Source organism: Budorcas taxicolor, chromosome 3 (genome assembly GCF_023091745.1).
Source record: "Budorcas taxicolor isolate Tak-1 chromosome 3, Takin1.1, whole genome shotgun sequence".
NCBI classification, from domain to species: Eukaryota; Metazoa; Chordata; class Mammalia; order Artiodactyla; family Bovidae; genus Budorcas; species Budorcas taxicolor.
This window is the reverse complement of record NC_068912.1, coordinates 20,111,097-20,251,117: the sequence shown is the minus strand read 5'-3', so window position 1 is coordinate 20,251,117 and position 140,021 is coordinate 20,111,097. Positions and strand designations below refer to the sequence as shown.

At 44.6% G+C, this 140,021-nt stretch overlaps 7 protein-coding genes and 1 non-coding gene across 14 annotated transcripts; 6 read left to right on the top strand and 2 right to left on the bottom strand.

Annotated features, from left to right (window-relative positions):
• Positions 1-30,413: 30,413 nt before the first annotated feature.
• Positions 30,414-30,486, top strand: TRNAG-CCC (transfer RNA glycine (anticodon CCC)). Its single transcript has one exon. It is a non-coding gene; the product is annotated as a tRNA-Gly (tRNA).
• A 12,387-nt stretch (positions 30,487-42,873) lies between these two features.
• On the top strand, positions 42,874-72,310 carry SETDB1 (SET domain bifurcated histone lysine methyltransferase 1). Of its 4 annotated transcripts, none has more exons than XM_052636532.1 (22): positions 42,874-42,991; positions 43,951-44,221; positions 45,103-45,254; positions 54,407-54,441; positions 54,880-54,979; positions 55,947-56,072; positions 56,240-56,441; positions 57,112-57,185; positions 58,103-58,293; positions 59,042-59,171; positions 60,359-60,506; positions 60,590-60,748; positions 61,375-61,998; positions 62,571-62,687; positions 67,377-67,546; positions 68,065-68,693; positions 69,535-69,563; positions 69,679-69,811; positions 70,293-70,458; positions 70,819-71,030; positions 71,288-71,376; positions 71,552-72,310. In XM_052636532.1, exons 2-22 carry the CDS (start codon positions 43,962-43,964, stop codon positions 71,667-71,669), a joined length of 3,864 nt encoding a protein of 1,287 aa, XP_052492492.1. In that variant the 5' UTR covers positions 42,874-42,991; positions 43,951-43,961; the 3' UTR covers positions 71,670-72,310. The 4 variants fall into 4 exon arrangements, with proteins under 4 accessions (XP_052492492.1, XP_052492493.1, XP_052492491.1 ...); XM_052636533.1 differs by having other exon boundaries at positions 42,880-43,051; positions 60,593-60,748; XM_052636531.1 differs by having other exon boundaries at positions 42,880-43,051.
• A 4-nt stretch (positions 72,311-72,314) lies between these two features.
• On the bottom strand, positions 72,315-81,248 carry CERS2 (ceramide synthase 2). 2 transcript variants are annotated; one of them, XM_052636537.1, is made up of 11 exons: positions 81,137-81,248; positions 76,009-76,182; positions 75,468-75,585; positions 75,169-75,287; positions 74,881-74,938; positions 74,728-74,778; positions 74,399-74,491; positions 74,094-74,222; positions 73,775-73,881; positions 73,493-73,646; positions 72,315-73,314 (listed from the first exon to the last, which is right to left on the bottom strand). In XM_052636537.1, the coding sequence occupies exons 2-11, from the start codon at positions 76,179-76,181 to the stop codon at positions 73,174-73,176; spliced, it is 1,143 nt and encodes a 380-aa protein (XP_052492497.1). In that variant the 5' UTR covers position 76,182; positions 81,137-81,248; the 3' UTR covers positions 72,315-73,173. The 2 variants fall into 2 exon arrangements, with proteins under 2 accessions (XP_052492497.1, XP_052492496.1); XM_052636536.1 differs by lacking the exon at positions 81,137-81,248 and adding an exon at positions 77,352-77,969.
• A 6,948-nt stretch (positions 81,249-88,196) lies between these two features.
• ANXA9 (annexin A9) lies at positions 88,197-97,522 on the top strand. The gene is made up of 13 exons (XM_052637706.1): positions 88,197-88,291; positions 88,763-88,853; positions 89,029-89,125; positions 89,659-89,753; positions 90,004-90,117; positions 90,662-90,752; positions 91,886-91,965; positions 92,144-92,203; positions 92,639-92,723; positions 92,864-92,959; positions 93,046-93,104; positions 96,902-97,024; positions 97,251-97,522. The coding sequence occupies exons 2-13, from the start codon at positions 88,779-88,781 to the stop codon at positions 97,311-97,313; spliced, it is 1,038 nt and encodes a 345-aa protein (XP_052493666.1). The 5' UTR covers positions 88,197-88,291; positions 88,763-88,778; the 3' UTR covers positions 97,314-97,522.
• Positions 97,523-98,202: 680 nt separating this feature from the next.
• On the bottom strand, positions 98,203-107,712 carry MINDY1 (MINDY lysine 48 deubiquitinase 1). 2 transcript variants are annotated; one of them, XM_052636781.1, is made up of 10 exons: positions 107,126-107,712; positions 104,240-105,049; positions 103,616-103,673; positions 103,158-103,222; positions 102,214-102,372; positions 101,774-101,876; positions 100,736-100,878; positions 99,546-99,695; positions 99,057-99,212; positions 98,203-98,782 (listed from the first exon to the last, which is right to left on the bottom strand). In XM_052636781.1, exons 2-10 carry the CDS (start codon positions 104,690-104,692, stop codon positions 98,702-98,704), a joined length of 1,368 nt encoding a protein of 455 aa, XP_052492741.1. In that variant the 5' UTR covers positions 104,693-105,049; positions 107,126-107,712; the 3' UTR covers positions 98,203-98,701. The 2 variants fall into 2 exon arrangements, with proteins under 2 accessions (XP_052492741.1, XP_052492740.1); XM_052636780.1 differs by having other exon boundaries at positions 98,204-98,782; positions 99,546-99,737; positions 107,126-107,711.
• Positions 107,713-108,940: 1,228 nt separating this feature from the next.
• Positions 108,941-127,455, top strand: PRUNE1 (prune exopolyphosphatase 1). Of its 2 annotated transcripts, XR_008199106.1 has the most exons (9): positions 108,941-109,119; positions 116,099-116,191; positions 116,851-117,053; positions 118,816-119,000; positions 119,726-119,884; positions 121,480-121,574; positions 123,667-123,825; positions 125,589-126,092; positions 127,230-127,455. XR_008199106.1 is itself a non-coding variant. In XM_052636779.1 (8 exons), exons 1-8 carry the CDS (start codon positions 109,081-109,083, stop codon positions 126,015-126,017), a joined length of 1,362 nt encoding a protein of 453 aa, XP_052492739.1. In that variant the 5' UTR covers positions 108,941-109,080; the 3' UTR covers positions 126,018-127,455. The 2 variants fall into 2 exon arrangements, 1 of the variants encoding a protein (XP_052492739.1); XM_052636779.1 differs by having other exon boundaries at positions 125,589-127,455.
• A 636-nt stretch (positions 127,456-128,091) lies between these two features.
• On the top strand, positions 128,092-135,700 carry BNIPL (BCL2 interacting protein like). Its single transcript, XM_052637914.1, has 10 exons — positions 128,092-128,135; positions 129,132-129,227; positions 129,428-129,492; positions 129,710-129,934; positions 132,891-133,073; positions 133,260-133,362; positions 133,526-133,657; positions 134,835-134,921; positions 135,108-135,206; positions 135,664-135,700. Exons 1-10 carry the CDS (start codon positions 128,092-128,094, stop codon positions 135,698-135,700), a joined length of 1,071 nt encoding a protein of 356 aa, XP_052493874.1.
• An 873-nt stretch (positions 135,701-136,573) lies between these two features.
• Positions 136,574-138,578, top strand: C3H1orf56 (chromosome 3 C1orf56 homolog). Its single transcript, XM_052638257.1, has 2 exons — positions 136,574-137,369; positions 138,502-138,578. The coding sequence occupies exons 1-2, from the start codon at positions 136,574-136,576 to the stop codon at positions 138,576-138,578; spliced, it is 873 nt and encodes a 290-aa protein (XP_052494217.1).
• The last annotated feature ends 1,443 nt before the right edge of the window (positions 138,579-140,021 follow it).

Below are 140,021 nucleotides of genomic sequence, written 5' to 3'. Positions count from 1 at the left end.
CTATTAATAAGAAACAAGAAAGCCACTTAAGTGGATTATATTTTGCAGAAATCCAGGAGAGAAATTATAAGGACTTGAAAATTTTCTCCAGAGGAGTTGTTACTGTGTCACATACTCAATACTTCGTTGGGTCTGTTTGACTCCTAGCACATATAACTGTGTCTAGAACATGTCAGGAACCCAGTAAACATTTCTTAAAGAATGAAAAGTTTCATCTAACTCATTATATTTTTCATCTTTTCAAGCATTCAACATATATTAGTTCAAAACATGTGGGGTTCTCTGGCCTAGATAACCCTAACCCACTCACATATATACATCTTATCCTCTTAACACACCTGTAGTACAGGTATCAATTTAGTTATCACCTCTGAAAGCCAGAACCCCAGTTTTCTTCTGTTGATACTGCTCTTCCATTACCTACCATGCTCTGCTCATCTGTTACCACACAAGTATTACAAAATCACTCACCTAGCACCAGACATCCTGGAATCCAAAGTCAAGTGGGCCTCAGGAAACACCACGATGAAAAAAGCTAGTGGAGGTGACGGAATTCCAGCTGAGCTATTTCAAGTCATAAAAGATGATGCTGTTAAAGTGGTGCACTCAGGATGCCAGCAAATTTGGAAAACTCAGCAGTGGTCATAGGACTGGAAAAGGGCAGTTTTCATTCCAATCCCAAAGAAAGGCAATGCCAAAGAATGCTCAGACTAGTGCACAATTGCACTCATCTCACACACTACCAAAGTAATGCTCAAAATTCTCCAAGTGAGGCTTCAAAAGTACGTGAATTGAGAATTTCCAGATGTTCGAGCTGGGTTTAGAAAAGGCGAAGGAACCAGAGATCAAATTGCCAACATCCATTGGATAATAAAAAATAGCAAGAGAGTTTCAGAAAAACATCCACTTCTGCTTTATTGACTATGCCAAAGCCTTTGATTGTGTAGATCGCAACAAACTCTGGAAAATTCTTCAAGTGATGGGAATACCAGACCACCATTTCTGTCTCCTCAGAAATCTGTATCCAGGTCAAAAAGCAACAGTTAGATCTGGACATGGAACCATGGACTGCTTCCAAATTGGAAAAGGAGTACATTAAGGCTGTATACTGTCACCCTGCCTATTTAACCTAATGGCAGAGTACATCATGCGAAATGCCAGGCTGGATGAAGCACAAACTGGAATCAAGATTGCTGGGAGAAATATCAATAACTTCAGATAGGCAGATGACACCACCCATGTGGCAGAAAGCAGAGAGGAACTAAAGAGCCTCTTGATGAAAGTGAAAGAGGAGAGTGAAAAAGCTGGTTTCAAACTCAACATTTAAAAAACTATGATCATGGCATCTGGTCCCATCACTTCATGGCAAATAAATGGGGATCAATGGAAACTATGAGAGACTTTATCTTCTTGGGCTCCAAAATCACTGCAGATGGTGACTGCAGCCATGAAATTAAGACACTTGCTCCTTGGAAGAAAAGCTATGACCAACCTAGACAGCATATTAAAAACCAGAGACATTCCTTTGCTGACAAAGGTCCGTCTAGTCAAAGCTATGGTTTTTCTGGTAATCATGTATAGATACGAGAGTTGGACTATAAAGAAAGCTGAGTGCCAAAGAATTGATGCTTTTGAACTGTGGTATTGGAAAAGACTGTTGAGAGTCCCTTGAACTGCAGGGAGATCCAACCAGTCCATCCTAAAGGAAATCAGTCTGAATATTCTTTGGCAGGACAGATGCTGATGCTGAAACTCCAATACTATGGCCACCTGATGTGAAGCACTGACTCATTGGAAAAGACCCTGATGCTGGGAAAGATTGAAGGCAGGAGGAGAAGGGAATGACAGAGGATGATATGGTTGGATGGCATCACTGACTGGATGGACATGAGTTTGAGCAAGCTCTGGCAGTTGGTGATGGACAGGAAAGCTTAGCATGCTGCAGTCCATGGGGTCGCAAATAGTCAGATACAACTGAGTGACTGAACTGACATAGGTCAATGAAACAAAAGAAAATGATTGCCATGAACACTGTTATGAGAGAATAATCAACAAGGCCTACCATGTAATTGTTCTGGAATGAAAGAAGTCTGTGATGTCAAAGAAGGATTTTGAATGATATTGATGGCAGTGACAGATGTCAACTGCAATTTCAGATTTCTCCAGTTGAACTCCAGTTGGATTGGTTGATGTGAAAACCAGATTATAACACTTATTAAACATGTGGAATCATAGGTGGTGGTGGTTTAGTTGCTAAGTTGTGTCCAACTCTCATCAGGCTCCTCTGTCCATGGGATTTCCCAGGCAAGAATACTGGAGTGGATTGCCATTTCCTTCTCCAGGAGATCTTCTCCACCCAGGGGTCAAACCCGGGTCTCCTGCATCTCCTCCATTGGCGTGTGGATGCTTTACCCTTGAGCCACCAGGGAAGCCCTGGAATCATAGAACATCAGCCCAAAAGAGAAGATGGGACCTAGACCTAAATTTCTGCAAGAGACTTGTGGTTGTAGGAATGATAGTACAAAAACTAAAAAAGATAAGAAAAAGAACACCTCAAGATATGCCTGTTTCAGACCCATCACAAGCACGGAAATCGAAACTAATCAGAAATCTTCCAGCAAACAAAAACCCAGGACCAGACGGCTTCACAGCTGAATTCTACCAAAAATTTAGAGACAAGCTAACACCTATCCTACACAAACTCTTTCAAAATATTGTAGAGGAATTCCAAACTCATTGTATGAGGCCATCATCACCCTAATACCCTAAGACAAAGATGCCTCAAAAAGAGAAAACTACAGGCCAATATCACTGATGAACATAGATGCAAAAATCCTTAACAAAATTCTAGCAAACAGAATCCAATAACATATTTAAAAGATCATACATCATGACCAAGTGGGCTTTATTCCAGGGATGCAAGGATTCTTCAACATTTGGAAATCAATCAATGTGATATACCACATTAACAAACTGAAAGATAAAAACCATATGATTATCTCAATAGATGCAGAGAAAGCATTTGACAAAATTCAACATCCCTTTATGATTAAAAAAAAAAACTCTCCAAAAAGCAGGAATAGAAGGAACATATCACAACATAATAAAAGCCATTTATGATAAATCCACAGCAAACATTATCCTCAATCTTGAAAAATTGAAATCATTTCCCCTAAAGTCAGGAACAAGACAAGGGTGCCCACTCTCACCACTACTATTCAACATAGTTTTGGAAGTTTTAGATACAACAATCAGAGAAGAAAAAGAAATAAAAAGAATCCAGATTGGAAAAGAAGAAGTAAAACTCTCACTGTATGCAGATGACATGATCCTCTGCATAGAAAACCCTAAAGACTCCACCAGAAAATTACTAGAGCTAATCAATGAATATAGTAAAGTTGCAGGATACAAAATTAACACAGAGAAATCCCTTGCATTCCTATACACTAACAATGAGAAAATAGAAAGAGAAATTAAGGAAACAATTCCATTCACCATTGCAATGAAAATAATAAAATACTTAGGAATAAATCTACCTAAAGAAACAAAAGACCTATATATAGAAAACTATAAAACACTGATGAAAGAAATCAAAGAGGATGCTAATAGATGGAGAAATATACCGTGTTCATGGATCAGAAGAATCAATATAGTGAAAATGAGTGAAAATTACTATCCAAAGCAATCTATAGATTCAATGCAATCCCTATCAAGCTAGCAACGGTATTTTTCACAGAGCTAGAGCAAATAATTCCACAATTTGTATGGAAATACAAAAAACCTCGAATGGCCAAGGTAATCTTAAGAAAGAAGAATGGAACTGAAGGAATCAACCTGCCTGACTTCAGACTATACTACAAAGCTACAGTCATTAAGACAATATGGTACTGGCACAAAGACTGAAATATAGATCAATGGAACAAAATAGAAATCCCAGAGATAAATCCACACACCTATGGACACCTTATCTTTGACAAAGGAGGCAAGAATGTATAGTGGAGAAAAGACAATCTCTTCAATAAGTGGTGCTGGGAAAACTGGTCAAACACTTGTAAAAGAATGAAACTAGAACACTTTCTAACACCATATACAAAAGTAAACTCAAAATGGATTAAAGATCTAAACATAAGACTGGAAACTATAAAACTCCTAGACGAAAACATAGGCAAAACACTCTCTGACATAAATCACAGCAGGATCTTCTACGACCCACCTCCCAGAGTAATGGAAATAAAAGAAAAAGTAAACAAATGGGACCTAATTAAACTTAAAAGCTTTTGCACAATGAAGGAAAGTATAAGCAAAGTGAAAAGACAGCCTTCAGAATGGAAGAAAATAATAGCAAACGAAGCAACTGACAAAGAATTAATTTCAAAAATATACAAGCAGCTCCTGCACTCACTTCCAGAAAAATAAATGACCCAATCAATAAATGGGCCAAAGAACTAAACAGACATTTCTCCAAAGAAAACATACAGATGGCTAACAAACACATGAAAAGATGCTCAACATCACTCATTATCGGAGAAATGCAAATCAAACCACAATGAGGTACCATCTCACACCAGTCAGAATGGCTGCTTTCAAAAAGTCTACAAACAATAAATACTGGAGAGAGTGTGGAGAAAAGGAAACCCTCTTATGCTGTTGGTGGGAATGCAAACTAGTACAGCTACTATGGAGAACAATGTGGAGATTCCTTAAAAAACTGGAAATAGAACTGCTATCTGACTCAGCAATCCCACTGCTGGCATACATGCTGAGGAAACCGAATTGAAAGAGACATGTGTACCCCAGTGTTCATCACAGCACTGTTTACAATAGCCAGGACATGGAAGCAACCTAGATGTCCATCAGCAGACAAATGGATAAGAAAGTTGTGGTACATATACACAGTGGAATATTACTCAGCCATTAAAAAGAATGCATTTGAATAATTTCTAATGAGGTGGATGAAACTGGAGCCTATTATACAGAGCAAAGTAAGTCGGAAAATAAAACACCAATACAGTATACTAACGCATATATATGGAATATAAAAAGATGGTAACGATGACCCTCTATGTGAGACAGCAAAAGAGACAGATGTAAAGAACAGTCTTTTGGACTCTGAGGTGAGGATGGGATGATTTGAGAGAATAACACTGAAACATGCATATTAGCATATGTGAAACAGATCACCAGTCAAGGTTTGATGCATGAGACAGAGTGCTCAGGGATGGTGTACTGGGATGACCCTGAGGGATGGGATGGGAAGGGAGGTGGGAGGGCAGTTCAGGATGGGGAACACATGTATACCCATGGCTGATTCATGTCAATGTATGGCAAAAACCACTACAATATTGTAAAGTAATTAGCCTCCAGTTAAAATAAATAAATTAAAAAATAACAAACAATAACAACAACAAAGATATACCTGTTTCAATCACATGTAAATTAATGAAGTTAGAATATTCCTTCAAAACCTACATGAAAATAAACCTAAGATGGCTTAAAAACAAATGTAAGACTGCTGCTGCTGCTAAGTCACTTCAGTCATGTCCGACTCTGTGCTACCCCATAGATGGCAGCCCACCAGGCTCTACCGTCCCTGGGATTCTCCAGGCAAGAATACTGGAGTGGGTTGCCATTTCGTTCTCCAATGCATGAAAGTGAAAAGTCAAAGTGAAGTCGCTCAGTCATGTCCAACTCTTAGTGACCTCATAGACTGCAGCCTACCAGGCTCCTCCGTCCATGGGATTTTCCAGGCAAGAGTACTGGAGTGGGGTGCCATCGCCTTCTCCGAATGTTTGGCCCTAGAAGCCACCACAATGAGAAACCTGCACATTGCAACCAGAGAGTAGCCCCCACTCGCTGCAACTAGAGAAAAGCCCACGCAGCAATGAAGACCCAGCCAAACATAAATAAATATTTTTAAAATAAATAAAAGCATATGGGAGGGGTGGGACTGCTCAGGGAAATAAGAGAAGCCTGAAAAGAAAAGAGGCTGAATCCTCAAAGCTAATGTTGACGAAGAGCAGATTCAAAAGTGAGGGAGTGAGAGAGGCAGAGGATAGGAACTGGGAACAGCACAAATCACAAAAAGTTATAAGTCAAAAGGATTTTAATACACCTATATTTAATATACCTGTATTTGTGTATATATATTCATGTATTCTACAAATATTCTTTCAATGAGTAAAAGATGACTAGCCCAGTCAAAAGAAGAGAAAGGATAGATTACAGAAAATCTGCAAAAGATGTACAAGTAACAGAAATTCAAATATCATAGTATTTATAGAAATGCAAATTTTTAAGAAACTATATTTTTTGCCTATTAACTACACAAGCATTTCAGAGATTGAAAGTAACCTATACTTGCGATATGGTTAAAAAAACAGAAATGAAGCATAAATTGCTATAAGCTTTTTAGTGTGTAATTTGGCAATACCTAATAAACTGTGGAAAATTCTGAAAGAGATGGGAATACCAGACCACCTGACCTGCCTCTTGAGAAATCTGTATGCAGGTCAGGAAGCAACAGTTAGAACTGGACATGGAAAAAAAAAAAAAGAACTGGACATTGAACAACAGACTGGTTTCAAATAGAAAAAGGAGTACATCAAGGCTGTATATTGTCACCCTGCTTATTTAACTTCTATGCAGAGTACATGATGAGAAACGCTGGACTGGAAGAAACACAAGCTGGAATCAAGATTGCCAGGAAAAATATCAATAACCTCAGATATGCAGATGACATCACACTTATGGCAGAAAATGAAGAGGAACTAAAAACCCTCTTGATGAAAGTGAAAGTGGAGAGTGAAAAAGTTGGCTTAAAGCTCAACATTCAGAAAACTAAGATCACGGCATCCGGTCCCATCACCTCATGGGAAATAGATGGGGAAACAGTGGAAACAGTGTCAGACTTTATTTTTAGGGGCTCCAAAATCGCTGCAGATTTTGCAGTGATTGCAGCCATGAAATTAAAAGACGCTTACTCCTTGGAAGAAAAGTTATGACCAACCTAGATAGTGTATTCAAAAGCAGAGACATTACTTTGCCAACAAAGATTCGTCTAGTCAAGGCTATGGTTTTTCCTGTGGTCATGTATGGATGTGAGAGTTGGACTGTGAAGAAGGCTGAGTGCCGAAGAATTGATGCTTTTGAACTGTGGTGTTGGAGAAGACTCTTGAGAGTCCCTTGGACTGCAAGGAGATCCAACCAGTCCATTCTGAAGGAGATCAGCCCTGGGATTTCTTTGGACGGAATGATGCTAAAGCTGAAACTCCAGTACTTTGGCCACCTCATGCGAAGAGTTGAATCATTGGAAAAGACTCTGATGCTAGGAGGGGATGGGGGCAGGAGGAGAAGGGGACAACAGAGGATGAAATGGCTGGATGGCATCACTGACTCGATGCACGTGAGTTTGAGTGAACTCCGGGAGTTGGTGATGGACAGGGAGGCCTGGCGTGCTGCGATTCATGGGGTCACAAAGAGTCGGACACAGCTGAGCGACTGAACTGAACTGAATAACATTCTAAATGTTAATATCCTGTAACACAGCATTTATATTTCCAATATTTTGAGGAATTTATCCCACAAAACATTTCTACAAGTACCCAGAGAAATATGTACAAGGGTATCCAATGCAATGTTGGTGTAATAATAAGAAATTAGAAACAACTCAAATGCCCACTTCAGGTATTTCTGTAACGGAGAACTTGGGTGCTCAGTAGCCATCTTAAAAAATGATGTGGATTTATATGCATTAAAATGGAAAGATGTTCAAATTTATTGCTAAATGAAAAAGCATAAAATCATTATTTTATAAATAATAATAAATTATGGTAAACAAAGAAATTGAACGTACACATCCTATACAAGATTTTTTTAATGGAACCAAATAAAACCTTAGAGGAACTATTGCTAAATTTTGCATGAAGTATATGTTCATGTGTAATAACTTCCCTGGTGGCTCAGGGTTAAAGAATCCACCTGCAATGGGGGAGCTGGAAGATCCCTTGGAGTGGGAAATGGCAACCTACTCTAGCTTTCTTGCCTGGAAAGCCCCATGGACAGAGGAGTCTGGCAGGCTACAGTCCATGGGGTCACAGAAGAGTCAGACACAACTTAGCAACAAAACAACAATGTAATAATTAATGCTAAATTAAATAGTTTTTTACTTTTCTGATCCAAACATCCTAAGAAAATTCTTTCTGAAGAAAAGGGGAGGTTTTAGAGATTCACTGATCTTGTTGGCAGTGAGTGAGTGAGTTAAAGTCACTCAGTTGTGTCCAACTCTTTGCAATACCATGTATTGTAGCCCACCACGCTCCTCTGTCCATGGAATTTTCCAGGCAAGAATGCTGGACTGGTTTGCCATTCCCTTCTCCAAGGAATCTTCCCAACCCCAGGGATCTGACCCAGGTCTCCTGCATTGCAGGCAGATTCGTTACCATCTGAGCCACCAGGGAAGCCCTATCTTGTTGGCAAGTAATTCTCAAACTTGAGCATACATCACAGTCACCTAGAAAAACTGGTTAAGACATAGGTGCCAGGACTTCCCCGGTGGTCCAGTGGTTAAGAATCTGTCTTGCAATGCAAGGGATATGAGTTCAGTCCCTGGTCAGGGAACTAAGATCTCACATACCTTGGGGGTAACTAAGCCTGCATGCTGCAACTAACAACCGAAGCAACCAAATAAATAAAGATTAAAAAAAGAAAAAAGGTGCCAGCACCTCCAAAGTTCCTGATTTATTAAGGCTGGAATGGGGATTCAAGAATTGGCATTTCTAACAATTTATTGGGTGATACTACTAATGCAGAGAATCATTGCACAGACCAAAAAAGCTGGCTACTGACTCTGCCTCTACCACCCACATGATCTGACTTAGCCGATACTACTTGAGCTATTAACCTTGGCTGCCCCAGCCCTAGCAGAGTTGTGGAAATATACTTCTACTGATCTAGGTTCCAATTTAATCTAGTGGGATCATTTTCTCACTCACTATGGGAGTGTCTGAAACTTGATCATGTTTTAGTTGAACTATTCATGAAGCTTCTGAGTTCAGTGTGGGAGTGGGGAAGGGGAGAGAGCCACAACCACTCTCCTTTTTAAAGAAGGGGTTGATGAAAAGAGGAGAGGCTGCCAAGAGATGTGCTTGAGTAGGAGGAGACTGCCCTGCCAACATCCAGCCTTGGATATCACTCTCTCAAAAGGTAAATAAATACCCATATGGCCCTTCCTGGTAAAGTTTTTATGGGAATAATTCCAACAATTCTTCTGAGTTTAATAACACTTTTCTGCAAGCTTGGGGAACACTGGGGAAATAAAGAGTTGTTGTTTTTTTTTTCATTAGTGCTTCATTTGAACAGTGAAACATATCTTAAAGGGAATATCTTGGGGATAGTCTTATTTGGAGAGGGTCCTCTATTAGTCCTATTAACTAGAGGATGTCTTTGATTTTAGAGATTATAGTAAGAAAGCTTCCTTATTGTATTTCTTCACAATCACCTTTCCTTTCAGACTAAACTTACGGCTGGGAAAAAATCTGGGTCTTTTTACATTTAGTTGTGGTTTGTTTGTTTTTTTTTCTTTTAAGAAACATGCGGCACTACAGATGGGAAAAATTAAGTGACTTGAGAAGAGAACCCAAGGGAAGGAAATGGTGATTGATCTTTCTGGAAAGTGTTAAGTGAAAGAGGAACTGACATTGCTACGGATTTGTAAATAAGTTCTCTTTCCTACTTTAGCAGGACCTAATTTTACACAAGCCAGTAAATTCATGCCCTCTTTTTCCCTAATCTAGGGAGCAGTGCTACTATTCAACTCAAACAAAACAGAAACCTTAAGAGCCACTGTAAAAGATTCTAGGGCAGGTCTTCTCTCTGGAAAACAGATTTTGAATTTTATCTGCCATTTATATTTGTCAAGAAAGCTATCTTATCCAAGAGATTTCAGAAGAATGAATGCGGTGCTAAGTTGCTTCAGTCGTGTCCAACTCTGTGCGACCCTGTGGACTGTACCCCATCAGGCTCCTCTGTCCGTGGAGATTCTCCAGGCCAGAATACTGGAGTGTGGTGACATGCCCTCCTCCAGGGGATCTTCCCGACCCAGGAATGGAGCCCGTATCTGTTATGTCTCCTGCATCGGCAGGCGGGTTCTTTACCACCAGCGCCACCTGGGAAGCCCTGTGGAAACTAAGTCTCCAAAATATGTCTCCAATAATTTCTTGTGATTTTTTTTTTCCATTCTAAAAACTTTAAACCTAATTTTGTATTAAAAATCTTGTAGTGACCAAACAGGGCTTCCCAGGTGGCGCTAGTGGTAAAGAATCCACCTGCCAGTGCAGGAGATATAAGAGACGTAGGTTTCATGTGTTGGGAAGATCCCCTGGAGAAGAGAATGGCTACCCACTGCAGTATTCTTGCCTGGAGAATCCCACAGACAGAGGAGCCTGGTAGGCTACAGTCCAGGGTCGCAAAGAATTGAACACGACTGAAGCGACTTAACACAGTCGGCACCAGTGGCTAAACAACCACGTTCTTTTCTTAACGACAGATATCCAATTTGTATAAACTTCAGGCCCTATAAAACCTGGATCAGATCCTTACATCTGAAAATAAGACCCAAGAACCAAAACATTATCGTCCTATTTCTTTTCTCTTTTCAGCAAGACTGTATTTTACTTTTTTTTGTCTTCACTGGGTCTTCACCGCTGCTCGTGGGCTTTCTCTAGTTGCGGTATGCCAGCTTCTCACTGGGACGGCTTCTCTTGTTGCCGAGCTCAGGCTGTAGGGCACGGGAGCTTCAGTAGTTGTGGTGCCAAGCTCAGTCGCCCTCGACGTGTAATCTTTCCAGATCAGGTATTGAACCTGTGTCCTGTGTGTTGGCAGACAGATTCTCAACCACTGGACCAGCAGGGAAGTCCGTATTTTACTTTGTAAGGGAGAGAGAGGAAAGATATAAGCCTAACAGAAGCAAAATTCACTTATTGGAATATGGCAGCTATGAGTGAGAAGTTTGAAGAGACCTTTGATTCAAAGTTCAGGAATTCAGATTCAATTAAAGGAGAAGGAGAATCCAAGATAATGTTTTCCAATTTCCAAATATTGAAGATTTTCCATCTCTCTGAAGCACACAAGGTTGTTTGCAAACTGTCCTCTGCCCGAAATTCTCTCATCTCTTGTAACTATTACAAGTTCTACTTGTAACTATTCCATCTGTGGTTCCTTGACCTCTTTCCTCCACCATAAATGCTAACATTCCCTTATTTCTAATTCTCCTTCGACCATCTCATCTACTCCTATGATTTCAACAGTGCTATCCTTGGGTGACTCTTAACTCAAAAGATCTTGCTCTTCTTTACCCTTGAACTTCAGTCCCATATTTCTGCTTCCTGAGCATGCCACACCAGTACCTTTAAATTCACCCTACTCCCAGGGGCTTTGCAAGAATGACTAGAAGGCTAATGCAACAAGGTTACTTTTAAAGGTTCCAACTGTGAGATTCTACAACTTTATACCTTTTATTTTTATGTATTGTGATCTCTACCATACTGAAATAAACAGTAGTTCCACAAAAGTTCCCATGTTTCCTTGTCTCTATCACTGTTCCTTCACTGGGAGTGTACCTTCCTTACTCCAAATTGAGCCTGGTCATCACTTGTAGAAAGATTTCTATGACTAATCTTACCCTAGCTGAGTTTGTTAACCAGACATATGTCACCCTATCCATTCTCTTCACCCAAGAGAAGCAGAGTGTTCTTCTGACACTGGAGTCTCCATGTTAACAAATATTTCCTTGTAGGTGTGGTGTGTGCATGCCAAGTCACTTCAGTCATGTCCGACTCTTTGCAACCCCATGGACTATAGCCTGCCAGGCTTCTCTGTCCATTCTTGCCTGGAATTTTCCAGGCAAGAATACTGGAGTAGGTTGCCATTCCCTTCTCCCGGGGTCTTCCCAATCCAGGGATCAAACCCATGTTTCTTACGTCTCCTGCATTGGCAGACAGATTCCTTACCATTAGCACCACCTGGGTGTGGGCACTATGCTAATCAATGCTGTGAGAAATCACACAAAAAAACAAAACTTTCAGATTTTTGCCCTCTAGAAGTTCATATTAATGAAAGACTTTAGGTTAATTGCTCTCATGCACCCTCCATCTTCCTGCCAGTCTAATATTTCTACAACAACCATCGAATGGTGTAATTTCCATGCTTAAAAGCTTTTTGATGACTCCCCGCTGATTGCAAAGCTGAATCCAGAGTCTTTAATGTGCCATACAAGGGCCCAGGTGAACTTGCCTAGGCTGCTTATTCAGTGGGAGAATATATCTCAAGCACTTACTGCATATTTACTGTTTCTCAAACATACTATGCTGTCCTCTCTTCTCCTTCCCTGCTTCTCCCCTTCTGCACCTTTATCAGCTTGAAAAGGGTGTGTTGCTCAGCTTTGTCCAACTCTCTGTGAGCCCATGACCACATGGACTGTAGCCCACCAGGCTCATCTGTCCATGGGATTTCCCAGGCAAGAATACTGGTGCAGGTTGCCATTACCTGTTCCAGGGGATCTTCCGGACCCAGTAATCAAACCTGAGTTTCCTTTATTGCAGTCAGATTCTTTACTGTCTGAACCAGCAGGGGCTACTCATTCTCAGGCCTCAATTCAATACAGGTATTTGTCTCTTCAGTAAAATTTTCCTGACTCTTCCCTTTGGATTATTTTATCAGCAGATTACCTTGGAATGATTTCTTTACATTCAAGAAGTATATATTTTTGTTTATTTTTCTCATTAACTTTATAAAATGGAGATGGTTTATACAGTATATAAAATCATAGCTAGGAACCTGTGATAAGGAGAACATGATAGGAAAGACACAAGTCTCTTGAAATGCTGTTGAGAGGAGAAGTTGGCAAATTAATAAACCATCCAGACTGTAAAGGGTCTAGTGAGATATTTAAGTACCAGAGTAAAATAATATGGATTTCTTTTTAGAGAATATGGCCTTTTTGATGAATAAAGAGAAGATATATAACATTAAAGAGAAGGTATATGACATTAAAGAAATATATCTAGAAAATGACATCTGAGGTATATACAAATGGATAAAGACACTGGCAAGGTACTAAAGATACAATAAAATTGGTCTTCTCACTACAACTCAATTATCAGCAAGTACATATTAAATAGCTGGTAAATGCCAGGACGCATTTCCCATTCCAGTTACAAAAATTCAAGAGAAGAGCTTTGGCCCAGCTGGGATGCTTACCCCCAACCACTGAACTGAGGCAGCCAGCATGATGAGGCCGTGTCAGAGCACGGTAGCTCCCCTAATAGCCATATGAGTGGACAGGAGGGGAAGGGTCAGGCAGACAATTTCAGAGAGACCTGCTACTTTTTGTTTTGGTGTTTATCATTTCATACCTGTCATAATTGTATGGATATGTCTTATCTCCCATATCAGACTGTAAGTTTTCTAAAGACAGAAATCTTTTTATGCCTAGGGGTCCTAGTTTTTGTGCTTTATTTGTTAAATAGTAAAGGATGAGTTGAAGTTAAATTGAAAGTTAATAGAGTTTGTATAGTAGTAGAGAGGGACCTGTTTGTAATCTCTAGTTCCCAAAGCACACAAGTCTGTAGATAAAATAAAGTAACAAGAGCAATGATAAAGAAGTTCTTGACTCTCCCATATCCTTGGACTGACATTTGCGTGAACTCAGTGTCAAAACACACTGCCTCTTAGAGATTGTATTGTCAGAATCTTACCCCTTCTCTGACTCTAGCTGAACTCAGAACCTAGACTAGCTCTTCCCTTAGAATGAATTTTTCACCAGGAAAGTCTCAAGTTAAAAATAACCCAGGGGGCTGGAAGACACATTTCCAATCATCATAAAGGCTTGTTTTGACACTTAATTTCTGTGAAACACACAGCCTAAGCTTAAATTGGAATCCTTTCTTCAAGTCATATAATACACTGAACATCTATTACATTCTCAGCACCAAATGAACTGTATATGACCCTGAGTAGTTAGTTGTCAGTGCTTTGAAGTGCAGACCTTCTTAGCCTCCCCTTTCTGTTGATGTTACACACTATCACTACTGTACAACTGTAATATGGGAAAAACTTGCTGTATAACTCCACTTAAGTGAAAAATTAAAACAGCAATGACTTCCAGATACTCCATAGCAAGAGAAAAGGTGCAAGAAATGAGGAACATGGTAAATCCAGGGAGGGTAATAATGGTAAACACTCACATAGTAGTTCTTATGTGCCAGGCACTGTACTATCTTCTACATATTTATTTAATCTTAGCATCTACATCATAGGGTTATTGTATTATTATCCCCATTTTACAGATAAAGAAACCGAGGTTCTGAAAATTTAAGTAACTTGCTTAGGATCACCAAGCTTTGTTAGAGCCAGGATCCAAACCCAGATGGACTGACTGCAGAACCCATGTTCTCCAGTACCACATTATATTTCATGATCGCCATTGAATTGTTCTCACTGGGGGTTGACTTATCTAGAAGGAACACCCTTTGCCCTTCCAAAACCAAGAACTGTACGGACAATCAACCGTTTCTAATGAGCTCTCTCTAAACTGTTCCCTTTTTGGCTCTTCAGAGGACACCCTCACAAACACATAGTGATCTCTGGTGCTGGATCCCAAAGAACTTTTTGTTTCTTTTTTTTTTAAATTTATTTATTTTTGTCTGTGCTGGGTCTCTGTTGCTGCACGTGAAGTGTTTCTAGTTGCAGTGAGCAGGGGCTAGTCTTCGCGGTGGTGCACAGGCTTCTCATTGTGGCGGCTTCTCTCGTGGAGCACAGGCTCCAGATGCTGGGGTTTCAGTAGCTGCAGCACAGGGGCTCAGTAGTTGTGGCACATGGTCTTGGTTGCTCCACAGCTTGTGGAACCTTCCAGACCAGAGATCAAATGCATGTCCCCTACAGTGGCAGGCTGATTCTTAACTACTGCACCACCAGGAAAATCCAGAACTTTTTGATTTCTGGTAGCATATTTGCAGTGCAAGATAGTCAAACCAAATACTTTAACCCACCACTTCTCAAAAATGTGTATAGTACTTGATACATTGAAAAGAAGACATGTAATATATTTTAGTCATGAAATACAATAATAACTGAACCATCCCAATGCATTTACTTGAGTGTTCTTTCCTTTAGATCATCTGCCTGCCTCCCTCCCAGAAGTAATCATTACCATGAATCTATATCACTCACTCCTTGGCTTTTTCCTTTTCTTTTTTTGGCCACATGCCCGGTCAGAGACAGTGAAAGCACCTACTCCTAACCACTGGACTGCCGGGGAATTCCCTCCTTCGTTTTTTCAGAAGTAAGTTTATCACATATGTGTGCATCCCTAAATAGTGTATTGTTAGTGTAAAAAGTGCTTTGTTTTGAGATTTATAAAAATAATATAATAATGTATGCTGCTGCTGCTGCTGCTGCTAAGTCGCTTAAGTCGTGTCCGACTCTGTGTGACCCCATAGATGGCAGCCCACTAGGCTCCCCTGTCCCTGGGATTCTCCAGGCAAGAATACTGGAGTGGGGTGCCATTTCTTTCTCCAATGCATGAAAGTGAAAAGTGAAAGTGAAGTCGCTTAGTCGTATCCAACTCTTCACAACCCCATGGACTGCAGCCTACCAGGCTCCTCTGTCCATGGGACTTTTCAGGCAAGAGTACTGGAGTGGGGTGCCATTGCCTTCTCCATAATGTATGCTGCTTTCTGTAATTTGCTTCTATCACTCACTAATACATTTCTAAGAGTCACCCATGTTATTGAATGCAACTCTAGTTTGTTCACTCATTTTTCTCACAGCCTTATAGTATTTACTGTGACTATGCCACGATTTATGTGATAATTCTCCAGGCTGTGGTCATTCAAGCTGTTCAACTTTTGCTTTTGTGTACAATACTGCAGGAGCAATCTTCTTTTAATTTTCCTGCTATATACACAGGAGTGGACTTGGGAGTTGGGTTGTAGTGAATATGTACATTCAACTTTACTAGATAATGCTAAATGATTTTCTACAGGGGATTTTTATCAATCTATACTCTGATGTTACTGATGGGGGGTGTATAAGAACTTTGAATGAGTTATATCCTTGCCAACACTTTGTATTATCAGACTTCTTAATGTCTACCAATCTAGTGAATAAAAAAATAATGTCAATGATTACTAGTGAAATTGAACACCTTTTCATGTACTTTTTACCTTTCATGTTTCTTTTTTTTTAATGCCAGTTCATGTCTTTTGCTAATTTTCCTCTTGAGTTATTTGTCCTTTACTTATTCAGTTGGAGGATTTAGTTTGCTAACTTGGATACTAACCCTTTTTTAGAAATATGTTTCTCCAAATTTGTGGTGTGGTTTGTATTTTTACTTACTTTATGGTGTCTGAACTGATCAGGAGTTCTTAAAGTTAAACTCAAGCATTTTTTAAAATATATGTTGTACTATTTGTGTCTTGTTTAAGAGATCTTTTCCTAACCTGAGATCATAAAAACAGTCTATATTTTCTTCCAAAGGTTTTTGTTGTTGTTGATGTTGTTAAGAACGCGTCTTACTTTAAGCTGCTGCTGTGCTTGGACTTCCTCTAACTGCAGCAAGCAGGGATTACTCTCTGGTTGCAGTATGCGGGCTGCTCGCTGCAGCAGTTCCTCTTGTTGCAGAGCACAGGCTCTAGACACACAGGCTTCAGTAGCGTGGCCCGTGAGCGCAGTTGCTCCACCACATGTAGAACCTTCCCAGACCAGGGACTGAACTCATGGCCCCTGCACTGGCTGATGGATTCTTATCCAGTGTACCACCAAGGAAGTCCTAACGGTTTTTAAGTTTGCTCTTGACATCTGGCTCAGAGGTTAAAGCATCTGCCTGCCATGCGGGAGACCTGGGTTCAATCCCTGGGTTGGGAAGATCCCCTGGAGAAGGAAATGGCAGCCCACTCCAGTATTCTTGCCTGGAGAATCCCATGGACAGAGGAGCCTGGCGGGCTACCGTCCACGGGGTCACAAAGAGTCTGACACTACTGAGCAACTTCACTTCACTTGACATTTAACTATAGATGTGGGTTTTTTTTAATGGATATCTTATTTTCCAGTATCCATTATTAAACAGGCCATTCTTTTTCTGTCAACAGTGCACATTCCACTATAAGTCAAGTATCCCTAAATGTGCAGTTTGTTTCTGGGCTTTCTAGTCTCTTCAAACAGTCTATTATCTATACCTGCACATATATCCCTCTGTCAAAAATACTATAGCTCTGTAATAAACCTTAATAACTGATATGGGGAATCTCTCCACCATATTCTTTCTCTTCAGAATGCCTTTCTAATTCTTGTACCTGTGAGCTCCCATGTACACTTAAGAAAAACAGTTTGTCAGTTTTCTCAAAAACCTTGATGGAATTTTGTTGGAGTTATATGGCCTCTATAAGTAAATTTGAGGAGAATTAACAACTTAATCATGTGAAATTCATAAATATCGGGTATCTCTCTATTCACTTTGTTCAGTTACTATGTTGTGTCCAACTCTTTGCAGCCCCAAGAACTGCAGCATGCCAGACTTACCCGTCCCTCACTATCTCCCTGAGATTCCTCAAACTCATGTGTCCACTGAGTCAGTGATGCCATCCAACCATCTTATCCTCTGTTGCCTGCTTCTCCTCTTGCCTTCAGTCTTTCCCAACATCAGGGTCTTTCCCAGTGAATTGACTCTTCGCATCAGGTGGCCAAAGTATTGGAGCTTCAACTTCAGCATCAGTCCTTCCAGTGAATATTCAGGGTTATATCCTTTAAGAGTGACTGGTTTGATTTCCTTGCAGTCCAAGGGACTCTTAAAAGTCTTCTCCAACACCAGTTCAAAATCATCAATTCTTTGGTGCTCAGCCTTCTTTATGGCCCAATTCTTACATCCATACATGACTAGTGGAAAAACCATACCTTTAACTATACGAAACTTTGTCAGTAAAGTGTTGTCTCAGATTTTTAATATGCTATCTAGGTTTGTTATATATTTTTATGCTACTGTAAATAATGCCCCCCCTTTTTTTTTTGGTGTTGCCTCATGGCTTGCAGGATCTTACTTCTCTGACCAGTGATTGAACCAGGACCACAGCAGGGAAAGATCTGAGTCTTAACTACTGGACCACTAAGGAGTTCCCAATGACCCTTTTAAAATTAAATGGTCTTTTAAAAATTACATTTGCTTATTGTTTGTTACTGGCATTTACATATGTAACTGACTTGTGTATCTCATCCATACACCTTGCTAAACTACTTATTTCTCATATTTTCTGTAGACTATTCTGTAGGAAATAATATCAGTGAATAATGAATATTTTTGTTTCTTCTTTTTAAATCCTTGTTTTTTTCTTTCTTTATCTTATTTTACTGCACTGATTAGAACCTCCAGAATGATGTTGAATAAATTGAAGGTAATGAACCTCTTTGTCTTATTCCTGATTTTATGAGGAAAATATTTCAACTTTTCACCATTATCTGGATGTTTGCTCTACATTTTTTTGTTAATACCCTTAATTGGGTTAAAAGTATTCTTTTCTACCCCTATTTTGCTAAGAATATTAATGTAGGTGTTTTTTTAGTATTGAAATTTATCAAATGCTTTTGCTGCAACAACTGTGGTATTCATATGGCTTATATACATAGCATGTTTCTACTTCTGGGATAAACTCAGCTTGATATCTATATACATCAAGGCTTATTTGCAGAGACCAGAAACCATTCTAGCTATTTTCGGCGAAAGGGATTTAATAAATGGAATTAGGATATTTTTAGTTTCACATGACCAAAAATTAAACCTCAAACCCAACCAACTCAAATGAGATTTTAAAATATACGGAAAAGTACGAATTTGCTAAGTGTTGGATGCATGTTCTATGAATCAAGCTTGTTCACCATATCAAGCAAATATTCTGTATTTCACCAATTTCTGTCTAGCTGACCTATCAGTGATTGAGAAGAATATTTTGATTATCCACTATAATGGCAATTTTTATCAGTTTCTCCCTGTAGTCCTATTGTTTATTTATCCTGAGACTATTTTATTAGGTACATACAATTTAGAACTCTAACATCTTCCTACTGAATTTCGCTCTTCATTATAATCTGTTAATCCTCTGTATCCCTAATAATGCTTCTTGTCTTAAGGTCTATTTTGTCTGATATTAATACAGCACCTCAGTTTTATTTTGGTGAGTATTTAGCTCGTACACCTTTTACTTCCAGTGTTTCCATGTCTTTAAATTTTAGGTGAATCTCTTAGGAACAGCATATAGATGGATTGGGACCAAGACCAAAAAATAAATGTTTGGCATTTTGTGTCTGCTCAACATCCAAAACTCCTTCTTATTTGAGAGAAATGCTCCTTTCTGTGAGTCTATGAGAGACAGAACTTCATTTTTACTACAGTGCCTAGAAATAATGAATATTCCCTCTCCTATCCCCAGGGTGGCTAAGGTGCTGGTGCGTGACTCAGCCTTGACCAGTCGGATGCTCCAGCCAGGGTCTGGAATATCAAGTGACACAAAGATGACACAATTTATAATTCAGGCATGGCAGGGACAGCAGTATCCGATGACAGTAGCAGCAGTCCTCAGCAACAGCAGTGTCCGGTGGTGGTGGCTAGTGTCCAGCGCCAACGGTGCCTTAACTAGACTTTTCCTGTGCTGACCTTGGTTATGATTCCCAGTGCCTGGCCTCCCTTGGTTTCTCCCTTTTTTATGGAACCAATTCTCCTTCTCCTTGATTCTGGAAGTCACCTGGTCTCTTTATAATAAATACCTTTTGTTCTTAAGTAAGTGAAAGTTGGTCAGTCCTGTCTGACACTTCCCGACCCCATGAACTGCAGCCCACAAGGTTCCTCTGTCCATGGGATTCTCCAGGCAAGAATACTAGAGTGGGTTGCCATTTCCTTCTCCAGGGGATCTTCTCAACCCAGGGATTGAACCCGGGTATCCTGCATTCCAGGCAGATTCTTTACTATCTCAGCCACCAGGGAAGCTCTTGCTTAAGTAAAGGAGGCCCTGTTTTCATTACTTGCAAAGAAGAATCCTGACTGATATAAAATTGTTCTTTCTCCCTCTGGAATTGAGGAGGAGATAATATGAAGAGGGAATATGTGAAGTCCGGATTTTCTGTAGCCATTCTTGCTACCATAGGGAAGCTGGTCCAGGTACAAAATCAATGAAAGTGAAAGTGAAAGTCGCTCAGTTGTATCCCAACTCTTTGCAACCCCATGGACTGTATATTCTGGCCCTGGAATTCTCCAGGCCAGAATACTGGAGTGGGTACCTGTTCCCTTCTCCAGGGAATCTTCCCAACCCAGGGATCGAACTTAGGTCTCCTGCATTGCAGGTAGATTCCTTACCAGCTGAGCCATCAGGGAACCCCAGCGTAGAAGAAAGGTAGATACATAAAGGCAAAACCATGAAAACACCTCCACTCTCGGGATCAAGCCCTACTTATAAAGTTATCCTTACTCTGGACTTTAGTCTCATAAGTCAATAAATTTCATGTATTGTTTAATCTCACTTAAGTGGACTTTTCTGTCACTTGCAACCAAACACATCCTACCTGATACCTTTCTATTCTGCCTTTGAAAAGGAATCCTTGTTTGATTCTGCATTAGGCTTTTAGCTGCTATTCTACTTCTTTCTTTCCTAGTTTAACTCCTCATAAATGATTTAAAATCTTGGTGTCTTCATTTCCTCACTGCCTTTTGTTGTTTAATCCATGAAAGTCTGGACTCCTTCTTTATCACTCTGCTACCACTATTCTTTTAAGATCAGCAACAGTCTTCTCCTTTCAGTGCCACATTCTCAAAGTCATTCATTCATTCAACCAACATTTTTACATGCTCACTTTTGCAAAGTATTGTACTAAATCATTCATTGAACAGATACTTGTTGAACATCTAATATAGCCCAGACTTTTAGGATAAAAACAAATTATATAGGGTCCTTAGTCTCATGTAGAATTACTATTTTATCAGAAAAGACAGAAATTAAAGTAATCAAGATAAACTATAGTGAATGTTACTAGAATATCTCCCTAGGAAATTGACATTTAAGCTAAGGCCTAAAAGTTGAATATAGAAGGATAGGAGTCATGCAAAGATAATGTTAATGGAAAAATCCTGGAGGCAAAGGAGAATCATGCAAAACTCATAGAACTGTGACAAGTCCAGCATTGCTGGGTAAAAAATGTACAAGGAAGAGTGGCAAGAAACAAGGTGAGACAAAATCGTGGACAGCCTTGGTAATGCACTGAAGACAGTAGGAAGAAGCTGGAATATTTTAATCAGAAGACTGATTTAATTACACTTACTAAAGATTGCTTTGCTGTTTGGAGGAGAATAAGAATGTTTTCAGAAAATCAGAAAGTATTTGCAGGTGTTTGGCATTTGATGGCCTAGAGCACAATGGTGGCCGTAGGGGTAAAGAAAAGGGAATGGATTTGAGACATGTTTTGGAAGTAGGCCCAAAAGGATATTAACAGAGGTAGAGTGATATGTGCTAAGTCGCTTCAGTCGTGTCCAGCTCTGCAACCCATGGACTGTAGCCCGCCAGGCTCCTCTGTCCAGGCAAGAATACTGGAGTGGGTTGCCATGCCCTCCTCCAGGGGATCTTCCTGACCCAAGGATCAGACCCAAGACTCTATGTTGCCTGTGTTAGCAGGCAGGTTCTTTACCACTAGCACCACCTAGTGATAAGCCACTGAAATGTGGAACACAAAAATACACGTGTCCTTGCTCTGAAAGAGCACTGTAGAAAGGATGACACATGAAGAATGTAATACATATATAAGTGAGATATATATCTTAAAATGGTACAAATATCTACCAATTTTCCCACATTTTCCAGCTACCAGATTAGTTTATCTCCCGCCGTCAGGGGACAACAGAGGACCAGCTACTTGGATGGCATCACTGACTCAATGGACATGAGTTTGAGCAAGCTCCAGGAGATGGTGAAGGACAGGGAAGACTGGCGTGCTGCAGCCCATGGGGTTGCAAAGAGTCAGACATGACTGAGCAACTGAACAACAACAACTTACAATTCTCTGCCAACGTACAGTTCTGCCCATTATGAACACAATTCTTGAAACTATTTCACGGAGCAATTTAGCTTCTCACCATGCCAACTAATTTATTTTTAATTTTAAAAATTTATTTACTTTTGGCTGTGCTGGGTCATCATTGCTTTTCACGGGCTCTCTAGCTGCGGGGAGAAGGAGCTATGCTCTTCATCGTAGTGTGCAGGCTTCTCATTACAGTCGCTTCTCGTTGCAGAGCACGGGCTGTAAGATACTTGTGCTTCAGTAGTTGCGGCTCAGTAGTTGCAGCTCATGGGCTCTAGAACCAGGGTTCAGTAGTTGTGGCATATGAATGCAGTTGCTCCAGGGCTTGTGGAATCTTCCCACACCAGGGATTAAACCCACATTTCCTGCATTGTCAGGCAGACTCTTGTCTATGGCACCACCCGGGAAGTCCCCAGCTAATCTTTTACAAAACAATATTTTAGGACTTCCCTGGTGGTCCAGTAGGTAAGACTCCACATTTCCACTGCAGGGAGCACAGGTTTGATCCCTCGTTGGGGAACTAAAAGGCCACATGATGTCTGGTGCAGTCAAAGCAAAACAAAAACAGTATTTTAGGTTTCTCTACATCTCTCCAATGACTTCCCAGGTGGTGTTAGTGGTGAAGGACCCACCTGCCAACGCAGGAAACATAGGAGACAATGGTTTGATCCCTGGGTCAGGAAGATCCCCTAGAAGAGAGCATGGCAACACACTCTGGTATTCTTGCCTGAAAAACCCCATGGACAGAAGAGCTTGATGGGCTACAGCCCAAAGGGTCACAAAGAATCGGACAGAACTGAAGCGACTTAGCACTCACGCTTGCTCCTTGGAAGAAAAGCTATGAAAAACCTAAACAGCTATTAAAATACAGAGACATTACTTTGCCAACAAAGGTCCATATAATCCAAGTTATGGCTTTTCAGTAGTTATGTATGGATGTGAGAGTTGAACCATAAAGAAGGCTAAATGCCAAAGAATTGATGCTTTTGAGCTGTGGTGTTGGAGAAGACTCTTGAGAGTCCCTTGAACTGCAAGGAGATCCAACCAGTCCATCCTAAAGGAAATCAGCCCTGAATATTCATTGGAAGAAGGATTGATGCTGAAGCTGAAGCTCCAATACTTTGGCCACTTGATGCAAAGACCCAACTCAGAAAAGACCTTGATACTGGGAAAGACTGAAGGCAAGAGGAGAAGGGGAAGACAGAGGGCAAGATGTTTGGATGGCCTCACTGACTCAATGGACATGAGTTTGAGCAAGCTCCAGGAGATGGTGATGGACAGGGAAACCTGGTGTGCTGAAGTCCAAGGGGTCACAAAGAGTTGGACACAACTAAGCAACTGAACAACAACAAGCACACAGGCACATCTCTCCTAAAGACCCAAACCATTTTTCAAAACAAATCTATTGGCATTTTTTTTTTCTCTCTAGGCTTGGATGTTGTTTAGGGCTCTTTCTCTCCTTTTTCATGAGCTCCTCAGAAATTCTCCACTAGGGTTATCTAACTGTAGATCCCTTCAGGTCAATATTTCTACTCTGACTGGTCATTATAATGCTGAATCCAAGTTCACCTCCAGCCATTTTCTATTAAGGTAACCTCATCCTAGCAGGAAGCCCTCTCGGCTTAGATCCTCTTTTTGTGACCCCCTAAGGCTGGTCTCTATCTGTAGTCCATACCTGGTCCTCAAGAGAAAGAAAAAAAATTCCCCTCGGGACTTCCCTGGTGGTCCAGTGGCTATGAACTTCAAGCTCCCAATGCAGGGAGCCCAGGTTTGAACCCCAAGCAGAGAATTAGATCCCACATGCCACAACTAAGACCCAGCCAAATAAATAAGTGATAAAAAATAAATATATCTGTAAAATCCCCCTCATTCAATACAATCTCAACTCTGCCTTCTTTTCTACTGCCACAGGCTGCTTTAGCCAATTTCTTTTCTTTCTTTTTTCAAATTTTATTTTATTACAGTTAGAACACCTAATGTGAGATCTACCTTCTTAACAAATTTTTAAGTGTAAAATCAGTTCAGTTCAGTCGCTCAGCTGTGTCCAGCTTTTTGCAACCCCATGGACTTCAGCATGCCAGGCTTCCCCATTCATCACCAACTCCCGGAGTTTACTCAAATTCATGTCCATTAAGTCGGTGATGCCATCCAACCATCTCATCCTCTGTCGTCCCCTTCTCCTCCTGCCTTCAATCTTTCCCAGCATCAGGGTCTTTTCAAATGAGTCAGCCCTTTGCACCAGGTGGCCAAAGTACTGGAGCTTCAGCTTCAGCATCAGTCCTTCCAATGACTATTCAGGACTGATTTCCTTAAGATAGACTGGTTGGATCTCCTTGTTGTCCAAGGGACTCTCAAGAGTCTTGTCCAGCACCACAGTTCAAAAGCATCAATTCTTCGGTGCTCAGCTTTCTTTACAGTCCAACTCTCACATCCATACATATTACCAGAAAAACCATAGCTCTGACTAGACGGACCTTTTTAGGCAAAGTAATGTCTCTGCTTTTTAATATGCTGTCTAGGTTGGTCATAACTTTTCTTCCAAGGAGTAAGCGTCTTTTAATTTCATGGCTGCAGTCACCATCCATTGATTTTGGAGCCCCCAAAAATAAAGTCTGTCACTGTTTTCATTGTTTCCCTTTCTATTTGCCATGAAGTGATGGGACCAGATGCCATGACCTTAGTTTTCTGAATGCTGAGTTTAAGCCAACTTTTTCACTCTCCTCTTTCACGTTCATCAAGAGCCTCTTTAGTTCTTCTTCACTTTCTTCCATAAGGATGGTGTCATCTGCATATCTGAGGTTATTGATATTTCTCCTGGCAATCTTGATTCCAGCTTGTGCTTCAACCAGTCCAGCATTTCTCATGATGTACTCTGCATATAAGTTAAATAAGCAGGGTGACAATATACAGCCTTGACATACTCCTTTCCCAATTTGGAACAAGTCTGTTGTTCCATGTCCAGTTCTAACTCTTGCTTCTTGACCTGCATACAGATTTCTCAGGAGGCAGGTCAGGTGGTCTGGTATTCCCATCTCTTTAAGAATTTTCCACAGTTTGTTGTGATCCACACAATCAAGGGCTTTGGCATAGTCAATGAAGCAGAAGTAGATGTTTTTCTAGAACTCTCTCGCTTTTTCAATGATCTAGTCGATGTTGGCAGTTTGATCTCCGGTTCCTCTGCATTTTCTAAATCCAGCTTGAACATCTGGAAGTTCATGGTTCACGTACTGTTGAATCCTAGCTTGGAGAATTTTGAGCATTAATTTGCTAGCCTGTGAGATGAGTACAATTTTGTGGTGGTCTGAGCATTCTTTGGCATTGCCAAAGAATTAAGTGTACAATAGATTATCATTAACTATACATACAATGTCATACAGAAGATATCTAGAGCTTATTCCTCTTACTTCACTGAAACCTTATGCCTGTTCTTTAGTAATTCCTCATGACTATGATGTTGAGCATCTTTTCATGTGCTTATTGGCCATTTGTAAATCTTCCTTAGAGAAATATCTATTCAGATCCTTTGTCTAATTTTTAATTGAGTTATTTGTCTTCCTATTATTTAGTTGTACAAATACTTCAGATATTCCAAATACAAATCTCTTATCAGATATAAGATTTTCAAACATTTTTTCCCATTGTGTGGGGTTTTTTTCACTTTCTCGATTGTGTCCTTTGACGCTCAGGAGTTTTAAATTTGAAGAAGTCCAATTTATCTTTTTTTCTCTTACTGCTGTCATATCTAAAAATCCTTCACCAAATCCAGTGTTATGAAAATTTATTCCTTTTTTTCTGAATTTTATAGTTTTAGCTCTTACATTTGGGTCTTTGGTCTATTTTGAGTTAATATTTATATATGGTGTGAAGTAAGGGTCTAACTTCAATCTTTTGCATATGACTATCTAGTTTTCCAGGCTTCCCGGGTAGGGCTCAGTGGGTAAAGAATTCCCCTGCAATGCAGGAGACACAGGAGAGGTGGGTTCAATCCCTGAGTCAGGAAGATCCCCTGGAGGAGGGCATGGCAACCCACTCCAGTATTTTGCCTGGAGGATCCCGTGGAAAGAGGAGCCTGGCGGCTTACAATCCATAGGGTCACAAAGAGTCAGAGACGACTGAAGTGATGGAGCACACAGGCACATCCAGTCTCCCAAGTACCATTTGTTTTCTTTCCTTATTGAATGGTGTTGACCCTCTTCTCAAAAATCAGTTGACAATACATACATGTTTATTTCTGTACTCTCAATTCTATTCCATTGATGTGTATGTCTATTCTTATGCCAATACTACACTATCTTAATGACTGTAGCTTTATGGTGAGTTTTGAAATTGAGAAGAGAGAGTCTTCTGACTTTCTTTTCAGTATTGTTTTGATAGTGGACTTAATAACTGAAATTGATCACTTCTGGGACGTACCTGATTTTTTGCTAAGAGATAGGAATGACAGCACAAACATAGTGATTAGAAAAAATAAAACAATTTTATGTTCATACCTAGTAAGTTAAGACACCAGAATAAATTAATTACAGTAAGTACTCAGAATTTAAAAAATATTAGAAAACGGTTTGCACTTAACACAGAATTGGGGTGTTCAAGACAACTGTACTGGGATTTAACAGAGCAAGGAAGCCCCAGTTGTTTTCTGAGTTACAGATATTTTTTCATTCTTGCCTTGGAGTATTTCACCTACTTTTACATATGCTTATATCTTGAAGGTCACCTATACTAATGTTATCAGTGTCATGTGTGTGTGAATGTGTGTGTGTTTGTCGCTCAGTCATGTCCAACTCTTTGCGACACTATGGACTGTAGCTCTCCAGGCTCCTCTATCCTTGGAGTTCTCCAGGCAAGAATACTTGAGTCGGTAGATTCCCTGCTCCAAGGATGAAACCCGGCTCTCCCATATCACAGGCAGATTGTTTACTGTCTGAGCCACCAGGAAAGGAAGCCCTATCAGTTTCAGGAGTACCTCTTAAATAAATCTTGCTAATTTTTTTGGAAACCCTCTTTGGTTTCAACATAACAGTGTTAAGAATATACATACATAGAGGGGTGCATTGGGTTGGAAGATTGGTATTGACACATATACAGTATCATGTGCAAAATAGATAGCTAGTGGAAACCTGCAGTATGACACAGGGAACTCAGCTTGGTGCTCTGTAATGACCTAGAGGGGTGGGATGAGGGGTGGGGGGCAATGGAAGGGAGGTCCAAGAGGGAGGGGATACACAGTGCAATGCAGAGCTCAGTCCTGCCTTATTCTTTAAAACCCCATGGACTGTAGCCCACCAGGCTCCTCTGTCCATGGAATTTTTCAGGCAAGAAATGCTGGAGTGGGTTGACTGATTCACTTCGTTGTACAGCAGAAACCAACACAACATTATAAAGCAACTATTACCCCAAGCTACTAGCGCTCCCCTAGTAGCTCAGATGGTAAAACATCCAACTGCAATGCAGGAGACCTGGGTTCAATCCCTGGGTCGGGAAGATCCCCTGGAGAAGGAAATGGCAACCCACTCCAGTATCCTTGCCTGGAAAATCCCATGCACAGAAGAGCCTGGGGCGGGGGGGTGGGGTACAGTCCATGGGGGTCACAAAGAGTTGGACATGATTAAGCAACTAACACACACATACCCCAATTTTAAAAACTACATACATACAAATATAAGGCAATAAACTTGTTTTATCCTCTTTTGTTTAGGAATATGACAAATCTGGACTAGGGTAAAGAAGCGTGTATTCTCATGGATGACTCAAGCCCGTCCAGTAGTGTTGACGTAGACAAAGGCTTTGCCATCGCCTTTGTTGTTCTCCTGCTTCTCTTCCTGGTAGTGATGATTTTTCGGTGTGCCAAGTTGGTGAAGAATCCCTATGAGGCCAGCTCTACAGCCACAGAACCATCTCTGAGCTGAAGTGTGATAACACCTGGTAGACTTCCCTTCACAGGAGATCTGAAATCTCTTACACAGACATTTATGAAACAGACTGTTTATTACTCCACCTCCCTATTTCTCAGCTTCCTCCCCCTTGCATTCCACAATAGGCACATGAGGGTGAGTTGAGAATAATAATAGGGATGAAACACAAGCTAGTCTGTATTGTTCTATTCAGGCAAAAAGCTACCAAAGCGGGGTTGAGACAGGTTGAACTTATCTGTTAAAATAAAGCCATGAGGGGCTTCCCCAGCGGCTCAGTGGTAAAGAATCAGCCTGCTAATACAGAAGAGGTGGATTTGACCCCTGGTCTGTGGAGATCCCACATGCTGCAGAGCAAAGAAGCCCAAGCAGCGTAACTACTGAGCCTGTGCTCTAGAACCCAGGAGCCACAACTATTGAAGCCTGGCCACCTTAGAGCCTGTCCTCCTCAGCAAGAGAAGCCACCACAATGAAAATCCCACATACAGTACCTGGAGAGTAGCCCCCTCTAACTGCAGCTAAAGAAAAACCCACACAGCAACAAAGACCCCGCACAGCCAAAAATGAATGAATAAATAAACAAACAAAAATGTTAAAATAAGACCATGGGTTTCAATCCTCCAATATCTAATCTTCTTGAGATAATTAGACAGTTGGCCATAATTTTATGAGGTAACATAATATAATATCATGATGCTTGGTAAGTTGCATCTAAGCCCTCCTAGAGGTGGTCTTAGGATGTCCCTTTAGTTATGCAAATATAAGGCCAGCAGGAACCAGTTATCATATGATGAGAATCTAACAGGACTTTTTTAGTGTATGAAGCTTAATAAAAGCTGATGCCCTCCTCAAGTGGGCAGAGTTCTGTGGTAAAGGGGAACTAATTTGCCTTGGGTAACCCCTTAACCTCCCTCAGCCTACATTTCCTCACTTGCAAAATAACATCTAGTGTGTTGAAAAGGAGCCCTCAAAATGATACGTCCATGTCCTTATCCCTGAAACCTATGAACATGACCTTATTTGGAAAGATGGTCTTTGCAGATGTAAAGTTAAGGATTTCAAGATGAATTCAACCTGGATTAGTGGGGTAAGCCCTAAATCCCATGACAAATGTCTTTACGAAAGACAGAAGAGAAGACATGCACACAGAGGGGAAAAGGTCAAGTGAAAATGAAAGCAGAGATGGGAGTTATGCAACCACAGCTAAAGAATCCTTGCCTGGAACCATCAGAAGCTGGAAGAGGCAAGGAAGTTTTCCCTCCAGAGCCTTTGGAGGGAGTGCAGCCCTACCAACACCTTGATTTTGGACTTCTAGCCTTCAGGACTCTGAGAGAATAAACGTCCCTTGTTTTAAGCCACCTAGCTTGTGATCTTTGTTACGGCAGTCACAGAAAGCTGATATATAATACACGATGATGTGTCACCATCAGCATCCTAGGGACTTTTTAAGAGAAAAGAGAAGGAAATCATAACTCCATCTCTCCAAAGTCTGAAGTTATGGCAATGTGGTAGAGCGAGCTATGACTAACTGGCAGGAAAGTCCATAAGAGAGTTCACTAGAGGGACTTTCCTGGTGGTCCAGTGGTTGGGAATCCGCCCTGCAATGCAGGAGACATAGGTTCTGTCTCTGGTCCAGGAACTAAGATCCCCCATGCTGTGGGGCACTAAGTCTGTGTGCCACAACTAGACAGTCCATCCACCTCAGAGAAAGATCACTCATGATGCAACTAAAATCTGTTGCAATAAATAAATTAATTAAAATTTTTTCTTATTATTCTTTGTCACCCTTTTCCATACTGTCCTCTTTAGAAGTCAGTATGTGCGGGTCACACTTAAGAAATATAAAGTTACTTTTTCTTTCCTTTTTAAAAAAGTTAATTTTCTAATTAGAGGAAAATTGCTTTACAAGGTGTTGGTTTCTGCTGTACAATAACGTGAATCAGCCATAATTATACAAATATCCCCTCCCTCTGAAGCCTCCCTCCCCTACCCCATCCCACCCCTGTAAGTCATCACAGAGCACCCTATGTTATATAGCTCCCTATGTTATATAGCAACTTTTCACCAGCTATCTATTTCATACATGGTAGTGTATATATGTCAGTGCTACTTTCTCCATCTCATCCCACTCTCTCTTTGCACTCTGCCCCCTCACCCCCATGCCCACAAGTCCATTCTCCACATTTGCATCTTCCCTGCAAGGGATTGATTCCTTCCCTGCAAATAGGCTTATCAGTACCATTTTTCTAGGTTCCATATATATGTGTTAATATATGATATTTGTCTTTCTCTTTCTGACTTAACTTCACTGCATAACAGGCTATGGGCTCATCTACCTCACTACCACTGACTCAAATTTGTTCCTAAAATATTTTTATTGGGAGAGAGAGAGGGACTTCCCTGGTGGTCCAATGGCTAAGACTCTGCACTCCCAATGCAGGGAGCCTGGGTTCAATCCCTGGTCAGGGAACTGGATCCTGCATGCTGTAACTAAGACCTAGAACAGCCAAATAAATAAATAAAAAGAGAGAGAGAGAGAATTCACTAGAAGGAAAGGAGGCACCTAGGCCACTGACGAAGGCTCAATACAGGTCTGGCTGAAGAAAATTGGTTCTAGCACGGTAAATAATAGAGACTAAAGCTCTCAGGTCCAGCCAGGCTGGGCCAAATGTTCTAGGCAACAGCAACCTCATATGGGAATGTGAACTAAAAGAGTCATAATCTTGGAATCTAAGTGTGGGGAATCTAAGTGTGGGCTTGTGCAGGTGCTTGGACCAGCACGCAGTCACTTCCGAGGAGACTTGTATCCTTGGCGACCAGGCTGGGCCAGGCTTTAGCAGCAATACTAGATGGTATGGAAATAGAACTCTAGCTGTGCACTGTTAGCAGAGATTGATGATTATCTCTGTTTCTGATTCCTGGAAACAGGGCTTCTTCCCCCACGCCTGGCTTGAGTAAATCCTCAGGATTATTTGAAAATAGAAGAAAGGAAACCAAAGGCTTCTACTGGAGATACTAGACTTTGCCTTCACCAGAACAGAGGGTGTTATATTGGTTAAACTGGAGAAAGAGATGATTTGTACCCTTATTGAATAAAAAGAAATTCACAGTAAGGTACAGGTCAGGATAAAATAAAAGCAGATTTAGATTGAAGCAGTACTTGAGGGTGACATGTGTTTCCCTCCAGAAGCTCAGAAATTAACCTTTTCCCCACCTTCCAAAGTTAAATGAATAACTTCCTAGGTGATTCAGTGGTAAAGAATCAGCCTGCAATGCAGGAGACATAGGTTCAGTCCGTGGGTCAGGAAGATGCCCTGGAGGAGGAAATGGCAACCCACGCCAGTATTCTTGCCTGAAAAATCCCATGGACAAAGGAGCCTGGCTGGTTACAGTCCATAGGGTCGCAAAGAGTTGAATACAACTAAATGACTGAGCACACGTGCACACACACACACACATACACACACAGGCCATCTAAAATAAAATGCAAGACAAACACATGGTTAATCAGAGCATCAATATACAGTCACAGAGAGGCACAGATTTGACTGTTATCTTACTTTCTCCCTTAACTTATCCAAGGGGGGTGGAAATGCATCAATTAGAAGTGTATCAAATGCGGAAGCAGAGAAAGAGGAGCCACCCAAGGCAAACTCACACAGGGACAATGTGGTGAATGCTGTTTAGGAAAGAAGGCAACTTAGCCATTGGACAACAGAGTATTTCCAGTCCTGGTAGTCAGATGATCCTTAGTGTGGAGATTCAGGGAGTTGAAGCCCACACACCTTGAATCCATCTGGTTTTAGCGCCCACATTAGCTCTGTTAATCTGGTGTCCTTAAATAGTCCTTTCACTTACCTTAAACTGGTGGCTTAGAAATCCAATGGGTTTGCAAAGAAGTTTTATTGGGCAGACCCCCTCCAGTATAATCTACAAACCTTGTGCAGGCGTGTGTTGCATTTTACATTTGATTTTTGAGTTAACATTTAAAAATTATTGTGAAAGTAATAAATGCACAGTGGTAAAAAAAATTTTTTTATAAATGTTACTTAAGATTAAAAATGTAGAAATTTCCTAGACACTGCTTTGTTTCACAAATCTTCTTTCCAGAGTAACTGCTATTAAGGTAATTTGTTTTTACACATATGTGTATTTTTCCAGACATTCTTTTCTTTTTATTTTTAAAGTAATATTTTTGAATAAACTATCCATTTTTATGCTTCAGAATTCAAAAACTATTAAATGGTATACTGTAAAAACTCTTGGAGTCAAGACTGTGGGTAAAAATATCAATAACCTCAGACATGCAGATGATACCACACTTATAGCAGAAAGCCAAGAGGAATTAAAGAGCCTCTTGATGAAGGTAAAAGAAGAGAGTGAAAAAGATGGTTTAAAACTCAACATTTAAAAAAAGAAGATCATGGCATCCAGTCCCATCACTTCATGGCAAATAGATGGGGAAACAGTGATAGAGTTTATATTCTTGGGCTCCAAAATCACTGTGGACAGTGACTGCAGCCATGAAATTAAAAGACACTTGCTCCTTGGAAGAAAAGCAATGAAAATCCTAGACAGTATATTGAAAAGCAGAGACATTTTTCTGCCTACAAAGGTCTGTATAGCCAAAGCTATGATTTTTCTGGTAGTCATGTATGGATGTGAGAGCTGGACAATAAAAAAGGCTGAGCACCGAAGAAGTGATGCCTTCAAACTGTGGTGCTGGAGAAGACTCTTGAGAGTCCCTTGGACAGCAAGGAAATCAAACCAGTCTGTCCTAAAGGAAATCAGTCCTGAATATTCATTGGAAGAACTGATGCTGAAGCTGAAGCTCCAATACTTTGGCCACCTGATGGGAAGAACTGACTCATTTGAAAAGACCCTGATGCTTAGAAAGATTGAGGGCAGGAGGAGAAGGGGATAACAGAGGATAAGATGGTTGGATGGCATCACCAACCCAGTGGACATGAGTTTGAGCAAACTCGGGGAGATGGTAAAGGACAGGAAAGCCTGGTGTGCTGCAGTCCATGGGGTTGCAGAGTCGGACACAACTGAGTGGCTAAACAACAAAACTCTTACTCCCACCCTTGTCCCCACCTTCAATTTGCCCTCTTCAGAGACAACCAGTATTAATTTCTTAGGTATCCATCCAGTGATATTTTACATATATGTATAAAAATGTGTATTTTTGCTATTATTTAACAACTAAGGGACTTCATCTGTGGTCCAGTGGCTAAGTCACCACGCTCCAAATGCAGAGGACCCAGGTTCCATCCTTGGTCATGGAACTAGTTCCCACATGCTGAAACTAAGAGTTCACACGCCACAACTAAAGATTCTTCATGCCACAAAAGAGATCGAAGATCCCACATGCCTCGGGATCTAAGACCCAGCACAGCCAAATAAAGAAATAAATATTTAACAACTAATAGCATGGTATATTGGAGAAGAAAATGGCAACCCACTCCAGTACTCTTGCCTGGAAAATTCCATGGACAGAGGAGCCTGGTAGGCTGCAGTCCATGAGCATGGTATATATTGGAGAAAGAAATGGCAACCCACTCCAGTGTTCTTGCCTGGAGAATTCCAGGGACGGGGGAGCCTGGTGGGCTGCTGTCTATGGGGTCGCACAGAGTCGGACACGACTGACGTGACTTAGCAGCCGCAGCAGCAGCATGGTATATGGGGCTTCCCTGGTAGCTCAACTGGTAAAGAATCTGCCTGCAATGCGGGAGACCTGGGTTTTATCCCTCGGTAGGAAAGATGCCCTGGAGAAGAGCACAGCAACCCACTCCAGTATTCTTGCCTGGAGAATCCCCATGCACAGAGGAGCCTGGTGGGCTACAGTCCATGGGGGTCCCAAAGATTCGGACAAGAGTCAGGGACTAAGTACAGCACAGCAGAGCAAAGCATGGTATATACCATGTTCTGCACTTGTTTTTTTCATTTAATCATGTATCTTGAAGATCACTTCATATTAATGCACAAAGAGCTTCCTTAGCCTTTTTTTTTAATAGAACACTGCTGAAGAGTATGCCCCTGTTTGGGTGTGCTATAGTTTGTTTAATGAACACTTGCTGATGACAATTTATTTTGTTTCTAAACATTTTATTTCAGATAATGTTGCAGGAGATAATTTAGCACTTTATGTCATTTCAAAGGTATGTAGCTTAATTCCTAGAAGTTGAATTGCTGACAGAGTATTGTAGAATTTACAAAACAAGTTTTTTATTTTTTATTTTTTTGGCAAGCTGAGTCTTGGTTGCTGCCTGGGATTTTCTCTAGCTGTGACAAGTGGGTGATACTCTCTAGTTGTGGTGTGCAGACTTCTTATTGCAGTCGCTTCTCTTGTTGCTGAGAGTGTGGTCTAGGGTGTACAGGCTTCAGTAGCTGTGGCACATGGGTTTAGCAGTTGTGGCTCCTAGGCTCTAGAGCACTGTCTTAACAGCTGTGGCACACGGGCTTAGTTGCTCCGTGGGATATGGAATCTTCCCAAATCAGAGATCAAACCCACCTTCTCTGCATTGGCAGGCTGATTCTTTACCACTGAGCCACCAGGGAAGTCAGAATTTACAAAATTTTTTTAACTACTTGTGAATAATCAAAACTCAGAAGCTTGCATACAAAAAAAAAAATCATTTTTCAAGTTCCCTTGAAAAATTGGAGATCTGGCAGTACCATATGTGCCACACAGAAGAAAAATTAGCTAGAGCTAAATGTCAACTGCTCCTTGTAGGTGAGATATGTATTTCCCGAGTGACCACAGTTCTGTCTCACCTGGTTTTGCTCCATTACATTACTTTCTTGATGTCTGAAACCCTCTGAGTTTTTAATCCCTATGTTCCTTTGTTTTGATTCTGAAATTATGCAGTAACCTTCAGATTATGATTCTATTTCCCCTAAGTCTGCCTGCAAGGAAAGGATCATTTGGCATTCCACTATGATATCTCATGATGAAATAATAAGTAGCATATGTTTGTGATTTTTCAACGTATAACAGTAGACTATAGGTGTGAATGTGTTGAGCACACCAATATGAACACTAACATGAGTACAGGTGTTACAGTTATTTATTTCATATTATTAAGCTGGCAATTCAATTCAGTTCAGTCGCTCAGTCATGCCTGACTCTTTGCGACCCAATGGACTGCAGCACACCAGGCCTCCCTGTCCATCACCAACTCCCAGAGTTTACTCGAACTCACGTCCGTTGAGTCAGTGATGCCATCCAACCATCTCATCCTCTGTCGTCCCCTTTTCCTCCCACCTTCAATCTTTCCCAGCAACAGGGTCTTTTCAAATGAGTCAGTTCTTCACATCAGCTGGCCAAAGTATTGGAGTTTCAGCTTCAATAAGCTGTCTTATTATTATTATTTTTAATATTTTGTAAATTTTAATAAGGTTGGACTTACTTGGTGGTCCAGAGGTTAAGTCTCCACATTTCCATTGCAGGAGGCACAGGTTCAACCTCTGGTCAGGGAACTAAGATTCCACATTCCATGCGGTAAGGCCAAAAAAACCCAAAACTGATTTATACCAATAGGTCATCACACTGGATTACATCTAAAATAATAAAGAATATTAAAAATAATGTAATTTATATCAGGGCCTGATTGTCTCTGACAGGAGTTACTCTTCAATCCTTAACAAACAAACAGAAAAAGCCAGAGTTTGGCTCCCTAACTATTGTCCTGGAAAGGATTATACAGCTCATACCTGCCTTTCCTACAGTGTTTCTCAAATTTTAGTGAGCAGGAACTTCCCTGGTGGTACAGTGGATAGGAATCCACCTTGCAACGCAGGGGATACTGGTTCAATCCTTCCAGGAAAAGTCCACATGCGGCAGAGCAGCTAAGCCCCAGTACCACAATTACCGAGGCCTCACCTAGAGCCTGTGCTCCAAAGCTAGAGAAGCCACTGCAATGAGAAGCCTGAGTATCACAATGAAGAATAGCCCCTTGCTCGCTGCAATTTGAGAAAGCCCGAGCACACCAAGAAAGACTCAGTGTGGCCAAAAATAAAATAAATAATTTTTTTAAAGCTTTAAAAGAAAAAATTTAGTGAACAAATTACCTGGCGGTCTACTAAAATTCAGATTCTGGTTCAGCACTCCATGAGTTGGGGCCAGAGATTTAGGGTCTCTAGCAGGCTCCCTGACTGCATGTTTAGCAGCAAGTCCTCATAAGACACTTCCCTGAGTCCCACCGCTGATCTATTGGACTAATTGCTTCAGCTTCTCAGGGCAATGAAGAAATCAGATTGGAATATGATGCTCCAAATTGCTTCTGTTTCTCGTCAACATCCCCATTCCTTACTTCCACCCTCAGCCCACCCACACACATATCAGAAAACTGAACGAATCTTAACAGGAACATAATCAGGGCAGAGCAAAGATTTCCCTTTAATCATCACAAACTCCAGAGTACTGCATGTATGGGGCAATAGGTCAGTTGCTAGAGGAAACAAAGATACTAAGATAGGAACTCAGCCTTGGGTTGATCACAAACCAGCAGAGGAAACACACAGACCCAGATAACTAATGACAGGAAAAGAATTAAGGCAATGGAAGTACAGAGGCAAAAGTTGATTCCACAGGGGGTAAGTGATGGTCCCAGGTACATTGCATTGGGTTGGGTTTGGGTCCAAGTTATGTCATTTAGGATCTTTTGTTGCAGGGCACAGTCTCTCTGTGGCATCCGGGCTCTCTAGTTGTGGCACATGGGCTCCAGAGCACATAGGCTTAGCAGTTGCTCTGAGGTATATGGGATCTTAGTTCCTTGACCAGGGGTCAAACCCAAATCCCCTGCACTGGAAGGCAGATTTTTAACCAAGGAAGTCCCTAGAAAAGAGATTCTTAAACTCTGGTCCCTGTTCCAATAGCATGAGCATCACCTGGGAAAATCTGAGACATGCAAATTCTCAAACTCCACCCAGACCTACTCCAAGAGTGGTATGGAGATAGCAACCTGTGGTTTAACAAGCTCTCCATGTGATTCTGATACATATTAAAGTTTGACTATGAAAACTTTACATAGAAGACATTTAGTTTGACCTTAGAGAACTAATATTTCATCAACAGAAAGGTGGGCTTCCCAGGTGGCACTAGTAGTAAGGAACCCGCCTGCCAATATAGGAGACATAAGAGACGTGGGCTTGGTCCCTGAGTTAGGAAGATCCCCTGGAGAAGGAAATGGCAACCCACTCCAGTACTCTTGCATGGAGAGTCCCACGGACAGAGGAGCCTGGTGGTCGACAGTGCATTGGGTTGCCAAGAGTTGGACATGACTGAAGTGACTCAGCACACAACAGAAAGGGAAGCGTTATTCCAGGAGATAGATCACAGTAAGCAAAGGAATGAAGATATAAAATTGAAACACATACACATATTGGGGAAAAAGCATATAATCAGGAATGCAAAAGGAGAAGTGGGAAATATGTCAGATAGGTAAATGGGGGACAAATTATGAAGAACTTTAAATTTTATAATTGAAGTTTGAATATAAAGAAAACAGTTTTAAAGCAGGGGAGTGACATGATCAAAGCCACTAATAGAACCGATTTAAAATAAGGACTACCAGCCAGGAGGCTACTTTGTCCTGGCAAGAAATAAGAACTAGGGGAATTCCCTGCTGGTCCAGTGGTTAAGACTGCATGCGTGCTCAGTCACTCAGTCCTGTCCAACACTTTGCAACCCCATGGACTGTAGCCTGCCAGGCTCCTCCATCCATGGGATTTCCCAGCAAGAATATTGGGCTCGGTTGCCATTTCCTCCTTCAGGGGATCCTCCCAACCCAGGGATTGAACTTGCATCTCTTGAAGACTCCTGCATTGGCCAGCAGATTCTTTACATTGAGCCACCTAGGAAGCCTCAGTGGTTAAGACTACAGGCTTCCAAAGCAGAGGGGGCAGGTTCAATCCCTGGTCAGGAACTAAGATTCTACATGCTGCATGGTGTAGCAGAAAAAAAGAAAAAGTGAGAAAGAGGGAGTGAAAAGAAGGAAGCAAGAGAGAGGGAGAGAGAGAAAGGAAGGAAGGAAGGACTAAATAAAGGCAGCAGAATAGGAAATGAAAGGGGGAAAAAGATATAAAAAGCATTTACAAGCTAGGATAAACAAGCTGTATTGTATAATGGTTTAAGACAACAAGATGTAGGGCCAAACTGCCATGCTCTAACATTTTTTAACTTTGTGGTCTTGGGAGATTTATTTAATGCTGTGCCTCAGTTTTCTATCCATAAAAAAAGAAAAATAATATATGCAATGGAATATTATTCACTCATTAAAAGGATGAAATCTTACCATTTGTGGCAATATGAATGGACCTGAGGGAATAATGCTAAGTGAAACAATTCAGACAGAGAAAGACAAATACTGTATAATCTCATTTATATGTGGAATCTTAAAAACAAACAAACAAAAAGACCACGAAAACCCAATTCATACTGAAAACAAAGTGGTGGTTTCCAGAGATGTGGGAAGAGGTGGGTAGGTAAAATGAGTGAAGGGAGTTGAAAGGTACAAACTGCTAGTTATAAAACAAAGAAGTCATGGGGATGTAATATACACCATGGTAGCTATAATTAATAACATTATATTGCATATTTGAAAGTTGTTAACAAAGAAAATCTTAACATTTCTCATCACAAGAAAAAAATTACGTATGGCAGCCTGTTAACTAGAGTTACTGTGGTACTCACTTTGCAATATACACAAATATCAAACCATTATTTTGTATATGATGTCATGAGTCAATTATACCTCAATTTTAAAATTTTACTTTAAAAAAAGAAGACAATATTATTATTGTTCCTACCTCATCTGATTGTTGTGAGAATTAAATTAAATTAAATTAACGACTGTAAAGTGCTTAAAACACTGCCTGTTATGAAGTAACCAATAAATACCATGTGTGTGTTTTACAAGGAGTAATAAGAGTCCTAGAGTCTACGGGCTCTATGGTGACTGCAGCCATGAAATTAAAAGACGCTTGCTCCTTGGAAGAAAAGTTATGACAAACATAAACAGCATACTAAAAAGCAGAGATATCATTTTGCTAACAAAGGTCTGTGTAGTCAAGCTATGGTTTTTCCAGTAGTCATGTGTGGATGTGAGAGTTGGACCATAAAGAAGGCTGAGCGCTGAAGACTGATGCTTTTGAACTGTGGCATTGGAGAAGACTCTTGAGAGTCCCCTTTGACTGCAAGGAGATCAAACTAGCCAATACTAAAGGATATCAACCCTGAATATTCATTGGAAGGACTGATGCTGAAGCTGAAGCTCCAATACTTTGGCCCCCTGATGCAAAGAGCCAATTCATTGGAAAAGACCCTGATGCTGGGAAAGCCTGTGGGCAAGAGTAGAAGGGGAACAACAGAGGATGAGATGGTTGGATGGCATCACCAACTCAATGTACGCGAGTTTCAGCAAACTTCAGGAGATAGTAAAGGACAGGGAATCCTGGTGTGCTGCAGTCCATAGGGTCTCAAACAGCTGGACACGACTTAACAACAGCAACAATACATCTAAAATTTCTACCTCAGGGACTTCCCTGGTAGTCCAGTGGTTAAGACTTCACACTTCCAATGCAGGGATGCAAGGGGCCTGTGTTTGATTCTTGATCAGGAAACTAAGATCCCACATGCTGCATGGTACATCCAAAATAATTATTTAATTAAAATAAAATTTCTAGCTCAGGTAAGAAAATAATATAATCACGAGGTGAGTTTGGAACATTCTGAATTTCAAATATTTTGAGAAGACATTTACTTCGCTGTACCTCAATTCCTGGTGTCGTAACAATAAGAAATAGGTACTTAGCATCGTCCCAGGAAACTAGTGGACAGGTGAAATGAGCATAGGTGAAAGGGTGGTCACCAGGAGAGGAATTCAAAAACTTTGATGATCCTGGCTGCTCAGACCCTATTTTCAGTCTTACACAGAAGGTTCCATGAACTTCCCTGGCAGTCCAGTGGTTAAAATTGTGTTTCCACACCATCTGACATAAATCACAGCAGGATCCTCTATGATCCACTTCCTGGAGTAATGAAAATAAAAGCAAAAATAAACAAATGGGACCTAATTAAATGTAAAATCTTTTGCATAACGAAGGGAAATATAAGCAAGGTGAAAAGACAGCCTTCAGGATGGGAGAATATAACAGCAAACGAAGCAACTGACAAAGAATTAATCTCAAAAATATCCAAGCAGCTCATGCAGCTCAAAACCAGAAAAAAATAAATGACCCACCCAAAAAATGGGCCTGAAAAACTGAACAGACATTTCTCCAAAGAAGACATACAGATGGCTAACAAACACATGAAAAGATGCTCAACATCACTCATTATCAGAGAAATGCAAATCAAAATCACAATGAGATAGATACCATCTTACTCTGGTCAGAATGGCTGCTATCAAAAAGTCTACAAATAATAAATGCTGGAGAGGGTGCAGGGAAAAGGGAACTCTCTTACAGTGTTGGTGGGAATGCAAACCAATACAGCCACTATGGAGAACAGTGTGGAGACTCCTTAAAAAACTGGAAATAGAACTGCAATACGACCCAGCAATCCCACTGCTGGGCATACACACTGAAGAAACCAGAACTGAAAGAGAGATGTGTACCCCAATGTTCATTGCAGCACTGATTTACAATAGCTAGGACATGGAAGCAACCTAGATGTCCATAAGCAGACAAATGGATAAGAAAGTTGTGGTACATACACACAATGGAATATTACTCAGCTATTAAAAAGAATGCATTTGAATCATTTCTAATGAAGTGGATGAAACTGGAGCCTATTATACAGAGTGAAGTAAGTCAGAAAGAAAAATACCAATACAGTATATTAATGCATATATATGGAATTTAGAAAGATGGTAACAATGAACCTATATTCGAGACAGCAAAAGAGACACAGATATAAAGATCAGACTTTTGTACTCTGTAGGAGAAGGCGAGGGTGGGATGATTTGAGAGAATAGCATTGAAACATGTATATTACCATATGTGAAATAGATCCCCAGTCCAAGTTCAATGCATGAAACAGGGCACTCAAAGCCTGTGCACTGGGACAACCCTGAGGGATGGGATAGGTAGGGAGGTGGGGGGGGGGGCAGTTTCAGGATGGGGGACACATGTATACCCGTGGCTGATTCATGTCAATGTATGCCAGAAACCACTACAATAAAGTAATTAGCCTCCAATTAAAATAAATAATTTTTTTTAAAGTGTGTTTCCAATGCAGGAGGCACAGGTTTGATCCTTGGTTGGAGAACTAAGATCCACCATGGGTGCAGTATGGCCAAAAAAAAAAGAGAGAAGTTTGGCTTATACTTTTTAAATGAACTTAGGAGCACTTGATGTAAAGATGGCTGAGCAAATTAAACTATTTAACGAACTCATTAAATTAAAGTAGTAATGAGATTCTGTGGTAGTCAATAGTGCTGATTCACCAAATACATCTGGTTCTCCATCCTTCTGGGGATGAGACATGACTGTTCTTCCTGGCCCTCTCCTGTTTGGGTAGGGCCTCATTCAAGCCAGTAGGTTGAGTCATTCTAGTTGCCAGTGTGAGACTCTCTAGTGATATCTCCTTATGGCAGGGTGGCACATCAGCCTGGGTTTCCGAGTGGCTATCGTGAGCAGAACTCCACTGTTACCCTTTTAGAGATGATTATGCAGTGTGAATGAATAATATATGCTTCTTCTTGTAAACTTTTGGTGTTGTTTCCACAACATAGCCTAGTCTATCCTGACACAGATATCATTTATCAAATTTTAAAAATTAAACAGTTAACAAAGAGTCCTAATGAGGATATGGGGAAAGAGACACTTTCACAGATTTGCTAGTGAAAGTAAAAATTGTTTCAACCTTTTTGAAAAGTAACTTGACAGCGGATTCTGATAAAAATAGGGGAAAGTATATATTTTTCACCTCAGATTCCATTTTGGGGGATCTCTGTCACAGAAATAAAAGTACTACTGCCAAAGGATGTTTAATATTTACTGTTGAATTTTTGTTGTGGCTAAAAACCGAGCATAATCTAAATTTCTAAATATGATTTAACCATATTATGAAGTATTACACAACTATCAAAAAGAAAACGTTTAATTGACTTCATGGCATGTCCACATGTTAAGTGAAAACAGAAACAAAAAATCCATGTTTGATCTTGTACACATAAGCCTAGAAAACTAAGTTGATTTACCTCAAAGGAGCAGGGGTGGTTAAGTGATGGGTGTGGAGAAGCTATTTTCGTGTTTTTCATATTACACCTTCCACCTGATGCGAAGAACTGACATTGGAAAAGACCCTGATACTGGGAAAGATTGAAGGCAGGCGGAGAAGGGGACGACAGAGGCTGAGATGCGGCATCACCCACTCGATGGACATGAGTTTGAGCACGCTCCGGGAGTTGGTGATGGACGGGGAAGCCGGTCGTGCTGCAGTCCATAGGGTCGCAAAGTCGGACAAGACTGAGCGACTGAACGAACTCGACTTATTACAATTTGTACGATTTATGTAACACAACAAACTGAAGTACAAGGGAGAATTCTAAACCTTAGTGGTTGCCGACTGAGCCTCTGCACAACAAACTTAGTACTACTACCACCAGTTGTGGGGTGGTAGACGAGGCGGAGCCTTTCTGTAATGTATCTAAGCCACGCCCACTTTACCCGCCAATCGTTTCTCACGTGTGCCCTGGAAGGATTTTCCTTGACGCATGCGTACGCCCCTGAGTTTCCCAGCCTTCTAGGGGCGCCCTGCGGCTTTGGGTTTGACCCCATCAGGCTACCGTCGCAGCGACCGGAACGGCACCTCTGGCTTGCTTCCGGCGTCTTTTTTTTTTTTTTTTTTCCCCTCGCTTCCCCTTCCCTCCCTCACGCTTCTTCCCCTCCCCCTGCTCCCTTTTCTGTTTGGTTTCGTTCTTTCCTACCGAGGCCGACCCCTGCGTCGTGAGTCTGGGGTCTGGCTGGTGAGAAAGAGCCATCTTTACCTAGAAACAGGGGAGGTGTGGGAAGTACTGTTAATTGAGGTATTTGGAGACCAAGGGCTTGTATGGAATGTTTTGTTTGTTATAAGAGGTCGGGCGAGGGTGGTCGGGCGAGGTCTTTCCCAGAGACTAGCGGGGGCGGTGTTGAACTGGATTTGCGGGTGGGTGGGACGCACCCCTAAAATGGGTAGCGCGGGGGTGGGGCGGCGTGTGGGCTAAAGAGAAATGGAGGCAGTGAGAACTGGCACTGGGTTCGCAGGGCATTCTGGCTTCAGTTTTGCTTTAACCGTTTGATCGAAGAAGCAGTTAACACCAGTGTGTGTTGTATGTGCGAGTATTTGAATTGTCGATTTAGGTAGCTACCTTTTATTCCCACATTATTTTATTTCATTTTACTTTGGGAAGACCTTTTCTCCTGCAAGCTTTTGTGTACTTAAGTGTCTTACAACGTGAAAGCAAAGTGATGTAAGGAGAAAAGTAATTAAAGAGAAAACAGCGAATTAGGGAGTTGTAAACCAAACCTTACCCTCCAGGTGGGGATATTTGCTCAGATTAGCATAGCGTGCAAAGATTTATCTCATTAGTCAAGGAACACAGGTCACAGAGATATCTACCTCAATAAATTGCTTCTTTTCAGTTTCCTAAAACACTATTTTTGGTAGCTCCTTGTTGCATGATATATGTCTTCCATGCCCTGTCAAACTTTCATTTTATTCAGGCCTATAGTCTACAGCTTATAGGAGATGAGAACTCTACAAAATTTCAGCCTCAGATACTGGAGAACTGGGGGATTGGTGGAGGGGTGGACATGGAATCAAACCTAACTACATATATCTGAGTAACAAGTTGCTGAGTAGGAATGAGTTTTATTAGGGGACTGAAATTCTCTTTTGTGGTTATGATCAACTCCAAAAGTAATTTTAGTTTCCTGCTCCATGTAGAGGACAGCAATATGTCCTCCCTCCCTGGGTGCATTGGTTTGGCAGCAGCAACAGCAGCAGTGGAGTCTGAAGAAATTGCAGAGCTGCAACAGTCCGTGGTTGAGGAGCTGGGTATCTCAATGGAGGAGCTTCGACAGTTCATTGATGAAGAACTGGAAAAGATGGACTGTGTACAGCAGCGCAAGAAGCAACTAGCAGAGTTGGAGACTTGGGTGATACAGAAGGAATCTGAGGTGGCCCATGTTGACCAACTCTTTGATGATGCATCCAGGTAAGAACCACATAGGAAATAGTAAATCTGCCTATTGGCAGACATTTTAAAAATAGTATAATTGTTATGACATTGTACTTTAGAAGGTACAGACATGTAGAACCTTGCTCTTCCTCAAAGGTTAAGGGCCAAAATCTAACTGCACAGTCATAATATAATATTCATCTATCAGCAGTTAATATATGATAAGCAGTGAAAGTGAAAAAGTGAAAGTTAGTCACTCAGTCATGTCCGACTCTTTGTGATCCCATAGACTGTAGCCCACCAGGTTCCTCCGTCCATGGAATTCTCCAGGCAAGAGTACTGGAGTGGGTTGCTATTTCCTTCTCCAGGGGATCTTCCCAACCCAGGGATCAAACCTCGGTCTCCTGCATTGCAGGCGGGTTCTTTACCATCTGAGCTACTGATCAGCAGTAGGGGAATCCAAGTCTTGAGTCCCTTCTGCTTCTTTATCCTACACTCTACTTCAGAACAGTTGTTTTGTTTTCTTACTAGAATCATCTAGGGAGTGCATATTGTGAAGATTTGCTGTTTTATATAACTGTGAAGCTTTGACAAGTTCCTCGAACCTTATTTCTACTCTAAACCCCCAGAAGAGTGGTTTCTTTTGCCCTACTTGTCACTTAGAATGTATTTTCAAATAACAAAAGGTAAATAAGTTGAAAGGACCATGCTTTGAACTTACTTTGGATTTTTCAAGAAACCACAATTTAAATATTTTTCTATGGGATAAGCCTCTTAAATTCAAAACAGAGACACTTTGGAATATGGTCTGTTTAAATAGAAGTCATTATATAGTTAAATATATATAAATAAATTCAAATGGCTTTTCCCCCTGCTTCTGCTGGCTTTGACCTTTTCTACATGTGTTCCAATATTAGGGCAGTGACTAACTGTGAGTCTTTGGTGAAGGACTTTTATTCCAAACTGGGACTACAGTACCGGGACAGCAGCTCTGAAGATGAAGCTTCCCGGCCTACAGAAATAATTGAGATTCCTGATGAAGACGATGATGTCCTCAGTATTGATTCAGGTAAGAGATGAGGCTATGGACTGGAAAGTCTCAGGATTGAAACTGAAACAGGAAGATGAGCAGATAGAAGATAAGAGAGGAGAAAAACCATTCTCACTAACTTCATATTCCTAACTCTTGGACTTGTCTGTTACAGAAAAACAGAAAAAAGATTGTTAGTGTCATGGATCTTCCCTGCCTGCTACTTCCTGATTGAATTACTCTCCTTTCCCCATTCTGTATAATCTGTTTTCTAAATTTCCTTGCTTTTTTTAATAGATGACATTTAACGTGTGGGCATATATATATATTTCTCAAAGCAGATTATTTGGTTTTGTCTATTCTTTAACAATTTTTAAGGTATAATTTACATACTATAAAATTCACCCACTTTAAGTGTACAGGTTGAGTTGTAGTGAATAATTTTATAGTACGGCTGTCTTCACCCCAATCCAGTTTTAGAACTCTTGCATCACCCCAGAAAGTGCCCTCATGCATGTTTGTCATTAGTCTGTATTGTCACCCCCAGGCAACCACTGATCTGCTTGCTTTCTCTGTGAAGTTTTTGACTATTCTAGAAATTTACTATTAACTAGGGTCACAGTATGTCATCTATTATGTCTACCTTCTGTCATTTAACATGTGTTTGAGGTTCATCCGTGTTGCATTTATCAGTAGTTTGTTCCTTTTTTGTTGAATAACATTCCATTGTATGGATAGCCACATGTTTTTATCCATTCCTCCGTTGATAAACATTTGGGTTGTTTCCAGCTTGGGGCCATTGCAAATAATGTTGCTATGACCATTTGTGTGGAAGTTTTAATGTCCATGTTTTGTTTCATGTTTCTTGGATATTCCACCCAAGAGTAGAATTGCTAGGTCTTAAGGTAAATGTATGAGTTTTGAAGAAACTGCTGTTGTGTTTTCCAGTTTTACATTCCTGCTAGCAAAGTATGGGAGACATCCTTGTCAGTGATTGGTATTGTCAGTCATCCAGTCATTCTAGTGGGTGCATGACAGTATCATTCTGTGCAGGATCTTGGGCCACAGCAGTGAAAGCCCAGAATCCTAACCATTAGACCACTGGGGGGCTCATTCGCATTGTGATTGTAGTTTGTATGTTTCTAAAGACATCGAGCATCTTTTTCACATACTTATTTGCCATTTATGTATGTATTTTAGGCAACTGTCTGTTCAGATAATTTAAGTCAATATATATAAGTCTTCTGACTTATTGTAATTTAGGTACTATTCATTTATTAGTTCTGTTTTATAAACATTTTCTCCCAGATGTGGCCTCTTCATTTTCTTAATGATGTCTTTTGAAGAATAAAAATTCTTAAAGTAAGGATTGAGGGTAGTTGGTTGGTTTGTTTCACTTAACAGCTATCTAGTTGTTCCACCACCACTTGTTGAAGAGTGTCCTTTCAGGATGCTTGTTGAAAGTCAGCTGGCCATATATTTGAGAGTCACATTTCCCTGGTGGCTACGATGGTAAAGCGTCTGTCTACAATGCGGAAGACCTGGGTTCAATCCCTGGATTGGGAAGATCTCCTGGAGAAGAAAATGGCAACCCACTCCAGTATTCTTGCCTGGAAAATCCCATGGACGGAGGAGCCTGTTAGGCTATAGTCCATGGGGTCGCAAAGAGTCGGACATGACTGAGCGACTTCACTTCACTTGATCTAAATGTTTATTTTTTACCAGCACCACACTGTCTTAATTACTATAGCTTGACAGTAAGCATTAAAATCATTTTGTGGAAATCCTCCAAATTCATTTGTATTTCATATATAGTCCAAATAAATTTTCGCATCAGCTTATCAATTTCCTGAAAGTTTTTTGTGGCTCCCTTAGAACTTTCTGTACGTTAGATCATGCTGTCTGCAGATAGTCATTGTACTTCTTCCTTTCTAATCTTGGTGTCTTTTTTTCCCCCCTTGTTTTATTATGCTTGCTAGAACCTTCATTGTGGTGTTGAAAAACAGTTTTGAGAGCAGACATCCTTTCCTTATTCCTGATTTTGGCAGGAAAACATTTTATTAACATTAATTATGGTGTAAATTGTAGGTATCTTTTATCAGATTGATGGAAGTTGCTTCTATTCCTAGTTTCCTGACAGCTTTTATCATAACTGGATTCAATTTTAGATTTTGTTAGCTCCTTTTTCTGTATTGTCCTCAGATGATCATATGGCTTTCATTATTTATCCTATTAATAGAATGTATTACAATAATTATTTTTTGGATATTAAACCAGTCTTTTGTTCCTGGAATAAATCTCTCCTCCTTGCCCCCTCCCCCACTTTGTCTTAGTGTATAATCCTTTTTATATGTTGTATTGGATTTGCAAATGTTTTAACAACTTTTGCACATATGTTCGAGGGCCGTTGGTAGTTTTGTAGTGATGTCTTTGGCTATAGCATCAAGGTAATACAAGCCTTACAAGATGAGTTGGGAGGTGTTCCTTCCTCTGAGTTGTGTGGGATGGTATTATTTCTTCCTTAAATGTTTGATAAATTCAGCAATAAGACCATCTTGGCATGGACTTTTCTTTGTGGAAAGCTTTTTTATAAATAAGCTCTTTAATTTGAAATCACTTTAGATTTGTGGGAAAGTTGCAAAGGTAATAGACAGTTCCTGCATACCTTTCACCAGTTTCTTCTCATATTATGTTACCATGCTAGATACTGGTCAAAACTGAGAAACAAACATTGGTACTTTCTTTTTATCTAAACTCCAGAGTTTATTCCATTTCTGGTTTTTCTGTTCCAAGATCCAATTTAGCATATCAAATTGTAATTTATTGTGGGAAGGCTTTTAATTACTAATACATTTTCTTTTTTTTAATATATTTATTTTTATCTATTTATTTGGCTGCTCTGGGTCTTAGTTGCAGCACATGGGATTTTTAGTTGCTGCACGTGGGATCTAGTTCCCTGACCAGGGATCAAACCTGGGCCCCCTACATTGGGAGCTCAGAGTCTTTACCACTGGACCACCAGGGAAGCCCTCCATTTTCTTTACCTGATATATTTATTTTAAGTTTTCTATTCCTTCTCAAGTTGGTTTTGTTCATTTGTGTCTTTCTAGGAATTTGTTCACTTTATCAAAGTTGTCTAAATTATTGTCATAATGTTATTCATAGTATTCCCTTATGATCCTTTTTAATTTCTGTAGTTCTGTAGTGATGTCGCTTTCATTCCTGATATGGTTTTTTGGATCTCGTCTTTTTGTTTCTTGGTTAATCTAGCTTACTGGTTTAATCAATTTTTGTTCTTTTATAAGGAACCAGTATTGGGAGTTCATTGATTTATTTTTGCTACTCTTTTTCTGTTACCTATTTCATCGATTTCTACTCTGATCTTTATTATTTTCTTCCTTCCAGTTTTCTTGAGTTTGGTTTGCTTTTCTTTTTTTAGTTTCTTTCCTTTTTTTAATATTTATGTATTTATTTTGGCTGCTCCAGGTTTTAGTTGCAGCACACAGGATGTTTGATCTTTGTTGTGGCATGAGACTCTTAGTTGTGGCCTGTGGGATCTAGTTCCCTCACCAGAGAGCAACCCAGGCCCCTGCATTGAGTTCAGAGTCTTAGCCACCAGACCACCAGGGAAGTCCCTCCTTAAAGTTGAAGCTGAGACTATTGACTCTAGACCTTTCTTCCTTCCTGGTATAAACATTTAAAGCTATAAATTTCCCTCTAAGCATTGCTTTGCTGCATCTCATAAGTTTTTTTATGTTGAGTTTTAATTTTCATGTACCTCATAAATTTTAATTTTGTGATTTTTTTTTTTTGACCTTGGGTTAATCAGGCATACTTGTCTCCTCTTTGCATGTGTGTATTTGAATAGTCACCCAAGAATGTATAGAGAATTTACCTAAAGCCTGAGTGTGGCTCTCTCATTTTCAGAATTCCTTGTTAAATCCCTGACTGGTTGGTTGTTCACTCTAAGCAAGAGCTACAACGTCAGAGTAGCAAAGCTACTTGTTAGTGCTAGCACCTTGATGGTAAAGGTACAGTTTTTGCCTACCATGCTGGCAGTGGAACAGCAGTGGGAGCTGCCCCAGGAAAGAGATCCATAGACTCCCACTTTTGTTACCATAAGGTTTAGCAGTTTTTCAGATATAAATACTTATCAATCTATTGTTTGCCTTTGGACAGTTTCCAGCATCCTGAATTTTTTTTTTTTTTTTTTGGCCTTTTTGTCCAGTTTTATGTTTGTTTTCTGCATAGGGGGATTGTCCAGTCTTGTCTCATCAGTATCACCAGAAGTGCTATAGTTTTGCCTATATTTGAACTAGGTAAATGGAATCTTAGACACTGCAGGCATTCTTCGGTGACTTCATCAGTATCATGCTGATGTGTAGTGCTTGGTACAGTTGCTGCTGCAGTATGGTGCTCCATTATGTGAATATGCCAGTTTATCTATCGCCTAACAACTGACATTTCATTTGTTTTTAGTTTTTTTGCAATTATAAGTAATGCTGTAAATATTCTTGTACATGATCCTTAATGCGCACGTGCAAGAATCTTTTTAGGATATCGTAGGATACTGTAAGAGTGGAGTTGCTGATTCTTCGGATATGGAATTTTCAACCTTGCTGGATAATTAATGACCAAAAAGCTTTCCAAAGTGGTTGTCCCAATTTATATTTATACCACCAGTGAATGCAAGTGGCCCATGTTCCACATCCTTGACAACACATGGTATTGTCATTTTAAATTTTGATTTCTGTTTACTAATGGACTTGAGAATCTTTTCATGTGTGAGTTATCTATAGTTTTTCTTTGAAATGTCTGTTCATGTCTCTTGCTCATTCACTCAGCTGTATGTTTGGGGTTTTTCTTTTAGTTCAGAGAGTCTTCTTGTTATTCCTGTAATTATAATTACTAATCCTTTGCAGTTATAAAATGGACATATTACTCCAAGCTTATATTTTGTCTTTACTTTTTATGTTATTTGCTAATAAACAGAAGTTGTAACTTTTAACATTTTCTTTTATGGTCACTGCTTTTTATATCCTTACTGCCCTGAATCTACAAAGATCTTCTTTTACATTGCCTTTGAAAGTTTCATAGTTCTGCGTTTCACATTTAAGTTTTTAATCTAACTGAAATATATTTTTTGTGTAATATTTGAGGTGTTTTCTTTTTTTCATAATGTTCTTAAATAATTCTCCAGCACCATTATTGAAATGAGCCACCTCTTGCTGATTCGCATTGCTTCAGTCAGTTCAGTTCAGGCCCTCAGTCGTGTCCGACTCTTTGCGACCCCCATGGACTGCAGCACTCCAGGCTTCCCTGTCCATCACCAACCTTCGGAGCTTACTCAAACTCATATCCATTGAGTTGGTGATGCCATCCAACCATCTCATCCTCTGTCATCCCCTTCTCCCACCTTCAATCTTTCCCAGCCTCAGGGTCTTTTCAAATGAATCAGTTCTACCCGACAGGTGGGCAGAGTATTGGAGTTTCAGCTTTAGCATCAGTCTTTCCAATGAATATTCAGGGCGGATTTCCTTTAGGATGGACTAGTTGGATCTCCTTGCTATCCAAGAGTCTGTCAAGAGTCTTCTCCAACACCACAGTTCAAAAGCATCAATTCTTCGGTGCTCAGCTTTCTTTATAGTCCAACTCTTAACATCCATACGTGTGAAAGTGAAGTGAAGTTGCTCAGTCTTGTCCGACTCTTTGCAACCCCATGGGCTGTAGCCTACCAGGCTTCTCTGTTCATGAGATTTTCCAGGCAAGGGTACTGGAGTGGATTGCCATTTACTGGAAAAACCATAGCTTTGACTAGAAGGACTTTTGTTGGCAAAGTAATGTCTCTGCTGTTCCATCATAAATTACTTATATATACATATATCTATGGGTTTGTTCCTGGATTTTCTGTTTCATTGGTGTGTCATTTCTTACTAAGTCAACTCTATACTGTCCATCACTGTGACTTTATAAGTTTTTCTGTTAACTCTAGTAACTTCACTTTCTCATTCTTCACAGATGTCTTGGTTCTTTTACACCTGTTTTCCTTATATTTGAGAGTTAGCTTTTCATGTTCCCCCATTTCCCACACACACACCAATAAAAACCCCAGAACTATAGACATATCAGTATCAGTTGACATTATCAGATTATCAATATAGAGATAGTTAATAATTTTCATAGTATTTAAATCTCCCATACAAAGATCATGTATTTAGTCCTTAACATTTTTCACTGAGGTTGATTCATTTTCTCCACAGAAAGCTTGCACTAACTTTTTTTAAAAACTACATTTCTAAATAGTTTTGCTAGTATTTAGACATGTGGTTGACTTTTGCATATGGATTTTTTTATCTGATGATCTCACTAAATTTTTATGTCATTTTTGGTCATTTACATTGCTTTCCATTTATTTATTTTTGCCATGTTTCCCTCCAAGTTTTATTGAGATATAGTTGATAATATAGTATTTAAGGTATAAGACATAATGATTTGATATATATGTTTATTGCAAAATGATTATCACCATTGCCTTCCATTTTTAAATGTTAAAAATCTCTAAAACTTCACTATACAATACAGTAGCCACCATCCACATGTGGCTATTTAAATTATGTGAAATGTGAGGATTCCTGGTGGTCCCGTGTTTAGGATGCTGAGTTTTCACAGTGGAAAACCTGGGTTCAATCCCTGGTCAGGGAACTAAGATCCTACAAACCACATGGCAGGGCCAAAAATTTTAAAATTATGTGAAATGTGAAGTCTAGTATTTTCCAGGATGTATGAGTAACTCTTAAAACTTAAGAATAAAAAGACAAATAGCCATTTAAAAATAGGCGAAATATTTGAATAGATACTTCTTCAAAGATGTGTAAATGACTAATAAGTATATGAAAAGATGTTTAACATCATTAGCTATTAAGGAAATGCAAGTCAAAACTACTTATTAGGATAGCTGTAAGAAAAAAGATAGTAATATAAGTATTGGTAAGGATGTGGAGAAATTGGAACCCTCTAAAATTGCTGGTGAGAATGCAAAATGGTACAGCCACTTTGGACAAATCTTTGAATTCACCAAAAGGTTAAACATTGAGTTACTTTATGGCTTGGCAGTTCTACTCCTAGCCATAATCCAAGAGAAATGACAACATATGCCCACATAAAAACTCATATAGGGACTTCCTGGTGGTCTAGCAGTTAAGAATCCTCCTGCAAATGCAAGAGACATGGGTTTGATCCCTGGTCCAGGAACTAAGATCCCACATGCCTTAGGGCAACCAAGCCTGTGTGCTGCACCCTGCTGAGCCTGCAACTACTGAAGCCTAAGCACCCTAGAGTCAGTGTTCCGCAACAAAAGAAGCCACCGCTTTGAGAAGCCCATACACCACCACAGCTAGAGAGTAGTGCCCGCCCACTGCAGCTAGAGAAGGAGAAAGCATGTGCATCACAATTAAAACCCAGCACAGCCAGAAATAATTTTTAAATTATTTTTGAAAACTCATATACAAATGTGCCTATCAACGTTATTCATAACAGCCCAAAAGTGTAAATAACCCAAATGTCCATCAACTGATGAATGGATAAATAAAATATAGTATAGCCATACAATGGAATATTAATCATAAAAATGAAGTGCTAATAATGCTGCAACATTGATGAATCTCATGTGATGTACCACGTATGATTCCACTTATGTGAAGTATGCAGAAAAGGCAAACCGTAGAGACAGATAGTAGATTAGTAGTTGCTGGAGGTTGCAGGTATGGTGGAATGGGGAATGACTATTAATAGAAACCCCATACTTAGTGGGATTTCTTTTCAGGGTGATGAAAATGTTCTAGAATTAGATAATGGTGATGGTTGTACAACCTTGTGAATACACTAAAAACCACTGAATTAAACATTTTAAAGGGGTAAATTTGTTACGTAAATTACATCTGATTTTTTAAACTTTTTAGTCACATTTAAAGGCTTCCATCAGAGAAGGCAGTGGCACCCCACTCCAGTACTCTTGCCTGGAAAATCCTATGGATGGAGGGGCCTGGTGGGCTGTGGTCCATGGGGTCGCTAAGGGTCAAACAACTGAGCGACTTCACTTTCAGTTTTCACTTTCATGCATTGGAGAAGGAAATGGCAACCCATTCCAGTGTTCTTGCCTGGAGAATCCCAGGGACGGGGGAGGTGGTAGGCTGCCATCTATGGGGTCACACAGAGTCGGACACGACTGAAGCGACTTAGCAGCAGCAGCAGCAAAGGCTTCCATGATAGCTCAGTTGGTAAAGAATCTGCCTGCAATGCAAGAGACTGTGGTTTGATTCCTGAATCGGGAAAATCCGCTGGAAAAGGGATAGGCTACCCATTCCAGTATTCTTGGACTTCCCTTGTGGCTTAGCTGGTAAAGAGTCCACCTGCAATGCGGGAGACTGGGTTCAGTCCCTGGGTTGGAAAGATCCACTGGAGAAGGGAAAGGCTACCCCTTCAGTATTCTGGCCTAGAGAATTCCATGGACTGTATAGTCCATGGGGTCACAAAGAGTCGGACACAGCTGAGCAACTTTTACTTTACTTCACTTCAGTAAAATTTAAAACTCATTTCGTGTGCTTAGTCGCCAAATTGTAACAGATTGGACAGTGCAGAAACAGAATATGTCTATCATAGCAGGAATCGAACCATGGTCTCCTGCATTACAGGCAGATTCTTTACCAACTGAGCTATTACGGAAGCCTTTAAATTTGACTTAAAAATATGAAAAATCAGACGTAATTTACATAACAAATTTACCCTTTTAAAATGTATTATTCAGTGGTTTTTAGTGTATTCACAAGGTTGTACAACCATCACCATTATCTATTGGACAGCACTGCTCAAGAAACATTTTAACTTAATTCACTGGGCACGTTTCATTTTTCAAATCATTCAGATAACCCATAAAAAAATTATTGTTATAAAAATTCAAGTATTTGAAAATCCCAGATCCCATAGACTGTCACCTGTACCAGTACTTTATCCCCAGATAAGAATTGTCATCTGTTTGCTGTTTTATCTTTCTGAATGCTTTTCGTAGTTTTACATAGATACGTGTATCTATATCTAGTTGATAGTTGTTATCATTAGTGTTCCCATGATAGTTTGGTTCTTGATTTCTTGGAAATTCTTATGTATAAGTCTTTCACTCAATTTTTCTCGTCTAGGTGATGCTGGGAGCAGAACTCCAAAAGACCAGAAGGTAACTTGAAATGAGTAAGAGAAGGATGAGAGAGAAGAATATGAAGATAGAAGAAACTTTTGGCCTAACCGTTAAGTCAGTTCAGTCATCAAGATATAACCAGTCACCCTGAAGTCAGCCCCATGGGTTGCAGTTCTCTAATTAATGTTATAAGAATGCAAAAGCTCCTTATAGATACATACACTGAATGCTGTATGAATATAGAATTTGGCAGTGATAAGCTAGATTAATTAATCAAGGAAAGCTTCCTAAAGCTGATTTCTGAACCAGATTTGTAAGAAAGGGCAAGTTTTGGCTGATAGAGTAACTATAAGCTTCTAGAAGTAACTGTAAGCTTCTAAACATAACTCAGTCTGTTTCATTTTTTAAAAGACAAGTTATTCTCAAGAAGCGGTGCTACTATTTTAAAACTTGTCTCCCTTATCCCCTTCCTCACAGCTCCGTGAAGCTATGGCTGCCTTAAGAAAATCGGCTCAAGATGTCCAGAAGTTCATGGATGCTGTCAACAAGAAGAGTAGTTCCCAGGATCTTCACAAAGGTTAGAGTCAGGAGACATCTTGGTATAGGTGCAGGGGTGAAGTCCTACAGAGATTTCATGGATACTGACTGTGTTTGAACATTTCAACGTCTTTCTCTACCTCTGTAGGATTCTTTTAATACCACTTGCTGTTTGCTTAAGTCTTTTTTTTTTTTTGGCTGCATCACTCAGCTTGTGGGATCTTAGTACCCTGACCAGGGATTGAACCCAGGCCCACAGCACTGAAAGTGCAGAGTCCTAACCACTGGACCACTGGAGAAGTGTCTTGGCTTAAGTCGTTTGTCTGATTGCTTTCTACCATGTGATGGCTTTGTCCAAATACCTTTTTAACTCCGTGCTCATGATATCTTCTTTCAGATGAAGGTTAAAGAAAACAGTAACTCAAACTCTAAAAAAGAGGTCTGAAGGAAGCTTTGTTTGTAGAATGCAGCTATTAAGAGATCCCTCCCAGGAAAATGATTTATAAAAGCTGTGCTGTGCTTAGTTGCTCAGTTGTGTCAGACTCTTTGCGATCCCATGGACTGTAGCCTGCCAGGTTCCTCTGTCCATGGGGATTCTTCAGGCAAGAATACTGGAGTGGGTTGCCATGCCCTCCTCCAGGGATCTTCCTAACCCAGGTATTAAACCCAGGTCTCCCGCATTGCAGGTGGATTCTTTATGGTCTGAGCCACCATGCTGCTTGGCATTTAATGAGTAATAGTTAATGTTGTTAATAAGGAGTCAGAAATATTTGGTTACAGTGAGATGGTCTTGAGTTACATGTGAATTTCAATTCATATTTTTCCTGTTAGCATAAAGAGTTGAGTCAGCTGTGTCTTATATATCTGCCCTTGGCCAAGGGAGCAGGAAAATTGGTTAAGGATCAGTGATTACCCCATTTGTCCCAATAACCCAGTACCCTCTTTATTTTCCATTCTTTCCCCAATCTGTGCCATATCTCTTTAGAGCAATTTTGCTTTCTTCCTAGGAACCTTGAGCCAGGTGCCTGGAGAACTGAGCAAAGATGGTGACTTGGTCGTCAGCATGCGCATCCTTGGCAAAAAAAGAACTAAGACGTGGCACAAAGGCACCCTTATTGCCATCCAGACGGTTGGTATGTTCAGGCTAGAGGGAGGGCTAATGCAAGAGCCTGCAGGCCACCATCACTGATCGTGTCTTTTCCCCAGAGCCTTTGGCTTTTGTCTCTCACATAGCAATCAGGATCCACATAGAAACTGATGGTTTCTAAAAATTTTTGTTTCTCTTTTCCGTTTGACTCAGGGTCAGGAAAGAAGTACAAGGTGAAATTTGACAACAAAGGAAAGAGTCTTCTGTCAGGAAACCACATTGCCTACGATTACCACCCTCCTGCTGACAAGTTGTATGTGGGCAGTCGAGTAGTGGCCAAATACAAAGATGGGAATCAGGTCTGGCTCTATGCTGGCATTGTAGCTGAGACACCAAACGTCAAAAACAAGCTCAGGTACCTAGACAGAAATTGTAAGGAGAGTGGAAGCCAGGAGCAGGTCGTCTGCCCTGTTTAAGCCATAGTGCAGATCTCACAATTGGCTCTGATGTTCTTAGTCCTCAGTGGCTGGAAACTCCCTCTTTCCTTTGCCACAGAGTCATGTGGGTGGTTCTTTCTTGCTCCCTTCCCCCCTTTTCCCTTTTCTCAAAGAGAAAATTTGGTCGGGGGAGAATAATCCAGATTGATTAATGGTTAGGGGAACAGAGAATTCATACAGAAGGAAGAAATGGAGACTAAATGTTTTTCAACAATGTGAGAGTCCAATAGTATAACAAGAATAAATCACTTTTGGGAAAGTGGGGATATGTTGGTTAGATTAAGAGAGAATTCTAATATTCTTTTCCATTATGATTTATTACAGGATATTGAATATAGTTCCCTGTGCTATACAGTGGGACCTTATTGTTTATCCATTCTATATATAATAGTTTGCATCTGCTAACCTAAGGGAGAATTCTTAACTCTTGGGGTGGAAAGAAAGAATAGTAGAAAGAAAATAGTACACTGGAACATGTTCCCTGGATTGTGTCTTGTTTGTGATCCAGAGGAATGGAAGCTATAATAATTTCTGGTCATGTTAAATATAGTAACCCCCAGTCTTTCTACCATCAATCTTTCCTTACAGGTTTCTCATCTTCTTTGATGATGGCTATGCTTCCTATGTTACACAGTCTGAACTATATCCCATTTGCCGGCCACGTGAGTGTCCCTCCTTTTTTCTTAGCTCTTTTTGTTTCCTCTTCTACCTTGTATTTCTTAAGACAACCAGTGGAAAAGCCCTAATGTTCTTGGTGTGTTAGTCTCAAAGAGCATAAGTTTGATTCATATTTTTTGAGAGATACAGTTTTATTTGCTTGTGTCTAGTGTTAGTCTTGGCAGCCATAGAGTCAGACATTAGAAGATCATGACTGATTTTGAGTGGATGCACGTATTGTAGATGTGTTTTAATTTCATTTCTGAGTGATTTAAGTTTGAGAAGATGTTACTTCTCTCCTAGTCTCATGTTTAACATTTGTGTAAATCTGCAGTCTGTGCATTGCTTTCAGAGTGCTTTCTATAGAACCTGTATTAGATGGGATCTTCATAGTTTCCCCTATACTTGTGACTCTGGCTTAGGAGAGACTCCTATAGAAGCAACTGTTTTTAGTTGCAGGAAGGTCAAGTAAAATGGCTGTTTCCACATAACATGGCAGTAAATACACTCAGGGTCCTTTGAAAGCCTGATGGAGCATGAGAAGGAAGGAGAGGATTTTTTAAAATCAGTTTATGGTGCCACCTGATTCTTTTTGATTTACCTTTAGGCTTATCAAGTAAGCAAGAATTTCCACTTGACTTTTCCTAAGAGGAAATATCCATTTCTAGGAAATGAGTGACTCTCCTGTGTTTACATACTGCTGATTCAATTAGTATTTGCAGAATTTGAATGTGCATTTGCACCTTAGGTTCAATACTTTCAAGTGGTCATGGTTTTGCTTCCCTTGAGGTTATGATTTCTTCATTTATTTTTTCTCTCCCTCCCAACCTGAAAAATGCCAAACATTTCCTTGTCAACCCTTTCCCCCTATCAAGACATGCCCTACCTGCCCTCTCTCAGCCCTCTTTCTTCCTTGGGACAGTGAAAAAGACTTGGGAGGACATAGAAGACATCTCCTGCCGAGACTTCATAGAAGAGTATATCACCGCTTACCCCAACCGCCCCATGGTGTTGCTCAAGAGTGGCCAGCTGATCAAGACTGAGTGGGAAGGCACGTGGTGGAAGTCCCGAGTCGAGGAGGTGGACGGCAGCCTAGTCAGGATCCTCTTTCTGGTACTCTTCTTAGGAGTCTTAGAGGCGGGGATTTGGGTGGGATGGGGGAGCATAGGATAACTATGGCATATGTAGCTATGCCATAGTTTTTCTTCTTTGTTACTCTCTTACCTATTCTCACTGTTTTGGGTCATATTTTACTTTTTTTTCATTCCTCTATGCATGGTTATTAAAAATAAAGTCCCTGAATTTAAGACTCTAATCTGCACGATAGTGTTTTTGTTTTTGCTTTTCTCCAGGAGTATCCACAATGCGTGTAGATACAGAGAAGGCTGCTAGTTCTGTTTTCCCAGGGTTATTGATAGTATAATGGGACAAAAAAGAAGGATCAGTGAATTCTGAGGTGTTGGTGATCTTTCAAGGCCCAGCTTAACTCTTAAATCTTCTCTACTTGTCCTTTTCTCCCCTCTCACACCTTTCTTAGAATTATATTTCTTCTCTGAGCTATCTCAGCCCTTTGATCCTAATGAACCTTGTTATATGTCTTATACTCAGTATAAACATCTATCTCGTCATTTTTTTAAACAAGAAATACGTGTTTTTGTTTTGGGGGGTTTTATTGTTGTTGTTTAATTCCTGATGCCTGTTGTGGAGCCTAGCACATAAATTTATTGAATAGATAGGGAATTGGGCGTTCATCAGGGAGATTTCCCCCAAGGGAGGCACATGGTATTCTTCACAAGTGGCAGGGTAGATTCTGGCCTTTAACCCATTCCCCTGCCACCTTTCCTTACTTGCAATCCCCTAGGATGACAAAAGATGTGAATGGATCTATCGAGGCTCTACACGACTGGAGCCCATGTTCAGCATGAAGACATCATCCGCCTCTGCACTAGAGAAGAAGCAAGGGGGACAGCTCAGAACACGTCCAAATATGGGTAAGTCCTAAAAGCTATCTGGGAGAGGGAAAAAATGGACAAATCAGCAAAGAGGTGTATGTACGATGGCTATATCCTTTGTTTACCAGGATGACACTACTGCCACATTGAAAACAGGACATGTTCCTAAGTTTCCAGTAGTGGTGATGAATTTGTGTTGCTGCCTCAACATGCTATGGCTCTGATTTGTTCTCAAAAACACATAAAAATCTGAAACAACTAGCTTAGGTTAGGGGTATTGTTGGTAGTAACTACCTCTGTTATTTACATGAGGATTATCTGCTTTGTGTGTGTTATCTGTGGTCATTTTTTTTTTTTTTTTTTGGCTGCGGTGGGTCTTCATTGCTCAAGGACTTTCTCTAGTTGCAGCTAGCAGGGGCTACTCATCATTTCAGTGTCCAGGCTTCTCATTACAGTGGCTTCTCTTGTTGCAAAGCATAGGACCTAGAGCATGCGGGCTTAGTAGTTCTGGCTCCTAGGTTTTAGAGCACAGGCTCAGTAGTTGTGGCACACGGGTTTAGTTGCTCTGTGGCATATGGAATCTTCTCAGTTCAGGGATCGAACCCATATCCCCTGACTTCCAGTCTTAATTTTTATCCACCATGTGTGATTAACTTGTTTTAAAATTTTGGTTTTGTTTTTATATGTTCCTGGCATACGTTTTGGTTAATTTTTCTTGACAACATCAGTTGATCAGAGAATATATTTTTGAAAATTTTTACCAAAGTATAACATAATTGGCTTCCCTGGCAGCTCAGTGGTAAAGGATCCATCTGCCAGTGCAGGAGACACAGGTTCAATCCTTCAGTTGGGAAGATCCCCTGGAGGAGGAAATGGCAACCCACTCCAGTATTCTTGCCTGGGAAATCTTGCGGACAGAGGAGCCTGGTGGGCTACAGTCATAAGGTCACAAAGAGTCAGACATGACTTAGCAGTTAAATAACGACAGCAATAGAATAATTATTAATGTAAATTGTCCGAGGCAGGAAGATAAAATCTTACTATTTAAATGAAAGTCAGCCTGTGCCAATATTCCAACTCATTGGTATAAATAATGAGATCTACCAGTCTTAGCACTTAGAATATTTCCGTTGTTGCTTTATTATATAAATTGAGAATCAAATCTGTGAATGAATATAAATGGCACAGCTCTTAGGTTCTCTGTGGTCAATCTCCTTTTCTTACAGGTGCTGTGAGAAGCAAAGGTCCCGTGGTCCAGTACACTCAGGATCTAACAAGTACTGGAACCCAGTTCAAGCCTATGGAACCCCCACAGCCGACAGCCCCACCTGCCCCACCTGGTCCAGCTCTGTCCCCCCAGGCAGGTGACAGTGAGTGAGTGCCATTCCTTCTTTTTCAGCAGTTTCTTTTATATTACATTTTCTGTATCCCTTACTGTATGATCTCTAATCTCCTAGAAGCTTGGAAGGCCAGCTTGCCCAATCTCGGAAGCAGGTAGCCAAAAAAAGCACATCTTTCCGGCCAGGATCTGTGGGCTCTGGTCATTCCTCCCCTACATCCCCTGCACTCAGTGAAAATGCCCCTGGTGGGAAACCTGGGATCAATCAGACATATAGGTGAGAAAATCTCAGGCTCTCTGTTGGGAATGTTGGCAGTGTGGACTGAGTGGTCACTATATGGGGAGGTTCCTTGGCCACAAGGGGCCTCGTTAAGATTATGACGGTGAGAAGTTTGGACTTGAAAGCTTTAACCTTGGAATTTTCCAGGAAACAAAAAGTAAGAATAATTGAATTAGAAATTAGGTGCCTAGAAATACAATCACCAGAAAGTCATTTGTTAAGACTGCTTCTTGAACGTGGTGTCGTCATCGGTACCATAGAAAGGGAATTTGGTAGCCTCTTTCCTTGAATCCTGGGGGTCAGTACGGGCATTTATAGGAAACATAGCAAGGGAAACAACTAGCATGGATAGAAGACTGGATGCTAGTCCCACAATTCACAGGAAAAAATAAAATTCACAAAAAAGACACTGTTGAAACAGTTATTATCAGTTAATGAAGAGTAACCAGGGTGTTTCATTGTCCAGTAAGGCAAGAGGAAGTTTGACTTACTTGTGTCATCCTTAGCTTCAAGTGTATAGCTATTTGACAGGTTAGAGAAGTGGTTTAGCCAGCTAATGGGCTACTTATACAGCAGAGAGGTCCTGTTGCCTTCTGATCTGATCTCTTGCATCTCATTTTCAGGTCACCTTTAGGCTCCACAACCTCTGCCCCAGCTCCCCCAGCTCCCCCAGCACCCCCAGCCTTCCATGGCATGCTGGAGCGGGCCCCTGCAGAGCCCTCCTACCGTGCCCCCATGGAGAAGCTTTTCTACTTACCTCATGTCTGCAGCTATACTTGTCTGTCTCGAGTCAGACCTATGAGAAGTGAGCAGTATCGGGGCAAGAACCCTCTGTTAGTCCCACTACTCTATGACTTCCGGCGAATGACAGCCCGGCGCCGAGTTAACCGCAAGATGGGCTTTCATGTTATCTATAAGACACCCTGTGGCCTCTGCCTTCGGACAATGCAGGAGATTGAGCGTTACCTTTTTGAGACTGGCTGTGACTTCCTCTTCCTGGAGATGTTCTGTTTGGATCCGTATGTTCTTGTGGACCGAAAGTTTCAGCCCTATAAGCCTTTTTACTATATTTTGGACATCACCTATGGGAAGGAAGACGTTCCTCTATCCTGCGTTAACGAGATTGACACAACTCCCCCACCCCAGGTGGCCTACAGCAAGGAACGGATCCCGGGCAAGGGTGTTTTCATTAACACAGGCCCTGAATTTCTTGTCGGCTGTGACTGCAAAGATGGGTGCCGGGACAAGTGAGTTGGTTAGGGAATTGTGGCCCTGCCTCCAACTTTGTTGTGGTTTCCTTTATTTCTACCACTTTCTTTGCCTTATACTGCACTTCTCCTTTCCTCAGTTTCCTTGATCTGCTTTCTTAGCTGTAGCTCCTTCTGAAAGGCCTCCAGAGAGGCTGGGACCCCGCAGCATAATCCTGGGTACATGTTTAGATAACATTAGACTCATTGGACATAAACTTGAACATACTCCGAGAGATAGTGGAGGACAGGGTAGCCCAATGTGCTGCAGTCCGTGGGATCACAGAGAGTCAGATACAACTTAGCAACTGAACAGCAACACATGTGTCTTACGTTTGTTTTTTTCTCTGATTCTCCTTTTCCTTTGCTTCCCTCCATCATGCATTCAGTTGCTAGTTGTGTCTCTTTATCTTACTTTGTCATATTCCTACTGTCTTTTCCTTTCTCATTTACACGTACGGGAAAAGAAAAAGAAATTTTACTACCCTGTCACCCTCCTTTTATCAGTAGTACTTCTTGCCTCTGAAGAAAGTCTCACAGCTCTAGTAGTTGTACCCTTCTGTTTTATACAGGTCCAAGTGTGCCTGCCATCAGCTAACTATCCAGGCTACAGCCTGCACCCCAGGAGGCCAAATCAACCCCAACTCTGGCTACCAATACAAGAGACTAGAAGAATGTCTGCCCACAGGGTAAGTAGTCAGGGGAAAGTTTAGCACCTCAGAGACTGAATTCTTGTTTGTCTGTGTTTATAGGAAATAGCAGCATTATAAAATTGAAGCCAAAAAAAAACCTTAAACAGACATTTTATCAATTAAATCTTACTTACCAAATTCCCAGCACATATTTCTTCCTTGGGCTTTCCTTGAAATGAATGCATATAATGATTGAATAGTATCTAGTAGTTTTCTGTTGCAGTAAAATATGACCTTGATTTCATAGCTATATGATTATTCTAACAGATTGTGGTTTACTCTGGCAAGTGAGACATATTCAAAGAGAAGTAGGCAGGGGCCTGATTTATAGGACTTTGTAAATCAGAATAAAAATTAGAACCAAATTCATGATGTGATAGGAAGTTGTTAAAAGAGTATTTTAAGCAGACTACCGATGTCTGCCTTTTAAAGATTACTCTGACTTCTCTGTGAAAAATAACCTTTAGGGCAGCAGCAATAGACTTTGGAAGCTCAATTAGGTAATTTCAGGAACACAGGTAAGAAGTGGTGGTTGCTGGGGCTTGTCCTAGACTGAAAGTGGCAGTAGAAATGAGAAAGGATAGATACCACAAAAGAGAAATGAATTCACAGTGACTTCAGCCTTCTCAAAATAATGTTAGACACTACATGGCAATTGAGGAATCTATTCAAAATTCTAAGGAAAATGATTTTTTAAAAATAATTTTATATGTTTGTTTTTGGCTGTAGTGGGTCGCCCTTGCTGCGCAGACTTTTCTCCCGCTGTTGCGGGGGAAGCGCTGCTCTCTAGTTGCGGTGCATGGGCTTCTCATCGCCATGACTTCTCCTGTTTGCAGACACAAGCTCTGGGGCTCACAAGCTTCAGTAGTTGGTGGCACATGTGCTCGGGGATGCACTTGGAGATAGAGCTACAGAACGTGATAGATTGACTATGGAATGGGAGGGAGAAGAGAATCAAGGACAAGTCCTAAATTTTATACTTGAACAACTAGGTGTATGTTGGTTTTCGTACCAAAATGGAAGACTAGAGCTAGAGTTGCAGGTCGGAGTGAAATTCAGCTGTTCTGGCCACATTAAGTTTGAGGTGTCTGTTAGGCAACCCAGGTTGAAATGTCAGGAAGGCATTGAGATTTCTAGAGAGAACTGTAAGGACTGGCGTAAAGAATTAGGAATCGTCAGCTCAGGAGTGGTAGTTACAACTTGGATGAGTTCATCTGGAAAGACCATTGATGATAGAAAAGAGAAGGTGCCCAGAAGTAAGTCCTGGGATTTGCAACTGGAAATTGGACAGAGGAGATAAAAACATGTGAGACTAAGAAGAGACGTGAGATCAGCATGTGGGATTGAGGAGGACAGGTAAGGCAGAGAGAGGACTGAACAAAGTGGGATATAGTGTGCTAAGCTGGATATATATGAATATGTGACCTAATTAGCCTAGTATGTGAGAAATACATAATTAACAGAAAGGACAAAGAGGAAAGAATGATCAGTGAAATAATTCAGATGTTTCCCCATAATGAAAGGGTCTGTGTTTCCAAAGTGAAATCAAGTTCTAGCATAACAGATGAAAATAGATGCCCACTAAAGCACGTGATAAAACGTGATCATTACATCCATAGAACACTGAGGACAAAAAGGAAATACTGAAACTTTCTACATAAGAGAAAGATACCACAAAAAGAATTCAGAGTAACTTCAGCCTTCTTAAAATAATGTCTATAGTTAGATGGCAATTAAGGAATCTATTCCCAATTCTAAGGAAAATTATTTATTTTATATATATATAATTTTTTTATTTTTGGCTGTGCTGGGTCTTCGTCACTGCACAGGCTTTTTGCTAGTTGTGACAAGGAGGGTGCTACTCGGGTTGCAGTGCACAGGCCTCTTGCCACGGTGGCCTCTCCTGTTGTCATAGCACAATGTCCAGTGCACGTGGCTCATAGTGGTTCCCGGGCTCTGGAGCACGGGTGCAGTAGCTGTGGTGCATGGGCTTAGCTGCTCTGTGGCATGCGGGATCTTCCCAGATCAGGGAGCAAACCTGTGTCTCTTCCATTGGCTGGCAGATTCTTTACCACTCAGCCACCAGGGTAGCACAGGAAAATTATTCCTAACCTAGAGTTCTAAACCCAGGAAAGCTGTCAGTTGTGAGTTAAAGTAGACTAACATTTTTTTAGACATGAAATACTTCAAATTTTTCCATTATTTCCCCTCAGAAAATTACTGGAAATGTTCTAAGTGAGGGGAAAGACAAGAGAGAGGAAGGCACATAGTGATCTGGGAAACAGTGGATCCAGCTCTAAAGAAGAGTGAGGGGAATCCCACATGATAGTGAAGTTAAGGGGGCTTCCAGGCTGACAGTTGTGCGCCAGATGTAGAGAACAGCCAGTGTGAGAGCAGGTCAGACTTGGCTGCAGGAGAAACTTTTGGGAAACGGGGTTTGATAGAAAGCCTGATGTGTCTGAGTATCATCAGAGGAAATCAGGACGTAAATTTAAGCTGAATGCATATTGAAAACTGAGCAAAGCAGAACACCGCTATTAGCGTTAGCTACATTGTGTCATTGATGTTTTACTTGTAATAAAATTGAATCGTGTAACAATGTTTAGATTTGATAATGCTGTGAGTGTTCATTATAGCTTTTTTTATAGGTTTGAAATGTTTCATAAAAGTATTTTCACATAACCACAAATATGTTCCTCCCCTACTTAAAACTCTTTAAGAGCTTTCCACTGCACTTTGGATTTTATTCTGACTCTTAATCTTGGATCACAAGACAGTGTACTATCTGACCCCTTCCTATCTCTCTCCTTCCAAAACTGTTCCAACCACACTGACACTCTTCAGTGCCTGGATCGAGTTCGCCCAGTGTTTGCCAGCCTACCTCGAGAGCCTTTGTACATACTGTGCCTTCTGCCTGGCATCCTTCCACTGTTGTTTGCATGCTTATCTTCTTTAACCTTGAGCTCTCTCTCAGCTTTGCTGTCACCTCCTCAGAGAGACCTTCTTTCCTGGTCACTCTCAAACTAGGTCGTTTTCACTCCTTTAATTCTCTCATTCAGAGTTTGTCCTTTTATAGTATCTGTGACAACTTTCATTTTATTTGTTGACTTGTTTTTGGTCTCTTTTTCCATTAAGAGATAATCTCCATGAGGGCAGGAACCTTGTTTCTCTTGCTTACCGTTGTATCATCAGCAAATTTTTACCCAGTGCACAGCGTATACTAACCGCGTAAATTCTGTTGAGTGGATGAACGGTATTCTGTTTAGCCGTTCTGAAAGTTTCATGTGGTGGTGATTAGTAGTTGTTGTTCAGTCACTCAGTTCTGTCTTGACTCTTCCAACCGTACGGACTGTATCACGGAGGCTCCTCTATCTATGGGATTTCCTAGGCAAGAATACTTGGGTGGGTTGCCATGTCTTTCTCCAGGGCTCTTACCAACCCAGGGATTGAACCCACATCTCCTACATTGGCAGGTGAGTTCTTTACCACTGAGCCACCAGGGAAGCCCTTGGTGGTGATTACACCTGAATTCACATTCTGGACTTGTCCTTTCCAAACTGATCCTGTTTTAGTTAACAGAGGATATGAACATTAATACCTTCCCAACCCCAGTAGAGTTTTTGAGACCTAACAAAGTTGTTTCTTGATGTGGTATTGGTTACATGGTGTGTGCAGTTTGTGAAAAATTGTTGAGCTGTAGACTTTTACATATTCTTCTCTCTATGTGTATTATGCTTTAATGTTTTAGTAAATTTAAAAACATACCTTTATAGGGCTGCTGCAAGGATAGAATAAGAGAATGTATATAAAGCATTGATATATTGCCAAACACAAAATATATGTGCTTGGTAAATAGAAGCTGCTGTTACCTTTGCCTAGAGAGATTTTGCTGACGTCATCAACTGACTGTACTGTTGTCATCTTTCTAAAAGCGATTGTCTTCCTTAAATTTACATACCAGAAAAAAAAGAAGTTAAACCATAACACAAAGTAGAGCATAAAAATAGATACTCCCTAAGAATAGGACAGTTTTCTCAATGTATTATCTTCCTTTAATGTTGATATTTACTAGCTCTCTCTGATTAACTTCAATAGTTTATTTTTTAAATAGTTAAGCTATAACACCTTGAACTAGATAGAAGTGAGCTCCCTGAGAGGAGAGATCATGACCTTTTCCATTGCTGTGTTCCCACTGTCTAGTACAGCTCTTGGTGTTTAATAAATGTTCACTGAATAAAAGAATGAAAATCAGTACCAAAAGCAAGAGTCCCATGAACTTCCAGTTCCTCATCTTTTGCTCCCTTTCAGTGTCTATTATATGGGCTTCTGATTTCCTTAAATATATTTTATTGTATCAGTTTCTACAAGCTGACTTGTTTTAACGGCTCTTAATCTATATTCACATCCTGGTTCACTTAGCTTTTCTCCAGGTGTTAGACATTCTTTTATTCACTGTTGCTGTCTTTAGTGTTATAAATATCTGTATTAATCACTTTCCCCCCTTCTGAGTTATTTCTTTGAGCTATATTTCCAAACAAATCGAAGAGCATAGACAGTTCAGTAAGTCTACTTATTTAGATCATCGCCTGATAAATGATGACACCTTAAAAATTGTAATAGTTCTGTGAATGTAACAGATGCTCTAGTGATCATGATATGATTGATTTTATTGTGATCTCCTCCCAGAGTTTATGAGTGTAACAAACGCTGCCAATGTGACCCTAACATGTGCACAAACCGGTTGGTACAGCATGGCCTACAAGTTCGTCTGCAGCTCTTCAAGACCCAGAACAAGGGCTGGGGTATCCGTTGCTTGGATGATATTGCCAAAGGCTCCTTTGTCTGTATTTATGCAGGTTGGTGATGAAAGGGTTTCTTTCTGGGGTTAGAACATGGTGGAACGTTGAATCAGAGACAAGTTGAATTTAAGAATAAAATGCTTAACCTGTGAACTAGGAGAAAGAAGACAGGATTTTCTTCTATAAAGAACATGAGTGATGCGCCTGTCTGGGTGAATCAGGAAGGGTCAGAAGTGCTTCAGGAGAACAAGAATGAAAAGGGATAAAATTGTGGACATGTTTCAGCAGAGAGAGACATGGTTTTAGAAAAACTGACATGTGTCATTTTTTTCCCACATCACTCCACACAGAGATTTAGCATAACTTAGGAAGAATGGGGTGGCAGAATGGGCAAGATCTAAAGCTCCCCTTACTCTCACCGTTAAGACACTAAGGAGGAGGTATCATCAAAGAGAAACAAGAGACCATAATGAATGTTATTTGACTCTGTACTGTGGGGCTGGGTATTGATGAAATGAACTTTATTCTTTCTAAAAGCTCCTCATAACCCTGGAAGGCTTTCTCTTCATTCCCAGGGAAGATCCTGACAGATGACTTTGCTGACAAGGAGGGCCTAGAAATGGGTGATGAGTACTTTGCCAATCTGGACCATATTGAGAGCGTGGAGAACTTCAAGGAGGGGTATGAGAGTGATGCCCCCTGTTCCTCTGACAGCAGTGGTGTAGACTTGAAGGACCAGGAAGATGGCAACAGCGGTACAGAGGACCCCGAGGAGTCCAATGACGACAGCTCAGATGACAATTTCTGTAAGGACGAGGACTTCAGCACCAGCTCGGTGTGGCGCAGCTATGCTACCCGACGGCAGACCCGGGGCCAGAAGGAGAATGGATTGTCTGAGATGTCTTCCAAGGACTCTCGCCCCCCAGACCTAGGGCCCCCACATATTCCTGTCCCTCCATCAATCCCTGTAGGTGGCTGCAATCCACCTTCCTCTGAAGAGACATCTAAGAACAAAGTGGCCTCGTGGTTGAGCTGCAACAGTATCAGTGAAGGTGGCTTTGCTGACTCTGATAGCCGTTCATCCTTCAAGACTAGTGAAGGTGGGGAAGGCCGCACTGGGGGAGGCAGAGGGGAAGCTGAGAAGGCTTCCACCTCAGGGCTGGGCTTCAAGGATGAGGGAGACATCAAGCAGGCCAAGAAAGAGGTAAGCAGTGTCAGGGAACTCGGAGAATTGTGGCTGTTATATAAGTTTGATGTGGTGACAAACTTAATGCAATCTCACCATGAGACCATGAGTGCTTTTGTTATTGTTTTTGACCATACCACATGGCTTGGGGATCTTAGTTCCTTGACCAGGGATCGAACTTGTATCCCCTGCAGTGGAAGCACAGAGTTCTAACCACGGGATACACTGCCAAGGAATTCCCTCACCATGAGTCTTCATATGCAGATGATTTATTTGATAGATTTCTATGGCAAACCTGATTAATCTTCCCCCTAATACATTCCTATGGTGGTGTGGTTGCTAAGTCATGTCTGATTCTTGCAACCCCATGTTTGTTTAAAGAACCAACTTATTTTACAGTCAGCCTGATGTGGGGAAAGTACCTGATTCATTCCAAAGTGGAGGATTTAAAAATAATTTTTTAAAACTGCTACCTCAGTTTATCTACATCGTTGCTTTCATTATAGTAGAAAAACAAGAATTGATCTTAATGTATTTTTAATGATGTTGAAACTTACCACATTACAGGTGGTGAACAGTCCCCTGTCCTTGGAATATTCTGCCCATGGTGTTTTCCATGCACATTTTGTAATGCCCTATTATTGGGAAGGGTTAAAGACCCCTCCCAATGGGGCTTCCTGATGAAAATGATCGTTATTCTCAAGTTGGAGTGTAATTTCTCCATACACACCCAACTTGAGATAGTGTACCTCTCGCTGGCTAATATCTTTAGAGGTCATCTGAGGTGAAGTCTGCAGTTGTTGGATATATTATCTAGAACCATGGAAACATTCAGCCGTTCACTCACTCTGTTTTCCAGGACCCTGATGACCGAAACAGGATGTCGATGTAAGTGCTTCACTTTCTTTACCTGTTTCCAAATCTTCCTTCTCTCGAGCCTACAAAAGCAGCCTAAGAAACGGCCAGTAAACCTGACCCCTCTCATGTCTTCGTCTCCCATCAGAGTTACTGAAAGCTCTAGAAATTATGGTTATAATCCCTCTCCTGTGAAGCCTGAAGGACTTCGCCGCCCACCAAGTAAGACTAGTATGCATCAGAGCCGACGACTCGTGGCCTCTGCTCAGCCAAACCCTGATGTGAGTGGCCTCTCTCAAGCTGTGCCCTACCCAGCCTCCTGTTTTAGAGTGTGCGTAAAGGAGCATTCTTCTCGTGTCAAGTCTGTCACCATATACTTTTGGACATTTTCTTGCTTCTCTGGTCTTGACTTCCTGCCTCATTTTCCTTCATCCAGCATCTAATCTCGCTATAGCCTCAACCCCTTCCTGCCTAACTGTACCTAAAAGCAGGGATTCCAAGGGGCCCTTTCCATTTACTCGGTTTTTTTATACACATATATTTTTTGGCTTCACCGGGTCCCAGTTGCTGTATGCGGGATCTTCCATCTTCCTTGCAGCATGGAGAATCTTCTTTATTTGCAGCTTGTGAGATCCAGTTCCCTGACCAGGGATCCACACCAGGCCCCCTCTGCTGGGAGTGTGGAATCCCAGCCACTGAACCACCAGGGAAGTCCCTCTCCAGTTACTCTTATTCCTTCTTTTCACCCTTCTGCTTCCTCAGGATATCCTGACCCTGTCCAGCAGCACAGAAAGTGAGGGGGAAAGTGGGACCAGCCGGAAGCCCACTGCTGGCCAGACTTCAGCCACAGCCATGGACAGTGATGATATCCAGACCATTTCCTCTGGCTCTGAAGGGGATGACTTTGAGGACAAGAAGAACATGTCTGGTAGTCTGGAAGAATTTGTGGGGTAGTAAGAAGGAACCAGTAGGGGGAAAATTCAGATCTTAGAATTGAAGCATCCCTGGGAAGACTCCCTGACTCCCAGCTAAACTGTTAATAGTGTGTGACATATCCCCTCCCCCTCTTCTTTCCAGTTGCCTTTTCTTTTCCCTCTGCTCCTGTATCCAGCAGATCTAATCCTGCTTGAAAAAAACTGCCACCTTGGGCCTTTGCTTCAGAGTCTCAGCTTATTGGTATTCCTGAGGTGCACTGGGTGGGATAAAAATGGAAGCAGGAAAAAAAAAGGAAGTAGAAGGTCCAATCCTGAGGTAGGGTGGACCTAGCCCCATTCTTCTCCTTGTCCAGGTCCAATGAAGCGCCAAGTGGCAGTAAAATCCACCCGGGGTTTTGCTTTGAAATCAACCCATGGGATTGCCATTAAATCAACCAACATGGCATCCGTGGAAAAGGGGGAGAGTGCACCCGTTCGTAAGAACACACGCCAGTTCTACGATGGGGAGGAGTCTTGCTACATCATCGATGCCAAGCTTGAAGGCAACCTGGGCCGCTACCTCAATGTGAGACCCCTTTCGCTCACCTGTATATGCTGGTTATCCCCTAGTCCTCACATTTCTAGTTCTTTTAAGTAGAACTACATAAACCCACCTTTTCTCATTAAAATTCTTGATCGCGAAGAATCTTAAAAGAGGTGGCTTTCAAAATTTCTGTTGCCATGGGAGGATCAAATGGCATTGTTTTGATCCAGCACTCGCTCACCCCACAAAACCAGATTCTGTTTCCTTGGTTCATAAGTGATCTGTACTTAAACCTACAGCACAGTTGCAGCCCCAACCTGTTTGTCCAGAATGTCTTCGTGGATACTCATGATCTCCGCTTCCCGTGGGTGGCCTTCTTTGCCAGCAAGTAAGAGGGAATCAGGAAAGGGGATGGGTGGGTGGGGAAAGCCCAGGTTGGGGAGGGGCCAGGACGTTCAAAGGGCCTCTCCCCCATCTGTGATCCAGCTCCCCCTACACATTCAGTCATCGCAGGCCTGGGTTTCTGCTGTTTGACCACACCCCTTCCTCCTCTTGCTCTTCAGGAGAATCCGGGCTGGCACCGAGCTCACCTGGGACTACAACTATGAGGTGGGCAGCGTGGAGGGCAAGGAGCTGCTTTGCTGCTGCGGGGCCATCGAATGCCGAGGGCGTCTTCTTTAGAGGACAGCCTTCCTCCCGACCTTCTGAGCCTTCCTGAACTGCCCTTTCCTCAGGAACTGGGTCTCCCTAACTGTTGGATTCTGACCCCCAAGTTTCTAGTCTAGCTACTCCTCAGCTTCTAGTAGATAGAAATGGGGGTTCTGGATCAGGAGACCCCTTCCATTGCGGTGCTAGCAGGCAGGGTCCCTCCCCTGCCTCCCGAGGCACTGGGGGTGGGAGAGGTTACCACTCTAACCTGGGCCTGACATCCCTTCAGTCCTCCTGTGGCTCACCCCTCCCATCCTACATTTGTTCAAGTGTTCATTCTTCTAACAGACTTTATTCCTAGAATGAGGGGTGTGTATTTTACTATCCCTGGTTTGTATTGTTTCTTGAAAGTCTTTTAACAAGATGTTAAAACTAAGATTGTGATTTGATTTCTTTCCCTCAGCTCCCAGTTCTAGGTCTTGATGAGAGATGAGTTTTTCCCCGACCCTTCCCAATAGGCAGCTGTCATTAATCCTGACCTTTCTCTACTTTTGCTTTTTCTTATTTGCCATGTGTTATTTTTTTAATGTTGCATAACCATGAGGAAGGCATGAGGAAGACCTTAGTTTATTTAGTTGATCACTCTTCTCAGTTCTTAAGAGTCTCAAACACTTGTTGCCATGTTTTACTTAATCTTTAATATATTTTAATTAAAAAAAAACCATTTAACAGTACATTTTGGTCTGAAGTGGTCCCTCTGCTGAAATGCCAGGTGCTAGCTGTAACTCAGGCTTTAAAACCCAAACCCCAAATGTTTAATAAATAAAAATTAGAACTAGTTGCCATTCTACTCCAAACCAGCTAGCCTAGGGAAAGAGGCCAGAGAAAGGAGGCAGTAAGATCTTGGACCTGTGACTACAGGGACAGCTGGCAGAGAAGTAACAGAAGACTTCTGAGCAGTCCACATTGTGGCCCCCACTTTTTGGCAGAGGTAGGATAAGGGTCACATGTACCCACCTACACTCGGTTCATTTGGATCTTAGAAGGGAAAAAGTTAAAAGTCAGCTCAGCTTTGGTTTCTGGTCCAAGTTAGGGAGATTAGAAAGGTGAGCCTTGGTCCAGCTTTGGCAGAATGAGGCCCACAGGTGGGACAGTAAGGCACGACCCTGGCTCTGGAGGTCAGGGAGTCAAAGGCAGACAGGCAGGGCCAGATTCTGAAGAGTAAGGAATGTGACTTACAACCCCCACCCCCAGAACTGAGGAAAGGTCTCAAAATCAGTAGAAAGGACAACTTGGAAAATAAGACCAACCCCCCTCCCACAACAAAGGATATAACCAACCTCCCCATTCCTGGAGATAGGCTGATTAGAATTTGGTTTAAAGGCAACTGGGTGACAGAAGCAGGGGGTCGGGGCACAGAGAAGAATGGCTCCTCTTGCTCTCGCTCCTCCTCCCCAGAGCTTAGAGTGACCCTGTGGGAGGGTGGGGTATTTCCTTGGCTTTATACGTTAATCTGAGGGGCACCAGGGACAATGGTTCAGTCATTCTTACGATGGTTGTTGTTGAGGATGGGGTGGCCATTGGCCAGGGGCCGGTTCTTTGCTCCTCCCCCAGCTGCAACCTCCTCCCCCTCTGAGCTCTCTGTTTCTTCCCGGTCACTGCGTTCATCTTCTACTACCTGTGAAAGGGATGAGCAGGGTTACAAACCCCTAAGGACTGCCTCTCTTGGTGGGCTTTTTCCAGATATACCCAGGGCCCCACAGTAGGTTTTAGAGGGTTGCTGATACGGGAGGGAATTTGGGCCGTTCCTAGAATGGAGGGTAGTAGGGCCTACAGAGTGGGGACAGAACCATCACCTTTCCAGTTATGAACTTGTGGGCCATGCGCAAAATGAGGTAGGCCCAGAAGATATGCAGCAGCTGTAGCACTCCCATCATGAAATTGAAGAAGTAATAGCCAAAGAAGGCGGGATAGAGCTCCAGTGGGTACACCAGCGTGCAGTGCAGGATCCTTGGGATAGGGAGAGACAAGAACAGTTAACACAGAAAGGAGAGGGTCAAGACGAGGATAGACAAATAGGGCCAGGGAGAGGATTCCTGATTTCTTCAAACAGGAATGTAGTCTGGTATCCTACTCACCAGAAGGGCAGGATGACCAGTCGGGTGATGATGAAGACAATGGCGAACACGATGAAGATGTTGTTGCAGGTGTTTTTCCATCCCGCATAGTTAAACATCTTGGCTGACTGTGTAGATAGCCCCCACCTATCATCACGGGCTCCTGACTCCCATATACATTCATACATACATCCCACTTAACCAAACTAGCTCTGTGCCCCAACCTCTTTGGTCCCAGGAACATCCACCCCCACCCACCACTACCCCAAAAAAAGGATAGAGGGACAGAAGAACCTGCACCAGGGTCTCTAGGCTTGAGGAGATGCCCAGGAAGCCTGACCTCTAGCAGGTAGTCAGAAGAGTCGTGCAGAGCCATGATGAGAGTCCCTGCTCGGACATAATTGGCAAACCAGGAGAAACTAATGAGGATGATGGTGGCCACGTGATGGATGATCTGCTCCTTGAAATCCTGTAGAAAAGATGCAGCCTCCAGAGGACTGTGTCCTGTTCCCTAGCTTCCGTTCTTCTCCCTTGTCTTAAATTCCACTTATCCCACAACTCCAAAGCACCAGGAACTCAAAGGGGAGGTGGTTCAGACCGGGCTTCATTTTGGCCCCTACTCAATGGTACAGCCCCATGGCTCACCTTTCGCTTGACATCAGAAGCAATGCTGAAGAGCAAGGACCAGTAGAAAGACAGTTCAATCATGTAGTACCAATACTGGGAAGGGATGATGCTCTGAGAGAGAAAAGAGGAAGTTTAACGGACCCCAGAGCCACTGGACCCAATGGTCTCACCTCTCTAAACCCAGCCCTCCTTGCACTTAAGATTAACAACCATGACTGCAGTCCCTTCTGCCACGTGTCTGAGATCAACTTCACAAGGATGTGTATGTCCCAATCCTATGCTACACTGATTCTCACCCCACATAAGGGCTAATTACCCCATATAAGGAATCAGGACCCATCATGTACCTGTATGGGATATCCCTCCCAAACTTTCCTCAGGTCATAGAACCAGGGTTTCTGCAGAGAGATGGTAAGAGGTTAGGAAATTCTGGGCCTCACCCCACCTTGCCAGAGAACCTACTCCCCTACCACCGCCCCCCCCAAGTAATCCCCACTCACGTCTACAATGACAGCTGTGCCGGCAATGAAAGCAATCAGGTAAAATGTGAATCTCCAGCTGGAAGAGGAAACAGAAATGGCTAGGAGAGCGGAATGGAAGAATGGCACAGCCCTCCACCCAACCCCCAAATCCCTCCCCCCAGACACCCTCAAGGATATATTCAACCAAATGTGCCGCCTCACCCAGGAGTAATCTCTCCATGTGCAGTTCCGGGCCCCCCCACCCCCCAACAAAACACAGCAGACCTTCCTCTGCCACCCAGTTTCTCTTGCCTCAACTTCCCCTACCTTGCCTCTCGGAACTTCTTGAGGAGACTGGGCCGGTCCTGGTTGCGACGGCGGCGGAACCAGCGCTCTACCTGGCGGCCGGAGAGCCCGCTCTGCCGCGACAGAAGCTCTACATCTGCCTGGGTGGAGTCAGAAGCCCATTGTGTTCAGCTTCGCTCGCCCTCCCCGCCCCTCTGCCAGTAATGACCCAAGTCGGCCCCATCTGAAGGGAAGGGGAGATGCCTTCCCATCTCTTCACCCCATCTCCTCACTCCCTACCAGGACTCAGTAACTCCCAGAACAGGGTCTGCAGCTCATACCTGTTTGGGCTGCTTGCCACTGGTCATGTAGAAATGCTCCAAAGTGGGGTTGGGAGGTGCCCGCAGCCGGGTTTTCTCTTTGACATTCAGGAGGGCAGCCAGTGGTGTAGCCACATAACTGGGGAAGGGATAGGAGCGAGGGGTGTCTGACTCTCTTGAAGCAGGCAAGCCTGGTAGCCCCTAAACTAGAGGGCCTGGAGGGGGATATTGCAAGCTCAGGCAACTTTATCCTGGGCCTCAGTTTCCCAGCAACCCCCTCTCTGGCTGCCTTGGGCTGCCCATAGCTGACAAAGCTGCCTGTGTTCACTAGCCACGAGGCGGGTGGAGGGCACGAACAAACAACCATTGAAGGAATGGGCCTGGGGGTGCTGAGCCCTCAGAAAGACAATGCTGCCTTTAGTGGGGGGCACACAGTAGGCAGGGACCTGGGTGGTGAGAACACCAGTGTGCAGGACCAATTAAACAGCAAGAGACAAACTCAAAGTACAAGAAACTGCGGCTAGGAGCCAAGGAAGGCATGGGGGCAGGTTGGTATGCTCACAGCTCAAAGAAGTATCGAATGATGAGGAAGAGCAAGGCCAGGGGTAGTGTGATATAGAGGTCAGAGGCTTTGGCGTAGACACGTCCATCTCGGTCTTCTAGATCAGCCCAGGTTAAGTTCACAGGGAGCCACAGCCGTTCCCACCAGAAGTAGTCATGTAAGGTCTGGAGCATCCTGAGTGAGGAAGGAAGTAGAGGGCATCAAAGCAGGCAGCAGTGTGGAAAGACAAATGACAGTTTTCACAGTGTAACAAAAAGAGCAGGGGCAAAGCCTCAAGCCCTGGGCTCTGGTCTTGGCCATGTGGACAAATCAGTGTGCCCATCTGTAATATAGCAGCTTTCCAGTTCTAACAGTTACTCTTAATATCAACCAAAGGTGACGTTAACAGCTCCTGGAAGTCCTGATTCCCTAGACTTAATTAAGAACCTTGGGGTCTCCCCATCATTTTGCTATTCTTTCATGGAAACTAGACAGGATCTAGCCCTAGAAGCCGGGGCCAAAAATCTTAAGTGAAATCAGAGTCATCCTTCCTTCCCCCCACCCTCCAACCTCTTCCTAGAGCTCCCATGTGTTAGTCACTCAGTCATATCCGACTCTTTGTAACTTTATGGACTGTAGCCCGCCAGGTTTCTCTGTCCATGGAACTCCCCAGGTAAGAATACAGGAGTGGGTAGCCAATCCCTTCTCCATGGGATCTTCCTGATGCAGGGATCAAACTCAGGTCTCCTGCATTGCAGGCAGATTCTTTACCATCTGAACCACCAGAGCTCCCAAATCAACCCATAACGAAGCTTCCTTGCCAGGGAGCCCAAGAAAGGATTGCAGGGCTGGGGCAAGACCTTCCTCCCCCTTCCCTATAACCCACTGAGGCAGCAGGTCCTAGGGAAAATTAAGAGGCCAGAATAAACCAAAATTATGCCCCCAAATAGTGCTGAGCTCAAGGACAATCAAAGGACATCAAATACTGCACACAAGATTAATAGCCCATGCCCAAGCCATCCATTCCCAAACATTTAGGCAGAAGGACTCTATGTGAAGCCTATTCTCAGAAACAAAATGAAGACAAGGCTGCAGGGAGTCAGGAGTTGGGAGGATAGAGAGTCAATACAGCAGACTAAGACATCCAGTAGAATTAGGAGCTACTCTGTATTAAGGCTCCTCTAGAAAATAAAATGCTAGTCTGCTCAGGGAACACCCATCACAAATACCCTCAGTGCTCAGGAAAGAGCTGCTGCTTTGTACCACCTCCCTCCCCCGTTTAGTCCACGGAAAGGGAAAGGATCTACAGGGTGGTGGTGACCACTTGGATACCCAAATGAAGGAGGGTACGATCTGAGGCTCACGCGGGGAAAGCAGCTGCTTGGAGCTGAGAGGAGGAGCAAGATGATCGTGTAGAATCAGCGATGGTGGTCCACACAACAACTGGCAGTCCTAGGACTCAGCAGTGAACCCAGTAGGATGACAAGGCCAAAGCTTCCAGGCTACCAAGCCCTCATCCTCCCAGGAGGGAGGCCAGGTGGGTGGTCTCCAGGCTGGCCTTGAGACTAAAAGCTGACACAGAAGGAAGGTGGTCCCCTCCCAGCTGCCGAGGAAAGAGAGTCGGGAGATGGTTCTCTGCTGTGAACTGGAGACCAACCGGTGCCTCGCTGAAGGCTGATCATATCACAGCTGAGCTGGGCTGCTCCTCCGACGGCTCCACCCCCACCCACCACCGAAGCACTTGCGAAATCCCTCTCAGCCTGTCACGGGTCAGCATTTCAGCTCAAGGACTTTACCCTCTTGTCCCCACTCCTGGTCACTGCTCTTTCAGATGAAAGCAGAGGGCAGCCCCGACAGTAAAGGAGTTTCAGCTCCACCGCCCCCAACAGCACGCGTACTACACACATACGTACACGTACACACACACACACGCACACATTCCAGGCCTCAGCTCCTGAGGACACTGCCCCTTCCCTCTCCACCTTGGCCAGAATAAATATTTAATTAGTTAAAGAGATGGAAGCCTTTGGAACTGAACAAAACTAAACACAGTTATCACAGTAGAACTCTCCCCACACGACAGTGCACACAGACACACTTTTCTTTGAGAGAAGTTGTAGAAAATGTAGAGTAGAGAAGGGGCAAGGCAGAAAGCCTACATGTGGTGGCACACCTCCGGCTCTTCTTGCCACCTTCTTTGCTTAGTCTGACTGGAGGTGAAGAAACAGGCCTGACTCAGTCACCTGACTGCTAGTCCCTTGGAGCCCAATTTGTCCTCCATTGAGGACTAAAGCCAAGGGTACTGTCTGGCCTAGACATTGGGCCCCATTCCTACCCTGGTCAGTGGAAACCGGCAGGTAAGTTTCTTTTGTCACAGATATTTTGAGGATTAAAGATTCAGAGGGCTGGCTGGGATCCTGGAGGCTAAGAGCAGAGTCCCTCTCCATGACTCCCGGGGGCCCAGGAATGCCTCATGCCTACAAAGAAGGTGAGGAGCTGCAGAAGCAGGCAGAAAGTCAGAGACGGGTCAAGGGCAAGCACCTGGATAGTGCAACTGTCTCAATCGCAGGACAAGGTAGCACCTGGCCCCTGCCTGCTCCAAGCAGGGAGAGCAGAAGATGGTGTGAGCAGAGGGTGTGATGTGTCGGGAGTTCTGAATGGGGGCTCTCTCACAGCCGGGTTTCAGGCTGTCTGTGACCACAGCCCTCCCCTACTGCCGAGCACTTCCATTAGCAGAGGAGCGGTGGCCTGGACCCTGCCCCTCGCCCCTGGGGCCTAGCCCAGCAGGAAGAGGCACCAGATTCAGCAGGGTCAGGACTTCGGACTCCCTGTGAGGGGGAAGGGAAGACAGCAGGGGCTCCCAGCCCGCAGGCTGCACTTACACACCCCCACAGAACCTACCAGTCCACTCCTCGTGGAGTCCCTGGCACACCAAGCCAAGGAATGGATCGCAAACAAAAAGGTGGGTCAATAAAAGGGGATGTGCCTTCGTGCCAGGGAGACAACGTTGCTTTTCTGGGTCACATTACTTAATTTCCTGGTGGAGAAAATCACACCTATAGGAATTTTTCCACTCAAACAATTTATTCCCCCACACACATGAAGAGACAATAGGGTGTGTTCGTGTGTATGTATCTCTGTCTCTCTCATGCACAAATACACCTGCCTCAGAGACACAGACACCACTTTATGAGGCACAGCTGGAGAATGGCCAGCTGAGCAGGGATTTCATGGGCATTGGATTACCAGGAACTTGAACAGAGCTCCCCCCGGCTGCTACCTTTTGCCCCAACTCTGACTGACCCATCCCAGACTCTCACAGACAGATGAAAAAGAGCAGAGAGTCCCCAAGGGGACTTGTAGACCCAGTCTGCTAGGAGGGCAGAAGTTTGAGGCTATGAGGAAGAGATCTCACAGACTCAAAGTGGTAACAGTCCCAAAGGCTCTCAAAGTTTGGAGAAATAATTGAAGAAGATACAATACGATCAGTAAGGGAAGACAGAGTGACAAAGACAGGATCCCAGAGGTTCCCAGCTTTCACTGGAGCCTGAGGGACTACAAAAAAGAAGTGGAAAGAAGTGGCAGAGGACCTGAATAGTCCAGTCAATTTGCTGAAAACTTTTTCAGGCAGCTACACCAGGTCACAAACTAGAAAGCTGCGAGCAATGGATGAAGCCAAGGAGAGGTGTGTCATCCCTCCAGGCTGAAGTAGAGCTCTCAAAATTTTAGTTTTCTGCGGGCCCAACACAGCCAAAGACTGCAGGAGACTACAGCCCCCAGGGGGAGAGAATGACTGGCAAGTTCAAGAAGTAGACTGGGATGCCAGGGGGGCCATGCTAAAGGCAGAGTGAAGGATCGGCCAGCCTGTGGCCACTGACAGGGGAAAGTGAAGGCCCTCCCTCCCAGGGGGAAAGCTGGCCAGAGGCCCCAGTGAAGGGAGTGTATTGTGGGGTACCAAGGAAGACAAGGAACTCTCTCTCTTCAGAACAGGGTTTCTACAGGTCACTATATGATTAGCGTCAGGCCCTGAGGGAGGAGGCTGCAGACAAGCCCTTACCCTTAGAAGCCCCATCACAAGCCCAGTCAGCCACCCACATTAGGCCCAGCCACCTGGAGTCTGCTATGGGACTGCAACCTCCGCTAACACATGTGGGAGTGACTGCCTGCTGGAGGCCTTTCCTGATTCACTTCTCCGGAAAGGGGGGCTCACTCCATTCCTCAGGATCCTCAGAAGCCCCTACCTCCTGTACCTGCAACTCAGGTGAAGGATCAGATTTTGACACCAAGAGTCTACCTTAGGAAGTGAACCTCTAAACTCAGGCCAAAGATGAAAACCACACACATGCAATTAACCTACTTGCCAGAGAGCCTCCGGGCCAGAAATTAGCAAGGTGAGGCCCAGAAAACCAGTTTCACCAGCAGCTCCCCCTACCCCTGCCCCACACACCCCATAACGGTATAAGAGCCTTAGCCACGGGGCGGGGGCCAGGGGCAGACACTCTGAGCCACTCCTTCCTGTTTCCCGTTAAGCACATGGACGCTCTGACCTCCCTCCCGGAGTGGGCACAGTGAAACAATTAGAAAAAGCAAGACCCTTCACTCTGCTCTCACTCCAGCCACGGGATCCCCCAGCCAGGGGCCGCGCCGCGGGGTCTCTGCCAAGCAGCGGGCTCTCATGCAACTGCTCACCAGACTTTCTCTCCTCCCCAACAAAAGGGCGCCGGGCGCTCGGCCGTCCGTGGGCAGCCCCGCGTCCCCAACTCCCAGCTCCTACCTGTTGCCCAGGACTCGTCCGGGCTCCGGGCGGCGCGCTCGAGGACGCCCGGGCGGCCGGCCAGCCTGCCCTCGGGCGGCGCTGGGGGCCCGGCCGCTCCCGCGAGGCGCTCCGGCCCGCCCTCCACCAGGCCCGCCGCCGCCATGAGCGCGCGGGGCAGAGGCCCCCGAGCCGGCGGCCGCGCCGAGCGCCCAGCCGCCCGAGGGTGTGCGCCCGCGCCCCGCTCCGCTCCGCGGCCCGCTCCCGGCCCCGCCAGGCCCTGCCCGCCGAGCCGCGTCCTCGCGGCCCCCGCAGTTCTCCCAACTTTTCCGCGCCCGGTGCCGCCCCACCCCCGCGCGCGGCGCCGCGGACTCCCGGGCGCGGGCTCCGACTCACTCGGCGGCGGCGGCGGCGGCGTCGCGGAGCTGGCCCGGCCGGGAGCCGCTGCGCCGTCTCTCCCCTCGTCCGAGCTCCGGGCCCCCTCCGGACTGGCTCCGCTCGCTCCTCCCCTCCCCCTTCCGCCCGCCCGCCTGCCCGCTCCCTCCCTCCTTCCTCCTCCTCCCGCCGCCCTCCGAGCCCAGCCGAGCCGAGAGCGAGCCCAGCCAGCCCGGGAAAGAAAGGCCGCGAGCGACACAGCAGCCGGGAGACTGGGCGTGGGCCTACGGCCCGGCGACGGAAGGGGAGAGGAGGGCGGGCGGGCGCGCGGCGGGGCCCGGGCCTCCGCGCGGGGTAGCCGCGCCCAGCCCCCGCCGCCTGCCACCGCCCCCTCCCCGGCCGGGGCGGGTGGTGGAAGCTTGGGAGCCGAGCCCTCGCTGCACCCGGCGGGCGGCGGAGCGCCACTGCAGGCGCTGCACCGCGGGGAAAAAGCCCCCGATAAGGGAGGCAGTGCGGGGTCTCCCAGCCTCTGGTCTCTCGGTTAGGGGCGCGCTCCGAGGACCCCGGGTCAAACCCGCGAGGGGCGAGGGGCGCGGAACGGCCGTGCCCCTGCACTACCCCGGCAGCCCCCACCTGCGGCCCTCGCCCTCCGGCCGGCTGCGGCCCCCAGTTCTCTCAGCAGCCCGACCGATGGCCACACTTCCCACCTCCAGCCCCACCGGGCAGCGGAGGGAGGAGGGCGGCCAGGCTCCCGGCCCGCGCAGCCCCTGCGGGTCCTTCCCAAGGGCCGCGCGCCGAGGCCCAGCGCCTCTCCAGGACCGACCCGGGCAGCGGGCCCTCGAGATTCGGCTGGGACCCCTAGGGCGTCCCCCACCCCAGCCCGGCCTTAAAATCCCCACCGTTTCCACACCAGTGCTGTAAAATCTACCCCCCAGTGGCACACATACCCTACTGCTGGCAGACTCTGAAGGACCCAGTCTCCAACTTTTGCTGTGTAAAACGTATCTGAGTTTTCAATCTAGACCACTGCTTATCCGTGTTCAAATTCATATTTTAAAATGTTTTTTCCCTAGACTGGTAAACTTGATGTTTCAGGAAGATGTAACATGTTTATCCTAGAAAACTGACCTTGATTCCTAAGGAGGACAGAGTGTGACTAAGATGTGTTTGAGGTTTTGTTTAGAGAGGGCCCGCCTGGCAGAGGTAACCATTTTTTACCTTAATGAAATGTTGGTGTTTTTATACCGAGACAGTTAGAACCTCTGAGGGCAGCTTGTTTCAGGGTTTATCTGGGCAAATTCAGGTGTTTTGAGAATTCTCTTAGGAAGGAATATGATTTCTCACTCCTCCAGTTTGAGAGCTTGGTCCTCACTGAAGACGCTATCTGGAAAGGTAGAGGGGCAGAGGTTGTCTGATTTCCAACTTTTCCTTTGCTTTTGCAGTGGGCCCCCTAGCCCAGGCCAACACGGGGGAAATGAGACTTGTTGGCCCACCCTGTGGCCCCTCACCACTGAACCAGTACCCAGAGGACTCTCTAGGCTTTTTCAGCCCCAGATTTGCCTGATTTTCCAGTTCCCAGCAATCCCTCCAGCCTTTAATTCCTTTGCCAAAGGGTAAACTCCTTTATTTGCAAGTCATATCCTTTCTACACCTTTGCTATAACCCACCCACCCCCACCACCACCCCCTCCAATTCCAAAGTTCCCCCCACCTTTCTTGAGTTCCCTCCCCAGCTTCCCCTTTCCAGTCGGGTTCCAGTGTTGCCTCTTTGGGCCCCAACTAAACTTTGGATACCTCTCTATCCCCTCCCCAGATCTGTCTTACTTGGCTCTCCTTTTGTTTCTGAACCCTTTTCTCAGGAAATTTTCCTAGACTTCCCCAAGGTTCTCACCAGACTTTATAAATGATTCCTCAGAGCACTGAAGACCAGTTAACTTTAAGATAGCAGTGGGAGGGGAAGTTTGGGGCTGAAGCTGAATAGACAGGCCTGAAAAGTAAAGATAAGAGGGTATTCCCTTCCCCCAGGAGACAAAGAAGATGGATGGAGAAAGAGAAACTGGGCCTCAGGCAGCATTTGAATGATGCTGCCTGGTTAGAAGGGGCTTCCCTGGTGGCTCGGTGGTAAAGAATCCACCTGCCAATGCAAGAGACACAGGTTCAATCCCTGGGTCAGGAAGATCTCCTGGAGTAGGAAATGGCAACCCACTTCAGTATTCTTGCCTGGAAAATTCCATGGAAGAGAAGCCTGGCGGGCTACAGTTCATGGGGTCCCAAAAGACTTGGACATGCCTGAGCGACTGAGCACAACCAATTTAGAAACTCTCTCAGAAACTCTCTCTCTGCCTAGTTTGGACCAGGAGATCTTGATCACTCTGACCCATCCCCCACCGCCCAGGCCTGGCATAGCCACGCCCACAGTGCCCCAAGCTGCCCGCCTTGCAGTGACTCACTTCCTCTGTATGGGCTGCTGAGGTGTCCGGAGGCACAGGACACAAATAGGCCTTTGGCCTGGGATTTAGGTATCTGGAGCAGGCAAAGATGTGAACTCTAGTTGTGGAAATGGGTCTTGGTCTTCCCAGGTCAGGCTTGCTTGTGTAACACACAAGACTCTGGATAAAAAGAGTAGAACTTGGCCAAAACAGGAGCAGAGGGATTAAGATGCAAGGAATTCTGGGGAGAAAAAGTTTTATAACAAGAGGAGAAATAGCCAGGAGGAATTTATGTGTATTCGGAAACCCATGCAGAGTGCAGAAAAGCAATATGGACCTAGAGCTGAACAAGTTTTCATGAGTCAACAGCTATGGCTCTGTATGTTACTTGCTGCTTGTCCTATTAAGAGGAGACCCCAAGTCAGTCATGCCCTTCTGAATGAAAAAATGTTGCCTACCATATCAGAGAAGAAAGGATATTGCAGCCATCAAGCCATCATATTATAGCTGCCAGGACAATGAGTCCTGAGAGAACTCAAAACGAAAATAGGATGCCCTCCATTAAGCTATCAGCCATTGCAGTCACTCCCGCAATGGTGCACCCTTTGGAGACTCAGGATGGGAAAACACAGGATACTGGCCCCAGCTGAGGCACATATCAAAGGAATGATTTCAGTGAGCCCAGACTTTTGCATCTTTCCTTACATAAAAAAGCACTACATTCATTAACTTGACATGTCTTGTTTTCCTTAATAAACAGTAATCTTTTGATATTCTGACTACCTGGTTTTTGTTACAAAATTCCTATGTATCTTGGCTCCTCCCTTACTTCTTCAGAGCAGTCCCTCAGCGCTATTTGAGAGGCTGCATTCCAGGCTTAAGTTCCCAGTATTGTCCACCAAATAAAATATAATTCTCTACTTTTATGTTGTGCTTTTTTTCCAGTCGACCTTCTCATCTGAGTGATGAAAACACTGAGAAGTTAGGAGACCTGAATTCTGGTTCCAACACCATGGCCCTTGGAAGTCACTCAGTCTCCTTGAGTCAGTAACAAGAGGGTGGTAGGTCAGGTCATCCCTAAGATCTTCTCCAACTCTGAAATTCTAAGATTTAGAGCATGGGTATGGAGGGTGATTTGTTGCTGTCGTTCAGTCGCTAAGTCTTGTCCAACTCATTTGCGACCCCATGCACTGTAGCCCACCAGGCTCCTCTGTCCATGGAATTCTCCAGGCAAGGATACTGGAGTGGGTTGCCAAATCCTTCTCCAGGGGATCTTCCTGACCCAGGGATCAAACCTGCAACTCCTTCAGCTCCTGCGTTGTAGGAGCATTCTTTACAGATGAGCCACCAGAGATGCCCTGGAGGGTGTTTTAGTAAATCTGAAAAGGGCCTCAATCTGACCCTGGAGTTGAACAAAACAAAACCCAGGGACAAAAGGAGTAAAGCTTCCACCAGTTTCAGAGAGACATCTGTAAATGCATCACACACCTCGTAATAATGCTAGGCAACCAGGACCACTCTTCTGCCACCTCCAAATTCAGTATTCAGCCTTGCGGTTCAGCCAGCATTACCTTGCAGAGGTTTAGACTGGAGAAACAGGAGCCCTCTTTTGCCCTTCATTTTCCCCTAAGCCTACTTGGAATATACCCAAAAGAGATTCTCAAGGGTACAGAAAGCCAAAAGCCAGGGACCCTGGCTATGGAGCTGCTCTTTTGCTATAACCCAGCCTAGAAGTCTCCTGAGTGTGTGCTGAGATCCGTCTCAGCAGGGCCCCTGGAGCGAATGTCTACCTGAGGCTCTTCCCCGACCCTACCTGCCCACGGAGTCCTCTGGGCAACCTCATGTCCTCGGGCCAAGAGAGCCCCTTGGTGTCCCTCAGATACCAAGGGGAATCAGAGCCTCCTAGACCACGAGTGGCCACCAGGGGGTCTCAAGGCTCTCTTGCAGTGGCTTTTGATGTCCTCTTGTGGCCAGATTTGGGATTAGAAGAAAGAAGCGGCAGAAGAGAGCCAAGGTTGGAACTCTGAAGGAGATGCTAATAACAGTTACCACTATAAAATAACATTATAACATATGTTATAACATTATAACATATGTTATAACATTATAACATATAACAAATTAGTAAATATTTTACATGTATTTACCATTCAATGCCCAGCACTCCCCTAAAGTGCTTTACATGCATTTATTTAATCCTCACAATAGCCTATAATATAAACACTGTTATTATCACCATTTTTTTTTAACCTCTGTTTTGACAAGGAAGAAACTGAGCAGAGAAATGTTAAGGTGGTTGCCAGAGTCACACAGCGGACCAGCATTCTAAGTCTAAGGAGTCTGGCTTCAGAACCTTTGCTTTTAATCACCATACTGAAACTGCATCCCATTTTTCAGGCTGCCAGATAAAATATAGGACACTCAGTTAAATAATTTATTAGCATCGTGCATGCATGCTAAGTTGCTTTAGTCATGTCCAACTCATTGGGAACCTATGGACTATAGTGTGCCAGGCTCCTCTGCCCATGGAATTCTCCAGGCAAGAATACTGGAGTGGGTTGCCATGCCCTCTTCTAGGAGCTCTTCCCAACCCAGGGATCAAATCCAGTCTCTTGTGTCTCTTAAATTAGCAGGTGGGTTCTTTACCACTAGCACCACCTGGGAAGCCCTATTAGCATTGTACATTCTTGCTTGGGAGAATCCCCATGGAGGACTACAGTCCATAGGGTATCAAAGAGTCAGACACAATTGAAGAAACTTAGCACGCACACACACATTCTACGAAACGTGGGTTATACTCAGTACTAACAGATTATTGTTATATTTACTAAATCTGGCAACCTTAATTTATAAGGCACATCTTAGAATATTGTTTATTATTTTAGATGTAATCCCATAGAATGACCTATTGGTATAAATCAGGATCTGGGGCGGGGGTGGGGGGGGGTTTGGCCACCCTGCAGCATGCTGGATCTTAGTTCCCTGACCAGAGATTGAACCGTGCCCTCTGCAATGGAAGCATGGAGTCTTAACCACTCGACTGCCCTGCAGGGCATTTTTCTGTCTCAAATGCCATCACACATATTATTTCATTTAATCCCCCAGGAAGCCTATTCCCAGGTGCGCCAGGATTCCCCCTCCAATCACCCAACCCTCCTACTCTCCCAAACCCCACCCGCAACACTTCATCCTCTCCCATTATTCCCTTTTTTTTTTTTTCCTAGGTAAAGAAACAGAGACACGAAGGCCTGAAATGACTAGCTGAGGTTATAGGACATAACAAGTGGCAGAACTGGGACTGAACCCACATTCTTCAGCAAAAATTGGTGCATGCTTTCCCCTTTAACAGGAGAGAAAAGCGAGGTGCAGTGACTGGCACGTTTACAGCCCTTTACAGCACCTCCTTAGGCCTGGTCTGCTCGGAGGATAAGCGGCTGGTCCTTCCTCAGGGATGTAGGAAAACCAGTGAGGACCTTCCAGGGCAGGAACATGGCAGAGGAATGCAGATAGCTTCTGTGCCCAGCCCCTGCCTGAGCTGTCTAGCATTGCAGGAAGGACACTGCTCCCAGGCCCGAGGGAGTTGTCTGTGAAATTCGAATAATTGCCTGCTCAGGGGCCCCTTTGGCTCCCTAAGACTGTTTACCTGCTGTTCTGTGCACTGACAGCCTCCAAGAAAGCTGCTGGAGTTGCATCACCTACCGCGAAAATAGTCCTGGCTGCTAAAAGGCAGCAGAAGGAATCTAAGACGCAGGGACCCAGGGAGCCTCCTTCATCTCCCTGTTGCCTTCTGGGAGCACGATGCTTCTGTCCACAGGGATTACCCTTCGCATTTTTCTCTCTTGACTCTGCTGATCTTCCCCCACTCAGAAATACCTGTGTTCTTCCTTCCCTGGAGGTTTACACAGTCTCCCCACCCTGCTCTTTCCATCACTCCCACTCACTACTGCTCCAATAAGGCAATCATCAAGGGAGTTTCTGGGTTGGGACCCCTCTGGGGTGCAGGCTGGGGTGCTCCACTGGTATGTGCCCCAACAGGTTTTCTCTATCAGCCTCCAAATCAGCCTGGAGCCTGTCTGACCTGACCCCCCAGGGAGCTGGAGTCAGAGGCAGAGCCAGGTCAGAAACTGGACTCAGAGACTGGGCTTCTGTAGTCCCAACCCAGCCCCACAGAGAAAGCAGCGCACAAAGCCTCCTGTGTCAGGGCCGAGCTGCTCGGAGGCCAGCGGAGTTCTCTTGTTTGGGCTGAGGCCAGTTCCTGGGAGGAGAGATGCTGTAGGGAGGTGTTTGCATGTGGGACACGGTACAGCCTGGTCCTCTCCCACAGCTGGGAGGGGCCAGAGCCCGAGGACGGCGGGGCTGGTCTGCTGCAGAGGTCATCTGACTGGCTGTTCAGCTTGGGCGGCACACACCGCTGTCCTGTACCAGGCCACACCGGAGCTGGTGCCCACAAAAGGCACCGCGCCAGGGTCTGACGACACCTGCTTCCCCCCCCAGCACCTCTGGGTAAGCACCGGACCTGGGCTCTCATGCTGGGGGAGGGGGCAGATTGGTAGGAACTTGTTGATCACTTGAGAGAGGGAGAAAGGACTTTTCTAACATGAGTGCCTGCGTCCTTCTCCAGGTACCCATGTACCCACAAGAACACACACTCACCTCAGCTCAGAGACTGCGGCTGCTGACCTAAAGATTCCAGCAGGAAACTCCGAGGGTGAAAGACACACAGCACAGTGGTGGAAGCTGACGGGCAGGTGACAGTCTCACTTGTAGTCTGGGGCTGATGGTGAGGGGAGGTGCTGTTATTTCCCACCCTGCATACTTAATCGTCACCTCCTCCACACTGCCTCAGAAACAGCCAGCCAGGCCATGGAAGGGAGGGGGTGGTGGACCTCAGGAGGGGATCATCCATCTCAGACCATGGGGGCTGGGGAGCCTGGGGACCAGCCCTGGAGTCTGGGAGGGTCTGTTTTAGCACCAGTTCTAGCAGCATCCCTGATCAAATCTTGCTTCCTGAACGACAGTGAGTGGTGGGGAAGGTGGGGGTACCCTTCTTACCTTCCACTTGGGCTCCCCAACCTGCCAAGCAGGTTGTTCTTTCTTTCTGCAACAAGGGAAAGGAGTGGGCAAAGGGCTCCCAGGCTCCCAGGCTTGGGGGTTATAAAGAGGCCCTGAGGGGCTAGGGGGACATCCCCCTCAATTGGCTCCTATGTCCCTCCCCCCAGGGCAGCCAGTAGCACCATGTCTGTGACCCACGGGAAGATGGGACTCTCCTTAACTCAGGAGATCCTCAGTCACCTGGGCCTTGCCAACAAGGTAAGGGCTGCTGGGATTGTAGGAATTATTTTTAAAAATTATTTTTATATCAGTGCAGAGGCTGTGGGGTAGGGTGAGGAGTAGGAAAGAAAGATCTAGCCTGAGGCTATGCCAAGGGCCTGGCTGGGTCACTGAAGAGGAACATGGGCAGACTCTGGTACCCCATATCTTACAGACTGCAGCTTGGGGCACCCTGGGCACCCTCAGAACCTTCTTGAGCTTCAATGTGGACAAGGATGTACAGAGGCTGCTGAAGGCGATAGCAGGGCAAGGTGAGCCTTTTCCCTCTGCACTTGGGCATCTATCTTTTAGAAACCAGTCTGTAGACCAAGGAGCTAGAAGGAGGAACTGACAATACTCAATAGATGTTTGTGGAATGCCTCATTCCTGTGTGTCCAGTACCCAGTAGGTATTTATCTCCATTTTCACAAGAGACCTGTGAAGCAAGTCATACTATTTCCATTTCACAGATGAGGAAACTGGGGCTCAGGGAGGTCAAAAGCCTTGCCCAAGATCACACAGCTCAAAATATTGCAGAGCTGGGATTCTAAAGCAAGCCTGTGATCCCAAAAGGCCATCTTCTGCACTGTACCAGGCCACCTTTGCTTAACTTTGGGTCAGATTTACATGCCATTGGCAACTAACTTCTTCAGGATCAAATGGTGGTAGGGATGATGTAGCTTTTCCTAGACCTTGTCATCTCCTCCTCTGGAGGCTTCAAGGCAAGGAATAAGGGGATCTCAACTCTGTAAAGACCCTGACAGGGCTCTGCCAGACTCACAGGCCAGCCCTCACCTTGGTTCAGGTGTGGACCGTATTGCCATTCTGGACGTACTGACCAACCGGAGCCGAGAGCAAAGGCAGCTCATCTCTCGAGCCTTCCATGAACGCACCCAGCAGGTGAGACCACGCTGATTCCCAGGAGCTGTGGGCTGGGGTGAGAAGGCCCCAGGAAACTTGGGCACAACAAGAGTAGTTGAAACCAGCTGAGACCAACCCTTACCCCCTGCTAAACCCAGTCTGTGGCGGGGGAGGGAAGCCTGGTGGTTAGGTCTGAGATGAGAGCCAGCCAAATATTCCCAAACCTCCTCGCACACCTGGGACTCTCCCCCTCATGCTGTTCCTCTGCCGTGGGGACTGTTTCTTGTAGGACCTACTGAAGTCCTTGCAGGCAGCACTCTCTGGCAACCTGGAGAGGATCGTGCTTGCTCTGCTGCAGCCCACAGCCCATCTCGATGCCCGGGAACTGAGGACAGCCTTGAAGGTACCCTGGTAGCTCAGCTGGTAAAGAATCTACCTGCAGTGCAGGAGACTCTGATGCAATTCCTGGGTCAGGAAAATCCCTGGAGAAGGGACAGGTTACCCATTCCAGTATTCTTGGGCTTCCCTTGTGGTTCAGACAGTAAAAACTGCCTGCAATGCGGGAGACCAAGGTTCAATCCCTGGGTTGGGGAGACTTCCCTGGAGGAGGGCATGACAACCCACTCTAGTATTCATGCCTGGAGAATCCCCACGGACAGAGGAGCCTGGCGGGCTGCAGTCCATGGGGTCGCAAAGAGTCGGACAGGAGTGAGCAACTAAGCACGTTGAAGATACCAGGAGAGGAGCTTTGCCAGGAGTGATGACCCTATTGAGGGAAAGACGACGTTAACTGCCTTGCCTTTGCCTGCTCCAGAGGAGTGGACTTGGCAGAAGCCCCCTGGAAAAATAGTCTCTGCTGACCCTCAGGAGGACAAGTGGTCAGCGTCTGCTCCCCGCCATTCTAACAACATGGTTCCGTCTCAGAGCGGCTTCCCAATCTCTTGTAGGGCCCTGGTTCTGCTGAAGATGTGGCCTTGGAAATTCTTGCCACCCGAACCCCACCGCAGCTGCAGGAGTGCCTGGCAGTCTACAAACACAGTAAGAGTGTGGAGGAGGGGGCTCTAAGAGCTGGACAGGACAGTCCTCGCCTCCCCTGCGCTCCCTGCAGGGAGCCCTCTGGGAGCCTGTCTGCTGCTGTTGTTCCCTTGGGGTCTCTCCTCCTCCCCTACCCCCCTGTCGGGCTCAGTCTCCCCAGGGAGACAGCCTGTTGTCATCATTAAAGAGAGAGAAGTATTCATTAACCGTCGTGGTCTGGGGCTCCAGGGTGGATCCCGAGGTAATGACAAGGTTGAGCCCTGTGACAGTCCCAAGGGCACCCAAGTCACCTTCCCAGCCCCTTGCTGATTCTGCCATCACACCACATCCCAGGCTGAATGGAGGCTCGATGCAGCCAGGGGGAAAGGTGGGGACTGCTCTCTAGGGGTCAGTTCTCGGCCCCTGGCTGCTGTCCCTGCAGTGACTGCCGCATGCCTCACCCACTAATTGGTAACTAGTTTTTTCTCACCCTCATCTTAACACACCCCCTCTTTTTCTTGCTTTCCCCAGTTTTCTTTGATGTCCCACCTCAGCCTATCTTTTTTTTTTTTTTTTTTTTGGCCATGCCTAAAGATTTCGGGCATGTGGGATCTTGGTTCCTCAACCATGGATGGAACCAGTGTGCCCTGCAGTGAAAGTGTGGAGTCTTAACTGCTGGACCTCCCGGGAAGTCCCCTGGCCGATTTTCTTAACCCCTCTCCTACCCCTTTTCCTTCCTGCTTCTCTTTTTTCCTTCCCTTTTCTCCCTTTCTTCACATTCTACCTCCCTCATCACCTCGCCTCACTTCCAAGGAGGGGGACCGGCCCTAGCCGTCTTGCTTCATGATATGGATGCCGCCATCCTCTTTTCACTGTCTGGCCACCACCCGAGTAACTGATTGCCTCCCTCCCGGAGCAGTCTGACACCGGGAGATGAGGCCGCCCCACAGGGCACGACCCCACAGCACACAGGTTACTCGCGGCTTAGAGATGCTTTCAGGGTGGCCACGGTGGTGCTTCTGCCTTACATCCTGGGAACTAGAGACCATCAAGCAGGGGATGGCGGGATAGACAGGGCACAGGCATCTGACAGGTCCTGGAGGTATCCTTATTGGGAAAAATCAGGAGGATTCAGAGAGCTCCTGCTCCTTTCCCAGATTTCCAAGTGGACGCTGCAGAGGACATCAAGTCTGAGACCAGGGGCATTTTGCGGGACTTGCTCCTGGCCCTGGCCAAGGTAAGGGGGACTGGTCTGGGCGGAAGAGAGTTACCCCACTGGGGAGCACCCACCTGTGTTCATTAGGGAGCACCTAATGAACAGGAGAGGGCTTTGGGGGAAGACCGGGGTTTGGTTTGTTGGTCTGGTGATAAAAAACTGCCCTCCAAAGAGCCCTCCTGAGAGTTTTTTCTCCTAGGGGGGCCGCGAGGCCTACACTGGAATTATTGACTATAACCTGGCTGCACAGGACGTCCAGGTGAGCAAGGGGCGGGGGAGTTTGCACCATCGTGCACATAAGACACTGTATCTTAGAGCCGGTGACCTGTGTACCCACTGTCCTGCAAAACTGTCCTTGCCTTGGGAAGGAATCCTCAGTGACGTAAGGGGGACATGGGGTATCAGGCAATGTCACACAAGAAGCTTTTTCCACTCATTCGGCCTCTCACTCCTGAACTCACACCTTCTCCTCTCATGGGCATTTGGGGACTATTTAATTCCTTCCATGGCAGGGGACATAGGTTCGATCCCTGGTTGCAGAACTAAGGTCCTGCATGCTGTGCTACTCAGATAAATAAATGCAACTAATTTATAGGTTAAAATAAGCTTTTCCATGTTTATGGATTCTGGGAACACCATAACCGTGGCTCCTTAATCCCCCAACCAGTGATTCTGATTTACTCCCTTCTCCCAGGCATTAAAGCAGGCCGAAGGACCCAGCACAGAGAGGACGTGGGTCCTTGTCTTCACCCAGCGCAATCCTGAACACCTCATCCGAGGTACACAGGAGTCTTCTGGTCTCCCCAGCTTGCTCTAATGATGAGTTCTGGCTGAGGAAGGTGGGGAGGGCTTATCCTTCACTGGGATAACCACCCCCTTCCCCACTTATTTTTCTAACTCCCTCCCGTGTGCACCACAGTGTTGAACCAGTATCAGTGGTACACGGGGCATGAGTTGGAGAAGACTGTCCGGGCCCGTTTCCATGGAGCCGCCTGTGTGGCTCTGCTCAACCTAGGTAAGGGGTCTGCTTGGAACCCACGGGGCAGAGGTCTCCTGTTGAATGGCGGTGGTCTCTCTCCATCTTTGCCTCTTTCCTTCCAGCCTTGGTGATTCGGAACACACCCCTGTACTTTGCTGATAAACTTCATCAAGCCCTCCAGGTAAGACTGATGCTCCTCTCCCCTTGCTTTGGAACAAAAACAGGTGGGAGACACCTCCTGGGCAAGAGAGAGGAAGTTTCACGCTGTTGCTAATGTAACCATCTCATATTACTTTGTAAACATGGAGGAGCTCTCTTTTCCTAAGTTTACAAATTGTCTTGTCAAGAGTAGAGGAGGGAGCTGTGGTTAGAGACAAGTCCATTGACCCATCAGGGCCCTAAAGCTAAAATTTTTGGCCCAATGAATGTCTAGGTGGCCAGATACAGATATGAATTTGCTCTGTAAATACACTGTCTTGTCCGGGTTCAGTTGTTGCCAGAATGAGTGTGGCGATAACACTAGAAAGAAGAATGAAAGAGCCGCCCATTTCTGAGGGGCTCCTTGTGTGTCAGGGCCTCTGCTGAGCACGTTTCAGTAAGTACTCACATTAACACTCCATCCATGTTTATAGACAAAAAAACTGAAGCACAGAGAGGTTAAGTACCTTGCCCAAGGTCACACAGCAGTCTCCCTACAATACACATAATGATCCTATAGGACATTTTGGTCTATACTATAAGCTATAGCCTACTCTTGGTACCCAAGATCACCTTTCTCCATACTGGTCAGACTTTGTTCTATATAAACCAAGGTTAAATTGACAGTCTTGGTTTGAGTAATTTCATAAACAGAATCCAGTCATTCTGCTCATTCAACTAGGTGTCCTAGTACACCTGTCCGCCAAGATCTATATAAATAAAAATCCCACCCAAAGTTTGAAGATGGAATAGTTTTTGGTACACTGGTTGAGAAACCATGATGCCTATTGACAACTATTCAAAATGTTACATAGAAGCTTTCTTAAAACATTTTCTTTTTATTTATTTATTTATGACTATGCTGTGTTTCCACTGCTGTGAGGGCTTTCTTTCGTCGCTCTGAGCGGGGCCTCCTCTCTGCTCTGAGTGGGGCCTCCTCTCTGCTCTGAGTGGGGCCTCCTCTCTGCTCTGAGTGGGGTCTCCTCTTTGCTCTGAGCGGGGCCTCCTCTCTGCTGTGGTTCGCGGGCTTCTCACTGTGGTGGCTTCTTTTGTCCTGGAGCGCAGGCTCTGGGGCGTCAGGCTTCAGCAGTTGCAGCTCTTGGGCTCTCCAGCTCGGGCCAGTAGCTGTGGGACCCAAGCTTTAGTTGCTCCATGCCATGTGGGATCTTCCTGGACCAGCGATTGAACCCGTGTCTCCTGCATTGGCAGGCAGATTCTTTACCACTGAGCCATCAAGGAAGCATCTAGAAGCATTTATTTTATCACCCAGAGATTTCCATTTTGACAGTAGATTGTTGTACTTATCCAATAAATTCTGTACTATTATAATGAGTGCACACTAGGTTTCACTTGAAAAGTTGTGATTATCTAAATTCCTGTCATAAAAACAAACCTGTACTCCAGCAGTGATTGTAATGTATTTGGATTACAGGACTTTAGACTCCTGGATATAAATTGTGGGTTTAATCTTAGAAAAAGGGAGTCAAGAAGTGATACAGGTTTATTTTTCTGGAAAAAAAAAAATCAAAAAAAAAGAAAAACTCAGTCAAGACACTTCCATACTATTCTTTTATGAGAGATATGTAAAAACATAATTGTGATAAATATTTATTCAGAAAAATGACCTTTAAGTGATGGCTGGTTCAGGACAGTTCAGTTCAGTCACTCAGTTGCGTCCAACTCTTTGAGACCCCATGGACCGCAGCATGCCAAGCTTCCCTATCCATCACCAACTCCTGGAGTTTACCCAAACTCATGTCCATTGAGTCGGTGATGCCACTGAACCATCGCATCCTCTGTCGTCCCCTTCTCCTCCTGCCCTCAATCTTTCCCAGCATCAGGGTCTTTTCAAATGAGTCAGCTCTTCGTATCAGGTGGCCAAAGTATTGGAGTTTTGGCTTCAACATCAGTCCTTCCAAAGCATAATCAGGACTGATTTCCTTTAGGATGGACTGGTTGGATCTCCCTGCAGTCCAAATTCAGACCAATTTGAACCATGAAATGAATGTTCTTTATAAAGATCCTAGGGCAGTATGAGATGCCAAATATACTCTCAGGTAACAAAAGAAGAATGATGTTTGATATAAGTTTAGTGTAGAGAGCCACTTTACACACTGGGAACATTCACTTAATGAGCAACTCTTGCACCAGTTCTACAACTGTGGAGTACAAGAGTTGCAAGAAGGGAAGAATGGATACTGGGAAGCATTCAGCAATCTTTATCACAATACAAAACCAGTGTACATGCCATTCAAAAGAGTAGCCATCAGGGAATTCCCTAGCAGCCCAGTGGTTAGGAGTCTGTGCTCTGACTGCTGATCCCTGGTCGGGGAACTAAAATCCCACAAGCTGTGCAGCCAAAAAGCCAATCAGATTAAATTAAAAGTGAAAAAAAAAAGTAGCCATCAGGCCCACTGACAATTAGGTAATGAGTCCAAATAAAACATAGCATCCTATATTCCCTTCATCAGTTTTTATTTGTTTCTTCTAGGAGTTTATGATCTGTAGGGTGGCCGTAAGTGTGGGTTTCAGGCAATTCTGGGAAGGGCCTCAGAAGTCAGGGGCCTGAGGAAACTCTGAAAAAGAGGATATTAGAAAATGGTGACAGCAGCAGTACCCAGCTCGTGACACAAACAGGATTTTTGCAACCAAAGTACTTTATTTAGAAATCTCTCATGATAACATTGTTATAATCAATTATAGCTCCTGATTTGATGATGTACTATACCTCTATTGGGGCTTCCCTGATAGCTCAGTTGGTAAAGAATCCGCCTGCAATGTAGGAGACCCCAGTTCGATTCCTGGGTCGGGAAGATGTCCTGCAGAAGGGATAGGCTACTCACTCCAGTATTCTTGGGCTTCCCTTGTGGCTCAGCTGGTAAAGAATTTGCCTGCAATGTGGAAGACCTGGGTTCGATCCCTGGGTTGGGAAGATCCCCTGGAGAAGGGAAAGGCTACCCATTCCAGTATTCTGGCCTGGAGAATTCCATGGACTGTATAGTCCATGGGGTCAGGAAGAGTCAGACACGCCTGAGCGACTTTCACTTCACAAGTGGCGCTAGTGGTAACGAACCCACCTGCCAATGCAGGAGACATAAGGGACAGTGGGTTTGGCCCCTGCCCTGGAGAAAGAAATGGTGCCCCACTGCAGTATTCTTGCCTGGAGAATACCATGGACAGAAGAGCCTGGCAGGCTACAGTCTATAGGGCTGCGCAGAGTCGGACACTACTGAAGCGACTTAGCACACGTGCACACATGTACCTCTATTATTCCTAAACTGAACCCTCCATTACTGTCTTTAACCAAAAGGCAAGAGGCCCGTTGCAGGTACAAGAGAAAGAAAATGATGCTGAACCTCAGGGGTCTAACCAGGAGAAACCGATGACAGTTTAGTGATAGGGTGAGTGTCCTCCTTAGACATTCCCTGTTAACAGTCTCTTGACTATCATGCTGTAAGTCTTCACAGGTAGCACATCCCTATCCTTTCTTGAGTCCTTGCTCTTGGAGTGAGACTCTAAGCTAATGGCAAGGCCAGAAAAGATGTGGTAGGAATGAGTGATATTGCTGTAAATATTCCCCACAGCAACTGATTTTTCCTGCCACGTCATCTCCCTTGAGGATGGACACAGATAATGTTTGGCCCTAGATAATGTCTATTTCTCTTTTCCTTGACTCTCTCCTCACCAGCACTCGCTAGAATAATTCACCGTGTGGCCCAAACCCTGCCCTGTGAGAATTTGCCTACCACCACATCCCCATTCTGTTTCTTCCTCTACCAGGAGACTGAACCCAATTACCAAGCACTGATGCGCATCCTTATTTCTCGAAGTGAGACTGATCTTCTAAGTATCCGAGCCGAGTTCAGAAAGAAATTTGGCAAGTCCCTCTACTCTTCCCTCCAGGTGAGGCTTGGCTGGTTCTTAACCTGGAGCCCCAGAGCTTTATCCTTTACCTCCACCCTGCACACAGTGGAGCATATTCATGGCCTGGAGAACTCCTGGGTCTCTGGTTAATTTTAGTGCAGAACTCTAGAAACCAAACAAGCTCTGGACCAGCGCGAGGGAGAGAACAGAGTGCCTGAGCCATGATGGTGGCAGGCCTTTCTAACATCTGACTTTCTGTCTGCAGGATGCAGTGAAAGGGGACTGCCGGTCAGCCCTACTAGCCCTGTGCAGGGCGGAAGACCTTTGAGACCTCATCCCCGCATGACGCTCAAGGATCTGAGATTCTCTTGTTTGGCTGAGCCTGCAGGAGACCAGCTGGGCCTCCAAATAAGATGACCCCTCACTGAGCACCACATGTTCCAGCTTCTTGTTGAGGCCAGAACTCAAAGTTTCTTTTAAATTCCTTCACTTCTCTCATCTCAAAGTGATGTCTGCACCTGGGTCCCCTAGCTCTGTCCTGGGTGTGCAAAACGAGATCACTTGGATAGTTTCTGTCCTATTCATTCTTCCTGAATTCTGGCCAGAACATCTCGCTGATGCTTGATTTCTTTTGGCAAACTTCTCTGTCATTTGTGTTCCCTGATTGAAGTTTGGGTGGAGCAGGACACTGGCTGGGAGGAGGCCTTGAAGTTGGAGGTGCCTTTGATGTGCACTTGGGTATTCAACAGGAGTCCTGTTTGAGGCTCTAAACTGCAGTTGTCAACAACCTGCCTCCTCTGTGCATCCCCCTCACCCCCATTATTCTCTCTTCCCCAGGAAATTTCAGGCAAAATAAGTGAGAACCAGGAACCACGAGGAACCTGGTGGGCTACAGTCCATAGTGTGGCAAGAGGTGAACATGACTTAACAACTAAACAACACATGTGCATGCTAAATTGCTTCAGTCGTGTCTGACTCTTTGCGACCCTATGGACTGTAGCCTGCCAGGCTCTCTGTCTGTGGAATTCTCCAGGCAAGAATACTGAAGTTGGTAAACAGCAACATCCACATGAAAAAAAAAAAAAAGGACAAAGCAGACTTTTGGCTCCCCCTGCTGGCTCTCTTAGAAATGACAGGCCACCCCCTCTAGCCTCTTTACCATCCCTGCACCCCCACCCCCCACCACGGTTTGCATTCCTCAATTGGGTCAAATACTTAACAGCATAGCTGCAGGGTAAGGCAAACAGCAGACTTCAGGAAAGGTTTTATTTCCAAATTCCTAGGAAGGCATTACAAATAATTGAGATAGAAACCCAAATCAAAACCTGAAACAAACGGATGGATGGATGGATTCGGATGGGCCTATAGGATGACCCAGCCATTCAGGGGTGGGAAGTAGGGGAGATGGATTCTAGACAGACAGGGACTTCACCCTGGAGCCTGAGTCTGTACATTAATGTGACTATTCTGGGGGAAAAGAGTTAGAAATCAGAAATCCTCACCCCATCAACTCCAATGTTGCCCTGGATGGTTGGGAGGAAGAGGAGGCAGCACATGAGGGCAAAGAGGTCACCAAGTCTGACCTTAGCGTTCACTGCCTGCTCTGATCCCCAATATCCCATAAATAAGTTACCCTGCATATCTCAAGTTGAGGGGGAGCAAGCAAATAGCCCTCGCCTCTGAAAGCGGAGGCAAGGCAGCCGGGCCCGGGCAGGACTACAGGAGGACACAGTCGGACTCTTGCTTCGGCCTTTGCCGACGCTCAGCAGCTGGGCGTCCAGATGCGGCTCCTCTCCCCTGCGTCAGATTTAACAGCTGGTCACCCATCGACCATGGCGGAACACAGGACAGGGACTCTGGATGGAAGCAGGGTCAGGACTGGGAGGGGCTGTGGGTAGAGAAAGACAGCAGGGGACCCAGGGCAGAGGGACAGACAGAAGGGCCCCGAGGGAAACCTTGAAGAGATGCGGTGGGAATAACAAAAGTCTGGATCAGGGGAAGCGGGAGCGGCACGCTGGGGATGCAGGGACGCTGGAGGGGCAGCACTAACAGCAAGGAGGAGCAGGCCCACCTGCGGTGATGGGGCCCGCGCAGGGGCAGGCTGGGCCGCCCGGTGCTGCTGGTACTCCTCTTGCTGAAGCTGCTGGGCCAGTTCCAAGTCACTCAGACCCGACGTGCCCTGGGGCGGGGGCTGCTGCTGCTGCAGGGACAAGGCGATCAGGTAGTCCTAGAGAAAGGGGCAAGAACAAGGGCGGTGAGGGAGGCTGGGGCAGGGGGCTGGCCAGGCTGGGCTTAGGCTTCCAAACCAGCTCAGCCTTTCCTTATCCTCCCAATGCCCCTGCTCCTTCTCCAGAGAGAAACACACAGCTGCGTATTTTATCTGTGATGCCAGAGAACACACACCAAGCGCAGAGATGGTTCACAGAGACCAGAGAGGGGCCCGGGTGTCATAAGTTACAGTCTCCAGATGATAAGATACAGGCGGCCCGCCTTGGGCACAAAGCTCTCCGAGGCAGACATGCGCTCTGCACCCCACCCCGGCCCCCAAGGCCCCACACACCTGGTCCACCTGCCGCTGCTTTTCTGGGGAGCCACTCCCACCTCCTGGCCCGGGTCCCTTGCCCGGGGAGTGACTGAGGTGAAAGTCAGAGTCACAGAAACAGCTGTCTCCGTCCACATTGTGCAGGCTCTCCCACACCACTTGCTCCTCCTGTAGAAAGCCCTGGTCAGTGACCAGTAGGTACAAGTGGCCCTGTGCGGGAGAGAACACATACGCGGGTGGGATGGGCAGCGGCTCACGGCGGAAGCAAGCTGAGCCGCGCAGAGCCCGTGAGACTCGTCGGCACGCTAGTTTAGACATGTCAGTGTGAGTGTGTGCATCTTTCGCTAGGTACACATGGCTCTGGGCAGAAGGGCTGTCTGAGTGCATGCTCAGTGGCGGGTGAGTGCGGCAGTCACTGCAGTCAAGCATGGAGTCCTCGGGACGGCAGTCTTCCTACCCTACTTCCCGAGGTTCTCTAGGCTCACGGGATGCCTATGAGGATAAATCCTTTAAGAGCCAAAGATCTTTCCCTCCTCCACTCAATTCCTAGAACACTTAGACAATTTCTAGCTTTGGAAAACTATGTGCGTTAGTCGCTCGCTCGTGTTCGACTCTTTGCAACCCCATAGACTGTAGCCCACCAGGCTCCTCTTTCCATGGAATTCTCTAAGCAGGAATACAGGAATGGGTTGCCATTCTATTCTCCAGAGGATCTTCCCAACCCAGGGATCAAGCCCGGGTCTCTTGCACTACAGGCAGATTCTTTACAGTCTGAGCCACGAGGGAAGCCTTGGAAAACTATAGTATTGTTCCAAACTCCCACTGCCCCTTCCTGGGAGAGGACGTGCACTTTCTTGGCCCACTGATGGCAAGCTCACTCCTTACGTCTCGCTCTGGCCAGTGAAATGGTAGCAGAGCCAACACTGTGCATGGTGTGTCCCTCTCGCTCTCCCGTGTTCCAGAGAAAGGCTGTTTTGTCAGCCAGGGCCCCAGACTGAAGATGATGTGGGACAGAACTGTAGCCAACCCACAGTGGACATGCAACATGAATGAGAAATAAACCTTCGTCATGGTGAACCACAGGGATTTTAGGGGTCATTTGTTACCACAGCTTAATCTACCTTGTCCTGACCAAAATACTGACCCAGAAGAAATAGGCATGAGGAAATAGACAGCACTCCAACCTCCCACCTCCAAACCCGCATCACCTTATGCTTAGTCATAGTGCTGAAGTGGTTGTTTCGGAAAAAGACGCTAAGTTCGCCCTCCTTGGCAGCTGCTGTTAGCTCACATAGACCATGGTAGGTCAGCTGGGCAGCAGTGGTCTCCAGGAACTGCTCTGCAATCAGGCCTGGCGGCAAGGACAAGAAAAGAGAGACAGGAGACTCAAATCCAAAGTCCACAGGAGGATCATCCAGAGAGCCCCTATCAAAGCCCTAGAGATCAGTCCCATCTTGGGATATCCCTTCCTTGAAGCCTGGTTATATTCATCCATTCAACAGATGCTGAACTTCCCTGGTGGGCCAGTGGCTAAGACTCCGAGCTCCCAATTCAGGGAGCCCGGATTCGATTCTTGGTCAGGGAACTAGATTCCAAACACCACAACTAAGAGACGCAGGTGGGGACTTCCTTGGTGGGCCAGTGGCTAAGACTCTATGCTCCTAATGCAGGGGGCCCAGGTCAGAGAACTAGATCCCACATGCCACAACTAAGACCCTCCACAGATAAATAAATAATTATTTTTTTAAAATGAGAGAGAAAGACTCAGGTGTACACGCATGCTAAGTCGCTTCACTCGTGTCCTTACTCTCCGCAACCCTATGGACTGTAGCCCGCCAGGCTCCTCTGTCCATGGGGATTCTCCAGGCAAAAATACTGGAGTGGATTGCCATGCCCTTCCTCCTGGGGATCTTCCCAACCCAAGGATCAAACCTGAGCCTCTTGCATGTCCTGCACTGCAGGCAGATTCTTTACCCACTGAACCACCTGGGAAGCCCATGCTGCCACTAAAAAAAAATCCCACATGTCACAACTAAGACTCAGCCAAATAAATAAACAGATGCTAACGGAGCAACCAGGCACTGGGGGATACATCAGTGAACGAAACACACAGCTCCCCAAACTCCTGCTCATGGTGCCTACATTCTCATGGGACATGGTGGTGGAAAGACAGACGATAAACACTAAACCTCAGCAGCCACCATTCCCTCCACAAAAGATTGCCGAGGAGAAGGGAGGAATGTCACCTTCCGTCACGAGGTTGGTGTCACTGGAGTGCTTGCAGGTGATGATCTTCTCCACCAGCTGGTTGTAGCTCAGCTTCCCGACTGCACTCACAGCCTCAGGACTCTGCATGGGCAGCGGGGTGCGGTGGTACCCCCCAAAATGGAGAGCTTTTTTTTAGGAAGGAAATGAACCAAGCCGACAAGGATTGCAACCCTATGACAAAAGCTTCCTGAAACTTTTGATGTCTAAAGAACTGACCCATTTTCATATTGCTTGCTTGTGTTTGAATGTTACCCCCAAAAGTTAAAAACTAAAGGAATTCCACACTGAATCCAACCTTGAAACCCCAATCCCCTCCCTAGCCAATCTACTCCCTACCTCCCTAACCCTAACCCCACGAAATTTTGCTTCTCTCTCAGCTTGAGCCGGCTGAGTCTCATGTGGGCCCTTCTGCCCTCACCTGTGGATCAACAAGCCAGCCATGGTACAGAGGTATGCCAAGGAGGTCAAAGACACTGCACTCAGGTGTATACTCAAAATCAGAGACACCTGTGAAGCGCACATTGACATCCAGACCTGTGGCCAGTTTAGGCAGCACCGTCATTGCATCGTCCACATTCTGGGGATGGAAAAGAAAACGATGGCTAGGTCAAATCAGCACACTGTGCATTTTAAACTTAGTGTTATAGATAAGCAACAAGGATATACTGTATAGCACATGGAATTATCCCCAGTATCTTTTTTAAAAAAATTTTATTTATTTATTTGTTTATTGGCTGAGAGGCACGTGGGATCTTAGCTCCCCAATCAGGGATCGAACCCATGCCCCCTGCATTGGAAGCACAGAGTCTCAATCACTGAACCACCAGGGAAGTCCCATATACCCAGCCAATCTAATTATAAGATATCCAGTATCTTATAATAACTTATTACAGAATTTAATCTGCAAAAATACTGAATCACCACACTATATACCTGAAACTGACACAGTATTGTAAATCAACTATACTTCAATTAAAAAAATAAAATGAAATGAAAAAATAAACCTTACACAGTATTATATGTCAATTATATATCAATAAAACTGGTAGGAAAAGAAAATGATGGATATTCTAGCCTTCCCTCTTCTTGTTCCACTCCTACCTCCAGGAAAAAAAAAAATTTTATCTTGTTGCTCTTCCCCCCTGGTTTCCTCTTACAGTGGAAAGTCCTCCCTTTTCTCGATCCTTCTTTATCTTATGTAAATGAACATATTTTCTAAGACAGAGACACACTCTCTCCCTCCTGCAGAAAGAAATGATGGTTCAAAGAACCCTCTTGAGAAGCATCAGAAAGGCTTCTCTTAATAGCCTGGGTGCCCCTTATGAACCTGCAACCCCCCAGTTCACAGACCTTTCACCTCACCTGCTGAAAATTAAGCTGAAGTCCCTCTGACTTTTCCTGAGGTTTGATGGACAGAAGGCAGTCTCCTACAAGACAGGATTCCTTATCAGCTTACCCCACCACTGTCCCAAAAGCTGCTTCCTCTTCTCCAAGAAAACAGAGGTAATATCACAGAACCACAGATTTTCAGAGTTGCAAAGGGCCTTTGTTTCTCAGAGGAAGAAAGGCCAAAAAAGGTGAAGGACCCACTCAAGGTCACATGTGAAAGCTAAGGGAAGAACTAGGGTGACGACCCAGGACTCCTGACACCCTGACTTTTGCTTTTCATTCCCCAGCCTTGCAGAGAAACCCTATAGACCTTTACCCTCCCTGCCACATAAGATCCCCGGATGAAGAGTCCCTCAGTACTCTGGATTTCTGATTCAGTAGATAGCACTGGAACCTTTCAGGTAATTCCTCTTGAAGGCCCAGTCACTCACCAAGATGGGCCATGAGCTCATCGGACGTGATCACTTCCTTCTGAGGTGGCAGCTTTACCTGGAGGCAAGGAGAGATCAAAGAGTTGGCCAGTCATTGGTAAAGAATCTGCTTGCCAACGCAGGGGATGAAGTTCGATCCCTGGTCTGGGAATATTCCACATGCCATGTGGCAACTAAGCCCGTGCACCACAACAAGGAGTAGCCCCCACTCGGCCACAACTAGAGAAAGCCTGTGTGCAGCAACAAAGACGCAGCACAGCCAAAAATTAATAAATTAAATTAAAAAAAAAAGTGAGCCAGGTGTGTGCTTTCCTTCATGGAGCACTGAAGGAGGAACCCAGAGAAAGGAGGGACGAGGGCAGGGCTTATCCAGCAGTCAGGTGTGGTGGGCAAAAACGGCTTGCAACTGGAGCAAGGGACTGAATGGGAAGAACTGCAAGCCATTCGCATTTGCTAGACAGTGGAAGATGCAGGAGTAGGACAGATAATTGTCTTGTTTTTGCAAATATCTGATCTCATTTGTTCAACCTGGAGATAAAGGAAGAAAAACCTGGAAAGTTTGACAGGTTTGAGAAAAGCAGAATGATCAACATTTTCTAAGACTCCATCCAAACTCCCTCTTACCTTCCACTGAAGAAAAAGGATGTTCGCGATGGCGATGAGAGGGCAAGGGCCGTTGGCGCTCTGGGTGATGATAGGTGTCTGTTCTCCTTTCCAGGGGATCCACTTGACACAGTAGAAGTCTAGCTCAGGCTGTTGGGCCCTAGGGGCCTGGGGAAGCTCCTGGAGCCTGAAGCAGGCCTCTGCTGTCTCTGACTCAGGTGGAGTCTCTTGGGCTGGCCCTGGCTGGCTTGAGCTAGCATCTGGTGGAGGGGACTTGAACTCATCCTGGCCTTGGGCTGGCAGTGAAGCTTGGTCTACTGGCTCCTGCTCTCCAGCTGCCCCGTCCGCCTCTTTGGCATCCTTGTCCTGAGGGCGCTCTTTGGGTTCTGACAAGGCCTTGTGGTTTTCCGGGCTGACTGCTTCTTCAGTCCTGGCCTCACCAGGGGCTGGATGCTCAGGCTGATGGTGCTCCATGGTCAGGAAGGGCTGACTGAGGGCACCAAAGGACTTTACTGTCCTCAGAGACTGACCTTACTCTAAGCTTGATAAGCAAAAGGGAGACGGATCCAATAAGAAGGAAATCATTGGGCTGAAAAGTAAACAGACCCAGAAAAATCTCGGAAAAGGAATGTAGTGCAGAAGGCTTGCTGAGCGTCTGTTCAGCCACTCCAGGCTACAGGCAGTACAGTTTTAGGTTAAACAGAAGGGTCCGAGGCCGAGCTGTCACCTCTAACTTGCTGTGACCTGATGGGACCAAAGAGGGTACAGGACTCGAAGGTTTGGAAGGGATAATTCTGGTGGGATTGAAGACATTGGGTGGCATCAGCTTTCCTGAAACAGAAACGACAAGGACTGAAGACAAGATAGAAAGGGAGAGCAAAAGGAGAAAGAAGGAAAAGAGATGGAGAAAGAAATGTTCATACAATACTGACAGTGATCTTAAGCTAACCTTGCAGTAAGCATTATGTCAGTAAAACCCACCATAGCTGGAATGAGGGTAAATCCTCTGCCTCATCCCCCACCTCTGCCCTTGACTCTTCAGGGAACATCCTGAGTACACAGGGCTTATATCTTTACGGCCCTGTTTTCTCTGCTTCATCCCAAGGCCAAAGAGCTAAACAGCGCTTGGGGTGAAGAAAAAGAGTCAGTATCATACCCCTAAAGGGGAAACACTGGTAAGAAAGAAGTCTTTCTCCTTGAAGGACTCCACCTTTGCAATTCCAGCTTTACAATTACAAACCACAACAAAAGGTCCTGGGAGGAGCTTCCTGTAGGCTGGAGAGGGGAAATGCAAGCAAGGTGACTTGAAACAGAGATGGGTTCTGATAAGTAATTTCAGATTAGAGGTACAACCTGTCCCACCCCACCCCCAGCCCCATTCTCTTGCCAGCTGGAGTTGGGATAGCAACTTATCAGTTCCTCTATGCTCTGAAAACTGCTCAAACCCAGTACTCCCTTGCTCACTACATGGAATATGAAAATACTGATTATTGATTTACATTTAAAAAAATTACTCCCTCTACATTCACCTATCTGTGCAAATGTTCTTTCAATCCATTCCCATCTAGGTTATTTTAAATGTCAACTCTGGACCTGTTTAACCTGCTCTCTCCCAGCACTAAGCATGACATTTAATTAACACCATGGATAGTAGATGATAAAAAGCCACAAACCCTGCCTCCTGGAAAATATCTCCCTTCAACCTCCTTGCTCCCCTCTCCACCTTGGTCAGGGTGAGAAAGGTGGAGGAATAAACTTGTTAGAAATCTTTTCTCTTGCTTCCTCCTAACCGGAGACTATGCTTCCTTTCGCAATCAGATAGGATTTAGGGCTAAGGTAAAGCCTCGGAGGTGAAGTTGAGCAATGTAAAAGTCATGGAAATAAGACTAGTCACCCAAATTGATCATCGTTCTGATTCAAATATAATCTATGCTAGCTGTATCTCATTTCCATGTGATTAATTTAGAATCTGAGTAGCAAAATTTGGGTACTCAGGCCTTACACCTTTTTTTAAAAAAATCTCTCTCCTCTTTTCCTTCCTTCCCAAATGACATTTAGAACGAGCCTCAGAAGCAGAAAGCAGAGCCTGGGACAATTTTTCAAAAGCTTGGAGAAAAACAGGGCTTACTTCTTATCTTTTCTATCCAAATGCCAGAAATGATCTATAATTAAGTGGGGGCTGGGCAATCCAGTGAGCCAAAAGAACCCAGAACTGGACTTTCAGAGGAAGCTGGGTCTCAGAGAAACTGGGTTAAAAGCTAAGTGGGCTAATCCTTCAGAAGAGGGGAGGAAGTGTAACGGAAGAGTTCCAGGCTACATGGTGCACACCGGTGGAGTGAGCATGGAGTACTCAAGAGCAGTACTGAGACTCACAGTACGCATTCTGAGACTCACAGGTACTTAAACAAACAAGGAATTCATTCTTCCCCTCTTAACTAAGTCCTAGGCTTTCTGGAATCATCCTCTGGTGGCGGATAGGGGAGGTAAAACAGCCCCTGCTCCTCCCTAGCCAGTGGCAATAAATAGCCAGAAGTTGGAAGAATCACAGGAATCAGGTCTGTAGCTTCAAGAAGACACGTTCCCCACCTCCCACCCGCAGGAACTTCACTCTCCCTTCAAGAGCGTAGGGTTCTCACTCTGACCCAAATCTTCAGGCAACTAAAGGTTTAGATTTTCCCCTCAGAATAAGTCCACCACAGTGCCCTGTCTACTTGCTAGCAAGGGAGAGGAGGAAGGTGTAATTAAACGGGGGAAAGGTAGCGTTTCTTTTACTTACTCCTTCTGCCCCAGCGCCTCTAGAAACCCAGACTTACAGAGACCCGGGGTGGGAGGATAGGCAGAGTCACCTCCCCAAAGCTAGAGAGGAAAAGGAAAAAAGGTGAAGGAAATGGTTAAGACTGTTTTTACCTTAAAGAAGTGGGGGCTGTTCCAGGACTTAGAAGGAGGGTTCAACTTCGGGACTGCGGTGAGGGAGGTGGGCTCAGAGAGGGGCGCCGCCACAGTCCCGGCCGCCTCCCAGCTGTCAACGCCAGAGTCTACACAGGTTTCCCCAGGTTTACGAGCGGCGGTCCCGGCTGGCTCGCGGCTGCTTCCGGGCTCACGCCCACGACCGGGGGGCCCTGGAGAAGGGTGCAGGCAGGCAGGGGTGCAGCCCAGGTGCGCCCAGACCGCTCAGAGCGTCTTCAGGTTTTCTGAGTCGCCGCGTCTAGGGCGCGCGCTCCAGGCCCGGTCTACAAGCGCTGGTTTTCAAAGGAAGTTTGTGGTTTTTCTTTTTTCTTTCTCGCTCTCTCTTTTTTCCCCATCGGGACAAAGAAAAATCAGTCAAGGACAAGCTCCCCGAAGGAGGAGGAGCCTGCCTGGCACTGGCGGATTTCCATTCGGGCTTTCTGACCTGGTCAGCAGCTTGGTGATCAGCAGTGAGCGAGAGAAACAAGCAGAGAAAAACAACAGACCCTTTCTCTTCTCTCCGCCTGCCGCTGGAAGGGATGGAGCACTTGTGCCTCTCTGGTGAGAATAGGGAAGAGCAAGGGCCCTGGCTGCGCTGGGAGGAGCAGGGCTGGACAGCAGAAGCTTGTTGGATCTCCCTGGGTGCGGCAATCCTCTACCCTGCCTCCACTAAAACAGGGCCAAAGAGCCTGATATTTTCATATTTATTCATTTAAAGGGAAAAAAATCCTGATCTTTTCGAAGTCCTTACTGCATTATTTTTTCTTTCTTTCTTTTTTCTTTTTTTAGTTAAGAAATGAAACCGGTTGGGCTGCACCCTGGTAATGCAGAAGGTGCGGAAAAAGCAGCGGGCTCCGGGAAGAGTGCAGCAAGCAGAAAAGTAGCTGAGCACGCAGGGGATCCCATATCTCTGTGCTCTGGTCCTTGTTATCCCTCAGGCCTCAGCTTCTCATCCATCACTTCCTCTCAATTCCTAGCTTGGTGAGGAGGAAAAACTGGTGTGAGGCTGGCGGCAGAAAAAAAAAAAGGGACGGATTCATAACTGAGAGAACCTTTGATGATGAGAGTACATATACTTGCAGTTCTCTGCACTACTCGGGCTGGAAGGTGGCAGTTAAAGGAGGTTGGAACCCAACTCTACGTTCTGAAAGGCCTTCCAAGCTCTACTCACAGGGCTACGGCAGGATGAAACTTCAAACAACTCTGCAGGCTGAAAGGGGAGTTGGAACAATTGGGGAAGCAGGGAGTATAGATCCCAGGTTACAACAGACCGGGGAAGAATGAGACATTTGCCAACAGGTTACAGAGTTGTAAAAGAAGCATCAGGAGTTGGCAAGAGACTGTTAGGTGTTAAGTAAAGAAGAGGGGTCAGAGATTATTAAAGTTTTTTTATAACAAGGAAGACCACATAATTGGTCAATTTGGTAAAGAAGAGAATTCAAGAAAGATGAAGAGTTGTTTTTGCCCAGTGGAATTTTAGATGTCAACCAGGTGGTCGATATAATTTATGGAAAGACGCTATACTTAGCCTGACTCAAGAGGGAAAGTTCAGAAGCCACAAAGATAGATTATATGACTCATACATACTTGTGAACTCAGATAATTCTCCTTCCCGCAATTCTTGGGGAAACCATAGCGGAGCTGCGGCACTACATTTCCCAGGATGCCTCCGCACCACGCTACACTTCGCGCCTCCCGTGAGTCTCTGGGCGCAGAACTTGGCCTCCGCTGCTGGGGGCGGGGCATCGTCGGGCTCCCGGGGCGCCCTGTTACGCACTTCCTCCCGGGGTGAATCGCCGTGTGGCGGGTTCGAGTCCCGCCTCCCGACTCGCCGCAAGCCCCTGAGTCCGGGGCGGGGCGCATTCGCCGATTAACCTCTCAGCGGCGAGGGGCGGCGGCACACGTTGGGCTTCACCATGGAGAACTACTTGCAGGGTTGTCGAGCTGCTCTGCAGGTAAGGGACCCCTGTTTGTTATCGTAAGGAATGGATCCTGGGGTCCAGGAAGGACGAAGATGTGGGCTCTGGGGAGCACCGAGGGTTTGTGTGGAGGGAACGCGAAATTGTGGGTTGGGGGCTTGGAAATCTGAGGAGGGAGGAAGGAGAACCTAGCCTTTGAGAGTGGGGATGCATGCTCACTTAGGGGCTCCAGCCTTTGGGGTCTGCTCGAGAGCGGGGAGGCGGAATCGTGGGGCCGGGTCCTGCCTCTGAGCCCCTGCTCGGTGTCGCTGGGTTAGTTCCGTCAATGGGACCCGGGCTGTGCCGGCCGCGAGGTGTGTTTGTTCCCTCCTCCCTGCCCCTCTTTCAGTTCTCCGTTCACGAGGCCTTGCTGGCGCCCTGGCCTCCAGGTGAACCCCGGGAGTACGAGGGAACCTGTGCCCACGGCTTTGTTGCCTCTGAACGGCGGTTTTTGTCTGACGGGCCTAACTCCTTCTAAGTTAAAGGTCGTCATGTTGTTACACTTTAAATCTGTTTTTAAGGAAAACACACACAGTACATCAGGCAGGTCTGTTGACCGACAGTCTTGCATTCCTTTGCCTCCAGTTTACCTCCTTGACTTCAACACACACAAATTACATAAAAATCCGCGACCTGGATGGGGATAAGCACAAAGTATGTTTGTAATCAAAACTGTATGCATGACTCCTGAATGCTTTGTGGCTTATTTTTGGTACTCTCTGAGCCAGTTGGAGTCTCCCAGCCTTGCTGACTGGTCGTGCAACGTTAGGTCGCTATTCCCAATTAGCAGCAAACAACGGGCCAGAGAGAGGCTCCAGGAGGTCACCTGGCCCCCCTGCTTCAAGTTATACTACCCTTGGAGAAACCTTGACAGATGGTTGACTCTGCTTCCTTTTAAAGTATCTTAAACTTGACAAATTCACCTGGGAAATAAGATTCTGGTCTGTAACAAATCCTAAAAGTCACCTAATTCCTCCTGCAGAATCAGCTGCTGTCATAAAGGAATGTCCTCACCTGAAGAATGGGAGTGAAGTTCTGGACTTGCCTGGCAGTCCAGTGGTTAAGACTCTACCCTTCCAATGCAGGGGGTGCAGTTTTGATCCCTAGTGGGGGAAATAAGATCCCATGTGTTGTGTGGCTTGGCCGAAAACAAAAGAAGAGTAGGAGTGAAGTTCAATTAGTGTAAAACCAATTACACTACATTTTTCCTTGTGAAATGCAAATTTGGGAAGGTCATTTTAATGTATAAGACAATCTGGGACCAGTTCATTTTGGTTACCTCTGATTTCCACCACAGGGCACTCATTAAAGACTAATATAGAGGCTTTTTGGCACCATTCCAAGGGCCAAGAAGTTGGATTTTTCCTTAATGACCCAAATAACCAGTCTTTTTCACCATTTGATAAAGAGTCTTTGAACCTGAAACCTTACCATATAGCATTTCATTGCATGCCTCTCTTCTACAGCGTCTACTCTCCAGAAGTGTCCCAGGTTAAGAGTATGTCTTCCTCAGGAATATGAAGCCGAAAAACACGATTTTTTCAATATTACTGATATCCTGACTTTTCTCTGCCTGATTTCATTCTCCCAGGGAACAAGATCTAGATCTTCCTTTCTCCAAACTTGTGAAGGAGAGGTCATATCTTAGAGCTCTTATCACACAACCTAGCCTGGGCCAAGAGAAATTAGAAAGTTAGACTAACAAAGCTAGTGGGTGGCCTGGTAGTAGGAGATACTGGTGGACACCCAGTGATTTAGATTGTCTGTAATTATGGAAGTAGAAAATGTACATAGTGAAAAAAAGTTAATACAAAAAAGATACACAATTAGAAAGTGAGAACGGTCTTTTTCTTCTCCATTTCCAATTTCCCAGAGGCCACAGTGTTGTTTCTTAGCTAAAGAAAGACATGATTTAGATAGAAACTATTTTTTTAAACTTTTTATTTTGTATTGGGGTATAGCAGATTAACAATGTTATGATGGTTTCAGGTGAACAAGCAAAGGGATTCAACCATACATATATAGGTATCCATTCTTTCCCAAACTCCCTGCCAATCCAGGCTGCCACTTATCATTGAGCAGAGTTCCACGTACTATACAGTAGGTCCTTGCTGATTATCCATTTTAAATACAGCGTTGTGTACATGACCATCCCAAACTTCCTAACTGTCCATTCTCCCTGGCAACCATGTTTGTTCTCTAAGTCTGTGAATCTCTTTCTATTTTGTAAGTTCATTTGTATCATTACTTTTAAGATTCCACAAATAAGGGATGTCATACGATATTTCTCCTCTGCTGACTGACTTCACTCAGTATGACAGTCTCTAGGTCCACCCATATTGCTGCAAATGGCATTATTTCATTCCTTTTAATGGCCGAGTAATATTCCATTGTATAAAGGTACCACATCTTTTTTATCCATTCCTCTGTCGATGGACATTTAGCTTGCTTCCATGAGATACTGTTGTGGTTTTTTTTTTTAATTTTTATTTATTTGTTCGTTTGGCTGTGGCGGGTCTTAGTTGTGGCATGCGGGATCTTCTTTCTTCATCGTGGCATGCTAGATCTTTAGTTGCAGATTGTGGGATTTAGTTTCCTGACCAGGAATGGAACCTGGCCCCCCTGCATTGGGAGCGTGGAGTCTTGGCCTCTGAACCACCAGGGAAGTCCCCAGAGACACTGTTAAGTTTGAGTGTTGCTATTAAAATACAGTATAACTTTTAGGAAATCGTGAATGCTTGGACTTTTATATAAGACAGAAACAGCTGATAACTCAGCCAACTTTCCTATTGATACCATATTTTCAGCATTTGATACCAGTGAAATTTCCTACAGTCTGCCACCACAATGATAGTAGATTGTTCTATTTAAAAGAAATCTTATGTCCTAGTCATGGTAAGTCATCTGTCACTTTTAGTTGGGTGGGGGGAAATCTTTGCTTCGCGGGGGGCCACATTCTAGTTTAGGTGGCTAAACTAGAAGCTTTGGCTTCTGGCTAAACATCCAGAAGCTTTGGATAATGTGCGTTGTCTGCACTTCTCAGGCATGAGGCAGAAATCAGGATTGGCTGATTCTCCTTAGAAATTTACAGTCCTTGCGTCACTGTCAGTTAGTCCCATCTTCCCTGCCGGAAGTGCTTCTCTATCTCTGACTCCTTGTCTCCTTTTTTCCTTCTTCATTAACTGGTTTGTAGAGTAAGCATCAGACCGTATTCAGCCTTAGAAGGGAAGTGGTTGGCTCTGCTAGCCCTAAAACCATTCCCTCTTGCACCATTGAGGCCACAAAGAACATCAGAATACAGTCATTTCAACTAGTGGGTTTTTTAAAGGGAGGAAAAAAAAAGTTTATATCTACTTGTGGCTCTCAGATTGTATTTCTTCCATTGGCAGCTCAGGTTTCCTCATGCTCTAAGTATAGCTATATTTGCCCTGAACTCTTCGCCACCACCTCCCTTGGTTGCTCCTGTCCCAAGATTTGCTGAGGGTCCCAGAGTATTCCTTTTGTTTTAATTCTTTTTGGTTGCTGTCTGAGCTTGGCTGAGCCCAAGGGCTTAGTTATTCACCTTCCTCTGGTGGTCATTTCTCCTCCCCTCAGAGCCGTGATGTTGTATTTGGTCCCTGCTCTCTGCTTAGCCTTCTCTTGGTGCTGGGGATCTGATTGAGCCTAATTCAGCTGCCACTTGGAAGGAAGCAGCGCCAGTGTGAAGTCAGTGTGATGGTCAGAAAACTGAGGCTGTTTGGCTTGTGCTTTCAGCTGGGGGAGGATGGGATGGGGGTTAAGAGTTACCCATGTTTTTCCTAAATGAAGAGGAGAATGGTACCTTGTAAGTTAGGCATTCATATACCTGGCTTGCCCAGGATAGTTTATTGAAATATAATCATTAATTGTAGCCCTTTTCATTCTCAAAAGAGTACTGGTTTGAACAGCAAAGTATATAGTCACCTAACTTGTAAGCTATGTTAAAGATTTGTGATATACGCCCATGAAAAGATAGTGAGCTCTTTAAGGTGGTGGTTAAGTTCTATACCCCAAGTACAGGAAGCTGGAAGTAGCAGAGACCGGTGTGGCCTGGGTGCAGGGACGATTTGCAGAGAGAGGGGGCTTCGGTAAGGACCGCAAGGGCTGGAGAAAGAAGATGGAAGGAAACTCCTCTGAACTATGACAGAGTTGGCTCTTACGTGCTGTCTCATTTAATCCTCATAACAACTTCATGAAATTGGTTACAGTAGTATCCCCATTTTTATATGAGGGAAAAGAAGCGTAGAGAGGCCAACGTCCTACAGCAAGAAGCAGAGCTGGGATTCAACCCCAGCCTGTGGTCTTTTCCAGTGACAGTTTGGCCCCTCTCAGAGAAAAGCCAGCAGTGCAAAGGCCGGAGCTGGGAATGTGCCCGTCAGGTTTCGTGGGCGGTGAATGGGCCAGTCAGGCCAGGGGAGTGGTGGGTGCTGACGGCAGCGGGGAAGGAACGCTACCGCCTCCCTTGGTTGCTCCTGTCCCAAGATTTGCTGACGGTCCCAGAGTATTCCTGTTGTTTTAATTCTTTTTGGTTGCTGTCTGAGCTTGGCTGAGCCCAAGGGCTTAGTTATTCACCTTCCTCTGGTGGTCATTTCTCCTCCCCTCAGAGCCGTGACGTTGTATTTGGTCCCTGCTCTCTGCTTAGCCTTCTCTTGGTGCTGGGGATCTGATTGAGCCTAATTCAGCTGCCACTTGGAAGGAAGCAGCGCCAGTGTGAATTTTGGAAGGACCATTTTTCCATTTTTCTCTGAGGGCCTCTTCAAGCCCAGCAATAGGCCTCTCCTGCCCTGCCTGTCCTGTGTTCCTCTTACCTTTATTCTCCAGAGTCAGGACCGTGCGGCCTCTCCTGTGTGTATATTTCCCTCTCTAGAGAACATAGTGCCCTCCCTTACTGCTGCTGTGAGCAAGTTATCTCTGCGGCCACTTATCTCAAGTGCTTTGTTGTCACTTTGGTCCACAGCCATCTGGTCAGTTCGTGGTATCCAGGAAACAGAGGGGCCTTCTCTGGTATCAGGAGGACGAATTGCAAGTCAGAGGAGTCATTGTGGGCCTCGGGTCTTGGGTACAGAATTCTCATATTGTGTTGGCAAAGAGTTTAATATTGAAAAGAATCTTCTCTCTCCTATGCTGTTCGGTGTGAATGGGTCTTGGCTGCCACACTCTTGAAATAGGTTTAGAGAAATGGGCACAAGGGAGAACCTAAGGGCAGACTTTCCCCAGAGGTAAAAAATTTTAAAATGTGACCTTTAGGGTGCATGTGTGTTCAGTTGCACGGTCGTGTCCGTCTCTGGGACCCCATGGACTATAGCCTTCCAGGCTCCTCTGTCCATGGGATTTTCCCAGGCAAGAATACTGGAGTAGGTTGCCATTTCCTCCTCCATGGGATCTTCCCAATCCAGGAATTGGAACCCATGTTTCCCAGAGAAATCCCAGTGGAGCCTGGCGGGCTACAGTTCGTGGAGTCACAAGAGTTGGACATAACTTGGCGACTAAACAAGAACAACAACTAGGGCTGGGAGTAGAAGATGGAGAAGAGGGTGGTTTTAAAATAAAAGCTTACCTAGTTACTAGACAAGACAGTTTTTACCACCAGAAGTCTTCTAAAATTGTCCCTTTCTGGCTTTGGGTTTCTGGACAAGTGAGGAGAGTGGATAATGGTCAATACAGGGAAGCTGATTCTAGGTCCCTATAGATTCTCTTTCTTCCTAAAGTTATATTACTTGATAAACCATTACTTGTTATGTTTTACTCTTCTAAATGCTTCCCCGATTCTCTAAAATCTGTCTAGCAAATCTTCCCTGACTGAAGAAGCCAGAGTGGATTTTCACTTTTCTGTAACCCAGCAGTCCTCAACTGGGGGTGATTTTGTCCCGTGCGGAATATTTGGCAAATCTAGAGACATTTTGATTGTCATGACTGGAGGTGGAGTTTGGGGGTGCTGCCAGACATATGACAATGCACAAGTGGACAGCCCCTGCAGCCAAGAATTGTGCAGTTCAAAAGGCCAGTAGGGCTGAAATTAAGCTAATGCATCTCTTAAGGAATCTCTCTTATTCCTTCCTATCTTTTAGAAGTAGGCTGAGATAGAAATTCAAAAGTAAACTGGAAAGAGAGAATCCCTGTGCCTAAGCCGAGCCATGGACTGTATGATCTCATTCTACCTGGCCAAATGCATCTTTGCTATTTTGGGGACCTGTAGGTTTTAGTGTATTTTATTTAAAGTCCGATAGGGAGATGCAAAATAACAAGGTTAATAATAACAACAGATGTGCCTCCCTCTTCAGAGTTCTTATCAGCAGCTGGATTTTCAAAGCTTTAAAAATAAAAGTTCCAGCAGCAGCAATTGTTTTTGTTTTAGTCCGAACCCATTGGAGAAAGTATCAGTTTCTTGGGTGTGAGAGGGTTGGTTAATCTGGCTATCATTGACACTCCTCTGAGTACGGGGAATTTCATGGACTAGCTATTTGGATAAGGGACTTGATCTTATTTTTACTTGTATTTTCAAAGTCTATTCACCTATTCTCATTTAGAAGTGAAAAGATTCTTTTCCCTATTTGAAAACAGGAAAAAAGTACAAACCGGAGTTGATATGGTTTGGATACATCTGGGAAAGCTACGCCAGATGCTGTACCTTTAACTACTCCTTGAGTATCCCAAGGAGCATAAGAATCAGAGAATTATTTACTGCTCTCCTGAAAGTTTAACATTCAAGGAGACTGTGGTGAGAGGAGGGACTACGTTTCCACTAAGGAGACACGAGTGGAATGCAAAAAGCTTGGCTAGAACACATATGCCCTTTTAGCTAATATCCTTATCCGTGAAATGAGGACCCATAAGAATATCTGACCTACCTCCTCTATGAAGATCAGTGAGAGGATGTGTGTGCAGCCCTACATGTGTATTAGATAAATGGAAATGATTAGAGGATGCTTTTGTTAATCCCATTATCCCACCTCTCTAGGAGTCCCGACCCATACATGTTGTGCTGGGAAATGAAGCCTGTGACTTGGACTCCATGGTGTCAGCCCTTGCCCTGGCTTTTTACCTGGCAAAGGTGAGTACCTAAGAACAGAGTCCCTTAGAATGAAAACATTTGGATTCAAAACCCAGCTCTGCTATTTGGTAGCATTTAGCCTTAGGTAACTCAGATCTCTTAACTTTGCTGAGTCTCATATCAGTAACTATACAATCTGAAATGATAATACTTCACAGTGTTGCTGTGAGGATCAAATGAGCAGATGTATTTTGAAGAATTTGTAAACCATAAAGCGATATTCACACAGTCATTTACTGAGTTATCACTGACTCAATGGGCATGAATTTGAGCAAACTCTGGGAGATAGTGGAGATAGGGAAGCCTGTGTCCATGGGGTCGCAAAGAGTCAGACCCAGCTTAGCGACTGAACAGCAGTGGGTGTCAGTGGTCTCTGTGTATTCCTCATGCCCATGTCAGCTCTGGAGGACCGATAGGCTCTTCTCTGCAGCATCTGGAACTAGGCCTTTTCCACGAGTTGTCTTGTTGACCTTCATGTTATTGCTAAGAAGGAAAGACGGTAAGGGTCATCCTTTTATTTTGATCAGACTGGAAAGCTGCGGCTTTGAGGAAGGCAGTAACTTCCCCAAGATCATGTCTCCCTTAGTCCCAGTGGTCTTGTGACTTTTCCTGTCCTGTCACATAACACAGCCATACCTCCTTTTCACTTTCCTTTCCAGACAACTGAGGCCGAGGAAGTCTTTGTGCCAGTTTTAAATATAAAACGTTCAGAGCTACCTCTACGAGGTGACAATGTCTTCTTCCTTCAGAAGATTCACATTCCAGAGTCCCTCTTGATTTTCCGGGATGAGATTGACCTCCATGCACTGCACCAGGCCGGCCAGCTTACCCTCATCCTTGTTGACCATCATGTCTTACCCAAGTAAGTGGGAGAAATAAAGCTGATACTTACCGTGTGCCATGGGCTGTGATGAGTAAGGTTTTCAAAGAGTAGAGGAATGTTTGCTCTCAGGGATCTCATGGGCTAATCATAATTGATGGGTGATACCAGATATAGAAAGGCAGTAAAAAATATTGTCACTTCTTTAATTATACAAGTAATAAAAAGAAATAGAAACATGAAGAGTTCAAACTAAAGGATAACTCAGAAATAATTTAGATCTACCTTTGGTATCATTGTTTTAAGATTTCATGGTAGATTTATTGTAATGGAAACCTTTGAATAATGGTTGCTGCTACTGCTAAGTCGCTTCAGTCGTGTCCGACTCTGTGCGACCCCATAGACGGCAGCCCACTAGGCTCCCCCGTCTCTGGGATTCTCCAGGCAAGAACACTGGAGTGGGTTGCCATTTCTGTATTTTTTTTAAATTAGCAAGATCATTTCCTTCATAAAGCGGTATCTCATTAGTGCTATTTAACAAATGTACACACCTATAATAATTCCATCCCTAATTCAGGATTGGAAAAAACTGGCCAGCAAAGCAATACGAATACAGATCTTTCCAAGTGTCTCTGGCTCCTACTAATATGTATATTTTTTTCCTTGAGCACACTGGTTATAGCAGGGGTACTGACAGAGGACAGCCTTCGGGCACTAGTCCATCTATCCACTCACTCATTAATAAACTTCTGTTTAGAGGATGAAGATGAAGTGAAGTCTCTGTTCTCAAGCAGTTGTCAGTCAGAGGAGGGAACTAAACAAATGGGTCATTGTAATGGGTGTTAGAGGTAAGTGGTAACTGTCATTTAGGGGACAATAGGCACATGGAAGATGGAGTGGTTAAATATACAAGTGAGGAGTGGAGGATGTCAGGAAAGTTTTTCTAACAGAATGGATCCTTGATCTCAGTCTTGAAAGGCTCGGTGTTTGCTTGGTGTATGAGGAGGTGAGGTAATTAGGAAAAGTATCCAGGCAGAGTAATGAACATTCAGATAAGCAAAATGCAGGTAGGCATGAAATAGTACAGTGACTTGGGAGAACTGGGATTTGTTTTGCATGACTGGAACATGAACCATGAGGGAGAAGCAGGACATTAAAAAGATAACCAGAAAGGTAGGCAGGGGCCTGATCATGGAGACCTTGTAGGCCCTTCCAGGAGATTAGACTTTGTTTTAGAGCAGCAGGGAGCTATTGTCAATTCTCTTTATTCCAGGTCTTAGCAGAACCAAATTTGCATTTTTCAAATGATCATGCCTTGTGGAGGACAGTGTAGGAGGACCCTGAAAGCAAATGTTCGGTTAAGGAGCTATTGGAGTAGCTCAGATGAGGGAGATTGAGGGCCAAGAGTAAGGCAGTAGCAGAGGGTTGGAGAGAAGGAAATGGATGGGAACTGAGCCAAAAGCCATAGGATCCTGTGAGCTGCATGCAATTTGGATATGAAGTGAATTGAGGAAACAGGAGAGATTTAGATGTTGGGTGTCCAGGTGTCAACTGGAAAGGCACATCAAACGTGGGTGAGTTATGGGTAGCTGATACTTTGTCAAATTCACTTATGCAGCATTTAAAGATGGCCTCAGTTATAGTATTTAAGAAAAGAATTGAGAGGAGTGGGGCAGCGGTGGAAGTGATCGAAGATCTACGTGTTCGCCTAGGATGTCTGTATTTTCCTCAGGAGGAGGTGCGGCTGGAGTGCCCCTACCTGTCTTTCTTTCTCTTTTCCCCCACACCCCCCTTTCCCACACAGAAGTGACGCAGCCCTAGAGGAGGCAGTGGCAGAGGTGCTAGACCATCGGCCCATCGATCAGAGACACTGCCCTCCCTGCCCTGTTTCAGTTGAGCTGGTGGGCTCCTGCGCTACCCTGGTGGCCGAGAGAATCCTGCAGGGGGCACCAGAGATCTTGGACAGGCAAACTGCAGCCCTTCTTCATGGTGAGGGTGGCTTGGGGGTTGGGACCTGACCCTTTATCCCATCCCAGAGAAGGGAAAGTGAAGAAGTCTAGAGTCCTCCAGCCTGACCATACTCTCTCAAAGCCACTTAGTCCATAAGGAAGGAGGTTCTTTTTCAAGGAGCAATTAGGCATTATAAAGGCTTTCGAGTACTTTGTCCTTTGAAGGCCTGGGGAATATTTTGTTGGAGCGAGTAGAAAGGAAGCATAAAACAACAGACCTAGAAGCTGCCTATTAGTAGCGTTGTATAATGGAAGGAGGACTAGCCAAAGAAGCAGGAAATGAATTCTAATACCATTTCTGCCCAGGAAGTAGTTATATGACCTTGTACAAATCTCTTAACCTTTTTTGTTCTTATTTTCTCCATTTGTTAAAAAAAAGAGAGAGAGAGAACTGGATTCAACTATCTGTTCCAACTGGAATTTGGCCTATGGAAGAGAGGTCCTCTCTCTCTGACTAGGTTTCAAAATCTCCAGGAATTGAGCTACTCACACTTCCTTTCTACCTTTTCCCCATTTCTGTGCCTCCATTTCAGTTTGGATTTGGGATGTCTCACTCAGGACATTGTCCCAGTTGTTTTGTTTTCCGTGAGTTGCCATACAGTCTCCTTAGGTATTGTGTCCACTGGGTTTGAGGGTGATGTGTGCTCTAGTTGCCAGGAATGGAGTGCCACAGTATTTGAGTTCTGCCATGCTCCTTCTCCGCAGGAACAATCCTCCTGGACTGTGTGAACATGGACCTTAAGATTGGAAAGGCAACCCTCAAGGACAGCCACTATGTAGAGAAACTAGAGGCCCTCTTCCCAGATCTGCCCAGCAGAAATGACATCTTTGATTCTCTGCAAAAGGCCAAGTTTGATGTATCAGGTATGAAGTATTAAACTAGTGGACAAAAGCCTTGTTCATTATATGCTTGAAAACCAGCGAAACAATGTCAGAGCATGCTGAATGGTTTAAGCTTTACACCAGAAAGAAGCTGGCTAGTATGCTGTGTGGATAAGAAGGAATATGTTAAGAGTCTCAGAGGTTTTCAGTCTAATTAGAAAATATAGACATTTAAGGACTCCCCTGGTGATCCAGCAGCTAAGACTCTGCACTCCCAATACAGGGAGACCAGGTTCGATCCCTGGTCAGCGAACTAGATCGCACATGCTGCAGCTAACCCCCAGCACAGCCAAAAAAAGTGAATTTTTTTTTTTTTAAAGAAAGAAAATATAAGTATGCCGAAGGAATATAGTTGTCCCTCGGATCTGCAGGTAAGTGGTTCCAGGATCCCTCACAGATCCCAGAATGCTTGAATGAACTCAAGTCCCTTATATAAAATAGCAAAATATATGAATACAGCCAGCCCTCCTTGTCTGTGAATGTGAAGCCTGCGTACAGAGGGTCAACCGTACTGAATTATGAGAGGGAGCTCTAGGTCACTGGTTAGGGAAGCAGAAGAAACATTTAGGGTGAATGTACAAAGGACATTGACGCTTTTGAATTGTGGTACTGGAGAAGACTCTTGAGAGTCTCTTGGACTGCAAGGAGATCAAACCAGTCAATCCTAAAGGAAACCAACCCTAAATGTTCATTGGAAGGACTGCTGCTGAAGTGCCAATACTTTGGACACCTGATGCAAAGTGTCAGTTCACTGGAAAAGACCCTGATGCTGGGGGAAAAATGAAGGCAGGAGGAGCAGGGGGGAGACAAAAGATGAGATGGTGTGATAGCATCACTGACTCAATGGACATGAATTTGAGCAAACTTCAGGAGATAGTGAAGGACAGGGAAGCCTGGCGTGCTGCAGTCTGTGGGGTTGCAAAGAGTCAGACACAACTTAGCGACTAAACAAAAACAGTAATAGAAAGGACAAAATAACAGAAGAAAAACTTCCATGACTTTTTTTACCAGCTATCTCTTGTTGATATTTTAAAAAAGAGAAAGAAATGGACCACCAGGGCTTCCCTGGAGGCTCAGACAGTAAAGAATCCAGCTGCAGTGCAGGAGAGCCGGGTTCAATCCCTGGATCGGGAGAAGGGCATGGCAACCCACTCCATTATTCTTGCCTGGAGAATTCCATAGACAGAGGAGCCTGGCAGGCTACAGTCTAAGAGTTGGACATGACTGAGCGACTTTCTTTCACTGCTTGTGGGTATTTAAAAAGGTCCCACATGTACTTTTAGAAAAGTGAAACAACCCAGAAAGGGGAAAATCAGGAGTAAAAGCCTCTCTTCTTCCATTTTCCCTGCTCCCCAAAGTCCCTTGCTCTAAAGGTAACTGTTGTGACCCAGTAATTGAAAATAATTTTTTATTTAAAGTAAATTTCCATTGTAGAATTACACCTGTTCTTTGCCTCAAAGAGCGACTGTGTTTTTCCTCTTCCTTGACCTGTCTTGGTGTCCTCACCTTCCTGATCCTAGGACCCTGGGTTCTCTTGGTTCTCTTGTTTGACCCTTAGTCTCACATCCAATTTCTAGGACTGACCACAGAGCAGATGCTGAGAAAGGACCAGAAGACCATCTCCAGACAAGGCACTAAGGTGGCCATTAGTGCAATATATATGGATATGGAGGTAAGAGCAAGATGTAGGTGTGGGTGGAGAGAGAAAACCTGCAGTTTTGTTGGTAACCTTGTCCCTTATTCCTAGCTTGCCTCCAAAATATATCTCGTACCTACTTTTCTCCATCTCTACTGTAACTCCACAGTCCATCATCTCTCACTGCACTGTGAGACCCCCAGTGACCTGTAGTGACCCCACGCTGGTGTCTCTGTCTCCACTTTCAGCCCCTGCAAACCGTTCTCCCCACAGCAGCCAGAGTGATCTCTTCTAAGACATAAGTCAGATCGAGGGGCATGCCCTGGTGGTCTAGTGGTTAGGATTCGGTGCTTTGGCTGCTCTGGCCCGGGTTCAGTCCTTGGCTGGGGAACTGAGATCCTGCAAGCCACCAAGCATGGACAAAAAAAAGACGTGTCAGATCCTATTGGCCCTCCTCCCTTTACTGCCTTTTCATCACACTTCTATAAAATCTAAAGGCCTTACTGTGGTTTAAAGGGCCGTCTTTGATCAGGCCTTCATCCTTTTCTCTGACGTCTGCTCATTCCAGCCCCATTCCTGCACTCACAGCACTGCAGCCACCCCAGTTAGCTTTCTGTTTTTCAGAACCATTAAACTCACTCTCATCCCAGAGCCTTTGCACTCCTTTTGCAGAGCTGGCTCCTTCTTTTCGTTCAGGACTTAGCTCAGGTGTTTCCTCCTTTAAAAGGTTTTTGCTGATTACCCTAACTAAAGTAATACCCTTTGTGCTCAAAAGTCTCCAAGAATTACTTTTAATTTTTGGCCATGCAGCTTGCAAGATCTAGTTCCCTGACCAGGGATCGAGCCTAGGCCCCTGCAGTGGAAAGCACAGAGTCTTAACCTGCCAAGAGGCTCCTGTTTGTCCTTTTCATAGCACTCAGCACCCTGAAATAATCATGTTTCATGGTTTCCTTGTATTTTGTCTCTATTCCTCTGCTAGTTTATCAACTCCCCCAAAGCAGGGACCCTGTTTGTTTTGTTTCGGGTGTATCTCCAGCACTGTGACAGTGCCTGACACATAATGGATGCTCAGTGAATCTGTCAAATGGGTGAATGAATATAACTCTGATAGTGGTATTTTAATATCTAGTTCCGTATTATATTACGTTAAATCAGTCAACAACCTGATCTAAACACATACTTTCATAGACTGCACAGCTTTCTCCTAAATAACATGTAAAAAACACTAAATAACTAAAAAAATAATAGTTTGGCCTCTTCTCTTGCTGCTCAAAACCTAGTTTGGGAACCAAACATAAGAGCACAAAAGGCTTGGAATTCCCTGACAGTCCAGTGGTTAGAACTCTGCACTTTGACTGTGGGGAGCAGGGGTTCAGAGCCTGGTCTGGGAACTAAGATCCCACATGGCACAGCCAAAAACTTTCTTTAAAAAAACTTTTTTTATAATAAAAAGAAAAACTAGAGAAGAAAAAAGAACACAAAAGGCTTTCCAAGTACCATAATCACAGTATAAATGGACTCATTAGAAATACCAAGAATAAAGAAAAGCCCTAATCTGAAGCAGCTGGTGGTATTATTCATTGGAGGAAGTACTGCATGAGATTTTGGAGAAGAATATAGACAGACAAAGAAAGAAGAGCCACGGATGCAGTTGTCATGTTGTCTGTACTTATTTGTATGCACCATTTGTATTCTATTTTTATTTAGAATAAAAATATCCACAAGGCAAAGACCTTGCTTGTTTGACTGCAAGAGCAAGATAGCCTTGGACATGCCCAGCATGTTAGTTACATTATCATTTTTTAGTTCTTAAAACAATCATGTTTGATAAATAATTTGTCCTCATTTTACATGAGGAAACTTACGATCAGGGATCCTTGATCATATAACTGAGAAGCAATAGAGCTGATTTTCAAACCAATTCTGTCTGAACCCAAAGCCTATATTCTCCTCATTCTATATGTTGCCTTCCAGCACATACATAGCTCAGAGTAAATACTAGATACCTTGTTTATGGAGTACAAGTCCCAGGTTATCATGCAAAGAAGACTTTCATAAGCATCTTCTGTGGGGATGATAACGAGGGTCCAGCTGTAGCCCTCAGCCCTGTCCGTTTCTTCTGCTTTAGGCTTTTCTGCAGAGGTCTGGCCTCCTTGCAGATCTCCATGCCTTCTGCCAAGCTCACGGCTACGATGCCCTGGTTGCCATGACTATCTTTTTCAGCACTTACAATGAGCCAGTGCGGCAGTTGGCTGTTTTCTGTCCCCACGCAGCACTTCGAACGATGGTGAGTCTCTATCCTAGGGGCCCTATGGAGTTCAGCCTTGTCCACTGCTCTGTTCTATAAAGACCTCTCCTTGGTTCTTGTATTTATACAGAGGTCCTTGATCTGTTTCCAGAATCTCCCCTCCTTCCTTTTTTCCATTTTCTCTATACATGACCATCCTTAATCATGCTATTGGTGAGAAACGGAGATTCCAAAGAAAATTGGAGACACAATTCCTACTTAGTAGGACTTGAAATTGGGCTAAAAGAACCTGTTATAAATCTGGAGTTAAAACTTGATTTAATCACTAATTCCTAACTCCTGGAAATCAATTTCTTTTACCTTATTGCTTTGAAAACTGAAAACAGAAGAGAAACCTTTTTTACTCTTTAACCGGGCAAGGATTAGTGACTCTGTGCTAACTGTGCAGAGTAGTTGAGGAGCAGGTTTGTTTTTTAACTCTGATCTTCCATTTGGCCACCTTTCTCACTTCTCCACCTTTCTTTTCCTCTGTTGGTTACTCCTAAACTCAGGGAAGAATTTAAAAGTGGACTTAAGGCAGTCCAGAGATTCTTTGGATTTCTTAGCAATGAGGACTGCTAGACTAGTCTGGATACAGCCAGATAATCTTTTTGTTCAAGAAAGGTACGTCTGCCTTTTCCCACCTCTCTCTGTCTTTATCTTCTCCTCCAGGAAGCAAACATAATTTCATTCAATGGAAAGTAAGTTTGGCATTGTGGAAAGAACTACCCTTTTAAAGGTAGATAAGTAGGCTTTCCTGTCCCAGATTTGCCACTTACTGGCACTTTGACCAAAGGGAAGTCAGTTGACTTCTGAGTCCACAAACAGCGTATTACTACCTAGTGTGATGTGATCGTGAAACATAGTATCATATGTGAAGTTCATTGCTGGGCACAAGGTACTCTTAGTAATCATGTCATGAAGGAAAGGGTGCTTTGACCCCACTTTCCTGAATCGCCCCTCTTCTGCCTGCCACAGTCCCTCTGATGACTTCACCATCACCCTGGCTGCCTGTGCTGGGAAATGGTAGTCCTCTTTTCACCGTCTGCCCCACCATTTCCTCTCTTTCTCCTTTGGTAAGAATGGTATATAATAATTTAGAACACTGCTCTAGTGACAGACCTGAGTTCAACTATCAGCTTTGCTTCATTCAGAGTTGACCTTTGGCAGGTTACCTAATCTATCTAAGCTTCAGTTTCCCTAACTATAAATGAGGTTAAGTAATAGTAATACCAACCAGTAAGGTAGTTGTGAGGATTGAGAAAATTAGTATTTGAAAATGGCCAGACATGGCACAGTGCCTGGCATACTTCCCAGCCCCATTTGATATATTCATTCTTTCTGCCTCTGTCGTTCCCCTGACTTCAATGCAGATGCTTGGCCCATCTCAGCTAAGAATAGAGTTCAAGTTTTTAAACAGTGCAGTACCCTTGGAAACAACAAAATCCGAGGAGCAGGGAGTCCCAGATTCTGGTTCAGACTCTACCATCATCTGTGTTCAAGACATCAGAGCTCTCTGGACTTTGGTTTACTTATTAATAAGATGAAATATATGGTCTCAAATGTTTCTTCTGTTTCTAAAATACTGTGTATTAGTAATCAGTATTAGCTGATGTGCAAGCAATAGAACAACTCTGGATGACTTAATTTAAATTAAAAAAAAAAAATTTTTTTTTTCTCCTCTGCTAGAGAAGTCTCTTAGAAGTCTCAGCCTTTTGCTTCAGCACCTTACATACCATCTCCCCATCTTGTCTCCTCTTTAGATCTGTGGAATCCTGGAACGTTCCCACTCTCCGTCCCTGAAGCTGACCCCTGTCCCAAGCAGCCATCCTAACCTCCAAGCCTATCTTCAAGGCAACACCCAGATCTCTCGAAAGAAAGTTCTGCCTCTTCTCCAGGAAGCCCTGTCAGTGTATTTTGACTCCACGGACATCCCTTTAGGACAGCCTGAGACAGAGGGTGTGTCAGGGGAGCAGGTGGACAAAGAATTGGACAGGGCAGGCAACTCCCTGCTTTCTGGACTGAGTCAGGATGAGGAGGAGCCTCCACTGCCCCCCACGCCCATGAACAGCCTGGTGGACGAGTGCCCCCTGGATCAGGGGCTGCCGAAGTTCTCAGCCGAGGTCATCTTCGAGAAATGTAGTCAGATCTCGCTGTCAGAATCTACTACTGCCTCCCTGTCCAAGAAATGACTGCTGAGAGGGAAGGGGAAAGTGAGAGAGGTTGCTTGAACCGTCCTGAATGCATGTTTTGAGATGTTTCAGCAGGTCTGTCTTCTTCATTGTTCCAGGATCTGGTGTACTGTTGTCATTGCTAGGAGGAGAAAGAAGAGAAGGAAAGCTGAGCTGGCTTTCTACCTTTTTCTCCCACAATCTCAACCAATCAAAAAAATTTTATTATTTAATTTAACTGTTGAAATCCGCACTGACTATCATTTGTTTCATTTGCCAGGGTCATGATGTAATAACATACATTTGTATGTATTACATAATGTAGTAACATACAGGTGCAGCAGTGTGGCACAGAAATAATGTGTACCCCAAGAGTGCCCTCAGTCAGGCTCTTTAACAGAACCAGTATTTCTCATGGAACCAAACATGCATTGTCTCCAGTATTCATTTATTCTCTTATTAATTCAAGTATTTATTGAATACAATACCTACCTTAAGCTTATTCTAGTTTTAGCCTTTAGCTCATTTCCACCTCCATGACTCCTCTCTCTGCCCCCCAATTAGGTGATGGTGTCTGATCCCAGATGGCTAAATTTCTATTAGCTTATTGTGACTGTTTCAGGATTATTTAGGGGCAGATTAGAGGCCCTTGTCTTCTGTCCTGATCAGGTGGCCTAGCTCTCAGTTTCCCTGGATCCCTCTGAGCCAGAGCCACAGGGATCCAGAAGACCTCTGGTTCAGGAGACACCTGGGAAGACCTTAAGACCTCTGGGGTACTCTTCCCAAAAGATGGCAAAAATACCATGGGAGCCCCGGCTGGACTGATTCTTACCCATCTCATTCTCTTCTTGCACAGAGTAGAAGGAAACAAAGTTTCATACTGAGTGCCATAAACTATGTCTTTTGTCCAGACACTCACTCCTTTAAGTTCATTTCCCTGTCTGCAAAACTGATGTTCCCTGGTTTCTGTCCCGTTGCCACCATCCTTTCTCACCTCAGCCCCTCTGGTTTTTTGTTTTTGTTTCTGTTTTCCCTGGGAGTGCTCAGGGTCACTTGATTGTCTGTTTCTATGTAATTGTACCAAGGTCCTCAGCCTCATGTAGCATGTACAGGAGTATGATTCCTACCATAGTGACCCAGCTCAGAGCCCCCCCACCCCCCTACTTGTTCTGCATGTGTAGAGTCCCCCTTTTCTCTTCAGACCAACCTGTTCCCCCTTTTCCTCCCCAACAGCTCTGTCTCCTGTGGGTTGTCAACAGTTTCGCGGAACAGTGGGGTGTGTGATGGTTTTGACATGATGTCTTCATATGAGGGAAACAGTCTGACTTCACTTTGAAGGGATGATGTTTGTAGCCATTGGAAGGTAAAATAGCGTTGTGATTATTGAACCAAAGGAATTTACGTTTTGTAACTTGGTTACTTTTATTTTGCATTTTGTTAAAGTATTAAATACTTTTTTCCTGTTTGAGGTTTTACTGTCTCTTTTTACAACTGTAATCAGCCCTTTCCCTTGGATAATTGCTTTAACTTCCTCAAGATTCATTTCCCTTCTTTCTGCTGTACTTACTGTCTTCCTTCTGTTGACTCTCTTTGGGAATAAGGAGCAGCGGTCTTATCTCCCCTCATCCTCAGCCTTTCCTTCAATGTTTCTTCTTCCAGAACTCTATCACAGACTTCTGTGTCCTTGATTTTGCTTATGCTTGAAAAAGTAGGCACACTATAGTCTTAAAACCAAAATGGTTTCTACTATTGCCTTTTTTTTTTTAAGCAGCTTCCAGAAGGTTTTAAGGAGTCTAGAAAATTGTCTTCCTAGACTCACCCAAGACTAGCCACTTTAGAAAATGTACTCTCCTCCTCATAACCCGCCCCCACATAGGCAGGGTTTGTCTTTTGTGCAAACCTGCTTCTTGGGAAGGGAGGTGGCAAAACCTGTTTGAAGGTGAGGTTACCTCCCTTCTACCCCTCCTTCCTCCTTGGAGGCAAGAGCAACGACAGCTGAGACAGAGAAAAAGGGGGTACAGAAGTGCTGGGGAGCTGGGGCATCCAGCTCCTGGACAACTACAAGTGTTTCAAGGTGACAGGAAGACTTGTGAAAATGGGAACTATACAAGAAGCCAGAGAAAAGACGGTGGATCTCGGGTGAGTAAGGTCTTGGCTGACGTGATCGGAAACAAGGAGTGAATAGTCCCCAGGGATTTTCCCACCATCCAGCTCTTACCAAGTCCTAGCAGAGACAAGACTAAGAGAACTAATTGGCAGGGAAGGGATGGGGGTGGCCTTAGGTAGGAAGTACCAGTATCCTACGGGAATTAGGGAACAGGGGATTCCAGGGTAATTCCCTATTGCTTTTCTTTTAAGGAAATTTCTATACTTTGATATCTGCCCCTGTTCTCCATTTTCTAACTCCCACCCTCCAGAATGGCCATGAGAAAAGCTGCCCCAGAACTGTGCTAAGATCCAGGCCTTCCTTCCCAGCAAATCTCTTCCTCCTTACCTTCTTCCCCCACCCCTCCACCCATGCCATGGTTCCCCTAACCACTCCCCAGCGTGATGGAGGTAAAGCAAGCCTGACAAGGTGCCATCTTTCCCAGCTTTGCCCAGTGACAGCTGGGCAGGACTGTCGGGTTCCTGCCAATAGTAATGTGAAATACCTCTCACCCCTACAGTCCCGGTGGAACAACTGCCACACAGGTCAAAATAATTTAGCTTTTGACCTTAGAGCTAGAGGGATCTTAGAGGGACCCTCCATGCTCCCTCTGCTCCTATACCCAGCAGTAGGGATGACTGCCTTTCAACAAGTGAAGGTGGTAGAAACATCGAGGAGACAACAGATCTGAGTTCTTTTTAAGGCCTGCCTTGTGTTCTGTACCTTACTACTATTCTTCACGCCAGTGTTCTCACCTACTATCGAGTTCCCTTAAGACGTTGCCTAGGGACTTCCCTGGTGGTCCAGTGGAAGACTCTGCACTCCCAATGCAGGGGGCCCAGGCTCAATCCCTGGTCAGGGAACTAGACCCCAGGTGCTGCAGCTAAGATCTGGCACAGCCAAATAAATAATAAATAAATTATATATATGTATATATATGATACACCTAGTTTGTCTCATAATGTTTTCTTTCTGGGGGACTGTCTTAGCATGGAGGAGAATGCAGAAGCAGCAATACTAGCAGCATCCTTGAGACTTGGGGAACTGGAGCTGAAGGAAGAATGGCAAGATGAAGAATTCCCTAGGTGAGATGTACGAATGAGGCTGGGAAAAAGAAGAGCTGGTCACAAATGGAGGGTGGGGATGGTAAATTTGGACTTGAAAGAGAGAGAGATGGGAAAAGAAAGAAGAAATAAAATTATGGTAGGGAAACAGTTGATAAAGTGATAGCTGGCTTAATGCCTTAACCTATGTTTCTGCCCCCTTTTTGGTTTTCCCCGTCTAGATTGCTTCCTGAAGAGATTGGCCCTTCTGAGGATCCTCATGATCCTGAAAGAGACACACAGGCAGGTGGGTAAATGAGAACCTAGGCCTCAAGTCCTTGATTCTAGAATCAAGGTTATGCCAGCCTGTCCCCTTGTGGTTCTCCCTCCCTTTTCCCAAATGTCCTGCATTAGTCCTTTAGAATTCACCCCATAGTATCACTTACATATACAGGAATTCTAATGTCCTACACCAACACACCTCCATCTTTCTCTTCTTTTTTTCCCTCCTCCTCCAACCCCAGGCACCCCCAGCACTTTAGCCCTGTGTGGCCGGCGCCCCATGCGCAAGCGTCTTTCTGCCCCGGAGTTGCGACTGACTCTGACTAAGGGGCCTGGAGACAATGGAGCTTCTCCCACCCACTCTGGACCTTCTTCTTCTGATGGCAGTTCTGACCTGGAGGTAGACGAGTTGGAAACACCTTCAGACTCGGAGCTGCTGGACAGTGGACATGAATTTGAATGGGAAGGTGGGAAAGAAAGCTGAGGACTGAGCTGGTAGAAGTAGAGGCCAGTGTTAAAGCAGCTCGGGATGGATTTAATGGGACTGAAGTTAGAACTAATAAGGGGATCAAGAGGTAAGATGTGCAACATTTCCTTGGAATGGAAAAGTGGAGCCTACAGATCCAATGTGACGGTAGTCAGTATGAGGGGAGGGGAGGGCCACTTCATTTATTGAGGGAAATTTTATTGAATAACTGTTCTATGCTGTCAGTGAAAGTGTAGTTGCTCAGTCATGTCCAACTCATTGCGAGCCCATAGACTCTAGCCCACCAGGCTCCTCTGTCTGTGGAATTCTCTAGGCAAGAATACTGGAGTGGACTGCCATGCCCTTCTCCAGGGGATCTTCCCGACCCAGAGGTTGAACCTGGGTCTCCCACATTGCAGGCAGATGCTTTACCATCTGAGCCACAAGGGAAGACATCAATGAGCTACAGCCAGGTTATGAAGATGAATAAGATAATCCATACCCTCAGGGAATTGTCTGTTTAGTATAAAATAAACGTATGTATAGATTAAGTGCAGTAAAGATTATGATCTACATGTATGTAGGATACAGATTAAGCAGGGAGAAGACAAAGGTCAGTTCTGCCTGAGAGCTATTAAGAAAGACTTCACAGAGGAAACAATTCTGAGTTTATCGGGTAGCTGGAGAGGCATTCTAGACGGAAAAAAGCAAATTGGGCAATAGCATGGCATGATGGGGAACTCAAGGTATTGAGCATGACTCTTTGGGTATTAAGGAAAACTTTTATTTCTTCTCTACTCACACTTTTGATACCAAATGTATCAGTTTCCCCCCACCAATTCTCCAGACACAAATTGGATGTCCTACAATTCAGTCACTACACTTAACTGGAGTTAGTACAGATACTACAGGTTGAGGGCTCACCCACAAGACTGCCCTCAGACTTCAGACTTCAATCACACGTCCAGGTTGTCACCTGTGCTTCTGACTGACAGGAGATAAATCACAGGTGCCCACTACACCCTCCTCAGATTTGATAATTTGCTAGAACAGCTCACAGAACTTGGGAAAACAGTTTACTTACTAGATTACAGGTTTATTATGAGAGGATACAGCTCAGAAACAGCCAGAAGGAAGCAATACATAGGACAAGTTATGTGAAAGGGGAGCACCACCCTCCCAGTACCTCTGTGTATCACCAAACAGGAACCTCTCAGAATCCCTTCAGTTAGGGTTTGTTTATGGCATTGTTCTTTGCCTGGGCTGGGTCTGCATTGCTGTGTGTGGGCTTTCTCTAGTTGGGACGAGTGGAGGCTGCTCTCCAGCTGCAGTGCGCACAGGCTATGGGCACACAGGTTTCAGCAGCTGCAGCACACGGGCTCAGCAGTGGCAGCAGGGCAGGCTCTAGAGTGCAGGTTCAGGAGCTGTGGCTCTTGGGCTTAGTTGCTCTGTGGAATGTAGAATCTTCCCAGACCAGGGATTGAACTCACGTTCCTTGCATTGGTAGGCAGATTCTTATCTGTCGTATCACCAGGGAAGTCTCAGTTAGGGTTTTTTTATGGAGGCTTCATATGTAGGCATGACTGATTAAATCACTGACCATTCGTGATTTAGCATGACCTCCAATCTCTCTCCCCTTCTCAGAGGGCAGATGGCAAAAGTTCATCCCTCTGATCATGGTCACTTCACCTGGCAACCAGTCACCCATCCATAGGAGCTTTCCAAAGTTACCTCATTAACATAAATTTGTGTGGTTGAAAGAGACCTGTTACGAATAGGAAAAGATACTACTTTCACCTTTATTGTCAGAAGCCAGGAACAAAACCAAAATATATATTATTATATTACAGATCTGAAGGACTGGGCAGTGAAGAGAGTGAGAAAAGACTGTGTTAAACAGGCAAAGGTCAAATTATGGAGGTCCCTGCTGCCATATAAGGCGCTTAGATTTTATCCTGTAGGCAATGAGTTTTAATCAAGGGAATAATATGATCAGGTTTAATGGCTTTTAAAAGATTGAAAGCAACCTAAAGATCTGTGAGGAGGATGTTAATTCTATTACTGTACACCCATGCAATGGGATAGAATGCAACTATTTTTTAAAATGAAGCAGTTCTTTCTATGGCTATGGAAAAATCATGCAAAAACTTAGTGAATATAGAATATTGCTATTTGAGTGAAAATGGGAGGTGAGGGAAAAATGTTTGCTCTAGCAGTGGTGGGTGGGATGGAGGAAAACAGATAAGAATAGGGAGATAGAAGGCTAGTACTAAGGCCAGATAAGAAATGCTAAGAAGTTATACCAGGACAGTAAGAGCAGAAAGAATAGTTTATTATCTAATGGAAGTAGATGGAGGAGGATCTGATTTGAGGGCTGGTAAAGAAGTAAGAGTCTTGGATGGCATAGAATTTTCTCTACCAGACAGTTAAATGGATGGGGTCATTCATCAAGAAAGAATATAGGAAAGAGGAGGAAGAGAAAGAGTGTGAGTTGCACTTGGGGTCTGGTGACTTGGAGATGACAGAGAAACACAAAATAGAGGTGTCCACTCCAGACATTCAAGAATATGGGTCTGGTATCAGGAAAGAGGTCTGGGTTAGAGAGGAGTCATCACCATACTGGCAGTAACTGAAGACACAGGAACAAATGAGCTCACCCAAGGAAGGAAGGAAAAGCATCAGAAGAAAGAAAGAATCTGGGAAAATGGCAGAGGCCATCAAGCTACCGTAGTTCAAGGTTACCTCCAGGCCATTGTCCAGTGACAAAGTGAGGATGATAAGTCACAGGAAAGAGAAATCAGCAGAAGGTTGGGTTGATTGGGCAAAGCAGCTAGTCATGGGTGGGGGGAAATGAGGAATTAGTTGTTGGGGTAATAAACGCTAAGAATCTAAGGAAGTTTCAAGATGCTGAAGTTACGTATTCTGCCTTGTTGATCCTTCCCCATCCCTCTTTTTAGATGAGCTGCCTCGGGCAGAGGGGCTAGGGGCCAGTGAGGCAGCAGAAAGGCTGGGCCACGGTTGTATGTGGGATGTGGCTGGAGAAGATGGTCATCGCTGGAGGGTGTTTCGAATAGGACAGCGGGAGCAGCGAGTGGACATGACTGTCATTGAGCCCTACAAGAAAGTCCTATCTCATGGAGGTAATGCCTATAATAAGTGAAGGGTTAAGAACTGTGACTTCCTGAATAAAATGCTGAAGCTGGAAATTCAGTTATTGGGTTCAGAATCCTTTCTTCAACTTCTAGAGACCCACAGAGATGCTCAACCTAAACAGATGTACTGTCCATCAGCACTTATTTATTGAGTTTTCCCCTTCTCCTCCCCAGGCTACCATGGTGATGGCCTCAATGCTGTTATCCTCTTTGCTTCCTGTTACCTACCCAGAAGCAGCATCCCCAACTACACCTATGTCATGGAACACTTGTTCAGGTGAGGTGGAAGGCTTAAAGGGCTCCAGAGTGGGTGTTATAGAGGGAAACGTTAAAAAGCACCCCTTCTCTGATCAGTAACTGACTGTCAAGTCTACAGCGATGTCCCTCTCACTCCCCACAACCCCAAACGCATACCTTCCCTGACAATTCCATCTGTCCAGGTATATAGTGGGAACCCTGGAGCTGCTGGTAGCTGAAAATTATCTGCTGGTTCACCTGAGTGGAGGCACAAGTAGGGCACAAGTTCCACCTCTGAGCTGGATACGCCAATGTTATCACACCCTGGATCGGCGGTGAGCCTCTCGGATAAGAGGGCTGTAACTTTCTCTTATCCTTTTCTCTTTCATCTCTTCATTTTGTTCTTCTATTCGGTCTCTTCTACTTTTTCGTTTTTTGGCCCTGGGATCTCATTTTCCTGACCAAGGATTGAACCCCAGGCACTGTCAGTGAAAGCCTGGAATCCTAACCACTAGGACCACCAGGGAACTCCCTCTTCCACTTTTCTTTGTCCGCCTACAACCCTTGCCAAGGTTCTCCTAATTTTCTGTCCTCTCTTGGAGTCAAGGAAATCTAGTTTCAAATCTTGCCTTTATCATTTACTACCTGTATGACTTTGGACAAGTGATTTAACCTTTCTGGGGTTCAGTTTCCTTCTCTGTAAAATGCCAATAATATTAACATCTTTGCCACTAAGCATTTGTGAAAATCAAATAAATCAACGTGGTGCCTTGCCTGGCACATGGCAGGCAGCCCTTCCTTTTCTCATAACGTTGCTGATTATTTCATTTTTTACATCTGCACTGTCTTTTCTTGTCTGCCTTCATCCCTGACCGTTATGCCTTTTTTTTTTTTTTAATTTAACTGTGTTGGGTCTTTGTTGTGACATGCAGGATCTTCCTGTGTCACACAGGATCTTTCGTTATGGTGCACAAACTCTGTGGTCTAGGCACACAAGTTCAGTAGTTGCAGTGCATGAGTTTAGTTGCTCCAAGGCATGTGGGATTTTAGTTCCCCTACCAGAGATCGAACCCACAACCCCTGCCTTATATGCCTTCCCCCCCACCCCCCGATTTTTCTTTTTTTTCCCTTTCTTCCTTCCATCTTCCATTTGGCCACTTTTCTCTTCTGGTTCCTTTGTTCTCTCTCCTCACTGGTCTTCACCTGGCCATGGAGGGATGAAGGACTCTACAAAAAGAAGTATGGGGGGCATAGGGCATAGGGCATAGGAAGGAAGTGGGGCTGAGAAGACCAGGCTAAGGGATTCTGAGAGAAGAGTTTCCTAAAAAAAGAGAAGGTTAAGCAAGATGGATGGCACTGAGATGGCAATTAAAGGAATGGGGATTCAACCCAACTGTCAGAGAACTCTAGAAATTAGAGAAGTGAAGGAAATGAAAGTACAGAAGGTCGCTCCACCTGATCGTCAGGTATGAAGGTGGAAGGAGAGTAGGATGGTCTCATGCTCTTCTTCAGGCTCCGGAAAAACCTGCGTGCTCTGGTGGTTGTCCACGCCACATGGTACATGAAGGCATTCCTGGCATTGCTTCGGCCCTTCATCAGGTACTTGCTCTGGGGAGAAAGACCCCTGCCCCCTCCCCACTTTCACAATCAACATTAAGAAGTTCTTGCCCCACTGTGGCTCTTTCTAACCTCAACCACTCTCTACTTGTTATGTTGCACTCTGTAAGGATCTCCAAGAGCCCTCTTCTTAGTATAAAACACACTTGGTTGATTCTCTCTTTTCAGTTCCAAGTTCACACGAAAGATCCGTTTTCTGAACAGCCTTGGAGAGCTGGCCCAACTCATCTCCATGGATCAGGTCCACATCCCAGAAGTTGTCAGACAGTGAGTCCTGGTTTAAGGATAAAAGTTCGGGATGGGATATGTAAAAGCCAGTTCCCATTTTCTTAATGCCTTGAGGGAGATACAAAGGAACTGAAAGACAGGCTCTGCTTTCAGCTGCTTCTGTGTATCTGGGAAAATGCCATACATGCAGAGAAGAAATTAAGGACACTACTGTAAAAAGAACAAATGAAAAAATTACCGCTAAAAGTGCATCAAGGAATAAAGGAGTAATCACAGCAAAGAATTTAAGGAGATTCAGACCGGCTCTAGAAATTAAGAAAGGATGTTGGCAGTGAATAGGAGAGAATATCCAGTGGGGGAGGGTTGTTAGGGAGCAAAGGATTCTACATGATGGCTGACCCAACCATCTTCCAATTCACCTGGCTTCTCTCCCCAAACCCCTGAATAAAAACCAGGTCTGCTCTTGTACCGATTTCCCCCCCTCTTTTCCTCCTAGGCTGGACCATGATCTCCATGGCTCAGGAAGAACCTAGCACAGGACTGGAAAAATGGGCTTAAGAACCAATCAAAGATACGGATCTGCCTACACCCTAAACCCAGACACATCTGAGCTGTTTTGTAAATCATCTCATCTTCAACCCTAGTACCACTGGATCTTCACATCTCCGTGGCATGTCTTTCTTTCCATTACCCTGACGTCAAAGCAGGGCCCTGATGTGCTGGGTAACTTTCGTTTCAGCTGGAGGGCTGCCTGTCGTGGCGTTTTTTTTATAGGAAAGTGCAAAGCTGTGCTGCTTTAGCTGTAGAAGCTTGGGCAAATCACTTCATCCCTTTTGAGTCCGCGATCCTTTTCGCATGGGGTATTCCCGCAGTCTGTAGAGGTGAGGGGCGGGCGGATGGGGAGGGCAGGAGGGGGCCAGGAACCAGCAGCCTCAACGTTGAAGAGTCGTCCTAGTTCCCTCTCCCCGTCCGTAGTCACGTCTGCTGCCTGTGAGCTTGAGCAAGGGCACTTTCAAAACCTGTACTTTGTCCTCTTTAGTAAATTCTGATCTGTAGTAAATTTTATCTCTTAATAAATCAGAGATTTATTAAGCACTGCGCCCAGGAAGTGAACTACTTTCCCCAACCGCTGCATCACACACAGTCCGTCGGTCGGTTCCGGCACGGAGTTCTCGCGCAGATGTTCCCGGGGATTTTCACCTGAGTCGGGGGCCTGCCAGGGCGCCCCTTGGGGAGAGGGCTTGGGGGAGGGGCGCGGCGCGCGCGTGCGAGCCCCCCGCCCCTCCCCCCGCGGGCCTCGGTTCTAACGACCCGGTGGGTCTGGGTCGAGAGCTGAAGGGAGGGAGAAAGGTGGGAGCCCCAGCCTTCCTCACTGGCTCCCTCCCAACCCCACACCGTCCAGCCCCATGGTCCCCGCCGCCGGCGCGCTGCTCTGGGCCCTGCTGCTGAGTCTGGGGCCCCGGGCGGCGGGGGCCGAAGGCCTGACTTCGACCGCAATGCCGCGGGACAGTTTCCGCTTCGGGGGCCCTATGACCCGCAGCTACAGAACCACCGCCCGGACCACTCCAGGCGTTGTATCCCCAAGGATGAGGGTGACAATGGAGGATGAGGACGACGTCGTGGCCGCTGCCGACCGCCTGGCAGGCCCGGCCGCTGCGGAGCTCTTAGCCTCTACGGTGGCCACAGGCAGCAGGTCACGATTGTCGCAGGAGGAGGATGGGTCTTTGGAAGAAGGGGTTGTGATTTACGCCAGAAAGAATGACACCGAGTCGGAGACTGACAGTACGACCCGCTTTACGCCTGGGAGGCCTAGCCCATACCTTACAGCGAATGACCAGGATTCCGACAAGATGAGTTCAAGCCTGCCTCACTCCACCTGGAAGGCTAATGTGGACTCACAGCCCTCTGACAGTACCGCGAACCCGTGGTCCTCAGCAGGGTCCACCCTGAACCAGTGGCCGCCTCCCTCGCCCTCGGCCATGCCAGCTCCGGAGGATCTGCGGCTGGTGCTGTTGCCCTGGGGCCCGTGGCACTGCCACTGCAAGTCGGGCACTATGAGCCGGACCCGGGCCGGGAGACTGCATGGCCTTTCGGGCCGCCTGCGAGTTGGGGCGCTGAGTCAACTCCGCACCGAGCACCGGCCTTGCACCTACCACCTATGCCCCTGCAACCGCGAGCGGGAGGAGTGCCCCCTAGACGCAGGTCTCTGTGCTGACACCCGCTGCACCACTCAGACCACCACTCAGACTACCACCAGGGCCATCACCACCACCACCGCTCCCTTCCCCCCTCTAACCAGCAGACTCAGACCCGCCCCTTTTATCCCCAGTCCCATTCCCAGCCCCCACCCAGCCTATGCTTTTTGGAAACGGGTCAGGATTGGGCTGGAGGATATTTGGAACAACCTCTCTACAATGTTCACAGAGATGGAACCAGTAAGTGTTTAGTGATGAGCCAGGATTTTTGTTAATGAATCTGAAAAGTCCTGATATACAGAAACCTGTTGCTAAACCAGCCAGCATGTCTGCATGAACTGTTACCTTGTTCGGTTATTGATTCATAATATGCATTGGTTATTCACATTTATTGTTAGCCATTGATTCCATATACCATTTCTTGAGCAACTGCTGTTTGGCTATTAGGCAACATGTACTGTTGGTCACTAGATGATTATTGACCAAACTGTTAAGATGGTAGTTATATAAAGAATTCTTGATGTGGAGATGATTAATGCATGTGGAAGATATTCATGGTTTTCAGTTTATTAATGCAGCTTAACAGTAACAGCCACCAATATCTGAGGTCTTCCTCTGTGCACTTTGCCTGGATCAATCCTCACAACAACCATATCATATTATTATTCACACCTTACAGATGAAGAAACAGGGCTTTCAAAGCCAGTAAGTAGCAGAATCACAGCAGGATTTAAACTAGGTTTGTTTGACCCTAGTGCCAATGCTCTTAACCACTACTAACCCAAAGAATTGTCCTTCTGGGATTCCCAGAAACTTAAGAACTCTCAAGGAAGGATAGTCCTTTACTTTTACCAAAAGAGCTACCAAAGTTCCTGACTGACCTGATAAAATATTCTCAAGGTCTCAGGATAATAGGTCCTTTGGGGAAAGACAATAAAATGTATACTTGGTTATTTTGTCAGTTTCTGTCCTTGTCTTTCTCCTTATATGTCCAATACCATTATTCAATATAATAAAGCATAGTGTGCAATAGTGTTGAGGGGATGAGGGTTTGTGCAAAGAGGGAAATGAGGCAAGGAAGGGAAAAGAATATGGATGTGGTTATAATATTTTCCCTTCTATTTTGTTTCCTCACCCAGATAAAGAAAAATCAGAGGTAATGGCCACTTCAACCACAAGAGGAGGTGTCAGCATCTCAACCTCTCCTCCCCCTTGAATCCCGTACCCACTGGATTTATTTTTAGTACAGAGAAACAAAACTAGAAAAAACTGTTTGGTCATGTATCTTTGTACAGAGGTACCTGAAGGAGACCATAAATCTCTTGAACCTTAAAACTGAACTGTGTAGCTAACAGCATCTGACTTGGTCTCTTCCCCTCTCCTCCAGGATAAAAATGTTGATATTGCTCATCTTCCTCACTTCTATTTTTTAATGTCTATTCATGTCCTCTATTTTTTTAATTTTTATTTGACTGCACCGGGTTTACTTGAGGCACTCAGGATCTTTAGTTGCAGCGTGTGAACTCTCACCTGTGGCAAGGGGCCTCTGGTTCCTGACTAGAGATGGAACCCGGGGCCCCCGCGCTGGGAGCTCGGAGTCTTAGCCATTAGACCACCAGGGAAGTCCTCATCTTCCTCATTTCTAAAGTTGCTTTTAAACAAGTACTTCTTTAAAGACTTGAAAAATCTCAGATAAATGCCCCAAAAAAAGGAACAGGAAGAACAAGTTGAGCCCTTGGCAGGTGATAGTGGTCTTCTTGCCTTCACAACCCTTAGCCTTCTCTCCTCAGAAGAGGCAAGGTCAGAACAAAACGCTACGACAGCCACTTTCTTGGAGCTGCCTTCATTAGCAATGTCTACCCTCTAACCCACACCTACCTGTAGTGATTACTCGGCAACTATTTTGCTTCAACTTTTTTTTATTTGAAAATGTATTTAAAAGTCCAATAATTTTTAATATAAATTATGACTCTCAAAACCATTCCCATCACTCTCAATATTGTTAAAATGATGGTAGCATACACAGTAGAGAAGGTAGCTAAAGGTGAGAGAGCACCAAAGAAAAGAAGGTCGTGTGTAAAGAGCAGGCAGTAGAGTAAGGCTCAAGATCAGGGTGACCAGAGATTCCAGAAGGTCCCCATCTTCCTGCCCTATCCTGTTAACCCTTTAGATCTAGTATAACCCGCAGGCTATTGAGCAATTAGCTAGACTGGAATTGAGTACATTGGGAATGTATCCCTATGACCAAGCTTAGACACTGAAAAACTGCAGGAAATACACTGAAATTTGAAAAAATCAGAACCTCAGTTAATATAGGTGGGGGTGAACCAGATGGATGGTGGAATCAGCAGAGTGGACCTTAGTTCTCACATTCCTGACTCCCACTCCCATCAGACAGGATGGTTCCTGTTACTGAGCTAACAAGACTGCTGCCTTCTCATCTCTGGGCAGGCAGGAGCTTATCTGTTCCGCCCTTCTAAATACCCTGCAAGGAAGGGGCTAGAACAAAACACCTGAGAAAACGGAAAGCGCCTTAAAGACCCTGCTCCGACAGTATTTTCCCACCTAAGGCGGACTCTTCAGCCAGGTGGGCAGTGGGACGCTGGTCTTCAGACAAAACTCCCTGAGTCTTACTTGTGTCTGGTTCTAGGACTAGGGC

What these genes read in the sequence shown, in the direction of transcription:
- BNIPL (XM_052637914.1), top strand. Translation starts at nt 128,092, where the DNA reads ATGGGAACTATACAAGAAGCCAGAGAAAAGACGGTGGATCTCGG. An exon ending in GAAAGTCCTATCTCATGGAG is followed by an intron (nt 133,074 to 133,259) that starts GTAATGCCTATA and finishes TCTCCTCCCCAG; the next exon opens with GCTACCATGGTGATGGCCTC. An exon ending in TATCACACCCTGGATCGGCG is followed by an intron (nt 133,658 to 134,834) that starts GTGAGCCTCTCG and finishes GCTCTTCTTCAG; the next exon opens with GCTCCGGAAAAACCTGCGTG.
- CERS2 (XM_052636537.1), bottom strand. Translation starts at nt 76,181, where the DNA reads ATGCTCCAGACCTTACATGACTACTTCTGGTGGGAACGGCTGTGGCTC. An exon ending in AAGAAGTTCCGAGAGGCAAG is followed by an intron (nt 74,939 to 75,168) that starts GTAGGGGAAGTT and finishes TTCCTCTTCCAG; the next exon opens with CTGGAGATTCACATTTTACC. An exon ending in CTTCTGATGTCAAGCGAAAG is followed by an intron (nt 74,223 to 74,398) that starts GTGAGCCATGGG and finishes TCTTTTCTACAG; the next exon opens with GATTTCAAGGAGCAGATCAT.
- ANXA9 (XM_052637706.1), top strand. Translation starts at nt 88,779, where the DNA reads ATGTCTGTGACCCACGGGAAGATGGGACTCTCCTTAACTCAGGAGATC. An exon ending in AACTTCATCAAGCCCTCCAG is followed by an intron (nt 93,105 to 96,901) that starts GTAAGACTGATG and finishes TTCCTCTACCAG; the next exon opens with GAGACTGAACCCAATTACCA. An exon ending in CCCTCTACTCTTCCCTCCAG is followed by an intron (nt 97,025 to 97,250) that starts GTGAGGCTTGGC and finishes TTCTGTCTGCAG; the next exon opens with GATGCAGTGAAAGGGGACTG.
- SETDB1 (XM_052636532.1), top strand. Translation starts at nt 43,962, where the DNA reads ATGTCCTCCCTCCCTGGGTGCATTGGTTTGGCAGCAGCAACAGCAGCA. An exon ending in ATATCCCATTTGCCGGCCAC is followed by an intron (nt 57,186 to 58,102) that starts GTGAGTGTCCCT and finishes TCCTTGGGACAG; the next exon opens with TGAAAAAGACTTGGGAGGAC. An exon ending in GGACAAGAAGAACATGTCTG is followed by an intron (nt 70,459 to 70,818) that starts GTAGTCTGGAAG and finishes CTCCTTGTCCAG; the next exon opens with GTCCAATGAAGCGCCAAGTG.
- PRUNE1 (XM_052636779.1), top strand. Translation starts at nt 109,081, where the DNA reads ATGGAGAACTACTTGCAGGGTTGTCGAGCTGCTCTGCAG. An exon ending in TGGCTTTTTACCTGGCAAAG is followed by an intron (nt 116,192 to 116,850) that starts GTGAGTACCTAA and finishes TTTCCTTTCCAG; the next exon opens with ACAACTGAGGCCGAGGAAGT. An exon ending in AACTGCAGCCCTTCTTCATG is followed by an intron (nt 119,001 to 119,725) that starts GTGAGGGTGGCT and finishes CCTTCTCCGCAG; the next exon opens with GAACAATCCTCCTGGACTGT.
- C3H1orf56 (XM_052638257.1), top strand. Translation starts at nt 136,574, where the DNA reads ATGGTCCCCGCCGCCGGCGCGCTGCTCTGGGCCCTGCTGCTGAGTCTG. An exon ending in GGAGTGCCCCCTAGACGCAG is followed by an intron (nt 137,370 to 138,501) that starts GTCTCTGTGCTG and finishes TTCCTCACCCAG; the next exon opens with ATAAAGAAAAATCAGAGGTA.
- MINDY1 (XM_052636780.1), bottom strand. Translation starts at nt 104,692, where the DNA reads ATGGAGCACCATCAGCCTGAGCATCCAGCCCCTGGTGAGGCCAGGACT. An exon ending in TCCTTTTTCTTCAGTGGAAG is followed by an intron (nt 103,674 to 104,239) that starts GTAAGAGGGAGT and finishes CCTTGCCTCCAG; the next exon opens with GTAAAGCTGCCACCTCAGAA. An exon ending in TGAGCTCATGGCCCATCTTG is followed by an intron (nt 103,223 to 103,615) that starts GTGAGTGACTGG and finishes CCTGTCTTGTAG; the next exon opens with GAGACTGCCTTCTGTCCATC.